At 35.0% G+C, this 128,322-nt stretch overlaps 2 protein-coding genes across 3 annotated transcripts; one reads left to right on the top strand and one right to left on the bottom strand.

Annotated features, from left to right (window-relative positions):
• Positions 1-20,472: 20,472 nt before the first annotated feature.
• Positions 20,473-65,307, top strand: SHCBP1L (SHC binding and spindle associated 1 like). Its single transcript, XM_074308549.1, has 10 exons — positions 20,473-21,198; positions 23,572-23,721; positions 31,542-31,756; positions 32,984-33,070; positions 33,511-33,729; positions 43,813-43,918; positions 54,739-54,892; positions 61,641-61,891; positions 62,988-63,110; positions 64,924-65,307. Exons 1-10 carry the CDS (start codon positions 20,797-20,799, stop codon positions 65,173-65,175), a joined length of 1,959 nt encoding a protein of 652 aa, XP_074164650.1. The 5' UTR covers positions 20,473-20,796; the 3' UTR covers positions 65,176-65,307.
• A 10,312-nt stretch (positions 65,308-75,619) lies between these two features.
• On the bottom strand, positions 75,620-115,034 carry DHX9 (DExH-box helicase 9). Of its 2 annotated transcripts, XM_074308547.1 has the most exons (28): positions 114,897-115,034; positions 113,474-113,601; positions 112,745-112,885; positions 111,376-111,481; positions 109,524-109,651; positions 108,757-108,905; positions 106,034-106,080; positions 102,879-103,015; positions 102,283-102,372; positions 102,037-102,198; positions 101,819-101,896; positions 101,288-101,479; positions 98,862-99,003; positions 97,394-97,476; positions 95,409-95,565; positions 92,212-92,312; positions 89,105-89,318; positions 88,794-88,888; positions 87,192-87,265; positions 86,601-86,753; positions 84,180-84,340; positions 83,685-83,796; positions 82,509-82,670; positions 82,243-82,370; positions 79,722-79,951; positions 79,495-79,610; positions 78,728-78,928; positions 75,620-76,274 (listed from the first exon to the last, which is right to left on the bottom strand). In XM_074308547.1, the coding sequence occupies exons 2-28, from the start codon at positions 113,582-113,584 to the stop codon at positions 75,962-75,964; spliced, it is 3,783 nt and encodes a 1,260-aa protein (XP_074164648.1). In that variant the 5' UTR covers positions 113,585-113,601; positions 114,897-115,034; the 3' UTR covers positions 75,620-75,961. The 2 variants fall into 2 exon arrangements, with proteins under 2 accessions (XP_074164648.1, XP_074164649.1); XM_074308548.1 differs by lacking the exons at positions 108,757-108,905; positions 109,524-109,651; positions 111,376-111,481; ... (1 more) ...; positions 113,474-113,601; positions 114,897-115,034 and adding an exon at positions 106,912-107,040.
• Between the last annotated feature and the right edge of the window lie 13,288 nt (positions 115,035-128,322).

Here is a 128,322-nt window from a genome sequence, read left to right as displayed (position 1 = left end):
ACACATGATCACCTTGTGTTATAAAGATTGTTTTAGGAAAACCGATCCAGATTCTTCTTACTGGAAGAAGCCTCAGAGTAGGAGAGAAACTTATGGCCTTGTTAGAACTTCCTATGTTCCTATTTTCATGGCTCAAGTATGTTTTTCTTGTTCTCATAGCCCTCACTTAAACACAAATAAAACTGGGGAGCAATAGCATTTTGTATCAATATATTATAATAGACAAACGGTACTTATAATTATTACTGGAAAAGAAATATAGCCTCATTACACACTGCTGATATTTCTTCATTGATATCCTTTTGCCCTTTGTAATAACACATAGGTCATAGAAACATGCCATACCTTATTTGTGCCTTATTGATAATGAGATTAACATATCATTGCCAGAGCTACCTTTGTGTTTGGGAGATTCCCAAAGTATAGAAGAGAGATATTAAACTGACTACCAGACTGAAGGTCTACAGAGCCATTGTGCTGATCTCGTTGTTGTATGGCTGTGCAACCTAGATAGTGTATCAGTGTCATGCTAGGAAACTGAATTGCTTCCATTTGAATTGTCTTAGGAAGACTCTAAAGAGCATCTGGCAGAATAAAATACCAGACACTGAGGTCCTTTCTCGAACTAAACTGCCAAGATTCCAACTCTACTGCAAAGAGCACAACTCTTGGACTGGCCACATTGTTCCAACACCAAGTGTATGCTTGCCAAAAGACTTTTTTATCCCTTTAAGTTATCCCTTAATTCTATAGAGATTGTGATTGAAGAAAACCTCACAGCCATTGACTATCATGCAAATAAATTAATTGAAAAGATAGGAAGTAATTTTTGAACCAGTAGAAGAACTTCAATTTCCCAAATAAAATCCACATTATTAGGATTTCAATTTCCTACATAAAATCTCTCTCTTCTGTATAAATCTGGGCTGATAAATTGTACACCTTCAGTTCTTGTCTTAGATGTATGTGTTTGTATGTATCTTTTCCTTTCACATAAAATTCTAATTTTCTTTATACAGCATAATTTTTGCTTCAGCAAAATTCCAGGTAACCCTTAGACTTAGCAGTTCAAATCTGGCCTCAAATACTTACTAGCTCTGTGATTTTAAGCAAGTCACTTAATCTCTTCCCATCTTGGTTTCCTTATCTATAAAATGAGAATAATATTAATACCATCATTTCAGAATTATTGTGAGGATAAAATGAAATAAAATTTGTAAAGTGTTCACCAAACTTTATGTACTGTGTTATGCTGTTATTTTTATTTTGTAACATTTCTACATGGTTTTCTTTTTTTTTTTTTATGCTGCAGGATGAAAATTTAAAAATATACATTGATTTTTATTCTGAACTTAACACATATTTATTGACAATTGAGTCTTTTTATCCTGAAGAAAAGAAAGAGTGAAAACTACAATCTCACCTCCCAATTCAATCAAACATACCAGTTGTGGACCTGAATCTGAGCATGTGAAACAAGATAAACTGATGTAGACCCCAAGAAAACATGTAATTGTGGTCACTCTCATTGGCACCCCAAAGAGGCTAATTAAGCTCCTACTACCACTACAAGGAACTGTTTCAAGGTGACCAAGAGAAGTCCTGGAGCAAGGGGTGCTCCAGAGAAGTATCCCAGAAACATGTACCTAGGGACTAAAAGGCTCGCAGGAGGCTAGCAGTGGACCAGGAAGCTAGCTGGCAAGCAAAGCCAGTGACAGACCTAAGGCTTCTAGTTTCTCTCTTCCAACTCACAGCTTCCTTCTCAGAAGAATCATTCTCATTCCCCAATCTCTGTTTCTTAAGAATTTGTATTCTGAATGGTATTTACACACATATATTGTATCTAGGTTATATTGTAACATATGTAAAATGTATGGGATTGCCTGTCATCAAGAGGAGGGAGTAGAGGGAGAGGGGGATAATTTGGAAAAATGAATACAAGGGATAATATTATTTAAAAAATTACTCATGCATATATACTGTGGAAAAAAAATTCTAAATAAAATTTAAAAAAAAAAAGAATTTGTATTCTGTTTGATTTTTGTTTTAAAGCCAGTTTATCTAAGTTAAAAGTGATTAACATTGCACAGATGACCTATGTGTTTTATTACTGCAATGCATTAGAGGAAAGGTAAAAAGGAAAGGGAGAAAGAATGAATTTTTTTAAACTGGCAAAAATTCATCAGGGAAAATCTTTACTCCGAACTTAAGTTGAACAAAAGAGACATATTGATTTATGTTTTAAAATTTTCCCATGACAAGGAGAAAACATAGATTTGAATTATCTTGTGCAATGTTTTTATCTTTAATGGGAGAAAATTCTAAGATGAATATTAGGGAGGCTGCCATTAAGGAAAAGTAACAAGCCCTCTCCTCAGCTCAGCATTGCATTCTTACCACTACATTTACACAAAAACATTGGCAAATTTGTAACAAATTTCATCCTGACCAAGAGGTGTTCTATGTCTTTCCTCCTGATAGATTTATTTAGGAGTACCCTTATTAGAATTCCACATCAAAGCTTCTTTGGAAATAACTTCCACTTCTATTTTAAGGTTATACTGCTTATAATCTTCCAATATCCCACTCTAAAGTGTTTTACTTATGAGTTTATATTCCAAACATATTTTCTACTTGTCTGCCACGTGTCCTTGTGGAAGGAAATGAGCTAAAAGAGTTTCTCACCTATTGGGCCTCCTCATTGGGATGACTGCTTTATATCATTTAAACTTTTCTGATAACAAAGTCAATTTTTCCATTTCCTGCTTTTCAACATCAACTGTTCATTTGAAAAGGTCAGGTTGAAGTGGTTGCTGTTGTTTAGGATCTGCTCATATTTATCCTTTCTTCTAATTTAATGCTAATTTTGTTGCTTGATCATTTTTTTTCCAGCCTATCTCTTGACTATTAGCTTTATTTAAAGTTGAATTTTTCTCCAGGGCAGGGGTGGAGAGATTATTGTCCCAAGTTTCAAGTTTTTTGTGCAATTGTTTTCAGAAATACTTCTTAAGGTCTGTATGTTTTTAACTCTTCCAAAGTGATCTAAGGAAAGGTGGGTTTACTACTCTCCTAGTCTGTCTTGACCAAGGTTCTTGGTCCCCTGTAGCCACAAGCCCTGTTATGCTAGTGCTCCTCCTCACCCTGGTGATGTGACCTGGACCACAACCCAGATCTGTACTTGGGCAATGAAATGAAGCCAGCCTCCAGTGCCAGCAAAGACACTCTTTTAATCTCCTTCTGAATGGTTGTTAGAACCTCTTACCCCCTTTCAGAACCTCTGAAAGATGCCTTTTGCTGATCCAGTCACCCCCAAGGCAGGAAAGGATTGTCCTACTACGGTGAGAGTGGAGCCTTAGTGGCTCAGATCTTTCCTGCCAACCTTTTAAATTGTCTTGAGCTAGAAAATTGTTTTACTCCATGCTCTTGTGGATTCTGCCAATCCAGAATTTGGTTTGAGGCATTATTTTAAAACATTAGAAGGTATATTGGATTACTTGCCATCTAGGGGAGAGGAGGAGGAAGAGGGGGGAAATAGGAACACAAGATTTTGCAAGGGTTAATATTGAAAAAATAACCATGCATATGTTTTGAAAATAAAAAACTTTAATTAAAAAAAATAAAAAATAAAGATGTTAGTAGGAGGGAAATTTGGGAGAGCTCAAGTGAGTCCCTATCTTTTCTCTACCATCCTGGTTCCAAACCCCAATTTAATGTTAAATTTGACCTTTTCCTTATCTAATTTATGGTCAAACTACAGACCTCATATCAATCACTATGTGTCTATCATCTGTTGAAATCAATTTTTTTTTTTCAGTGTTCATCACATCCAACACCTTCTGACTCTTTTCTAGAAGAAAACATTCATGCTATGTAGGTCTGGAATTTCTCAGTACTAATGTAGTATTGTTCCATGGCCTTTTAATTCTTTCTTCTTTCAAATCTGAAACAAATTTTCCAACATCTTCTCTGTCCTTTTCTGCGGCCATCTTAGAGTATGAAATATCAAAGTATAAATGATCTTAATTTTGGAATCTTATCAAGTTCTTCATAGAATTTCTCTTTTTTGCCACAAATTAGTTTGTAAGTTCCTTGAGTAATTGTTTTTTAACTCTGTTTATATGCTTAGTGCTTAAAAAAATGCCTGACTTATAGTAGGTGCTTAATTAAGTGCTTGACTCCTACATATGCTAGAGCATAAGTGGCAATTATCTTCATGATAGTCTTTTTTTGCTTATGTTTAAAATGACCAAATGTCCAAAGAAATTATGTTTCTGATCACCTTTGGGGTGCATTTGCCTATCCAAGGGGAACTTACAAACCATCCTTCCAATTACTTCAACTTCTTTTGTTTTCTGGCTTTAATTAATGTCATTTCTTTCTTTCAATAATATGGAAATTCATTGGTCACTGGACAAAGATCTCACAATTAAATTAATATTTCTAGATCCCAAAACTGGGTTTCTTAAAGCCCTTTGTGTTTCTTCCTGCCATTCCACTGTTAATGTGGAAGCAAAAGTGTTGAGTTAAGATCAAAATTAACTTGAAATTAAAAAGGTAGGATACGAAAAGACCTTAAATATAATTATAACAGCTTAAACCCAAGTTATTTAAATGAATTATTGATTCTGAAAAAAATGGAAAATTAATAGAAGTAAAAATGTTAACATTTATTACCATCATTCCTTTGAGATTTTTAAATGATATGAAACTATCACTATAACTTTAAGAGGCCAAAAGAACCCAGAAAACACCTCAACCAGCAAACAAACTTCTCTGTAGCCTTCATATTAATAATTTTGGGTACAGACAGGATAACTTTCATAGATGACCCACAAAGCAATTATTTAATAGGCACACAAGTAAATGAGGGATTAGGGCTTAACCTGTGATTTTATTGGTATAAGAAGTTCTTGCTGAAGTAATATGTCTTTTAATGCAGGTCAATACCTTCTTTAGAAAGTATTGAACTGTTGCCTATAGCACTGAGAGGTTAACTCATATATCTTAGAGACAGGGCTTAAACTCAGATCATTCTGACATTAAAGCAAGTTCTCTATCCATTATATCAGACAGCCTCTCCTTTGGAGAGAAAACAAAACCAAAATAACTGAATGGCTCTGACTCCTCTGAGTTGTCAATTATCATTGCTGCATCCATTCTAATCAAAGTTCATATCCCTACTTTGCTGTTTCTTAGGTCAGGACATGTTAATTTTCTTCAGATATTTAAAAATTTGTCTTAAAGAAGGAGAATTAGGTTTCTTCTTCTGGACCTCAAAGAGTAGAGAGCTGTCTAAATTAAAATGGGATGACTTGGTAGATATTAATGACCACTTGTCAGCCATATTGTACATGGTTTCTACATGAGATTGAGGGTTGTACTAGTTGATCTCTGAAGTTGTTTACAATCTCATGATTCTGTAAGTCTAAGAATATAGAGAGTAATTTTTTGAGGGGGAGCATTAGTACAATGTTTATTTTCAGTAGAATGTGAATTTCCTGACTAATTTTTAAGTCTTATATCTGCCTAGTATATTGCCTTGCACATATTAGATAGAATAAATGTTTGTTGAATTGAATTAAACTTTTTTTCCTAACTTACTTTCTATCTCAGAGGTCTATTATAAGAAGAGTTTTTTATAAACTATATGAGCTATATAAATGTTTCTTTTATTAGCTGTAATAATAATAAAAATTATTCTATAACCGTCTTTCTGCTTTCATCTCTACCCCCAGCTGGTCTGTGGGCTAATTTTTTTTCCAGCAGGATATGACTACTATAGCTAGCATGTAGACATTTTTTCTGTACTACTGTCTATATTTCTTCCGGAAGGGTGAGGTACAGGAAAGGGAGAAAGAGGAATTCCTGCTACTGTACTTCATATTCTTTCTACCCTTTCTGTACCCATCACAAAGGATGTCATAAATTTCTAGAAGCTTTCATCCAAAAGTTCATCCTAAAAGTCCCAGCACTCTATAACTCCCAGTATCATAGATAGAATAGCTAATCCAATATTCTTTATCCCAGGATGAATCAGGAGAACCAGGGAATAATGTGGAAACATATCTTTAAGAGGTTCAAAAATACTGTGGTCAATTAATTGGGCAATATAGAATGAAGACTCCTTCTCTCATAGACACTCTTTATCTGCTGGCAGATCATATTAACTATTATTTTAGACTGTGTGGTTGTAGGCAAATGCAGAAGACTACAAATTCAATTGAGGGAGGTTTTCTTTATGATCTAAAATTTCCAAAATAGTTTTTGTGTTGCTAAAGGGAGTTTCCCATTCCAACAAAGTCACTTGTATAGGTCCATTGATAAATTACTATGCTAACAACAACACAAAGATTTTTAAAAAAATCCTCAAGTATGATGTAAGGTAGAATGTGATAAAGGGTCTAGACAAAGTGCTATGAGAAATATGAGGGTAGTGTCCTGCATTATTTAGAATATTCACATTTATATTCAATAGTTCTTGCCTCTTGGTCATAATTATATGTAGAAGGAAAGTAGTAGCACAAGATTGAATTCTGGGCCCTAAAGCACTAATTTATGAATTTTCCCCCTATCATGAGTTAATTATATTTGTACCAAGGACGTTTGGAGCATATACAAATGAGGTGAAACTTTCAAGCCTGTTGTCAATCTGTTGTGTCAGCAGGACATAATACCAAATAATAGAATGACAAAATAGTATTTTGCCCAAGTAAAGAGCAGTGGACCATGAAACATAAGTCTTAAAAGGATGGTTGACTTCGAGCACAGTCCTCAATCCCTGTTAATCTCAATTTCCTAACCTGTTAAGAAGAATTTTTATCTCTCCATTTAGGCATCTAGATTGCTGGCCAACAGATCCAAGACATTTTATCAGCTCTTCAGGCCTCCTTCCAAACATCTCCCGAGTCAGGAAATAATAGTTTTTATTTCTGACCTTTTTTAAAGAACAATCCTATATTATGTGTTTTTAGGTTGAGCATAGTCCTTAACTTCCATTTCCTTTTTTAAATAGAGTTTATTTAGCTTCTGGACAAAACAAGTAGTTGTAATTGTTTGTCTTGTGTAATTTTATCTAGAATGAAATTTAAAGTTAAACTGTTTGTTAGAAAAAGATAGGAAGAAAGAAAGAAAGAAAGAGAGAGAGAAAGAAAGAAAGAAAAAAGAAAGAAAGAAAGAAAGAAAGAAAGAAAGAAAGAAAGAAAGAAAGAAAGAAAGAAAGAAAGAAAGAAAGAAAGAAAGAAAGAAAGAAAGAAAGAAAGAGAAAGAAAGAAAGAAAGAAACTTATGCAAAATGAAAATGCTGAAGGAAAACAAACTGCCAGCTGCTGGAGATCTAGCAGAATATCACTTGAAGGGCAAAGAAGCTTGAAACATTAAAGAAATATGTCTAGGCTTGTCCTGCAGCAAAGCAGTGTACAACTCAGTGCAAATTCAGAGCGTGGCCCAGAGGAATTTTTTGGGCACCGCCCAGCCCTTTGGGAATGTGGCATTTAATCAGCTCTGAAGTTCTCTAGTGACCTCCTCTGGTCAACACAAGGAGAGATATTCTTCCAAAAAAATCAATTTCTCTTCTCTCTGTAGACATAATTGGAACATACACAGATCTTTGGGAAGGATGACAAAGGAGTAGAAAGTAAGTATAATGATGGACAAAAATTTAAGTTAATGGAAATAACTTTTTTTCAATAGTATTTTATTTTTCCATATACATGTAAAGATAGGTTTCAACTGACATTTTTGTAAAACTTTGTGTTCTAATTTTTTCCTCTCTTCCTTACTTCTTTCCTCTCCAAGAAAGAAAGAAATATGATATAACTTAATTATGTGTAATCCTTTTAAACATATTTCCATACTTGTCATGTTGGGCAAGAAAAATCAGGGAGAAGGGGACCACGAGAAAGAAAAAAATATAAAGATATAAACAAACAAAAAACAATTTTGTTTTTTTGTTTGATAAAAAAACAAACAAAAAAGTGAAAAAACTATGCTTTGATCCACATTTAGTTTCCATTGCTTTCTCTCTTTGAATGTACATGACAATTTCCTTCCCAAGTCTATTGGAATTGCTTTGAATCACCTCTTGTTGAAAAGAGTCAAGTGTATCACAGTTATCATCACATAATTTTGTTATTACTATGTACAATGTTATCCTGGTTCTGCTCACTTAACTCACTATTAGTTCATGTTACTCATTTCAGGCTTTTCTGAAATCAGCCTGCTCATCATTTCTTATACAATAATAATATTCCATGACCTTCAAATGCTATAACTTAGCTTTTTCTCAATTGAGCATCCACTCAATTTCAAATTTATCATTACAAAAAGAGCTGTGTAAATGAACTTTTCAATAATATTAACAATGCATTAATTTTATTATAGTATTGCTATGTCAAAATATAATTAAGATTAATGTTATAATAACATGATATAACAATAGATAACACATATCATTTATTATGTGTCAGGCACTATGTTAGTATTTTATAATTATTATCTCATTTGATCCTCACAATAATAACTCTGGGAGTAGGTGCTAGTTATTATCCCCATTTTACAAATAAAGAAACTGAGGCAAGCATTACTTAACTGATTTATTCAGGATTACAAAGCTATTAAGTGTTTGAGGCCATTTTGAAATCACTTCTTCCTGACTTTAGGCCCATACAATTTTGTAGTATTTAGCAATAATTTCTAATTTAGGGAGTTACAAGATGGAAAAAAAATCCCTAATATATAAGTACACTCTATTCATAAGCTCCACTTGGAAAATTTCTAAGTTTCTGAAAAAAGGAATAACCACTCTAAAAAAAGCTCCAAAGGCCATAATGGGCTAGAAACCCTGCATAGACCAATCATTATTTCCCCTAAAATCACTTAGAGAATGGTGATGACTTTCCAGTAACTACATAGAGCAAATGGGAATGTTACTTCTGTCCACTCCCTTTTCATACTCCTCCCTTTCCCTGCTCTTCAACAACTTACATTTTTATGTGCCACATAACTATTTCTGGGGCCCCATTAGTATGAAATTCCTGCAAACACCCCAGGGCTATGGCAACAGCATTTCAAATAATTCAACAATATACTCATTCATTCAGCAAATATTTGTCTTACAATATACTAAAAACACAACTTCCCCAGCTCTACTGGCTCAGAGAAACATATTCATTGTTGTTGACAGGTATGACCAAGACCAAATTCAAATATCCTTACACAGTAGATAATGGTCTAAAAACCAAACTTAAAGAAAGATGGGAACTAGAAACAGCTTCTTGGATTGGATCTGAAGACTTGGAGTTTCAACCCGCCTTATCATCTTTGAGACTCATTTTCCTCTTCTGCAAAATGAGGTGTGAGGATGAGATAATCTAACATTTTTTCACATCTAACATTTTGTGACTTCCTCTTATCAACTGGCCTCCAATTCAGAGGAATTCACTATACAAAAATCAAGAATGAAATGCAAAAAATAAGAATTATATCATAAAATAATAAAAATTTTAAAATTAATTGTCCTTGTATGTACAAAATGGTGAGAAGATAGGGATATAAATATTTATGAGGCCAAGGAAAATTAAGGAAGAGGAAGTTATGTCTTTTAAGATTGTAATTTGCTTCCTAAATAAATATTGTAGTTGGAAGAGAAAACATGCATTTTAGAGACCATGTATATTGGGGAGAACACAAGATTTGGAGTCAAGAGATGAAGGTTAGAATCACAGCTTTCTTACTCTATCAGCATGATACAGGGCAAATCAATTCCCCTTTGGATGTCTGGAAACCCAAACACCCAAGGTTTTTTTTTTAAGTAACTTTATTAATAGGCATTAACATAATAATAATATAGAGGATTTTACTATAAGAGTTCTGTTAAAATTTTGTTTAAATGAAAGGATCCCTAACCACTTTGAAAAAATTTATGAAACACAGGACTAGATGATTACTAAAGGTTCCTTCTGTAAGAAGCAAGTGTCTACAGTAATTGATGTCTATAGTAATCTAGTGTTTGGCAAACCCAAAATCTCCAGGTTCTGGAATAAGAACTTACTATTTAACAAAAATTGCTAGGAAAATTGAAAAATAGTATAGTGGAACCTAGGCACTGACCAACACCCAATATCCTATACCAAGATAAGATAAAAATGGGTTCATGCTTTAAACATAAAGGGTGATACTATAAGCAAATTAGGAGAACTAGGGATAGTCTATCTCTCAGATCTGTGGATAAGGAAGGAATTTATGGCCAAAGATAAGCTAAAGGATATTATGAAATGCAAAATGTATAATTGTGATCATATTAAATTTTAAAAGTTTTGTACAAACAAAATCAGTGCAGCCAAGATTAGAAGGAAAGCAGAAAACAAGGGGGAAAAATTTAATTCAAAGGTTTTGATAAAGGCCTCATTTCTAAAACATAAAGAATTGACTCAAATTTATAAGAATACAAGCCATTTTCTAATTGATAAATGGTCAAAGGATATGAACAGCCAATTTTTGATGAAGAAATTTTTTTCACTTTATAAATTTTTAAAATTAATTTTATAATTATAAAATTATAAAAAAAATTTTTGACAGTACATATGCATAAGTATTTTTTATAACATTATCCCTTGTATTCATTTTTCCAAATTTTCCCCTCCCTCCCTTTAATCCCTCCCCTAGATGACAGGCAATCCCATACATATTACATGTGTTACAGTATAACCTAGATACAATATATGTGTGTAAATCCAATTTTCTTGTTGCACGTTAAGAATTGAATTCCAAAGGTATAAGTAACCTGGGTAGATAGACAGTAGTGCTAATAGTTTCCATTCAATTCCCAGTGTTCCTTCTCTGGGTGTAGTTGTTTCTGTCCATTGATCAACTGGAAGTGAGATGGATCTTCTTTATGTTGAAGATATCCACTTCCATCAGAATATATCATCATACAGTATTGTTGTTGAAGTGTATAATGATCTCCTGGTTCTGCTCATTTCACTCAGCATCCGTTCATGTAAGTCTCTCCAAAACTCTCTGTATTCATCCTGCTGGTCATTTCTTACAGAGCAATAATATTCCATAACCTTCATATACCATAATTTACCCAACCATTCTCCAATTGATGGATGATGAAGAAATTAAAGCCACTTCTACTAATATGAAAAAAATGTTCTAAATCTCTATTGATTAGAGAAATGTAAATTAAGGTAACTTGTAACTACCACTATATACCTCTCAGATTGGCTAAGATGACCGGAAAAGATAATGATAAATGTTGGAGGAGATGTAGGAACATTGGGACACTAATACATTTTTGGTGAAGTTGTGGACTGATCAAACCATTTTTGAGAGCAATTTGGAACTATGCCCAAAGGTCTATAAAGTTATGCATACCCTTTGACCCAGCAGTGTTTCTACTGGGCTTGTATCCCAAAGAGATTATAAAAGAAGGGAAAAGGACCCACATGTGCAAAAATGTTTGTGGTGGCCCTTTTTGTAGTGGCAAGAAACTGGAAATTGATGGATACCCATCAATCGGAGAATGGCTGAGTAAATTGTAAATATGAATGTTATGGAATATTATTGTTCTGTAAGAAATGACCAGAAGGATGATTTCAGAGAGGCCAGGATAGACTTACATGAACTGATGCTGAGTAAAATGAGCAGAAGCAGGAGATCATTGTACATGGCAACAACAAGGTTATAAAATGATCAATTCTGATGGACGTAGCATTTTTCAACAATGAGGTGATTCAAGCTAACTGCGATAGACTTGTGATGGAGAAAGCCATCTGCATCCAGAAAGAGGATTGTTGGGACCGAGGATGGATCATAACATAGTATTCTCACCTTTTTTATCATCATTTGTTTGGTTTTTTTTCCCTTTTTGATCTATTTTTTTCTTGTGCATGATAAATTTGGAAATATGTTTAGAAGAAATGCATATTTTTAACATATATTGGATTACTTGCTGTCTAGGGGAAGAAGGTAGGAGGAAGAAAGGAAAAACAATTTGAAACACAAGATTTTGCAAGGGTGAAAACTATCTTTGTATATATTTTGAAAATAAAAAAAAACTATTATTGTTAAAAAGAAGCAGGGGGCAGCTAGGTAGTGCAGTGGATAGGGCACCAGCCTTGAATTCAGAAGGACCTGAGTTCAGATCTGGTCTCAGACATTTAACACTTCCTAGCTGTGTGACCCTGGGCAAGTCACTTAACCCCAGCCTCAAAAAAACAAAAACAAAAAGCAGCAGCAGAAACAAGCAGAAAAAGAAGAGGGAGGAGAAAGAAGAGGATGAGGAGGAAGAGGAATGAAAAGAGGAGGAGAAAAGGAGGAGGAGGAGAAGAAGAAAAGAAAGAGGAAGAGGAGGGGGATGAGGAGGAGGGAGAGGAGAGGGGAAAAGAGGGGGAGGAGGAAGAGGAGGATGAGGACAAGGGGGTGGGGGAGGAGGAAGAAGAAGAGGAGGACAAGAAAGAGGAGTAGGAGGAGGAGAGGAAGGGGAAGGAGGAGGACAAGGAGGTAGTGGAAGAGGAAGAGGAAGAAGAGGAGGACAAGAAAGAGGAGGAGGAGGAAGAAGAGAAGGAGAAGGAAGAGGAGGAGGAGGAAAAAGAGGAGAAAGAGAAGCAGGAGCAGGAGATCATAGGAAAAAAAAAACAAGCATCTTAACAAGAACTCAATTGAATCACTGATGAATCCATAAAAGAATTGTATTTTACATTCTTGCAAGATTAGATGTCCATAATAGGCTTCTTAAAGTATATTTGCATAGCCTTTTATTCCAAGTCCTTCCTCTGTTTCCCCATCAGCTGGGTACTACAGTCTATCCAAAGTGCCCTATGTGAATCTCAGCCACCAAGTACAACTCCTATTCCCTATAATTCAGTAACCCTATCCCTTATTTTCTTTTACCCTTATTTCAATGTATATATTCTTTCTGCATAGTATGTTTCTTATTCTAATTTATGGCTTTCTTTATAAATTTCATTTCCTTTATTCCATGGCAACTAATCTTTAGGTTTCATTTCTTAGGTTTTGATTTCATTTCTCTAATTTAAGTTTCATTTCTCTGCATTTTTCTAATTTAAATTTAATTTCTCTGATTTTTTTATTATGTAACTCTGTGGAAATTAAACTCTCATCTAATTCTCACACTTTCGAATATAAAACTTATGACTTGGTTTATGTTTCAAAAGATTAATTTTTCCTTAATGAAAAATTAAAGCAGAAAGGATGAAGCAATTCTATTAGTAAAATGATTCTTAATGACCAACTTATTGTGTGTGGTTTTTTTATTTTTACATTTTCATAGTGAGAAAGAATCTCTGGATTCTCCACATCTAGTATTTAAAATTACCAGTTTGGTACAAGGTCCTCATCACTTCACACCTATGACTTGCCCTTGCCCTTAGGATTATATATGTTTTTATATATATATATATATATATATATATATACACACACACACATACATATATACATACACATGCATATATATACATGCATACACACATGTAATGTGTAATTTGTAGACATTTTATTTATTATATATATGTGTGTGTGTGTGTGTATAGAGACAGAGACAGAGAGTTTGATTTTAACTACTACTCTGAGTAAATATACGCATAGGACACACTTGTATGGGTTTCCTTGAGGGGAACAAGAAGATCCAGTGATCAAGTGAAGTCAGCTAACAATTTTTAAGAGCTTACTATGGGCCTGACACTGAACTAAATGCTGGGGGTAGGGCAGCCAGCAGTTGCTCTAATGATTATCACAATCCCTCCAGGATTTGGGGCATTCCCTGGTATTCACTGGTAATGCTTGTAAGGCAAGTCCTGTAAAATTCTGAAATTGTGGGTCGTGATAATGAATGAGAGGTAGCAAAAATAGGATTTATTAGCAGTAAATCTTTGATTTGTTTTATAGACTCTATCCCCGGGATCATGTGAAAATGTCTCCAGCATGAGTGGAAAAAGTTTAAGAAGCCCTGCTAGAGGAAACTAGAGGATATGTCACTGAACTAGTATCAAGATTCAAACCCAATATGGTAGGAAATACAGAGCTGTTTGGCTAGCATGTTATAGTTAGGTTGCTGGTGTCTGAGAAAAAAATTCAAGTATTGCCTTTTTCTCTTATAAGTTTTTCTTTGGTTAAGTTACTCATTCCTAAATCGTCAGGCAAAAATAGGTCAACCATCCATCTGCCTATGCTAAGGAAAATTAAATGGGCAAAGTTGGTTTATATTTTCCCTTTTATCTAGGAGGTCCTCGGGCTGCTCCTGGTTGTGATCTGTGCCTAAGCCTGACCTCCCTGATCACTGTCCCATGCTTTTTGGTCAGTTCACTCTAGCCCTCCACTTATGAAAATGGATCTGCTCTCAGCCAGCTGAGATAAGAGTGCTGCAGTGTGGGAGTCATCTGGCCTTAGGCACTTATCAGGTGTGTGATCCTGGGTAGGTCATTTAAGCATTGTCAGTCTCTGTTTCCTCAAATGTCAAATGGGAATAATACTTGTGAGAATCAAATGTGATGATCTTTGTAATGTACTTAGCATAGTACCTTGCACAAAATAAGTGTTTAATAAATGTTCATTTCCCGTTTTCTCTAGATTGTTGTCTTGGGAAATGAAAGCTAGAGCTAATTTGATCTTAGTACTTATGACTCTAGAAACAACATTCAAAATTAACTGGGATTTCCTAAATATATAATACTTCCCCCTCCAAAGTAATTTAAAATGTAGGCAAACTATAGCACAATTAGGCAGAGTAGAGGAGATATTTGAGACTGTGCGGGGTTTCTCTTTCAAATCACATTGTGACATAAGAGAAGGAGCACTGAATTGGGAATTAATCGATAAAGATTCCATTCTTGGCTCTGTCACTAACTAGCTTTTGGTACCTTGGGCAAGTAATTCATCCAATTAATCTTCTTACAGAGAGGCTGAACAGTGGAACAGATTAGGTATACAAGATTCAGAAGCAAAAGAACATAATAGTCTAGTGTCTGATAAACTCAAATTCCTAAGCTACTCTTGGAAAAGAACACACTATTTGACCCAAAAACCCGAAATAAGACAAAACAAAAAACTGCTGGGAAAACTGGAAAGCAGTGTCATAGAAACTAGTTATGAATCAACATCTTCCAAAAATATATCGTTAAACTTCTAATGAATAACAACAGCACTTTGAGAAAAAGGATGAAATCGTAAACAGATTAAAGTAACAAAGAAGCTATTAACTTCCTGATCTATGGAAGGGGTAGATAATAAAACAAGGATAGAGAGAATCACAAAAAATAAAATAGATAATTTGGATTACATAAAAAATGTAAGGTTTTGAACAAATAAAACCAATGTAGCTAAAATTAAAAGGGAAGGAGGTAACTGGGGAAAAAATCTTTGGAAGCAAGTTTCTCTGATAAAAGATATTTAAAAAACTGATTCACATTCATGATTTGAGTAACTTATAATAGTAGACATATTTCAATTGATAAATGATCAAAAGAAATGAGTAGTCAGTTTTCAAAAGAAGAAACCAAGCCACAAATTATCAATTAGTAAAGAAAGGCACATTGAATTAACTTTGAGGTTCCATCTCATACTCATTTAATTGGCAAAGTTTTCAAAAAAAGAAAAAGGTCAAATATTGGATGGGGTGTGGAAAAATTCACAGCCCTGCTATTCTATTAAAACTTGGAAGTTACAGTACTATATGAAAACAATCCTTGTTGACCTAATTACCACATACCTTTCATGCCCATTTATTATTTTTTATATATGGAGTATAATTATAACAAATTTTACCTGTTCATTCCAAATAGATCTGAAAATTTCTAATTGTTCATGTTAGCCATATTGGTCTAGTAATTACTGTACTCTAATACAATCTGTCTGAAGTTTAATAGGAATAACTACTTTAATAATTGCCTACAGCCTCATTAACATTAATGTACCATTAGTGTACTGTGAAGTGGTCCAGTCATTCTGGAAATCAATTTGTTACTATAACCAAAAAGTTATTAAATTGACCCAACAATACCAACATTAGGACTAGAGATCAAAGAAAGTAGAATAGCACCCAAAAGTACAAAGTCCCTTATGGTAGTTCTTTTTATATTCGAAAAGAACTGGAAACTTAGGGAAATTCTCATCAATTTGGAAATAACTGAGCAAACTGTGGTATTTGAGTATAATGGAAGACTATTATGCCATGATTCAATCCATGAACATTTATTAGGCACTTACTACATAAGAGGAACTGTACTAAGAAATAAAAAATAATAATAAAGTTTCAGAGAAAGCCGGGAAGATTTAATATTATTTATATGAAGATTTATATAGAATAAAAGGAGCAAAACCAGAATAATTTATACACTCTTAAAATGAACTGCTCTGATTTTAAAACTGATCAACTCAGTGACTAAGTCTGAATCCATAAGAGCCAAAGATAGGTCATGTTATCTGTTTCCTGATAGAGAGGTAATAGACTCAGGGTGTAGAATAATGCATAATATATTTTTTGTTTTGAAAATTTTTTTGGCTTGAATCTGCATATTTGTTACAAGGCTATTCTTTTTCTTTTCCAATGAGGTTAGAAACTAGATTTTGTTCATTGAAAAGTATATTTAACTTTAAAAAAGTCTTTCTTGTTCTTAATTTAACTCTAAAAAATTAAAATTAGTGAGGGGCATACTAGATAATCTCTAATATTTATAAGATCACCCTCAGCTCTAAAATTCTAGTATTGTTTTACTTTCATGACAGAGGTAGTCTCCTGCTCTGCCTACATAGGTAGGGTCTTCTGGAACAAATGTTCTTTGTTACTTTATTATTTATTAAGACTAAAAGCAAGGAAAATAGGATTTATGAGAAGCAAACTTATTTGGGAACAGAGCACATCAAAACAGTTCTTGTTCTCAGAGAGTGGAATCTGCGTGATTGCATCTTGACTTAGTAACATCTGGGTTTTCTAATAAAAGGGCCAGACTAAGCAAGACTACCCCCAGAACATGATGAGTATTGTTACTGTTCCCTAAACTGTGTTAACATGATAGCTAATGTTTTCCTTGTGTTGGACCCAAATCCTAACAAAATGTTCTTCCAGATGAGTATGAAGGAAGGCAGGTGTTTTCCCAATATGCTATGGTGACGTCAATACTTCCAGTGTTTTCATTGCTAAATTGTAAATAGAAATTGTGGCAACCAATACGGCACTCATTCAGTAGGAAAACAACACCAGAAACTATTTTGTGCTGTACTTCTCCATTGTGTATTACTTTGAACAATTTTTCAATTCCAAATGTCATCCCATACCACTCCTCTGACTGTTCTCAGCTGAAAATCCTGACCTTGTTTTGAATCCCAATCATTCTGCAGTGTGAGAATTCTAAGTTGCCTGTAAAGTACATCACAAGATAGGTGAGGGGAAAAGCCACGGTGCAGTGGGAAGAACGTAGATTTGGTGCCAGAGGACTGTGTGAATCATAGTTCTAGTGATTTACCTTTGTGACTTTGGGCACATAGGTGTACCTTTGTGTCTGTGGGACTCAATTTTCTCTTCTGTAAAATTATTGGGTTGAGCTAAAAACCTCTGAGATCCTGTCCTGCTTTAAATTATTTTAGCATCAAGTAACCTGAGAATCACAGCCCTTATGTGTCAAAACTCCATTGAGAATCTGTGATCTTATTGTTATGAACACTTAAAATTTCTGTTCACTTCTTCTGTTGGACTCCATCAGGAATCCATCAAATGTACTAATAAGGGCCTTCCCCTGCCCTTTTGATCTCTTTAGGAAATGTAAGGGTTGTCTACTTGTCATTCCTTGATCTTACTACAACTCTAGGCCACATTCTTTTCCAGTGATGCATTTCTCTCTTTTCCAATTCAGAAATCCTACTTTCCTGTGTTTTTTTAACCTTTTCTAATTCACTAATTTTGTTTCCCTGCATCTCCTGTGAATTCTTTATTTTTTCCAACTCCAATTTCAGGACGTTGTTATTCTCTATCATAACTTCCCTTTCCTTGCCCCATTTTTCTTCGATCTCCCTCAATTTCTTAAGAGCTTCTTCTAGGAGAGAGTTATGTGATGGGGGGCAGGAATCGTTCCCCTTTAGGTTGTTATCTTCTGAATCTTTGCTGTTAACTTCCTCGGGGTTGGGTACCCGCTCTTTCTCTGTATAGAAGGAATCTATAGTTTTTCTAGCTTTTTTGCTCATACTTAAAAAATGTTTTGGGGTCTGTCCCTGGGGTAGGAAATTATTTACTTCTTTACCAGCTTCCTCCCAGACCGGATGGATGCAGCGGCCCCTGCGCCCGCGCTAAGAGAGAGCTCTGGGAGAGAGTTCCCCACCCCCTCCCTGGAAGCGCCTCAGAGGTGATTAGCACTGCTGTGCTTTGAGGGCGTAGAATAGTGAAGACAGCAAGAAGCTCAGCCTATGTGTCCGGGTGGGGAGTGGATGTCTGCAGCAGGTGACGTGAGAAGCCCCTGCGCTCAAACTGGAAGTGTCTGCCAGAAACCGCGGTCCCTAGTTCAAAGGTTCCGCTTCTCTGGGACTTCCTGGAGCTGAGTTCCACTCCCTCCAGCTAAGCTAGGCCGTGTGTGTTGCCTTGGGCCGTATCCACCCACTTGTCAGTCTCTTAACTATTCTCAGGAGGTAGCTGAGGCCACACCCCCTGGTGCCGAGTCTGCCGAGTCACCCCCAGGGTGGGGGGGGGGGGGAAATCTAATCTGAGTTTTAAAATATTTTGGCTTTCTCTTCTGAACTGCTAAATAATTAGCAGAGAAGAGCTAACAGCCTGTGCCAGATTCCTTTACCTCAGTGGCTTCTCTGATCCCAGAGCCCCTCCCAGCGCAATGGGCGCAGTGTGCCCCTACCCCACCGTCTGTGCTGGTCTTTCTTATTCCTCCCCTGAGAACTGACCTTTCCTGTTGAAACTCCAGATTCTCTTCAGCTGGTAAGTCGTGCTTCCAGTCCTTGTGGTATCTATCAGTCCTGAGCTAATTTTGAGACTTAATTTATCTAATTGGTTGTGAGGGAGTGAGGACGTTCACTGAGTAGTGTGTTTCTTCTCCGCCATCTTGGCTCCGCCCCCCGATGCATTTCTCTCAAAAACAAAGAACAAAACCATCTTTTCTACTCCATCATCTGTTTCAATCCTTTGTAAAAGGTTGCTACCTCTCCACTGCCCTCAGTTTCTGAGAGGGGAAATGAGAGAAAAAGCCAAATGTTTTTACTGTTATTTGGTAATCTTGTAAAAATTCTCTTCCACTCTGTAATTCTATTGTTTTATCTCCATGACAGAAGTTGTTGTCCGCTCTTACCCAGAGTGAGGGTTAGGGAACTCATACAGCTGACCTTGACTATTCTGGTCCCCAAACCAAATCCCCAAGGTCACGTGCCTAAGCAGGATATACAGTTTGCATACACATATACAAGACATAAATACCTATACTCATATGTGCATGTCCATGTACATGAGTATGTACACACATAACCATGCAATGCATACCAATATATGAATACATATATAATACCTTTACTCATAATGTGTATATATACTTGTGTGTATTGTATATACATACCCATATGTATATGCACATATACCCACACTCATATGTATGTATATATGCACGTGTGCACATACATAAACATACAATGTGTATATATATATACTAATATATGCATGCATTATATAATGCTGTTACTCATGTGTGTTCATATACATATACCATACTCATAATACATATGTATCTATACATGCACATGTGTACAGATATATAATGCACATATTGTATAATGCCATTACTCATAGTGTGTGTATACATACATACCCATGTAACATACACACGTGTATGTGGATATATGCATGTGTGTACAGATAAATATACAATGCATTTATATACTAATATAGGCACACATTACATAATGCCATTAGTGTGTGTATATGCGCATGTACATTTATACCACCCTCATCTATGGGGATGAACACGGACACACCTTTACCCAGTAGCCCGAGTAGGACTGTACTCCCACGCTCCTGGACGCATGTGGCTGTGTGCATACACTGGAACAGCACACCCACGCCGCCTCTGTAAGCGTACGCACACCTGTGTCTATATTATTACTCAGTCATGGGGGGGGGGGCTGACCCTTCCCGCCCCGTTTGGCTCATTACGTCCCGCCTCGGTGTGGGGGCAGACTCTGGGCCCGCCTGCGTCTCCCCTTCCTACGGCAGGGCCCCCTTGGGGTGGGCTGTTTTGTCTTTCCTCGGGGCCGACCCCAGCGGAGCTTCCAGTGGCCTGGCCCTCGGCCGTCTGTCCCCCGGGGATGCCCGCAGGCCCCTCCGGTTTAGAAACCGGCCGCCCCTAGCGCCAGCTCAGCAGAAGGCGTCGAGGCCCGTGTCCTCGGGGCGGGCTTGAATCCGTTCGCTCGGGTGTCTATGCGGGTGTCGGGGCCCAGATTACGTTAAATTCTCACTTATTAAGCGCGACGCCTCAATCGAGAGCAGCAAAAGGCCTGGCTCCTGGAGATCATCCTCCGCGGAAGAAGAGGAGCGGCGCTGAGATCACCCCCTTGTGAAGCGGGGGAGCATGCGCAGGAGGTGGTTGTGTATGCGTACGCACAGGGTGTCGGAAGAAGGCGGGGGGGACCTCTAGGCCACGTGGCTGCTCCCCTCCAGTCCTGCCGCGCGCTGTTTCCGTCGCCGCCGCTGCTCGTTGCGGCGCCCGGGAGCGTGCCGCGTGCTCACTGCCAGCCCTTTGCTGGGCGGGAAAAGTGGCTAACGGCTCTACCTCGAGGCCGAGCTGCAGACGAGATGGCGTCGGGACCCGACGGTACCGAGACGGAGGACTCGCCTCTGGTGATTAGCCCCGGGAGGCGCGGGGAGAAGGTCGCTTTTTCGGTCCTCGAAGAAGGGGCCGCCAAGAGCAGCCTGTCCCCGGTGCGGTCGGTAGTGGCCTCGCCGAGGCCCGTGAAGGGCAGAGCGGGCCGAGAGGCAGCGAGGCGGCGGCTGCAGCTGCTGCCCATCCCCCAGGCCGAGGGCCCCAGCGGAGACGGCGAGGAGGAGGAGGAGGAGGAGGAGAGCCTGCTCTCAGTGCACGAGGAGGAGGAGGAGGAGGCGCAGCCGCTGCCGCCCGTCTGCGCGTCCCCCATGAGGGGCATGTGGCGGGACGAGAAGGTGGCGCTCTATTGCGATCAGGTGTTGCAGGGCTGTAAGGTGAGGCCCCGTCGGGGAGGGCCTGGATGTAGGGCGGAGCCCCCAAACAACCTCCTAGAGAGTTTCCGCATTTCATATTGGGGGAAACCGAGGCAGGCAAGTTTGGATGACCTGCCCGGGTTATCCGACTAGTAAATGGCTGATGTGCCGGCCCAAGACCAACCCCTCCCCCCCAGGTCACCCAGCTGCCCGGGGGCCCTCGGGGGGCTCCAGAGAAGAGGGCATTGTTCGGGTCGGATGTCAGGGGTCTCTTCCAACCCCACCAGCCGCCCCTCCTGGGGAGACGAGGCCGGCAGAGGTTTGAGCGTTCCGCCTGGGGCCCCTTCCTCCGGGTCTCGTGGCGCCCCTGCACCGAGCCCCGGGGGGGGGGGGGCTCCTGGAGAGCACAAACGCTGCGGTCACCTAGGGGCAATTTTTTTTGGCCGCAGGTGTTGCTTACCTCGAGGTGGGTGATAATTTTTCCCGCAAAAAGGGCTGTGAGTGGAAACAATAGAGTTCCTGTGGCACTTGAGCTGAGACTTGAGGATAGTTTCCCCAAAGCCCGAGATTTGCCGGGTCGTCTCACCCCCTCCCCCCATCAAGTCTTCTCTAAGGCTTCGGGTCACCCTGGACCAACACTGCCCCCTTCCAGTCCCCGAGACCTTCTCCTATCAGACTGTTTGTGGTCCAGGGGCCTGCCCTGCTTTCTCCTTTATGCTTCCTTCAAGTCCCAACTGAAAACTCAGCCTCCACGGAAAAAAGCCTTCCTAACCCTTCTGGATTCTAGGGCCTCCCTGCGCAGCCATTCCCTCTATTTCCATTTCTGGTGTGCTTGTACGTGCTTGTTTGCTTGCCTCCCTCATTAGATTGAGAATAAGGGCTTTTTGCCTCTTCTTCTATCTCTGGATAATTGAGTGCCTGGTCAGTTACGAATTTTGTGAGTTTGGACAAGTCACTTAATCTTCTTTTGCCTGTTTCCTTTTCAGTAAAAGGAGGGCTGTAGTAGTGGTACTTCACTCCCAGAACTTCTGTTAGGATAAAATGAAAATATGTAAAATCTTTAAGGACCACCTTTTAGTCTCTGTCTTTGTCTCTCTCTTCTCCCCCTACTGCCTTCTCTTCCCCCTCTCCTCCCCCTCCCTCTCTCCCTCCTTCCCTCCTTCTCTCTGTGTCACTGTTTGTCTCTCTCTTTCCAGCGCAAACACGGACACATGAATCACTTTATCAGTTCTTTCCCTGGAGATAGATAGCATCTTCCTAAGTCCTTTGTAGTTAATTTGAGTCATTATCATAGAATAATTTAGTTCTTCAGTTAATATTGCGATTACACATTCTCTTGGTTCTTCTCATTACACTTTTACTGTGCTGTAATGAATTTTATTGTCATTACTGCATCATAAACTTGTTACATTATTTTTCCACAGGTATAGAAGTTTACTTTGACAAGTAAAGGGATGCCTTGCTTAAGGGTTTTTCTAATTGGTGATCCCTAAAAGTTGAAGGCATGTGTCCTTGCCATTGTGGATTTGCAACACCTGGAATTACTGATAGACTTTTTAATTTCATTTTCTTCAAGATTGGACTATTAAAAGTTTGGACCTAGATTAACATAAACTCAGTTTGGATTTTTGTACAAAAAGGCCAGAATTCTTGTTTTAGGAATAGTTCTCAGACGATAAATATTTGTAGTGTACCTTTCTAGAAGATTAGATTTTTGCCTCTTCCCATAGATGTTATATGCAAATCCTGGACGGGAGTGAATACTGGATAAGGTTTCAATAAAAAATTTAAAGTTAAGATACTTTTTTTTTTTAATGAACCAAATGCATTTGATATGAAAGTAAAAAAAGAATACTAAATTAGTAGAATAATTGGTAAAATATCAGCATATAATTATTGTTTTATTTGTAAAGCAACTTGCTTTCAAGTTTGAAAAAGTCATTTGTAATCCTTGAATTTAAATTTAAAATGAAAAAGTGCTTTAGATTTTCATATATTAAATAGTTTCTGAAAAGTTCTTTCAATAATAAACAATGGTCATTTGAAAAAGTTAGTTTGAAGCAAAAAATTATTTTTTTTAATGATCATTTTACTTGGAGAGGAACTACATTATTTTGCATCTGGATAAATATACAGTATTTCTATTTTGAATTAAAGGCTCATCTTCAGTATATTACAAAGTACTATAGTATTACTTTTACATATTTCTTTCCAGTTTTAAATCTAAAGAAAATATTCAAGTGGTATTTTACTTTGGTTTATGTTCTATAAATTTCCTCTCTTTAAAAGGAATGTTCCTTTTCACTTTCATCAGTTTATATTTAAATCAAAATCAGCAAGACAATTTAGTCATAAATACAATGTTATTAATATTTTCTATTATGCTTGTGCTAGGCAGAGGATGCTGATGAAGCAATGAGCAAATATCTCTCAGAAAAATTAAAGATGAAAGACAAATGGCTTGGTGTCTGGAAGACAAATCCAGAGTTGTTCTTCATCAAATATGAAGAAGCTTCCATACCTTTTGTTGGAGTTCTTGTTGAGGTAAATTAGTTTTAATTTACTCTTTTTTGAATAAAATATTCGGGCTCTCTTAATACTTGATTTGGACATTACTCTTTTGAGGTTTATTTTAGTACAATTTGGATAATGTCTTTTTACAGAATTTTTTAGCATGTTAAGCTTTAAATTACTGTTAATTAATATTTAACTTTAGAATCTAAATAAAATTTTAGTGTATCCTTTAGAACATTATACTACTTGCAAACTATATTGCAATTTAAAAATGTCTATTGGTTAAAACATATAATGTAGGGAAGGTGTCTTATTTTCTTCTGCTAAATTAGTTTGGGTTACTATGTAGATTCAGGTTTGGAATAAAAAGCAAGGGACCACAGTATTCTTTAGCAAAATTCTTATCTTCTAGCACTTTTATAGAGGCAGACTTCTACTTGGAGTTCTTATCTTCATCAGATATGATTTGGACCTGTTAACAGCAGTTGGTTAGAATAAGCTACTTCAAAGGGCATGTTTATGGGTTTGATTTCTCTCAGGATCAGTTTAGCCTTGTATGGAAAGAATCTATACCACAAACCACTTTTTTCTTCCCATTCCCAAAGTCACTCGTAGGACCATATTTATTCATTCTGGAAAAAGGTACTTTTAGTTAAATGCAGACAGGTTTTAAGAATCTGGACAATTCAGACTACAAATTCACTATTATTACTAGAAAACTCAGAACTTCTTTTACCAAAAAGGGGATCAGTAGCATCATCTTCATATAAAAGATTTTTAATAACAAAGAACCTCCGAACCTACAGATTATTAAGCAGAGAATGAGAGGTTTGTGATTTTGGTTAGCTTTCTTATAATTCTTTTGGGAATTTTATTTATTTTTTTTTTCCTGGACCCATGATTTCATTAGTGTAGGGAACTCCAAGGAAATACTCTCTATCAAGGTAGGGCCACACCTTTGCTAATTCTACTCTTAGGTGTCTAGGAGGTTAAGTAGCTTGCTTTGGATCATATGGACAGTGTGACAGAGGCAGGTTTTTGTTATTGAGTTGCTTTTCAGTCTTGTCTGACTCTTCATGATCCCATTTGAGGTTTTCTTGGCAGTGATATTAGAGCTGTTTACCATTTCCTTTTCTGGCTCATTTTACAGATGAGAAAACTGAGGCAAACAAGGTTTTTTTTTTTTTTTTTTTTTGCCCAGGGTTATATAGCAAGGAAGTGTGTGAGGTCCCATGCGAGTGCAGAAAAACGATTCTTTTCTGATTCTAAGCCCAGGGTTGTATTCATGGTTCCAGTTATCTGCCACATCAGAGAAAGAACTTGAGCCCATATCTTTCTGATTCCTTTTGAGTATTTTCTGAAAGTTTGTCAGTCTTCAAATAATGGGAAGCATTAACTCAATGTGAAAGCTACATCTTACAACTTGTCTTTGGTTTCTATGTCCCATTCTAACTGCTCTGTGTCCTTATGCTTACTTTTTAAAGAACCTTCCTTTAGTAGCTCTTCCTTTTCCCAGAAGCATTTTCAACCTCTTTCTTCATTTAGTCTTTGCTATCTATAAATATGCCCAGGTCTTTTCAGTTCTATTGACTCTTTTATTATGTATGGATATTCTGATCTGTGTCTTCCTATTCCTTATTAAACATATTGATAAAGTTGCCCATGCCTAATTCTTCAGTTGTATTACTACTCTCATTTCAGCTTCTTACAATTTGGGTTTCCTGAGCTATCCTCCTGATTCTTAGATGTCAAAGATCCATACAATGAGGCCCATGGCAAGATCAATTCCCCAGTGACCTGACTTTGTATTTTGTTGCACTATCTTCCTTAGTTATATCAGAATTTGAGGGGAACTCTGATCTAGCCTTTGCTTAAAGGCCACCAAGAAGAGGTAAAGCCAAGGGGGCAGAGTAGAAGCAGGAATGCACCCGAACTTTCTCAGATTTCCTTCCAGTCAGCTTTAAAATAATGCTTCATAGCGAATTCTGGAATGGCAAAGCCAACAAAAGGTCGGAATAAAACCATTTTCCAGCTCAAGACAACTTAGGAGTTCTTATCTGAGAAGAGTGGTAATTGGGCTGTAGTAACACCAGCTGCAGGCTTTGGAGGGGCTCTCTGCCCACAGAAGGTAAGGGCCTGGAGGGGAGGACAACTGAGCAGAAAGATTACTGGGGACCCTTTGCTGGCACCGGGTTCAGAATTCTGTTGCATTGCTCAGATATAGTTCTGAGTTGAAGTTCAAAGACAAAGAAGAGATCAGGCTGGAGATCAGGTACATAGGGGTATGGGCACAGCTCCAAGGCAGAAAAGAATGCTTGAAGTTGCTCACAAGTAAGTAGGCATCCTGGTCATAGTTTCAAGATAGAAAAAAGCAGTAGCACTTGCAGATCCAGGAGAGTAGAGGACTTGGTCACAGTTCCAAAGCCAAGAGGAGAGTGTAAGAGACAACAACAAAAAGTACCTGACTATTAAAAGTTACTTAGATGACAGGGAATATCAAGGCACAAACTCAGAAGACAGTGAAGTCAAAACATCTATAAGCAAAACTCAAAAGAAAAATGTGAATTGGGCACAAGTCCAAGAAGAATTCCTGGAAGAGCTCAAAAAGGTTTTTCAAAATCAAGTAAGAGAACTAGAGGAATAATTGGTAAAAGAAATAAGAGTGATGCAAGAAATTTATAACAAGAGTCAACAGTGTAGTTTTTTAAAAAGGCACAAAATACATGAAAAAAACTTTTAAAGCAGAATTGGCAACATTAAGAAATGTACAAAAGCTCTTTGAAGAAAGTAATTCTTTAAAAATTAGAATTGAGCAAATGGAAGCTAATGATTCCATAAGAAATCAAGAAACTTTTTAAGTGAAAAGAATAAAAAGTAGAGGAAAATGTGAAATATTCCATTAAAAACCAAATGATGTGGGAAATAGACTGAGGAAAAATAGTTGAAAAATTATTGGACTACTTAAAAACCATGATCAAAAAAAGAATCTAGCCATCATATTTAAAGAAATTATCAAGGAAACCTGCCCAAGGCAACTTAGATCCAACAGATAAATAGAAATGAAAAGAATCCACCACCATTCACCTGAAAGAGCAAGGAAAATGAAAACTGCTAGGAATATTATAGCCAAATTCCAGAGCTCCTAGGTCAAGTAGAAAATATTGCAGCCAGCCAGAAGAAAAAAAAAAAATTTCAGATGATGTGGAGCTACAGTTAGGATCACACAAGATTTATCAAGATTTTTCACATTAGAGGATTGGAGGGTTTGGAATATGAGATATCCTAGAGGGTAAAGGAGCAAGGACTGGAATAACAAAAATAACCTATCTAGCAAAACTGAGTATAATCCTTATGAAAAAAAAAACAACAAAACAAAACAAAACAACCAAACAGACCTGAATAGAAAACCTGGTTTTCAAATGCAAGACTCAGGGAAAAGCAAAGAAATGTAAATATGAAAAAGAAATATTTAAGATTAAGTTGTTTATATTCTTATGCAGGAAAATGATACAACTTACAACTCCTAAGAACTTTATCATTATTTAGAGCAGTTAGCTCATTTAGGGCAGTTAGGAACAGTATAAATAGAAGGAACAAGTGTGGGTTAACTATAATGGGAAAGAATACAATTTAGGGGTAAAAAAGAAATGTACTGAGGGGGTAAAGGGAAAGGAAAAATGGAGGAAATTATCTTAGATAAAAGAGGCAAGAAAGGAAGAGCTTTTATGTGGAAGGGGAAAATGAAGAGTGGGAACAGTACTTGAACCTTACATTGGAATTGCTTGAAATAGGGAATAACACTAAGTTGGAGATAGAAATCTATCTTACCCTATAGAGAGGTAATAGGGAAATGGGGTTTTGGGGTTGGGATGCTAAAAGAAGGAATAGTGGATTAAGGGAAAATAGTGGTCAAGCAAAATAAGATTTTGGGGGAGGAACAAAGTAAAAATGAAGGATAAGTGGTAAAAATAGGATGAAGGGAAAAATACACAGTAATCTTAACTGAATGTGAGTGGGATTAATTTACCTGTAAAACAAGTACAGAGCAGAATGAATTTTTTAAAAATCCAGAAATAAGTTCTTTACAAGAAAAATACTTGAAACACACACACACACAGATTAAAAATAAGGGGTTGTACCAAAATCTATTATATTTCAGCTGAGGTTTAAAAAAAAAAAACAGGCATATAGCCATCGTTTCATTCTTTGCAGCTTTCCCTTTCCCTTCGGAAAACTAAATAAATCTAAATAGAAATAAGAAAGAAGTTAAGGAGATGAATAGAAGTTTAGAAAAATTAGATATGATAGCTCTTAGAGAAAATTGAATGGGAATAGAAAGAATGTACCTTTTCTCAGTAGTGAATGGTACCTTCACAAAAATTGAACTTGTAAAAGGGTATAAAAATCTCACAATCAAATGCATTTTTGCTTTTAGCAGAAATATTAAAAGCATCCTTTTCTGACCATAATGCAGTAAAAATCACATTCAAAAAGTACTTCTCAAAACAAATTGGTATTGGCTAAGAAATAGAATTGTGGATCAGTGGAATAGATTAGGTTCACAATACATAGTAGTAAATGGCCATAGAAAGTGAGTGTTTGATAAACCCAAAGATTGAAACTTTTGGAACAAAAAAACTATTTGAAAAAAATTACTGGGAATAGTAAAGCAGTTTGACAAAAATCAGGTGTAGACCATTTTAAACTTTTTGCCAAAATAAGGGCCAAAATAGATACATAATTTAAATTTAAAGAGTGATTCCATAAGCAAAGTGGGGGAAATGGAATAGTTTACCTGTCTGATCTATGGATAAGGGAAGAATTTATGACTAAAAATAACATTGTGAATATAAAATGGATAGTTTTGATTGCATCAAATTAAAAAGGTTTTTCAGAAATAGTGCAGTGCAAATTTTCACAAATTTTCCCTGCTTAAAAGCATTATTTTGCAAATATATAAAGAAGTGAGTCAAATTTTAAGAGAACAAGTTATTCCCCAATTGAGAAATGGTCAAAGAATATGAACAGAAAATTTTCAGAAGAAAAAACCAAAGCTATCTAAAATATAAAAAAATGCTCTAAATCACTATTGATTAGAGAAATGCAAATTAAACTAACTTCAGTACCCCTTCGTACCTTTCATTGTTGGCTAATATAACAGAAAAGGAAAATGACATGTTGGAGGGGGTGTGGAAAAATTGGGACATTAATGCATTATTGGCAGAGTTGTTAATTGATTCATCCATTCTGGAGAGCAAATTGGAACTTTTGACCCAGCAATACCATTACTAGGTATGTATCTCAGAGATCAGGAAAAAAAAAAGTCACATGTACAAAAATATTTAAAACAGCTTTTTTTGTGGTAGCAAAAAATTGGAAATTGAGGTGATGCCCATCAATGGGGGAATGACTGGACAAGTTGTATGTGATTGTGATAGAATAGTTTTGTGCTATAATATTGAGCATGATAGCTTGTTTTTTATGTTGTTTTTTGTAAAAAAAAAAAAATTGACATTTTAAAAAAATTTGAATTTAAAATTCTTTTCTTTCTCCTCTCTTGAAACAGCAAGCAATTTAATATGGGTTATACATGTGCAATCATTCAAAATATATTTCCTTATTAGTTGTGTTGTGAAAGAAAACAGACAAAAAAAAGTAAATAAAAGCATACTTGATCTATATTCAAGTCATCAGTTCTTTCTCTGGAGGGTGGATAGCCTGTTAAATCATGAGTTCTTTAGAACTATTTGTGGTCATTGTATTGTTGAGAATAACTATATTGTTCACAGTTGATTATTATACAATATTGCTACTACTATGTACATTGTTCTCTAAGTACTGGTTATGTTACTTCACTACAATTTATGTAGGTCCTTCATCAGAAAGTTTTGCTGGAAAATTTTTCTTTCCAGTTTTCCTCCTTTCCTCCTACTCTTAGTTGCATTGGTTTTGTTTATGAAACTAAAAATGTATTTTTCTATGATCTCTTGCTTTTTGCTTTAAAGCACATTGTTTTTCAACTTTACATATATATATATATATATAATCATGTGTAATATTTGATATTATATAATTATGTCCTTTTTTTTCTCTTTTTTTTTTTTGCCGCGGCAATTGGGGCTAAGTGACTTGTCCAGGGTCTCACAGCTAGGAAATGTTAAGTGTCTGAGACCAGATTTGAACTCAGGTCCTCCTGACTTCAGGGCTGGTGCTATTATCTACTACACCACTTAAGTTAAATAATTTTTTAAAGGAAATATAATAAAGCAATTTATGAGGCCCAAGATGATTTTAGCTCTTTAGAATAACAGAGGGAGAAAAGTAGCACAATAAAATGGGGAATAATGAACAATAGCAAATTTAGTTTGAGTATGATTGTGACTTATTATGCATTTTTGTTTTTAAATGATCAATTTACTTTTAAGTTCACCATTTTAAAATTGAAGTTAAATTGTATAATTTTTGTTCTATCTTATGACCAGAAAATTTTATTTTAAAGGCATGTATTTTTAGTTTTGAATTCAATAAGAAAATAAGGTTCCATATCTAATTTTTTTGCCATGATCAATTTGGGAGAAACATTTGTTCTTTGAATATAAACAGTACATTCCATCATATTATTTCAGGTTTGGTTAGATCATTTAGTTCAACTTCCACATCTTACAGATCACTCAGAGTTAACTTGCCCCTAGGGATTTGTAACATCATGATAGATGAATTTTTTACCTCAGTTGAATAAACCTTCATCCTAGACAAGGATTTGTATTATGAAGTTCATTTTATGAAATCCATATAACAGAGGCATCATCTGTAATAACAATAATAGCTAAGATTTATGTAGCAATTACTGTATATAGCTCTGTGCTAAGCTCTTTACAGTTATTAACTCATTTAATCCCTACAACAATCCTGTGAGGTAAGTGCTATTATTATCCCCATTTTGTAGATGGGAGGCAGACAGGTCAAGGGACATAGTGGATAAGTGTTTGAGGTTAGATTTTTCAGGATCTCTAGACTCCAGATCCAGCTCTTTACCTTCTTCTGTGCCCCCTAGCTGCTTAGATCTTCCATATAATGTCTTTTAATTCTGCTAAAAAGATGTTGGGGATCCATTATAGGAATCATTTACTTCTATAAAGTAGTAAAACTGGGAAGTTGGGCAATCGATGCTAACATCGAGTTTTATGAATTTATTGGAAAGCAGATTGTTATTGATGTGTAAACAGTTATTTGTGAAACAAATTTGACAGGAAAAAGGTGGTATGGTGTTGTGGAATAAATATTAGCTGTGGAGGCAGAGGGCCTGATGCCTGCAAGTACTCCTCATATAATTTCTAAAGTTCTTTTCCCCTAAGATCTAATTTTATGTAATCTTTGGTACAAGTTTTACACAGGTATTTCCTGCCCACTAACTTGGTTTTTTCATATCTGGTTAGACATCTCCAGTTTGTGTAGATATATTTAGTATCTTAATATTGGAATATAATTGCATATGTTTACATTTAAGATATTTAGTAAATAAATAGTTCATACCTCCAAAAATTTCAGTGAAGTTATAATCTTTTACTCAGAATATATTTGCTGCTTTAGAAATACCTTGAAAACATGCAAGCAATGCTTTCATGTACCTTTATGCTAATGTAATTTCTAAAGTACAAACTGTAAACAAAAAGCTATTTTTTTAAATGAAATTAGTTGACAAATGATCAGAATTAAATAACTATTACACGAATTTGTTAAGTCAGAAAGCTTTAATTTTAAAAACTACATAATTGGGCCACATTTTTAAAAAAATACTTTAGAAAAGCAAACAAAATCCTTAATTTTTTGTCTTCTAACATTTATTTTAGGTAACTTGTAAACCACGCCAAAGCTCATCATCTTGTTTCAAAGTTACTGTATCTGTTGCTGAACCCTTTTCATCTAATATTGCAAATATTCCAAGGGATTTGATTGATGAAACCTTGGAAGAATTAGAACACAGTGTACCTCTTTTGGAAGTTTATCCAGTTCAAGGACAAGATGATGATATACATGATATTGCTCTGGCCTTGGAAGTTGTAAGGTATTAGTATTTTTCTTTTGTTTTAATTTAATAACATTTATTGTGCTGATTTTACTTGATTTTCAGCCTTTGTACATGGAAGGTTCTTGATAAATATTTTTTTGGTTTGGTTTTATTTTATTTTGAATCTGTAGTACTAAGTTCAATTCACCCAGTGCCTATTTAAGCTCTGCAGTATTCAAAATTACTTTCTTATGATCTTTCTCTCAGGAATATATATTGGGATAAGAAACTTTGCTGTGGTTAGAGCTTATTTTTTTATTAAGACCTATTTATAAGTATAAGGAATAAACCACAAACATCCTGTCTCCATTTAAACATGTTAAAAAGATAATCAATATGTGATTATTAGTACCACTTATTCCTATTATCAATTATACCTTTCCTGTGCCTTCTGCCTCATTTTCTCTTTGTAGAGCTCCTTATTAAATGAGACACTTATACTGCTTATCCCAAGACCCTGCTTATATGTAGTCAAACTAATGTTTACTTCAATTATCTCACTATTCTTTCTTTCACCTGTATCATCACATGACCATGTTAGCTGAGGTTTGTCAGAGCTGCTGCTAGTAGGTTATATGGATTTATTTTCTTATTTTTCCCATTCCTTAATCCTTCCTTCTGGGAACAAGTCCATAACATTTTATTAACTTTGAAGCTTTCTTTCAATAGCAATAATGGTATTTTTCCCATAGGAATTTGTAATACTCTAAGATAAAACATTGGACTTATCATTTTTCAGCCTCTTTCTCTATTAGTGCCTTGGAAAAATATTTCAAAGTTTTAATTTCTGAGAAAAACTTACAAAGTTTTAAATTTTTCAACTTGTTAATTCTTAAGGTTATAAATTTTTAAAAATTTAACAAAGGGTGAATATAAAACCTCAATATATAACCAACTAAATTTGTTTAGTTTAATTTCAATATATAAATTATCATGACAGTTTTTAAATTTAGGCTCTCTTAGTCCTCCTCAGGAATACTTTTTCTGTTTATTTTTTTCTTCTTATATAATCTAGTTGGTATATCCTCCATCCTTCTCTATCTGCTTTTTTCATTTTGCATTATTTCATATAGATCTTTTTCAGTTTTCTATAGATATCTCATATCTCTCTTAATTACATTACAACATTTCATTGTTAATATAATCACACAACTTATTTAACCATTCCTCATGTTTTTGGACAAATTTTTCTATTATCATGAAGAAAATTTGGGTTTATCTTAGGTTTTTCTATGATTTCCTTTGGAGAGACTGGGATGATGAAGAAAGCTGTGAGAACTATACAGCCCTAATTGAAGAAAGAATTAATCTGTAAGTATATTTTAACAAATGATCTAGTATAACAGTGTCAAACTCATAAGTGGATCTCTATGGGCGCATATTAAGGTAGAAAAATCATATTAGCATTATTTGTTATATTTTTATTTATCTTAAGCATTTCCCAATTACATTTAATCTGGGATAGCCTTATATTTGGGAATTTTGTAAGTTTGACACCTCTGATCTAATGGAAAGAATATTGAATTTTTAGTCACAAGACTTGGATTTGAATCCCAACTTTTGTAGGATACTTTTGGACTTACTTTTGGACTTTATAAAAATATCATTTTTATCAATCTGGACTTGATTCATCATCTGCAAAATTAAGATTGGGCTAGATTATTAGCACCAAACTCCCTTGTGGCTCTTACATTTTGCAATCTAAATTATATTTCAGAAAATAAAAATTATATTGTATTTGTATTTCTTAGATGGTGTGATATCCAGGATGGTACAATTCCCGGTCCTATTGCACAGCGATTTAAAAAAACTTTGGAGAAGTACAAAAACAAACGCGTAGAACTAATTGAATACCAAAGCAATATTAAAGAAGATCCATCTGCAGCAGAAGCTGTTGAATGTTGGAAAAAATACTATGAAATTGTAATGCTATGTGGGTTGTTGAAGATGTGGGAAGATTTACGCCTCAGGTAAGTATCCACTTCATCTCAAATAGCAATAAAATATGGAGTGAATTTAAAAAAAAAATGAATTATTTATTATGAACTTTCGAGCTAAAATCAAGTAAATTGTTTTATATATATATTTATATCTTTTCCATATGTCTTTGTGTTCCACTTTAATGCAATTAAGTATGATACTAAGTCTTACATTATATTGATATGCTGCCTTTTTTTAGCCATTCTTATTCAAGTCAACAGGTATTTATTGTACCATAGGCAATGGGAACAAGAAATTATATTCATTTTTTGGGGGGAAAAGTATATAAATAACTAAACATAAAACTTAAAAAAAAGTTTAATAGGGGAGTAAAATACTAACAACTAAGGAGATCAGGACAGGTCTTTTGATGTCATAGTTGAACTGAGTTTTGAAGGGGTTATGCCATCCAAGAGGCAGAATTGAGAAGAGGAATGGGGGATGGCCTTTGTAAAGGCAGCAGTGACAGACATTTTCAAATTGTTACCATTTTTAAAGTAACATTTTCTACCATCAAAGGGCTGATTCAATTTCTCCCTTAACACATTTTAGCTATTTGATGGTGGGCAAGGCCCTCAATGTGTTAGGACATTATACAATACTCTAGAGACTATAATTTGCAGAGAAAATACCAAACCTGCATTGGAAGGAGTTTCCTCATCTGGTAGTTCCCTGTATCAGTAATTTCACAGGTCTAGTGTCTATCTTTGAATAGATGAATAGCTTATAAAAATAATCCCTTAGTATGTCATAGAATTTTAAAATTCATTCCACAACTTTTATTTTTAATAAGGGAATTTAATTGCCTCTCACAGGATGTTTTAAATAACAAAATTTATTTTTCTCTTGTCATTTTTTCCCCTATTTTAATATTGGTCAGAGAAAATGATTGCTGTTTTATTTTTTTATGATCAGTCATTAAACATTAAGTGCCTACTCTGTGCCAGATATTAAATTAATTGTATTAAATACAAATTAAACTTAAAAGGGTATTGTATACATTTTTTTTCTGAAGAGTTAATTCTTAAACATTTACCACCCTAGGGGCAGCTAGGTAGCGCAGTGGATAGAGCACCAGCCCTGAATTCAGGAGGACCCAAGTTCAAATCTGGTCTCAGACACTTAACACTTCCTAGCTGTGTGACCTTGGGCAAGTCACTTAACCCCAGCCTCAGGGGGGGGGGGGAAGAACATTTACCACCCTTATAACCAACTCTTGGTTATAAGTAGAAGAGAAGGACCTTATCCTTTAAGTTCCTGGAGAGAGAAGTAATGGGATTTGGCAGCTGATTGAATGTTTGGTGTAAGAAGCAGGGAAGTTATCACTGATTTCAGAGTCATCTATCTTTATATTCCTAGTGCCTAGCATTCCGTGCATTAGAAACTTAAGTATTTGTTGAATAGAATTGAAAAAAAAAAAAGATTTCACTAAACTGAAATTTTCATTTGACGTTTGTAAAGGGCTAGAACTGAGCAATGCACTTGGATAATGAAGCACATGAGACTAATTGCCAATTGGACGGTTCCCTATTAACTTGTTTAAGGTTGACCCTCCCAAGCTGTTCTGTGCTGACTTGATTGGTGAGACAAAGAGAGGGAAGTGACTTGTGTGGGAGGAGTAAGAGAAACTTGGGTGGTGGAACTCACGCTCACTTGCACTCGTGACCTGGCATTGGAGGTGATGGTAAAGATCTAGAATAAAGACATTTAGTGATCCTGACTCCTGCTGATTTCTGGAAAGATAGAGTTCCAGCATTTGGCGCCCCACGTTGGGCGCCATTTGTAACGTGCTCTCCTGGCAGTTACAATTACTAGCTTAATAACCGGTAGCGCACTCAAGAACACCCACATGTAATCTTAAAAGCTTTTATTATACCTACTCACATAATGCCCTTAACTGATGCCCTGACTTGTTGGTTCCCGAGTGAACACCTGGTCAGAAGACCCATGTGTTCACTACCAAAACCCTTACCTCTTTTGGCTATCCATCGTGGCTTGGCCACCCAGGCTAGGAACCCAAGGTGAAGAACGCCAGGTTAAAGAGGGCGCTTGCTGCCTGCAATGGGCTTACATAGGGCCTGTGAGGTCACACACACAGCCAATCAGCGAGAGAGTCACCCATTACGAAGCTATCTCAATATGGCCAGGATCCCGCCCAAGGGCAATCCTAATATCCACAGAAATTACTTCTGGGCCTCAATCTCCCGATGCGCTGTGCACCCATTTAAAGGCCCCTTACAGACGTTAATACTTGACAATAATTTATTACAAATTAAATGCAATTTCATGGATCTAGCACCCCTATTAAGATTGAATCTTATTATTGAGGCCTGGACAGCAGGAAAGAGTCTTACATTCCAAATAGGGCAAGTAAATGAAAGTTGTTAGCCTGCACATTAATTTTCATCTTCTCTCATAGAATTGTTTATTCTAGATTGAAAAGTAAAATTAATATTTACTTAGTATCATTATATATGACAACTTATTATACTCTTATATTCTTAACATTTTTATTGGATTATTGTCTATTATTATATAGACAGCTATGACTATTTACCTTTTCAAAATGAGAGATAGGCCTAATTAAATAAGTGTATTTCTCACTAATTAGGACTGAGGTGGTCTCAGGATTATCTAATATCCCAATTTTATTTATCACTTTCATGACCTATAACTGTTATTTATTTTACCCTTGTATGGTTCCTAGGTCTGTGTTTTGTTTTTTAAAATATTTCCAGCAAGTAATAGCAAGTGTAGGTCTTTTCCTCACCTTATTCACTTCTAGTTCTTATTTCTTATCTCTAAACATTGCATTATAATACTAGATTTTGGTGCTTTGGACTTTTGATATTCTTGTCCTAAACATAAATATAGAAAAGTAGCAAATGGTTTTCAGTTGCATGCAGTATCTTTCCACTTCTATAGTAACAAAGCAATAGAATTAAGGGGCAAGAAGTGCCAAAAAGTAGTTTTCTTATACCACCTACGGGCATTAAGCAGCTGATGGAATTTGGCAACAGCTTGGATATGTGGGTAGCTAGGTGCCAGGCCAGGAGTTAGAAACACTCATCTTTTTGTGCTCATATCAGATCTCTGACACTGACTAGTTATGCAACCCTGGGCAAGTCCTATCCCTATTTGCCTCAGTTTCCTCATCTGTAAAATGACTTGGAGAAGAAAATGGCAAACCACTCCAATAATCCTAAATAGGGTTATGAAGAGTTAAACATGATTGAAAAACAATTGAATAACCACCAAAATGATATGGCCAAGAAAAGGATTTCTTAGTTAACATTGATTATGGAAGCATAGTACTCAGAAAGATGGAATGAGAGTAATATTGCATTTTGCCCTGGTCAAGATACATTTAGAATATTATATTCGATTCTATATTACATTTTAGGAAATATATTTTCAAACTAGAATATAGACTAGAGGAGAAGCAACTAAGACAGTGAAAACACTAGAGAATATCCCATAGAAAGATTAGTTGGAGAAACTGGGGATTTGTAGTTTGTAGAAGAGAAGTTCAAAAGGATATGAAAACTTTCTTTACAGACTTTAAAGGTGGCAAATTGTTTAGACTGATAATAGGTTGCAGAGGACAGAATGAAAATCTGTAGATAAAGGATACCAAAAAGTAAAATTTTGCTTTGATATAAATAGAAACTTTCCCATTAATTAAGGTTGGAGCTATTCAAAAGTATCGTGGGTTTCTTTAGGAACTAGTAAGTTCCCTATCATTGGTAGTTTTCTAAGGTAGAAATTAGTTTACTACTTGATTAGAGATTTTTTTTTAAGATTTCTTTTTTGCATATTAGGAATGGACTGGATGGCTTTCCAACTCTGAAAGTCTGATTCCATTCTCCCCAGGCAATGAACAGATAATTGAGAGGACTTGGCTCTTTACCTCTTCTTACATGTATGACCATGGACCCATCATTTAAATTTTTCAAGCTTCAGTTTTCTTACCTGTCTTAATCTGAGATCAGATGAAATAGTGTATATGAAGAGCTTTGAAAACCAATAAAGCACTACATAAAAGTGGCAATAGTAACATGATAAACCAGTATTTACTAGCTGTATAATAGAATACTGAACTCTCTGTGCCTGTTTCCTTAGTAAAATAAGAATCATTCTGTTTAACATTCTCTGATTTTTAGAGTAATTATGTGAATTAAATGAGACAATTTAGGAAAAGGCATTTTGTAAACAATAAAATACGGTATAAGTATTAAATAATTTTCACAATTATTATTGCAGTTAAGATTAGGTTCTGAGCATAAGATATTGAATAGAATGAGTCCACAGTCATGTATTCAGCAGATCCTGTTGACTAAGCATAACCTCTTTACTGACCTCCAATCAAACATCTCGAACTGCACGTCCAATAAATATCTTAAATGAAGCATGTCTGAACAACAACTCATTCCTTTCCCCTAAACCTGTAACTATTGATCTCCTCAGCTTTTGTTGTTTACCATTTTTTTTTTTAATTTTGAGTTCTAAATTTCCTTCCTTCCTCCCCATCATCCTCTATCCACTGAGAAGGCAAGCAGTATATCAGTTATACACATGAAATCATGCAAAACATTTTCATTTTAGTCATATTTCAAAAATAAGTAAGAAAAATAAAGTGAAAAAGTTATACTTTAGTTTTCACTGAGAATTCATCAGTTCTCTCTCTTGGTTTGAATGGTTGTATTATTTAGAGTAGCCAGTTTTTCACGGTTGATCATCATTACAACATTGCTGTTGCTATGCACAATGATCTGGCTCTTCTTACTTCATTTTATATAAGTTCATATAAGTCTTGCCATGTTTTTCTGAAACCATTCCTCTGGTTATTTTTTATAGCACAATAGTACTTCATCACACACACATAATAGTACTTCATCAAATGTCATAATTTGTTCAGCCATTCCCAACTGAGGAGCACCCACTCAATTTCCAGTTCTTTGCCACCACAAAAAGACTTGGCTTTAAGTACAGTCTAAAATCTCAACTTATATAGGAAGCCTCTCCTTAACCCCTTTTTAATTCTAATGCTTTTCCCCTTTTCTTTTTATTCTGTGTATAGCTCTTTTGGTATTGATTGTTTATTTGTTGTCTTCCCCATTAGATTGTGAGCTTCTTGAGAGTAAGAACTGGCTTTTGCTTCTTTTTGCATTCCCAGATTTTAGTCCAGTGCTTGGCACAGAGTAGATGCTTGATATCTATTGATTGATTGAAGCTCTCTTCTTAAGTGCTAGAGATATAAAGACAAAAATGAAATGATCCATGTCTTCAAAAAACTTAGCATCTCTCCTAATACTTTACTGTATAGTTGATCCAGTGATGGATCAGGGCAAAAGGTAACAATCAAGTGGGATTCTTATTCATGTTCTCCAAAGATCCTATTTAGAAGATTTACCCAGTATATTATAGAGCCATCTTTTTTTTTTTTTTTTTAACATTTTGTGGGTGCCAGTGCAGCTTCTTGAGCTAGCCATCTGTTCTCTTACTCTTACAACATGATTCATTCACTTGCTTCATCAGATTTCTTGACTGATATTTCTTATGCCATTTTTTGTACTTAGGTGGTGGTGGTTATTGGGTTTGGATTTTGTTTTTGTTTTTTGGCAAATTTTTAAAAGTTTAAACTTAAATTCAAAATGAGAAGAGGGAAAAAAAGACTGCCTTGTACACAGCATACCATAAAAGAGGATTCAATATTTAACAATAAATTTCCATTTTGAGAAAAACCTATATAATAAATACTACACATTGTTTTAAAATCTGTTCAACTTTTCTTTGCTTCCTTGTTGGTTTTCTTTTGTTCTCTGCTGTTGCTTTTTACTTTATTTTTTTCTTCTTTTACTTACCCCACCATCCTAAAGAATGCTACAATTAATCATAGAAATGTAGATATAGATATTTATAAATATACACATATATACTCACACACATAATATAAGACTGTGCTATGCTTATTTCCTTCTATTATCTGTTTCTCTGTAGTTGATAGGTAGCATCTTCCTTCATGAGTCCGAGTCTTTCCCTGGTTTTCTAAATGAACTAAATTTCTAAATGAACATTTTTTATTTTACAGCATTATTCCAACCCAATGAGTCATATCCTATCTGAGAGATTATCTAGGAAAGTTTCTCTCCCTCTGCCCCCCCCCCCCCCGCAATTTTCTACTTTACTTCTATTCTTGGCTACTTAGATTTTATGTATACAAGAAAATTTTAATTTAAAAAGATCAGAATTATCCTTTTTTTTCTCATCTTATAGTTTATAGTCTGATACTGCTGAATCTACTTTTCTTTACTTCTTTTTCCCTTGTTTTTTTTTTTTTTTTGAAGTTCCTGACCTTTTTGTTCTTCCAAATGAACTTTTTTCTTATTTTTTCTAACTCAGTAAAATAATTTTTTTAGTAATTTAATTGGAATGACATTGAATAAATAAATAAGGAAAATTGTCATTTTAAAAATTGTTGATTTTACCTAGTCATGAACAATAAAAATCACTTATTTATATCTGAGCTTATTCGTATAAAAAGTATTTTTTTATATTTCACATAGTTCCTGTGTCTGTTTTGGCAAGTACACATTCAGGCATTTTGTGGCATCTAGGTATTTGAAGTGTTCTAGAACAATATTGAATAATATTGCTTACATGTAGCTTCTCTATTTTTCACTTTTGAATAAAACTTTTAAGTTTTTCTGATCATGATTATTACCCCTGCTTTTTTTTTCATAGTAAATTCTACTCTTCCTCTATTTTATCATGTTTCTTGAAAGCAACATATTGTGGGATTCAAATTTATAATCTACTATCTTGTTTCTCTCATTTATATTATAAGCTAATTACTTGTGTGTTCATCCTTCCTATTTTTCCTCATTATTTTTCTTACCTTTTTACCCTATCCCTTCTCACTTCTCTGCTTTACTTCTACCCACTATTTTGCTCTCCTATTCTTTAACCTACCCATCCTCTTCCCCTATCCTGCCCTTACTACTTCTAACTGAATTTTATGTGTTAGTCCCTCTTTAACTCATTCCTGATGAGAATAAAGCTGTAATGTTACTTATCTTCCTTCCTACTAACCTCTATACCACTTTTCCCCTTTATGCCTCATTTGTATGAGATGATTCCTTTTTATCTCTTCTTACACAGCTTTATTTATTTTTTTTTTGGAATTATATCATCATATTCAGCTTAACCCATTTTTTAAAGACTACCCAAATAATGATGATAATCATAAGAGTACTGGTAATATTTTCACATAAATTAAATTAAACAATTTGACCTTATTGAGTCTCTATAATTTGTCTTTCAAGTTTACCTTATATTTCTCCTGGATGTTATTTTAATGAATTTTCCCTTAAATTCTGGAGTTTTTGTCACAAAACCCTGAAAGTCTTTGAGTTTGTTAAATTTTCCATTAAGATTTATACTTAACTTTGCCTGGTATGTTACCCTTGATTGTAACCAACTCTTGCACTACAGATACAGTATTCCAATACCTTTGGTCTTTTAATAGAGTAGCTGCTAGGTTTTGTGTAATCCTTATCATAGTTCTATATTTTTAAAAAAATTTTTTCTGGTTGCTTCCAATATTTTCTCCTTAACCTAGGAGCTTTGAAGTTTGGCTATATTCCTGTAAGGACTTGAGACTCTTGGGATCTCTGCCAGGTGGTAATCAGTGGATTTTTTTCTGTTTCTACTTTGCCTTCTTGTTCTAGAACTTAAGAGAAATTTCGATAATTTCTTGTAATAATTACATTGTGATTTTTTTTTTTAATTGTAATGTTCAGATAGTTCAATAGGATCTGTTCTCTAGATTGGTTGCTTTTTTGATGATACGTTTTGCTTTCCCTTTTTTTTTTTTCGTTCTTTTTATTTTGTCCTATGATTTCTTGATATCTTAGAATATCATTTGGTTTTTCTTGCCCAATTCTAGTTTTCAGGGACTTAATTTTCTTCCTTAAGTTTTTGATTCTCTTATACCTAGTTGATTGACTTTCTTTTCATAATTTTCTTGATTTTCTTGGATTGCTCTAATTTTGATTTTTAAAGTCGTTTTTAAGTTCTTTCAATAACTTTTTGTGCTTAGGACTATTTGATGTTTCTCATTTTTTAAAAAAAGTGGCCTTTTTTTTTTTTTTTTTTTTTTAAAGTAATTCCTTTATCTTCATCTGAACATGAATTCAGATCTTCTCTATCCCCATAATATTTATCTATGGTTGGATCCTTTCTCTTTTGCTTGTATCACTTTTATTTTAATTTTATTTTTACCAGCTATTAGTATAATCAAATTGTAGTCCCTAGATATGGGGAATGATGTTGCAAGCGTCAAGTCCTTTTGTTATTTTCTGAGATCTGTCTCTGGGTTTTCTTCTCTACTATTAAGCCACAGATAGGGCTCCTGGACAAGCCACAGATAGGGCTCCTGGACATACTGTATTGCAAATGATCTTGCTCCCTGCCATCCTTTCAGCTGTCCTCTGCCCTAACACTGAAACCAGAAACTCAGAATCCTTGTCATTTTTACTGCACTCACTAGGTGTGTGCCAGCCCCCACAGCCATAACTTGGAATTGGTTTGATCAGCACAGAATGTAGTTGACATTTCTCTACAGTGTGAGGTCGTCTACTTTTCCATCAGACCTGCCTGCAAGATGAAAGTTTCTAAGGCTGAGGCTCTCTCTCAGGTATCCGGAGGCTTTTTGTTTGTTGATTCTACAAAGTTGGTCTGGAGGTGTTTACATTTCAACTCAGGCCACATCTCCTTCCTTGGCAGTCAGATTTTTCCTGGAGACTTCTCAAACTGTCTTAGGAGAACAATTGCTTTAAGCCATGTTTATTTCTGCTATTCTGAAGCCATGTTCTGTCTTTGTGTATGTAGGCTGAAAGTTTTCTGACCTACCTCACCATCTTTTCTGAATGCACATGATATACTTTTAAATTAAACATGCATTGATACTAATTAATTAACCTTAATCTAGACAGTAAACAAAATAAATCAATCCCTGATTTGTAGTGTTTACCTATTTCTGAGGTGTAAATGCTCACAATGAAAATTTAACCATCATCTCTACCAAGTTTTCTTTAGTCTTATTTTCTCCTTGTTTGTTTTTTTGCTGTCAATAAAACCAAATGCAATAGTGTTTCTAGTCTTTTGTCATTCTTTAATTTTTTTCACTACTGTTTTATAAATGAGTTTATGTTCTAGATTAGCATTACCCTTGATTGTTATTTCTCTACCTAGCAAGGCAATAAATAGTGGGTAAAAACAGATTCTGGGCTCTTTGTCCACTTTATTATAATGACTGTTTTCTATCACCTTTGGAGAAAATGGTTCATTAAGATTAATCAGTGTCTTTGTATTTTTCTAGTCTCTATTTTTTTTTTTAAACATTTGTAGCCTATTTAAAGAAATGAGATTGAACTGTTTCATTCATATTCAGCATTTTTTTTCTGAAATTAATTCCACATCAATAACTAGCCATTTCCTATCTGTTTAAGATAAAAGTCAATTCTATATATATATATATTTTTTTTTTTTTGAGTGTATGATGTGGTTAAGTTAGCTGCTTATCAAATACAATTTAAAGAACTCTTATATAATACCTTAGATTTTCAAACTTGTAATAACTTTTGTTTCTGGAAATTCAGCTCAGCAAGAGAGAATACTTAATTGTTGTTGTAAAAAATTTTTATTATAGACTTGATAGTTTCAAAAATACATACATTAGGATTAATCTATTATTTATATTGTTTTTTTATAAAGAAAATAAATTTTACCATAATATTGATAATTTATTTACTTTGTATTCCTACTGACATAGCTTTATCTTATCAAATCTTTGAATAAACAAAGGTCTCTGAGAGACAGAGATTGTATGTATCTGTGTGTGTGTTGGAGATGAAAAAACTAAAACCCTTTTATCTACAAAAGCATCTAAAATGTCTCATTCTTCTGCAATGTTGGATAACTAAGGCTCTACCATAATAAATAAAACTAGTCTTTTTCATATTCATTTAAAATATTTGCTTTAAATAAATGTATGAATTTTTAAATTACAGAGTACATGGACCTTTCTTCCCAAGAATTTTGAGGCGTAGGAAAGGAAAAAGAGAATTGGGGAAAACTATAACTCATATTGTAGCAAAGGTGATGACAACTGAAATGGTAAGTGATAAGGATCGGTCAGTATCAATTCGGGTCACTTGGGAAAAGAATTTCTGGGAGCAAGTCAGTTCTCAGTCAAGGCATATTTTAATGTGAACAGCAAGGTGGGCTTGGTCCTTCTGGAACCAGTAGCAACCTAGGCAAAGCATCCCATATTTATACCAGTTTCTGCATCATGTATCATGGGCTGAATTAATTTTTTATTAACCTTCAGGTACAGAAAAATAGGATGGGGTTGCCCATCCAGATGGGTTCAGGAGTCATGTTTGCGTCATGCTACACGTTTCAAAGAGCTATAGTGTTATAAACATGATTAGTCGCATACATCCTGAGTCCTCTCCAAAAGCCTTTTTTAGTGGGCAAATTTTCCAAAGACAGGGTATAAGGCAAAGGCTAAAGCCAGTCCTGGCAATAAGAAGTATATTTTAGGCCTTTGTTAATTCAGATTTAATTATCTCATCATTAACTGAGTAGATTAAATGTTTCTTTGCTTGTGGTATACTATGATAAATGTTAAAAGGACATTTGAGAGTGTTGTTGGCTTATAGAAATTTAAAATGTAAGGTTAACAGGATCCAGATAGATGAAATATTAATAAGTTCAATAAGAAGTATTTAGTGGAGATGGAAAAGAAAGAGGAAATTCATGGAATTTAATAATATTGGTGATCTATTTTCCTGCTAATTGATTGGAGAAAATTTCCTGGAAGAGTTTGGATCTTTGGAAGTTTTTAAATGGTAGAAAAGTAATATATTTTACCTGGGATGGGAAGGGCATTTCAGTCAGTACTGTTGAAAGACTACCCAGAAATTATATGACAAAAAGAAAGGGGATTATTTACTAAAATTTTGCCTAGAAAAAGTAGAGGACGTTTATAAAAGGAAGAGAGGGAAACAAAGGAAATGAAGTCATCTGAAAGGGCACAGTGAGAATTAAGGATAAATGTGATAAGATAATAAGACTGCTTCTCCATCATCCAATTCCAAAAAAGGCAATGGGGCAGTGCAATAGATAGAGATTCCTGAGTTCACATTGAGCCTCAGATAGTTATTGACTGTGTGACCCTGGGCAAGTCACTTCACCTGTTTGCCTCAGTATTTCATATATAAAATAGGAATTCTACTAGCATTTACCTGCCTCAGTTGTGAGGATTAAATGAAACAATATTTGAAAAGTACTTAGTGCAATGCCTGGCACAAATATAAATACTTATTCTATTTTCCCTCCTTTCCCTTTTTGCCCCTTCCAAAATAAATCATCATTTTTCAGACAACCAAATAATTGAATTCTTATGATGCTGAAGTAGAGACTCTCTTCACTTTCTCACTACACATAAAGTCTTGACAATTGACCCTAATTGGAGAGAAGTAAGAGCAGGAAAGTCCTTCTAAATTAATGGAGAAAAAATTAGGTCTGTTTTTCATTTTTTTTAAATTAAATTGACTTTTTTGTCACATTTTAAGTTCTGAAGTATTTCCTCCCTACCCACACTAGAGAAAGCCACCATTTTATACACACATATATCACAAACTCAGGTATAACATATGTCCATTGTAGTTGATTTATTTATAATACTCATAAAGCTTAAGTCATTAACAGATATTTTTTGAACAGTATTGCTGATACTGTGCAGTGTTCATGATTCTGCTCATTTAACTCTTCATTATTTTGTGCAAGTCTTTTCCATGTTTTTCTAAAATCAACTAGCTCATCATTTCTCATAGCACATTAGTATTATAATCATATAACACAACTTGTTTAACCATTCCCTAAATGATGGGCATCCTCTCAATTTTTATTTCTTTGCCGTCACAAAGAGAGCTACTATTTAAATATTTTAGAACACATCGGTTTTTTCCTTTTACCCTGATCATCTTGAGAAATACACCTAATAAGTGGTAATGCTAAGTCAAAGGGTATACACAATTTTTTGCTCTTTGGACATAAGTTCAGATTGTTCTCCAAAATAGTTGGATTAGTTAAAAGTTATGCCAACAAAGAATTAGTCTTCCAATTTTTCCATATTCCCTCCAACATTTGTCTCTTTCCCTTTCTGTCACTAGCCAATATGACAGATATGAGATATCTCAAAGATGTTTAATTTCTCTAATCAGTAATGATTTTAAAGCACTTAAAAAAAAATATGACTAACTATAGCTTTGATTTCTTCATTGAAAAACTGCTCTTTATAACCTTTGGCTATTTATCAATTGGGGAATAACATTCTTAAAAACTGGACAAGGTTCTCTTTATATTTCAGATAAGAGACCAAAAAGAAATTGTCCATGAAAATTTTTTTCTGATTTTCTGCTTTCTTTCCAATTTTGGCAACATTGCTTTTGTTTATATAATTTTTAATTTCAGGTATTCAAAGATAATCTATTTTATACCCCACAATGCTCTCTATTTCTTGTTTTTCATAAATTCTTCTCCTGTACATAAGTCTGACAAATAATGTGTTCTTTGTTCTTTTAATTTACTTGTGGTTGTTTGTCCTTTGTCCTCCAAGAGGTTCAATGATATCGGGAAGGTAATGTTTTGACTTGTAAGCAAATTGGATTTAATTGAGGCAGAGCTGTGCAAAGTCAATTAGCTTGTACTCTTATCCTCTAGAGTCATTTGAGTCTATTTGTGAGATATAGGATGGCCCCAGATTCAGTGGAAGACCTTGGTTTTTTTTAAGCTAAGGTCTTTCCCAGATTTTAATTTGTCGGGAGCAGCACCCTTTCAGTAGTTAAAAGGCTAGGTAAGAATTGACGAAAAGATAGTTTACTTTGCCTTCAAAAAAGTCAATTGGGTCAGGGAAGATCCTCAGAGTTTTCTGGCTAGAACAGAATCGGTTGTTATTTATACTCACTCTGAGCCATCAGAGCCAAGTGAGCCTCTGATTTATTTATCATATCTTCCTTTACAACTAGATCTGTATTTGTTTTGACCTTATCTTGATAAATAGTCTGAATATTGGGCTATTTCCAGTATCTTTCAGAGTGCTTTCTAGTTTTCCCAACAATTTTTGCCAAATAGTGAAGTGCTGCTAAAATAATTTACTATTGTGTATTGTATATCTGCTCTGTTCTTTTCTAATTTTTAGTTTTGATTTTATATATGTGATGTGTAAAATACGTATGATAATGAGGCAGTTTAAGATCTGGTACTGCTAAACCTCTTTTCCTTTACTTTTTGCACCTATTTATTCTTTTGATATTCTTGACCTTTTGTTCTTCCAAATGAATTTTGACATTTATATTAGTATTTTCAAGTATATATAATAACACTGTGCTTTAAAAGTATAGAAATAAAACAAAACATGATAAAATAAACTCCAGATCTAAGCAAAGAATCAGTTTTTAGTTGACCAAACCGATCCAGGAAGGATTTTTTAAAAAATGATAATTTATAAATCTGCCGGACCCTTAGCCCTGGAGATGATGTTTCTTTATCATTATGTTATAAAACCAAAGGCTCATTTTTGTGGCACTTGTCTTGGTGTTATAATATGGCAGCAAGACATGGGAAACTATTATTTTCAAACAGAGAGGCATAATGTTTGGGAAGAGTCTGTAATATATAATCAATGATAAACTGAAGAATAAGAGTTAATGTCATTAATGTCAGAGAAGGAAGAGAAGATGGAGTAGTCACCTGCAAAAATGAGGGATAAGAGCTGAACAGCCAAGGTATCTTCATGATATGAAGTGTACAGTGGAAAGGCCTCCAGCATGTATGGCACATACTGAGGGTGAATTTACAGAAAGAACATGAATAGGAATTGCACATGATGGAGATGAATTGCACTATGCATTGTTAGAGGGCATTAACAAATTAATGTGATAACAGATCAATTTGAAAAAATTATCAATTACTCTTAAGGGAAAGGGTAATTTTTGGTAAATTAGTAAATTATTTTATGAATGTGTTTTAACAATTAGGAAAATTTATTTGTTTTTTAATTTTAAAATTTTTAAATTGAATTCAGTTAAAAAATTGAATTTTTAAAATGTTATTTTTTTTCCTAACATGACTATTTGAGTAGAAAGACTTTACTAAAAACTTCACTTTTAAGTAGGTAAATATTCATATTTGTAGAAGCAGTTTTATTTTGGCAAACCTTTTTAAACATCTATGGGAAAAATTATGCCAAGAAAACTCTAAAAAAACCTAAGGATAATTTTACGTTCCTGCAAAATGTCCATCTTTCTTCATCAAGTTGCATTAAATTAATTTTAGATTCTCTGATACAACAAATTTTCTTTGATTTCTGTCCATATAAATTATTCCTCACAGGGAAGATAGCATATTGTAGGTTGTCTGCCTTATAATTTTGGAAGAAAGAAGAATGGCTCAATTCTTTTTTTTTTTTTTTTTTTAAACAATTTTATTTTATTTTATTTTATTTATTTATTTATTTTATTCATTTTTCCAAATTATCCCCTCCCTCCCTCCACTCCCTCCCCCCGATGGCAGGTAATCCCATACATTTTACATGTGTTACAATATAACCTGGATACAATATATGTGTGTAAATACCATTTTCTTGTTGCACATTAATTATTAGCTTCCGAAGGTATAAGTGACCTGGGTAGATAGACAGTAGTGCTAACAATTCACATTCGCTTCCCAGGGTTCCTTCTCTGGGTATAGTTATTTCTGTCCATCATTGATCAACTGGAAGTGAGTTGGATCTTCTTTATGTTGAAGATTTCCACTTCCATCAGAATACATCCTCATACAGTGTTGTTGTTGAAGTGTATAGTGATCTTCTGGTTCTGCTCATCTCACTCAGCAACAGTTGATTTAAGTCTCTCCAAGCCTCTCTGTATTCCTCCTGCTGGTCATTTCTTACAGAGCAATAATATTCCATAACCTTCATATACCACAATTTACCCAACCATTCTCCAACTGATGGACATGCATTCAACTTCGAGTTTCTAGCAACAACAAAAAGAGCTGCCACAAACATTTTGGCACATACAGGTCCCCTTTCCACTCTTTAGTATTTCTTTGGGATATAATCCCAATAACAGCAATGCTGGGTCAAAGGGTATGCACAGTTTGACAACTTTTTGGGCATAATTCCAAATTGGTCTCCAGAATGGCTGGATTCTTTCACAACTCCACCAACAATGTATCAGTGTCCCAGTTTTCCCACATCCCCTCCAACATTCATCATTATTTGTTCCTGTCATTTTAGCCAATCTGACAGGTGTGTAGTGGTATCTCAGAGTTGTCTTAATTTGCATTTCTCTGATCAGTAGTGATTTGGAACACTCTTTCATATGAGTGGAAATAGTTTCAATTTCATCATCTGAGAATTGTCTGTTCATATCCCTTGACCATTTATCAATTGGAGAATGGTTTAGTTTCCTATAAATCAGGGTCAGTTCTCTATATATTTTGGAAATGAGACCTTTGTCAGAACCTTTGTTTTTAAAAATATTTTCCCAATTTGTTACTTCCCTTCTAATCTTGTTTGCATTAGTATTGTTTGTACAGAAACTTTTTAGTTTGATGTAATCAAAATCTTCTATTTTGTGATCAATAATGATCTCTAATTCTCCTCTGGTCATAAATTCTTTCCTCCTCCACAGGTCTGAGAGGTAGACTATTCTCTGTTCCTCTAATCTATTTATGATCTCATTCTTTATGCCTAAATCAGGGACCCATTTTGATCTTATCTTGGTATATGGTGTTAAGTGTGGGTCCATATCTAATTTCTGGAATGGCTCAATTCTTTCTTTTTTTCTTTGCTGAGGCAATTGGGGTTAAGTGACTTGTCCAGGGTCACACAGCTAGGAAGTAAGTATTAAGTGTCTGAGACTATATTTGAACTCAGGTCCTCCTGACTTCAGGGCTGGTGCTCTATCCACTGCACCACCTAGCTGTCCCAACTTTTCATTTCTTATTCATTAAGTTAAAAGTTTCTTCCTTATTTCAGAACATACTAGTAGTCATCCTTTGCAGACAACTTATTTAAAGTCCCTAAACTATAAATAAAATAAGAATTAATTTCATAGTAAAATGCTTTTTAAGGAATTTCAAGAATTTATAAAGTTTTATAGTTAGGAAGTTTATAATTTGGAAAGAGTAGCAAGTAGATCGTAATGTGATGTGGTAAGCAATAATTTCATCAGTTTTTCCGTTACCCTTTCATCCATGACAATACCTGATTCTGAGGTTCTTTCATAACCTGATGTTGTATAACTGAGTGTAATAAATTAACAAGATACAACCTTTATTTTTCTCACTGTTTTTAAACTGTTTTACATAAATAGAAATGAATTATAAAATGAAGAAATGAAATGAAGAAATGCTTATCCAAATGATTTTAAAATTATGCTTGCCTTGTAAATAAGATGGGACAGTAACAAAGATAAAAAGCTATGCACTTTTTTTTTTTTTTTTTTTTTTTTTACCTAAAGCCCATGAACATGAGTTTCAGAGGATCTGTGAACTAGGTTGGGGGAAAAAAGACATCTTTATTTCATTATAATGGTTTTCTTTTGTAATGTTGAATGTTTTATTTTTATGTATTTAAAAATATTATTCTTGAGAAGGTATCTAGTAGTTTTACTAGATTGCCAGAAGAGTCCTTGATACAGAAATGCTTAAGAATCCATGCTCATAATATTGTAACAATAATTGATTGTAAAATATTTAATTGCTCTGATCAATATAGTGATCCAAAACAGTTCCAAAGGACTTAAGAAGAAAAATGCTATATATACCCAATGGGAGGACTGATGAACAGATTAAAGCATACTTTTGTTCTAATTTTATTTTTTCTATTTTTTTTATTTAAAAAAAATTTTTTTGGAACAAGACTAATTTGGAAATATGTTTCACATGACTTCATATATAATTAGACATTTTAAGCAAATTAGAAGAGCAAGGGATAGTTTACCTGTCAGATCTTTGGAGAAGGGAGAAATTTATGACCAAACAAGAAATAGAGAACATTGTAAAATGCAAAATGTAATTTTGATTACATTAAATTGAAAAGGTTTTTCCACAAACAAATCCAATGCAGCCAAGATCAGAAAAGAAGCAAAAAACTAGGGAACAATTTTTACAGCAAGTACAAGTTCTGATAAAGGCATCATTTCTAAAATATGCAGAACTGATTTAAATTTTATAAGTTGTTATTTCCCAATTGACAAATGATTAAGAAGGCAGCCAGGTCGTACAGTGGATTTCTATCCAGCCCTGAAGTCAGGAGGACCTGAGTTCAAATCTGTCCTTAAACACTTAACACTTCCTGGCTGTGTGACCCTGAGCAAGTCACTTAACCCCAATTGCCTCAGCAAAAAAAAAAAAATGGGAAAAATGATCAAAAGATATGAAGAGACAGTTTTCAGATGAAGAAATTAAAGCCATCTATAGTCATATGAAAAAAATGCCCTAAATCAGTATTGATTAGAGAAATAAATGCAAATTAAAATAACTTTGAGCTATCACCTCAACCCCATTAGATTGGCCAAGATGACAGGAAAAGATAAATGATAAATATTAGAGGGGATGTGGGAAAACTGGGACATTAATACATTGTTGATGGAATTTGTGAATTGATCTAGTCATTCTGGAGAACACTATGGAACTATGCCCAGAGGACTATAAAGCTGTTCATTCCTTTTGATCCAGCAGCTTCTGGGTCTGTATCTCAAAGATCATAAAAGAGAGGAAAAGATCCACATATACAAAAAAGCTTGTAGCAGGGTTTTTTTTTTTTTTGTTTTTGTTTTTGTAATGGCAAGGAATCTGGTGGATGCCCATCAGTTAGAGAATGCTTTGAATAAGCTATGGCATATGAAAGTAGTAGAAGATTATTGATTTATAAAAAATGATGAATAGATTGATTTTAGAAAGGTCTGGGAAGATTTACATGAACTGATGCTGAGCAAAAGAAGCAGAATCGGGAAAATGTTTGTATACAGCAACAGCAAGATTATTGAGATACTCATCAACCATGACAGACTTGGTTCTTTTCAGGGGGTCAATGAGCCAATGCAATCCTAAAAAACTTTGGATGAAAAGTGCTATTTGCATCCAGAAAGAGGATGATGAAGACTGAATGTAAATCAATATGTTATGTTCACTTCTTTTTTTTTTCTCTCATGGTTTTTCCTTTTTGTTCTTAAGTTTCTCTCCCAACATAAGGAAATATGGTGTTTTAAAAAAAAAAAGATATATATATATATATATATATATATATAATAAGAAAGTGTTGGGTTTATTATACATGTAAATGGGAAAATTTTAAATTAAAAGAAATAATGAGCAGGCTGATTTCAGAAAATCCTGGAAAGATTTATATGAATTGATGCTGAGTGTAGTGAGCAGAACCAGGAGAACATTGTGCACAATAACAGCAAAATTGTGTGATCATCTTCAACTTGGTTATTTTCAACAATGAGGTGATTCTAAGCAATAGATTTGAGATAGAAAATGCCATCCATATGCAGAGAGAGAACTATGGAGACTGAATGCAGATTGAAGTATACTATTTTTAAGTTTTTTTTATTTGATTTTTCTTCTTATAGTTTTTCCCTTTTGTTCTGATTTTTCTTTCACAATATGACTAATATGGAAGTATGTTGAAAATGACTGTACATGTATAATCTATATCACTTTGCTGTCTTGGGAGAGGGGAAGTAAGGGAAGGAGAAAAAAAATTTGGAATTCAAAATCTTACAAAAATGTAAGTGTTGAAAATTTATCTTGTAATTAGAAAAATAAAAACTCTTCAAATTTTAAAAAAATTTAATTTTTTTCTACTTTACATATGAATACAATTTCAACATAGGATTATACATATGAATTCATGCAAAACATATTTCCAGGAGCAACTGATGACATAGTAGATAGAGCAGCAGCCCTGATGTCAGGAAAACCTGAGTTCAAATTCAGCTGTGTAACTGTGGGCAAGTCACTTAACCCCAGTTGCCTTGAGGGGAAAAATAAAAAGTACAGATAAATTCAAAACATATTTCCTTATTAGTTACAGTGGGAAAGAAAATACAGACTCAAATCAAAAAAACTATTAAAAAAAAGTAACGTCTGTTTTCAAAATTTCATTCAGACTCCATTAGTTTCTTTTCTGGAAACAGATATCATTTTTCATGATCAGTCTTTGGAATTGTCTTAGATCTTTGTATTGCTGATAATAGCTAAGACATTCCTAGTTGATCATTATATAATACTGCCATTACTTTGTATAATGGTCTCCCAGTTATGTTCACTTAACTTTGCATCAGTTCATGTAAGTCTTCCCTGGTTTTTCTGAAGTTTGACTGCTCATCATTTCTTATAACACAATAGTGTTTCATTACATTCAAATGCCACAGCTTTTTCAGCCATTCTCCAATTGATGGGCATCTCCACAAATTCTAATTTTTCACTACCATAAAAAGACTTGATATAAATATTTTTGTACATATAGGTGGTTTTTAAAAATTTCTTTGGGATACAGATCTAGTAGTATTGCAACTTAACAGTATGTTGAGTTAATAGCCCTTTGGGCATAGTTACAAATTACAGAATTATTGGATCAGTTCACAACTCCACATTACATAGTGCATTTTTAAGTGTCCACATTTTCCCTCATCTCTTCTAACATTTAAAATTCTTTTTCTTTTTTTGTCATACTAACCAATTTGGAAGGTATGAATGGTGATATCTCAGAATTGTTTTAATTTGCATATGTGTGTGTGTGTGTATGTATATATATATATACACACACACATATAGTTAAAAATCCATCTTCTAGTATTTGGGATCTTGGCTTTCAAAAAAAAAACCTTTGTCATCTAGGATGATATAGTTGCTGAAGTAGCAGTCTATGCTACTAGTTATAGCAGACATGGTTCCTAAAATAAAAAAAAAATTCAAATTGTTGTTTTTTAAATAAGCTAACAAGCATTTATTAAACGCATACTATGTTTAAGAAACTTCAGTAAACCCTGGAGATAAGAAAGGCAAAAACTTCCTTTGCCCTCATTCATCATTTAGTGGGGAAGATGACTTGAAAACAACCGTTTACAATACAACATAGATAAATTTGGAGACAGGAAAGGCAGCTGACATGAAAGAATAGGAAAAGTTTCTTGCAGAGTCCCTTTAGTTACAAAGCTAAGAAAACAAGGGGACAAGAGGAGGAGGAGAGGAGGAGGGAGAAAATTCTGGACCTGGGGGACAGTTGAAAAGTCTGTGGGGCTGGGGACTGGAGGAACAGAGAGGAGGCCATTGGCTCCCTCTATGCGGCTGAGCAGTTGGGAGGTGGTAGATAGGGATGCGGTTATGAGAAGAGCTGTGAAAACCAGGCCGAAGTTTTATATGTGACCCTGGCAGCCAGAAATCATTGGAATTTATTTAATAGTTGAGTATTAGGGTCAGATCTGAATTTTAGGAAGATCACTTTGATGACTGAGGGAGAGGATGGCCTGGAGTGGGGAGATAAGGGAGACCAGCCAGAAGGCAAGAACCAATGCCTTCATGGCATTGGGAATGGAAAGGTCTTGGTAAGAAATTAGTTATTGATGGGGGATATAAGAAGGATCAAGGAGTTGAGGGCACTCAAAAAGTAGGAGTGTGATTTACTGAAAGTGGAATTCGAACTCAAAGGACTTGGGTTTAAGACTGATCTCTGCCTTACTGCTTGCTGATCTTGGGCCAATCACTTCCCTCTTATTTCTTCATCAGAAAATGGAAGGATAAGGTTTTGTGATCTATTAAATTACCTCCTTGTTCTATATCCTATAATCCTACATAAGTTCATTAAGTAAATCTACTACTAGATATCCAGTGTTAATTTTTTCTCTTTTCAGGTTAAAGACTTATCCTCAGACACACTTCTCCAACAACATGATGATTTAGATCTGGCTTTGGATAGCTGTTACAGTGGTGACACAGTGGTCATTTTTCCAGGAGAATATCAAGCTACCAATCTTGCCTTATTGACTGATGACATCATTATTAAAGGTTAGCCTAACTCTTTATTCTATTCTTGACAATAGAGTTAATGATATATTCCAAAACTTTTGCTTAATTCCATGATTAGAAATGGGGAAAACAAATTCTAGAGATATAATTTTGTGTCAGCTTTGATGTAGTTTTTAGCCCCAAGAAATTAGTTTTAAGAATTTAAACTTTTACTACTACATCAAAGATATGTGATTGTATTAATGTGAGAATTCCCTCCTTGAGAATGCAGACAATCTCTTAATTTAGGTGTTGGGCTTTAAAAGAGTTCCCCAAAGTCCACCAAGTACTGGATGAAGGGAGAAGGGACTGGATTGGGAGTCAGCACTTGGGTTGTAATTCTAGCTTTTCTCTACTGCCTGCATGAGGCTGGGCTATAGTTTCCGGTTAAGTGAGAAGGTTAGTTGATGTGATTAATAGCCTTTCACATCTGTATTCTGTAGTATTCCTAGTTCACTACCAGAGAAAGAGTTTGAATTTAATTCTTCTTCTACTATTAATCTCGCTTAATTAAAAAACAACAACAACAACAAAAAAAAACACCCAATAACATAAATTCACATAAAAACAAAATATTTCTTAAATTGAATGGAGAAGCCAGTTTTTTTTTAGATCCAGAACTGTTATTAACTAATTATTTGTTCTAGTCTTGAATATAGATGGATCTTCAGCATTCCCTACATATTAAAAATGTATCTAGTACAAATATTACCAGATTTTTTTTACATTTAAATTGTAGTATTACAACTGATGATAGCAACAATATTCTGAAAATCAGTGTAATAACTAATCAAGATAAAGTTTACAAATCACTTTTCTCACAGAGCTGTAAGAAAAGTAATGTATTTTTATAGCCCTGTTTTACAGATAAAGGAACTGAAAGTTGGAGAGGTTAAGAGACTTTTGTCCATGATCATTTAGATAATAAAAACTACATTTAGGATATAAATTCAAATTTGTTGACTCAAAAAACTCCCAGTTTTGGTTTTTTTTTAATTTGTTAATTTTTTTTTTTTTAATACACTGTTGCACCTAGTCCTAGGCCAAGTTCCCTTAGCTCATTGTTTGGGTCCTTTTTTTTTTTTTTTTTTTTTTTGGCCTGATGCTTTTTATTGTCTTCATGTACACAGAGATTTCTTTAGCACACTTCCAGTGTAAAGCACAGTATATTCAAGCTCACACTTCTAAAGGGAGACATTGGAAGAAGTGGCAGAAAGGGAGGCACGAAGATCTGGTAGACCCCTGGGTATCCTAGGAGTGCCTCCAACTGAAGGGGGGAAAAGGGAGGAAGGGGACGGGGAAGGTGTGAGGACCTGAAATACTTTAGCCTCTTAGGTCCTATGTCTGAAGGAACCTCATAGTTCCAGAAAAAGTCTCAGGCTAAGGGCAGTCCCAGGTTCCTCCTTATTCTAGTTCCAACACCCCCTATTCCCAAGAACCATGTAATAAATAAATAAATATTTCCAATATAGAGAGTGAAGTGCCAGTGTAGAAAGAGAACCTGACCAGAACTCATAGCCTAAGAAGTACCATTTGGTCCCCAAGAAAATAACTATCTGCCCGAACTAATCAAAGGGTGTGGTCAGCATCAAGCAATCTCTTAATAGAGCTGTGGCCAGAAGGTTCCTGTACCTCCCAGGCCCAGAGGGTCAAAGGGACCTCCTGGCTTCACCACTACATCTCTGAGCACATCCATGACATGGGAGGGGAGCCCAGGCAACGTGAAGAAGGGATCCAGTCTGCTTAAAGGGAGACTGTGTAGCAGAAGGGACGTCTACAGAGGTCTAAGAACAAATGGTAGCAAGCTAGCCAGTTCCCCAAGCTCCCTCTCCTTGGCTGAGTCAGAACGACAACGTGGGATTCATAAATTCCCTTCTCTGTCTCACTTTCCAAGGGAGCGACTATGGGAATGGAGGAGGGTGGGCTGAAGGCTACAGTTATAAAGACTTTATCCATGCCTTTGTGTCCAGCTCACACAGAGTTAAAGGCTGGCTTCTAACTGGTCTTGCATAGTCCTCATTCTGGACCCTTTGACAATTACAGTGCCAAAGGTCAAGGGGTGACACCTTGCACCTGCAGCCCTTGTAGGAGCAGTGAAATGCCATTAACAGGGGGGGTATGGCTACCCCCCCATCCAGCTCTGCCTGAGTTCCCCTGGAAGTCCCTGGGGTTGAGTTCTCAGGTACTTCTGTCCCTCTGGGCTGATGTGTGATGCAGTCTCCTTCCTAGCTTTGGGGTTCCTTCACAACTGCCAGTGTCATGAAGGCCACAGGGTGAAGGGGAGTCCACACTCACAAGGAAGAGCCAAGGTCTGGCTTCACCCACTGCTGCCCACTCTAAGCCCCAGTCCAGTCCCGCTTCCCCTCTAGTCTGCTGTCCTAGCCAACATCTCTAGTGATCCAGGGGTTACCCTGCACAGAAACCGGAGGGCAGCCATCACTCCAGGCACCCAGAGGAACACAAAGAGAAGCTGGAAATGTCATCAGTGACCCCAGGGTGGGCATCTCCCAGGTGGAGAAAGGGAGAGGAGGCACCTATCCAATGTTCACACTAGCGCTGCCCAGCTACCTCCACACACTGGCTGAATGAAAATAGCAATTATTTCTGCTTTGGCCAGAAACCCTGAGGATCTTCCCCTCTCAGATTCATTCATTCATTTCATATTTTTTTGGACTAGGTGAAAGGGGGGAGATTCTTGGTCTTGATATCTAGCTTTAATCACTGAATGTGACTTCCTCAGTCAAGCTGAGAGCTGTTGAAAGATCTTAGATTAAAAAGACCAAGGTCTCCCACTGCATGTATCTAGGGTCATCTTCAGTTATTCTGATCTATATCTTGCCACTGGACCTAGATGGCTCTGGAGGGGAAAGTGAGGGCACAGGACTTTGCCCAGCTCCCTCTCACTGAAATCCAATTCACTTGTGTGTCATGGTGTCACCACCCTGAGGTCATGGTCCTTTTCGAGAATGAAGGGCAAACATCAACAAGAAGTCACATATTAGCTTGGGTTACATTTGTGACTTATTTCAAGATGTATAACTTCCTCTTAAGTCCTTTTATGACTATTAGCTTTTTCTCTAGAACCAATTGATACTTGATTATAGATATTAAATCAGTAAAGGAATACATCCCACTGAAGGAATATATCTTTATTTAGCCACGGCTATATAAATTCACGCTTTAAAAATCACCTACAGTCCTTTGTGTTCTGAAAATATTTTCATGCCTTATTTTATGTTCTGACTGTAGATCATAGGACTTTAGGAGTCTTCATATATAGAACAGGTATTTTAATAAACATTTCCCTTAACTCCCTGGATTCTCTTATCCCAACCTTCCCAGCCCTACACATTCACATCCCTTTTCAGCCCTACCCCTTCACCCGAGACCATTCTGCCTTACACTCCTTCCACCTACTAGGTCTCATTGAGGTTTGGCTCCTCCCTGATGACATGACATTTTCCTCTTAAGTGCTGGCTTTTCTCTCATATAGAGAAATCATGATACTTCTTGCTTCTCTGCTGTCACTTCCAGATTGTCCCTGTTGTTCAGCATCCTTTCTTCCTTTGAAGTCCATTTAATTAAATCTACTCCTAACCCCCAATCCATATTATAGTGACTAGTGTATCAACCCCCTAATTTTTCCTGCTTTTTCAAGGACTTTAGCACCAATTTCACATCTTTTTCTTCATAACTCCTGCCCTTCCATTAGGAGATTCAGTTATTAGCCATTTCAGCTTTACATTGTCCTCTGCTCTTGAATCCCTTGTCATCTTGTCCTTTTGATGAGGTTAGATTTGGAGTACCCAAATGAAAATGAGGTCTAGTAGTGGTGCAAGCAGTTCTGTGTAAAGGAATTTACAGACCTGAAAACCTAGATTGATAAAAGAGGTTTATTATGGGAATTGGAAATAAGGTTAAGGAAATAGGTGAGGATAAAGAGAGGAGGACACTGGAAACATTCCAGTGGGCATTCTTTGGGGTACCAGGCAGGGTGCCAGGCATGCTGCTGGCATGTTTAAACCTTCTGCAAAGAGAGGGCTGCAGTCTGGCTCTTTTATTATAGGGGGTTTTGGCTACAAGCTGAAGGGGGCTTATGGGTGGAGTCCCAGATTGGCTCTTGGCTGGGTTCAGCCAGGGTTAGAATTTGAATTGAATTCAATGGGTTTCAGGACTGAGCTGTCCCCACCCAGATAACAAAGATGAAACTTTGTGTTTGAGGTGAAGTCCCCTCACTGAGATAGAGTCAAAGAAAGTTTTCTCCTTTAAGGATTTTTCAGAGTTTTGCGGTTACCTCTTCACTTTTGTCCATCACTTTCCAAACCTCTGCTCTGAAATACTCCCATAATTCACCTTCTCTATTTCAATTGCTAGAGGTCTCATAATCATGCTAACCAGTACAAATCAGCTTTAAAAGAATTGAGAACTTTAAACAAAGCAATGAAAAATCATGTTTTCAAAGGAATGAAATTGCCATGCATTTCCTAAATGATAGATGAATGAAACATATTTTTGGATATGCCCCAGTGCATGAATTTACTGCTTTGCTTAACTTTACATATTTTTACAATGGGATTTTGTTTATTGTTGTTTAGTGGAGGGTTGGAAGGAGAGGGAAGTAAAAGAAAATAAATGCTTAAAAAGACATATTAAAAAACTGCATTAGAAAAGTATGTTACATAATTGGATCCTCACTACAGCAAAGACAATTCTTTTATTCCTAAATGATTGCTTATCTCACTCTCTACAAAACAATTTCAAACCTCTTTGCTCTGTAAGCGTTCTAAAACTCTTTTTTCCTCTCTTCTCAGTTGAGGACCTCATACTTTACTGAAATATTTGAGACCATTTGGCATTCTTTTTTCCTTGACATCTCAAAATTCCTTGACAACAAAAGTCTAAGGGGGCAGCTAGGTGGCGCAGTGGATAGAGCACCAGCCTTGAATTCAGGAGGACCTGAGTTCAAATCTGGCCTCAGACACTTAATACTTCTTAGCTGTGTGACCCTGGGCAAGTCACTTAACCCCAGCCTCAGAAAAACAAACAAACAAAAAACAAAACTCACAGACAACAAAAGTCTACTTTCTTTTTTTCCCATTCTCTAACAAAGAGGTGGTCTTCCTTGCCAAAGATAGGGCTTCCACATAAGCAATTGATTGTGAGTTCCTTGAAGATCAGGGACTACCTTGCCTGTCTTTGTATTTCCAGAGCTTAGCAAAGTGCTCGGCATACAATAAGTGTTTAATAAATGCTTATTGATTAGCTGATCCAGCTCTTCCAGTAGATTGATCTTTATTCATCTTGTCTTATCTTTTGCCCTCTATAGGTTCTTTTCTGTACTTTATTCAAATGTGTTCAAATAGGATTCATTCTTAAAAAATAAAAATAAAAACATACAAAAAAACCCTAGACCTAGTCCACTGCCACCCCTCAGGGAGGGCTCCCCACCCCCTGCCTTTTTTTTTTTTTGGTAGCTAAGCTCCTGAAATCTCTTTTCTTTGTTGCAATCTGGCTTCTCTTCTCACCATGGAGCTCAACACCTAATTCCAAAGTTACTATGATCTTAATTGCTAAATCTTACAATCTTTTCTCAGTCCTTATCTGCTGTATTTGACACTACTAAACACATTCTTGGTTCTGGATACCATTTTCCTTGCTGACTTTTCTTGCTACTATTTTCTTGTGGTTCTCTCTTGTCTTTTCCCACTCTGATATCAAAGTGATTCAAAGATCATATGAGTCAGAGGAATCAGTTAACTCCAATGATTCCCTATTAGTTCTTAGATAAAACATGAATATTGGTTAGCTCATAAAGTCCTTTAAATTTGTAGCCCTAACCTACAATTTTGGCCTCTACTTCCCATACTGTTGACATTTCATCTCCTGTTTCCATGCTTTTGAAGTGGCTGTCCCACATACCTGAAATGCATTTCCTTCTTGTTTTTACCTCATAAAGTCCTTTTTTCTTTAATATGCAGCTCAGGCAACATCTTCAGCAAGAAAATTTCCTTAATTCTTTTACCTGCTTAATGTCCTTCCACACACACCCAAACTATCTTGTATTTAATTACTTTAACTTTTACTTTTTGTTTACACTCTATATAAATGTACATTTTTCTCCTATTTAGTGTAAACTCTTTACAAATAGGGTTTTTTCCATCTTTGTAATTATATTCTTAGGGCCTACCAGAATGCCTTAACACATAGTAAACATTTAATAAATGCTTGTTTGATTAATGTGTTTTCATCAGCATGATCACTCACAAGTCTTCCATGCCTTCATACATAAGTAGTACCTACCTATGGCCAAATACATAATGGTATGTTGTGGCTAATCTTTTTGTGATGAGATTATCCGAATTTGGCTATTCTGCTCTTCATATGACACTTTTTATTCATGTGTAATATCTTCCAGCTTCATAGAAACTACCAAAGCTTATATTGTGCTGGAATCAACCTTCAAGAAATCAGTCAGCTTCCTACCATAGTAGAGTAGGCCTTCAGTGGGACATTAAAGTAGGCCTTAAGTGAAGGATTTTGAATAGAAGTTACGGACAAGTTAAAGGTTATTTCTATTATAACCTATAATTGAGAAAACAAATTTGAAAACAATTAAGCTATCATAGATAAGGATCTTTAGATATTTATTAAACATTTTACAATATGAAAAGGAAAATTTTTATTGCTAAATGATTAAAAGACATTAAATCTATTCTACTAGTAATTATATTTTTCTTCTGTAAATCAGGAGTTGGAAAGAGAGAGGAGATTGTGATCACTTCAGAACCTTCTCGTGACAGTTTTGTAGTATCTAAAGCTGAAAATGTGAAACTGATGCATCTTACTTTGATACAACAAGGGACTGTGGATGGTATTGTGGTCGTGGAGTCTGGTCACATGTCCCTAGAGGACTGTGTATTGAAATGTGAAGGAACTGGAGTATGTGTTCTTACAGGAGCAGCCTTGACTATCACTGACAGTGAAATTACTGGAGCTCAGGTATTTAATTTTAATAACACCACATTTTAAAAGCACATCACAACTTAGAGTATACTTAGAACAAAATTAAGTGGTTTTGATGTACAAATAATTGAAAGCTACTTAGAGCAGATTCAGAGTTCAAATTACTTTGTAAAGAAAGCAGTTGGAAACTAAAATAAGTTAATCACAAACAGGTTCAAGAGAGTAAGTACATTAGGGGTATTTGAGATGAGAATGACTAGTTTATGGAACATAAATATGACTGAAAAGGCTCTACTGAGTAAAAAGCCAAATGTAAATCAATTAAAGTTCTTATCTTTTAAATAAAACTTTACATTCAGTACACACACACGTGTGTGTATATATAAATATATAGTTTTTAAACATAATTTATTATCAGACTGCTACAGAGCAGTGGGTTAAATAAGATGTAAAAGTTCATTTGATAATTTAAAATGTTATTGATTTAGAAGGGAAAATATAAGAAATTTAGAAAGAATTTGGAAAAGAAAAAATTAGGAGTTATTGAAAGTTCATTAACTATAGGCCTTTCACTTTCTGTTTAGGCCTAGGAGTAAGAGTTGTTATCCTTTCCACAAAGTGGAGTCAGAAGGTGGTACCCCTAAGGGAATGAAAGTGAAAGATCTGCACAAAATTTTTAGCCTTCCCTTCATACCAGAGAAGTCTGATTTTCTTCTTTTGGGGGGTATTTACAGAACCTTATTGTAAAACTTGGGTTAAGTATTTGGTCCCAAGCTCTGTTGTCTGTGTTGTCTCTGGCTTGGGCAAAACTCCCAGAAAATCTATTGAATTTCAACTTGTGATATAGCGGGATTGCAGTGGGGAAAGGTGCACTGTGCAAAGCATAACTGCCATTTCTTTTCTATATTCTATCAACCCTGTTTTGCAAAGGAGATTTCTGCAAAAGATTGTTTCCCTTGTATTCCATAGTGTTTCAGAATTTAAATACCTATTCCATCCTACAAATGTCATCCTATGAATAAGTCAAAGACAAGCATTTTCTTAACTTTTTTTTTTTTAAACATTTCAGATTTAAGTATATGAGGTTTTTCTTGTTATTTTTGTTGGCTTTTTGCTTGTTCTTAATTTGCAGGGTGCTGGGGTTGAACTGTATCCTGGCAGCATAGCCATTTTGGAAAGAAATGAAATTCATCACTGCAATAATCTTAGAACTAGTGACAATTCAAAAAGCACCTTAGGTGGGGTGAATATGAAGGTAATCTCACTTTTTATAGTTATCTTAAAAGTTTTTACTAGGAAGAATTTTAAAGTATTCATTGTAAGAATTCAGATGTTGAAATAAAGCTTAATGGAACATCAGATTATTCTACACAGTGTCAGAATATAAAAGCTGGAAAGGACCTCAGAGCCCATTTAGTCCCACTTGTCTGTATCTAATGAAGATTTCCATCTACAACTTCCTGGACAAGTGGTTGTCCATTATCTATTTAAAGACTTCCAGTGAAGGGTTAATCTCTTTCCTTTGAAGGCAGCCTGTTCCATTTTTCTTAGGAAGTTTTTCTTCATGTAAAACTGAAATCTTTTCTCTTTACACAACTGCCTTCTGTTATTTCTAGTTCTGTTGCTTGGAGCCAAGTAGCACAAATAGAATTTATTCCACATTGTTAATGCTTAAAGACAGTTATTGTGTCCCCTTCTAATCTCCCAAATTAACACCTCCTCCCAATTCCTTGTATTGATGTATGAAAAAATGAAACCATTTATTAAAGGCTTATGCCAGGCACTATACTACATGCTGGGAAGAGAAATAAAAAAAGTTAGACAGTCTACCCTCTAGGAACTTGGCATTCTAATGGAGAGAACACATATTTAAGGACACTGATGACCAGGAAAGTGAATTTTGTTCTGGGGTATCATAGAGATGGCAAGTTGATCCATTACTCCTGTCCAAAAGAAATGCCCTTTCCATAAGCAATAATAGTATTGATATGATTAATGTGTCCATACCAAGAGGCAGAAAAACAGGAGTGAGGAGAATGCTGGGGAACAAAGCAGATGATAAAAAATCAGTAGAAGGCTTGATGCAAATAATGGTCTGATTTGGGGCCTTGCTGCATATATAGTGAGATAGGAGCTTGTATTACTCAATCAAGACATCTTATCCTGAAAGTCTGGAAATATGATTTCTGGAGGTTCATTTTGTTGGGTAAACCTCTAAATAGGATAAATGGGGCACTGGTAGGGCAGACAAGATAGGCCAGGTGAACTGATAAATGGGATGTTCATCATTTGGTATTCCTTCCTTATTCGAATCTCTCTGATCTTACCACCTGCTATCCTAATGGAAGAAAGCCTTTTAGACAGCATTCAGTTCCTAGGCCTTAACAAGGTATTTCTGATGTGCCTACCTAATAGTGTATCAATTTCTTGATCATTGAACAAAGATTTGAGTATCAGGCATGACATTAATGCATGTAGAATGTATTCACACCCTTCCCTTTTCCCTATTTGCCACCATCACTGTAGAATGAAAAGTATGACTATTCTGAATTGTCACCAGTGGTCACAAATCTGGTAATAATCCAGTTAGGTCTGTCCTTAGATAGCTCATGATTGAAAATTTTCCAGCTTTTCAAAATTTTTAAAGCTTACTATTTACTAGAATCACTTTAGAGAATCCAAAGTCACATCAGAATAGCACTTGTCTGAAGGATTTTGTTACATAGAAGGATCCATCAAATAAGTCCAAGTAGAAAACTTACTAGCACTTTTAAAGTATTTTTTATAAGCACAATTAAATTTTGTAAGAATGGGAATCTATATTAACTTGACGAATTGGCTATTTTGAAGTACATTTTATAATTTTACTATTCAGAGAAAGGAAAAACAGTACTTATTAAAAATTTAGGTAACTGTTTCCAGTTAATATTTTAAAGGATAATTATTTAACTAATACATTGATTAGGCTTAATTGGGATATTAATATCATTAGTTATATTTACACTTTTATAAAGAAGATTATGAAATAATCCTTTAAAAAAAACTAATCAATTTTAATACCCCAACAGGTTCTTCCTGCCCCAAAATTGAAGATGAATAATAATCATATTTATTGCAACAATGGATATGGAGTAAGCATTCTACAGCCAACCGAACAATTTTTTATTATAGCAGAAGGAACTCTTAACAAAGGAGCTGCTTCAGGAGATAAAAAAGATGATGATATGCTTTCCAAAGTAATGCAAAATCTGAATCTGGAAATGAATAATAATAAGATAGAAGCAAACTTAAAGGGGGATATCAGAATAGTCACAAGTTAAAGCATCAGGATTCGTGTTGAGGATGCGTATTTAAGATATATGTTTAATAAATAGTTGCTGATTCCCAAGGAAATGGTAGTTGTAATTAAGTTCTGAGTTTGTTTAATTAAACTATGAAGATTTTTCTATTAATGATCTTGGAAGGAATGATTCATTTTAACATTTTATGCTTTTTGCTTTGGATAGTTTCTAGTTTAAAAATATTTTAATTATAGATAAATGAGTATCCTGTTCAAGAACCCTTAGAAAAAAAAATTGTTTTAGTATTGCAAATAACTTACATTGTACTGGAGGATATATTAATTGCCCAGATAATAAACACAGTATATTTGCCAAGTTCACCCATGAGTGACAGAGCACTAACCACTAGCAACATCAGAAAAATCTTCTTTTATATTATACCTCAGCATTCTTTGGAAGGAAATTAAGGATTCTATAAGGCAGATTGAGGAAAGTGGGAAAATCACTTCCACAAAGATATGGAGGTAAATGATGGAATGTCATGTAGTGGGGGAACAGCAAGTAGGCGAGTTTGGTTGGACCACATAGTACATGAAGGGGAGAGAGTAATTTGAAATTAATCTGCAAGTCAGAATTGGGAAGGGCTTTAAAAGCCAATTAGAAAAAAGTTTATTTTTTAACCTCAGAAACAAAAGAGGGCCACTGAACAACTTGAGGTAGAGTAGTAGCATGGTCACATTTGTGATTTAGAAATAGCAATTTCACAACTATGTCAAAGATGAATTGGAGAAGGGAGAGATTTGATTCAGGGAGACAAGGCTGTTCCTAATCTGGGCAAGAAGAGACCTAAGTCTCCTTCCAAATCAGTACTAGTACTACTAATTACCATGTTGTACAATCCCAAGAATATAAAATCTCCACTCAAATCCACTATGCTCTTCTGTATTTGACTTCACAATTATTAGCCAAACTATAATTCCAGATTGAGAAAGTTGTATACTTTGACAAGCCTAAAGTCAATTTATAAGGGTATATATGACTAACTCGTTGGGATGGATCATAAATTTGCCTGAATTTGACTGAATTGGGCTTATTTATCCGCAATTTATAAAACCTGGAAAATGATTATTTCTTGAAAAATAATTATCAAAAGACTCTTTTGTTCTTAAAAAAATTCTTTATTCAGTTTAAACATAAACTTAAATACAAAAAGACGAAAAAAAAAAAAAAACCACAACATTTTTGATGCACACAGCACAATATAAAAAAGCATTCGATAGAAAACCACAAATTTACATTTTTAAAAATAAACTATAATAATGCACATCATTTTCAAGGCTAACATAAGTTTTCTTTTGTTTGCTATTATGCACTTGTAATTCTTTTCTTCCTCCCTCCTTCCCCATCTTGCCCTAGAAAGCCACCATTAGACAAGACACAGATGTGTTTTTGTACAACTATACCATACATGCATTTATCAGTTCTCTTCTTATTGCTAGCATTTCTTAGTAAAATCTTGAATGATATTGCTTATAACAGGTATCCTTGTTTCACTTCTGATCTTACTGGGAAGGCTTCTAGTAGCTCCATTACAAATAATGCTTTTTATCATTTTAAGGAAAAATCCCTTTATGCTTTTTAAGTTTTTTTTTTAAAAATATAATAGCAATGAGCATTGTATTTTATCTAACACTTTTTCTGTATTTGGAATAACAATGGTTTGGTTTTATTCTCAAAAATAATTAATTCAATGATTTTGCCTTTAATTTTTAAGATCCAATTTAGTATTTAATTAGGGATTTTTAATTTGTTCTCTTTCTAGTTTTTTTAAAATTGAATATCCACTTTGCTGGTCTGTTCTTTATTTTATTGATAGAAGCATTTGGACATACAGATTTTCTTCTGATGATTGCTTTTGCTGCACCACATAGGTTTTAAGTATGTTGTTTTATTATTGTCATTGAAATTATTATTGCTCAGATTTGTTCTTACCCACTCATCTCCAATTAGTTTTTAATCAGTTTTCATTGTTCCTTAATATAATTTTATTGCACTGTGATCCTCTTTTTAACCTATTTCTCCTCACAAGTCTGATTTACTTCTAACACCACCTCCCTAGTTTGCACCAAGGTAAAGAATTTCTCATTAACTATCCTCTCTCCTTACCCTCCAATATTTTCTACACACTCTTTTGAAATCCCTCCTTTCGGTACAGGTAGGTATTGCAGTGGATAGCTCACCAAACTCACCTTCAGACGCTTGAACACTTACTGTCTGACTCTGGACAAGTTACTTAACTCAGATTGCTTCACCAAAAAATAAATATTCCCTTATCCTGTCCTCTCACCCTCCTGTTTCTTTTGAAATTTAGAAGACTTTGATATCTTTCTAGATATATGTCAGTTCTCTTTTAAACAAAGTTCTGATGAGAAGTTCTAGCACTACAAGCTTTCTACCACAATCTACTTCCAGTTAGGTTTTTCCATTCACACCTTATTTGTATGAGGTAACTGTTCCATTTTATCTTTCCCTATCCATTTCATTTTTTATAATCATCCTATCATTCTCAACTCAACTCCAAACCTCCTATGTATGCTCTTTCATATGATCTAAGTAATGATAAAATATACAGATAACATTTTCCCACATAAGAAATAAATCCAATTTGGCCTTACTGAAGTCTCATGATTAGTCTTTAATGTTTACCTTTTGATTGCTCCTTTAACCTGTATCAGATTGCTTGCTGTCTTGGGGAAGCGGGGAGGTCGAGGTAAGAGAGGGAGGGAAAAAAATTTGGAATAAAAAAAGCTTACAAAAATGAATGTTGAAAACTCTTTACATGTATTTGGAAAATAAAATATTGACCAAAAAATAAAATGTTTACCTCGTTTCTCCTAAATTTTATAGGTCAAATTTTCTATTGATTGACTCTTTTGTCACAAATACCTTAAAAGTTTTTCAAGTCATTCAATTTCCTTCAGAATTCTACTCTGCTATGCTGGGCAAGTTATTTTTGGTTGCAAATCCACCTCCTTTGTTCTTTGAAATCTAGCTCTTTGGTCTTTTAATATAGAAGCTGCTAGATCTTATGTTATCCTGACTATAGCTTTCCAGTATTTATTTTTTCTTGTTGCTTGTATTTTTTTTCCTTGAGAGTTTTGAAATTTGGCTATAAAGTTGTAAGTGTTCATCCTGGAATCTTTTTAGTTGATTGATGGATTTTCTTTTCCATTTTACCCTTGAGGTTGTTCTAGAACTTCAGAGCAATTTTTCCAGAACAATTTAAAATACTGTATCTAATCTGAGATGTTTCAGATTTTCTTCTATTTTTTTTTTTTGTCCCTTGATTTTGTTTTATTTCTTGGTATCATGCATGTCATTAGTTTTCCCTTGCATGACTATAGTTTTTAAGGAGTTATTTTCTTTTTCCAGGTGGCTGACTTTTTATAATTTTCTTGGATTGCTCTTATATTTTTCCCCCCCTAATTTTTCCTCAACCTTTCATTTGATTTTTAAAGGCTTTACTAAACTCAACTATTTTTAGGCTTGTGACTTATCTGACAATTTTTTTCTTTTTAAGTTGGCGTGGCTTTTTTAACTTCACTAATCAGAATTAAGAGTAAAAATTCCAGATCCCTTCTATTCCATAGTAAATATGATTGAGTTCTTTTCTTTTTTGCTTAATTTTTAAATGGCTTCTTATATCGTGAGATTCTAGACTTGTGGCATGGCCTCAAGCTTTTCCTATTGTTTTCTGAAGTCTTGTCTGGCGTTGACATCATGCACTTTTCTCTGCCTAAGACATGGCTTGTCACCACAAATGCTCTTACTCTCCTTGTTTTTCCTTTCTGGGCTTCAAGCCAGGGATTCTATTTTCCTCCAAGTGTCCCCAGCCAGCAAGGTTCCCACCCCTCTGCTAGCACATTTGCCTACCCACAGCTGCAGCCCAGGACTTCATCACAACTGGGCCCTGCATACAGGGATAATATAATGGAGAGTCCTTCAGTCTTGCCCTCCTCTGCTTACCAACTTCTTTTTCCCTCCTTCCCCCTAGTGTAGGAGGTGAAAGTTTCTGAAGCTGAGGCAGCTGCCCCAGCCTTTGTTTGTTACAGTTCAGTAGTGTCTACCAGTAGGTGTTTGCACTTTGGGCCAAACCTCGTCTTATAAAACTGCTTCTACCCTAACCTAATTAGTTCTGCCTCTCACATATCAAGGATATATTTTATCTAATTTGTGGGAAATTTTTGTTAAGAGTCAGGTAATTTCCTGCCTATTCTACCATTTTCCTCTAAAGATCTTTTTAGAATAAAAGCCTGAGTAAAGATATACCAATACAACTTCCACTTTATAAATGACAAAAGACATTCTAAAATCTGGTTAGTCTCAAATAAAACAATCTTAGAGAGAAAGCAGTAATTGCTCTGAGTAGAAAATAATGAGAATATAAAAAAGTGGTGTGATGTTTTTAAAAAAAAATAACCAAATTTATTTAGTAGCAGATACCATATATTTCAAAACTCCAACAGTAACATTTCCGCTATCTCAAAGAATGCTTAATAAATTGCAAATAACAAATAATTTACCCCTCATACTTTATAAAGTATGTTAGTTAATCTTTGGGATGCTTTGGAAAAAAAAAAGTTTTAATTTAGGAATTTTTATAGGATTATTATAAGGAACATTCAGGTTCTGTAAATCAGTTTTACATGTTTTAGCTGTAATCGCATTGAGTTGAAAAGCAGAAAAGACCAGAGAAGAACAACAAATACAATATAGGAGATGTGATAAAGCACAAATCAATTTGAAAAGTAGTTTTTGATTGGGGTAATAAGTGTTGTTTGCTTTATATCCTGTCTATTAATATTTAACAAAACAAGCAAGTTTTTTTAATCTGGAGAAATAATTTAAAAAACCTTACCTCACAATCTTTGTGAATTAATATAACCTGAGGGTTAACAAAGGAAGACAGTCTTGATTTACCAGCTGTAGGTTTACCAGTATAAGCAGAGGCTCACTGGAGATAGGATTTACCAGTAGATTCCACCTGTTGCAGAAACAATAAAGGAATGGGGGGAAGTGTGAGGTTCTAGAAGGTCTGAGAACCAGAAGTGTCCAGCAAGCAAAGAATGTAAGTATATATTCTCAGGTTAAATAAAGAAGCAAATATCCACTATATTCATATCACCTTTTATGATATTAGAAAACTGGAAAACAAAGTCAACACCCATCAACTGGGAAACAAACACTTAAAACCATGGTATATGAATATAATGGAATGCTGTTAAGCACTAAAAATTCAGAGAAACATAAGATTTGTATGAGCTGATTCAAAGTAAAGTATATATACAATTATCAGAACAGTATAAATTAAAAAATGTCTAAAAGGAAGCAAATTAGAACAGAAAATGAAAAAAAAATCTTACCCCCAAGCAGTCTGTCCCTGAAAAACATTTAATGAAGCCTATCTGCAGTGGTTTACTCTATAATTAGGCTTTACAGAGAATACAGAAATTTGTTACTTCAAAGTAAGTTTGTTTTGTCCTTTTAGGAGTGAGATTTAGATAGTAGAATTGGAGAGGACTTCAAACTTGAATTTTAAACACTTTTTAGGTCTGAAAACTGAAGCCCTTGGTGACAGAGTCCGTTCACAACAGAACCCTTCCTTCAAATCCATGTTGCTTTGATTAGAAATCTCATTCTTTTTCACTGTTCTATACTGAGAAATTATTTTGGCTCCCTTGAAAGTAACACTCAGGACAATGTGGGTACTTGCCAGGAGGTTAGCAAATTATTCTTGAGAGTGACAAAAGTATTTTTTGTCATGTTGTCACTTGCTCCAATCTAACCATTAACTCTGCCAGGAACAAGTCCCCTTTCCTTCCTCAATACAATTTGGGTGCCCTTTTCCCCCTTGACTCCTGGGCCTTTTGAAGAGCTGCACATTTTTTTTTTTCTTTTTTGCCTGGTGCATCTACTTTGATCATTTCTCAGGCCTGGGAAAGGCATTTCCTGGCATTATTAATGAAGCCTATGGCCAAATGTTTGTTAACTGGTTTCTGATTGGTATCAATTAGAAATAATTTACCTACAATATACTTAAAATGGTTGCTTTTCAACTTCCTACATTTTAAATATTAATGTACCTTAATTTTTTTTCAAAGATAACACAATTGTCATTCATTGCACACTGTTCCAATCCTTAGCTAGTAACCTAATTCCTGTAAAATGATATGCATATATGAAGGTCATTTTTGGCAAAAAAAAAAAAAAAAAAGGGAATGTAATATTCTTGAGAGGCAATTTTCTTGAATGACTATTTCTAAGATTAAGGCTGCACCAGAGAAGGGTAAGTAAGGGTCATATGATAAATGATAATGTAAAGTCAACACTTCATTTGGCAAAATAAACTTCAAAGCATCTCTTAAATGTCAAAATCATACAAAATCCTTCTGGAATCTATGACAAATTATTCACTTTAAAGTAGTGACATCAGACCCTTAAAGATAAGTATTTTCTAAAAATGTTTGTCATCTTGGAATGTCAGTTGATCAAACACTAGGCATCTGCTATGTGTCTGGCATTGCGCTAGGCACTGAGGATAAAATATTCAAGCCCTTTGACCCTATCTTTCCAGGCTTCTAATATTTAAGATACTTTATTTAGCAGTATTTTAATAATATATCTTAACTATGTGGAAATTCAATTTCGCACTAGATATGCAGAGATAACAAGTGAACAAGAGATGCCAAATTGAAGAAAGCAGAATCTCACAACTTCATGGCTTGGAACAACCAAAGTTTTTGACTTCTTGCTCCATTTTCTGCATTAGTTGTTCCTAAGTCTTGTCTTTTGTATGCGACTTGTTTCCTAACAGATATACTTTGATTCAGTGACAATGGCTTTCTGGTTTTTCCATGAACAAGATAAAGATACTCCTAGGTGCTAGGTCTTCTCTCTGGCTGGCTCCAAGAGATATAATGCTCCTCCATTCTGACTACCAATCTTACTGGCTTCCCATTAAATCCTAATTACAATCCTGCTTATTGGAAGCCTCTCCCAATTCCTATTTATCATTTCGTATTTATTCTGTACATAGTTTGTATTATTTCCATACTTGTCTCCTCCATTTGACTGTAAACTTCAGGAATTTTCTTTTGCTTAATAGCACATAGCAGGCACTTATTAAATGCTTATTGATTGGGAAGAACTAAGATTTAAAGGGATTGGAGGTCACAATTGGGGACAAAGAGTAAAGTGGAAAGGCAAAAGGATATTGTGATCAGATAAGGGATTTTCAGAGTTCACCAACTTGGAAGTGGTGTAGTTGTGGGTGATGGTGAAAGAGCAGGGTATGATCTTGGTGTGTGGCTGAGATGCAATGGAACAGGTTACATGAAAATAAGTTGAACTGTGAGGTAAGAGAATAAACAGAAGTATCTATAGTCCTCTAGGATGAAGGCAGAAGCTTAAGACTGAACCAGGCACTGATCTTATTGAAAGGGGGCAGGGGAGAGACTTCAAGGATGGTAGCAGGTAACAGCTATAGAACTTGTGAATCTCAAAGGACTGATTGATGGTGGGAGGGAGGGAGAATCTGGAAGAGGCAATGTAGAGCAAGTAGTCTAACTCTTCTATCTTGACCAGTCAAGCAAGTTAAGAGGTATGCAGGCAGTGCTGCACCGGCAGGTCAGGGAAGTTGGGTCATCAGGAAGAAGCCAAGTCTTAGAGCCAGAATAAAGAATAAAGAGGTAAAGGAAAAGATTGAAGATGAAACCAAGTTTGTTGTCTATGGAGTACGTATTTCAAAACAATGAAAGGTGTGGGTTGCTTTAGAGATAATAGATATTAGAGGAGTAGGGTAGATGGGAATAGGAATAAAGTATCAGGCAATAGGGAACAATAGAACCAACATTTAAGATTTACTATGTAAATAAGAAAAAAGCCCTTGTCCTCAAGGAGTTTACAATTTATTTAATGGGTGAAAACAAAAAAGGCAGCTAAAAAGTTTGTGGAACATCCTGGTAGTTTCCTCCCTTCTCCCTCCATAGGGCCATGATATTCCTTGAAGTCAAAATATAACATCTGCTGATAGAAAAATTACCAGCTCCAGAAGGTTTGAATGAGAGAAATTCAGAATCACTGGGAGGGGAAGAGTTGTATGGCCAGAGGAGAATTTGTTAATCACTGAGGAATTTCAGGTAGGTTTTCATTATCAATAGGAATTTGGCCTCAAAGTGGAGTTTTCACAAGGCCTTTGTACAAAGGACAAAAGGATTTGCTATTAATGTTGATGTTCTCCATATCCATAACAATGTGAAATTTCCTGAAATATGAAAGACTGGCTCAAGCATTCAAACAAAATGGATGAAAAATGCACATAGGCCAGATTTTGAACACATTGCTTGAGAGATTAATTGCATTGATATAGCTGTATTTCATTTGGAAAATTAGGCATTTTCAATGATCACATACTAGCTGATAGGCAAAGCCATCTGAAGTGCCAAGATGAGTACTGATCTTGCAGTCCTGAAATATGGGTGAATCCTAACTCTTTCCTAGATAAACAGGCAAGTTTCTTAACTTTCAAGAATCTATCCTCATTTATAAAATGAGAATATAGCTAAAGTCACAGGGTTTTTGTGGGGGGGGGTGGGGGGAGAGGGAAGCATTTTTAAAGTACAACATAAATTTGCTACTGGGGCAAACTCAGATTATCACCACTTCACATATTAAAAATAACCCAAATAATAATGGAAAGGTGTAACTGGTGGGACTAACAAATTGCTTATGGCTTGGCTTCAAGAAGTTTAAAATAATTTAAGTTTAAAAGGGGATGCAGTGATTAGGAAAGCAAAAATTCACTAAGTGATAGTAGTAGTGTCATAGTGATATTCTCAAGATATTACAAGGTCGAAAATTCAGTCTTCCAGCATATTGGGTAAATCTTCCGTGAAGAAACATCAGACAAGAATCATAGCTGATGAAGTGGTAAGGGAAGGTTGTAACCTAGCAATAGAAAGAATGCAACAACCCAAATGTTGTTCTGAAAATCAATCAAGTCATTCTTTCAAAAGGAGAGACAAATAAGCAAATATTACCCTTTTTGAACTTATTAAAATGTCTTTTAGAAAGCATTTTTAAAAAGCAAAACTTTTTTCCAATTTTATTAAATCCACCTATTCACTTCCAGGTCAGGAGCATCCACATTTAAGATTTACATCATTCCCAAGAATAAATGATACTGTCCAAAGATATGATTTGTAACAACCCATGACTACTATCTTAAGGGAATCTAGGTTTTACTTTCAATAGACACTCCTGTAGAAATAAGTACTTTTCTGGGCAAGTGATTCTTTGACCCAGGCCAGTAGTAGGTGACCACCTTCTTTGCAAAATTATCATCTTTTCATTGTTGTATTGGAACTCTCCAGAGCACTTGGGAACATTCCACTTTGCTCATGGTGCAATCACTGGTGGGCAATCTGGTTCAGGAGGCCTATTAACTAATCTTAACAAAAATTGTATTGGGCTTTCTACATGAGTGGCAACTTTTAAAGTGGGATTAGATTTTTAGCCCCTCTCCCCCCCTATACTTTTCAAACTATCCAAATCAATCACATGTGCTTTCCAGCAATCTCAGTAACTGTTCTCAATATTTAAAACTAATAAACTTTGAGCAAACTTTAAACTAAACAAAAATCTCCATAAACTTTCCTCCTCCCTCCTTCCCCCCATCCCCCAATCTAGTGATTCTGGCTGACTTGTTCTTTCACCACCTGGTTCTAATCATGTTCATGGGCTGTCCCCCATGCCTGAAGCTCTCCCTACTCACCCTTCCTCTGGCTTCCTTCAAACCTCTACATGAAGCTTTTTCCTGATGCCCCCTTGCTGATCACCTCCAGTTTATCTTGTTGACGCCGTCTGTACATGGTTGTTTGCATGTTGTTTTCCCCCATTGGCTCCTTGAGAGTAGGGACCTCTGTCTTGCTTTTCTATCCCCAATGCTTAGCACAGAGCCTTAACAAATGGTTGTTGACTTGACCTAACCTGGGGGACTGAGAATTTTTTTAAGAATTTAAAGGATACGTTGATAATAATATATTCATTTAAAAACATTATTCTGATAAGGGATCAATAGCCTTCACTAGACTATGTAAAGGATTAAGGTTAAGTTCTGCTCTAAACTATGGTCAAGTTAGTCTCTTGCAGATATAAAAATGTGAATTATGCATAAGCTAGTAATATTAGAAAGATCTTTATTTCAAGGACATTTATGCTAAACTCCCTATTAACTCTCTTCCAAAAACATAAATCTAAAAATCACAACAGTGCTTACCTCTGTTCAAGAGATGCTTTGGAACAGCTTGTCTTACAGTCTGCGTTAAGATTAATTCTAATACTTTGACTAGTAGAATATAACTACTATTCCCCAAAAACTTGTAAACATAATTCAATGTGTAAAAGCAATGATTAAACACATGACTTAGGTTCAGTGTAATATTTTATTTTCCATAGTATTAAACTAAAGTCAAGAAAATATCACATTAATTTCAAAAAACAAAACTTACTTTATTAAGAACAAAATAATACAAACTGTGGTACTCTGTAATAGGAGATCATCAATATTTTACATAATAAACAAAATCACCAATATACCTACATACTTAGTTTTCTTTAAACTACATTGAACAACACAGTGAGTGGAAAATAGATTTTAGCCTTAATGGCAGCAAACAAATCTCTTGAAAAAAATGTAACATGCATATTTTAGTACTTGACTACTTGGGAGATGAAGAGAGAGCTTTGAAAGCAGGTGATTATTTCCTCAAAAGCCACCTCCAAAACCCATACCATAGCCACCTCTGTTTCCTCCTCGAGGGAATCCCCCAGATCCTCTATATCCTCCTCCACCCATTCCGCCACTGTAGCCTCCTCCAGATCCTCTATAACCGCCACCTGAACCTCTGTATCCTCCTCCACTTCCATACCCTCCTTGGTAAGAATTAGATCCCCCACCATATCCTCTCCCACCATATCCTCCACCTTGATAGCCAGAACCTCGCTGACCACCTCGACCTCTGAATCCACCTCCATTGTCGTATCTAGCCATCTTGGGTGGGCGAGGACCATCTCCATACCTAGGGAAAAACAAAAAACAAAACATTTTGAACAAATATGGAGATATAAATATAGGCTTCAATATGGTCAAACTAATTTAGTGATCAATTAAAAAAAATATTAAATATACAAACAAGACAAAAATTACCATTACAATAAAAACATTTTCTCTTTAGTTAATTGAAACTTAATATCTTACTGAAACTTAGTGGTGTGTCTAATTGTTAATGCATTATTGACAGGCAACAAGTTTGGGCAAATAAAGATTTTTGCTGCCAAAAATCCAAATGATCAAGAAGAGAAGTGGGAAAGTAACCAGCTAAGCCAGGGGGCAAAGTCTTTACTTTTTTATTAGGACTGAGACTTGAGTATGTAGGCACATATATGGGAAGGGGCCAGACATGAGATGAAAAATGAAAGGAAAAAAACAAATAGCTGGCTGTTGGACCAAAAAGCAATGACTAGTCTTTCAGTAACTTGTTCCTTTTAAAGATGTTTTGCTCAGTGAAATTACAAGCTTAAATTCTAATTTTTTTCTGGAGAGACTGGGATCAGTATCAAAAAGCTAGCAATGAAACAACTCAAATCAACCTTTTCTGTCGCCTATAAAAACAAGCACCTAGTTCACACGATATATACTTTTAGTATTAGAAGAATAAAAACAAAAAGAAAAACCATGAAATTTAAATTTCATTGAATGCATCTGTTCAATGACACAAGCATATTAACACTGATTAGCAGTTAATTTATAATTTCTAAGTGAATTCTTATAAAGTCATCTGATTGCAATGAAGACGCATCTGGATTTAAGTTTTCAATTAAGTTAAAAAAGATACCTAGGTAGAGACTATACAGGTAACCCCAAACATGTCTCATTCTCAAATCTTTTTCAGCCTTTTCATCCTTCTCCCTATTTTCTCCTCAAGACATCTTTACAATTCATGTCCCCATGTCCAAGATTACATCCCTGTCTACCTTCTCAGGTGTTTATAACCTAAAATGCCTTCCCTTAGATCTATGAATGCTCCAGCTACTGTCCTTTTTCAAAGTAGGGTGGGCCCCACCACTCAAGAAAAACTGCTTTTACAAGATAGATACCAATGATCTCTACTTTTCATTTTTTATACTCTTCTGTTCCCCCTTCTATTTCCTTACCTTCACAGCCAGCATTCTTTTAGTTTTAATTTTCTTATTCATTTCTCATCTGCTGTGAAGTGAGTGGTTCCATTAAGGGTGTGATCACTTAGAGCCTTCTTTCTTTTGGTTATCTGATTCATTCATATCAACTTCAACTACCTACTTATAAATAACTCCATCTACATTATGAATCCTGGATTCTACCACCAAGTTTGTCCTTCCCTCTACATCTGTTGCTTGCTGTGTGACTTTATGATTTGTCTGTAGGATCATATAATTTATGACTATACACTAAAGGCAAGTGATCTGATTTTTACATTTTACTTCAAATATCCCATCAATTTTAGCCAATTTTACCCCCCAAATGATGACAGTGATATCCTGATTTGTGTCCTGTAGTCACCATACTATATTATTCTTTATCATTTATTTCCCTACACTATTATAACTGCCCCTTTTGGGTGAAGTAGTAGTATATGAGGTATATGTGGTGTCAAGTGTCTGGACTGAATTTGAACTCAGGTCCTCTTGACTCCAGGACTTTTTTCCTGCCCTTCCTTCCTCTTTCTAACCCTCCCTTCAAATTACTGACAAACTATTTTTGCACCAAGTAGATTGTATCTCTGCAAATGCTTTACATCTTATGTTCTGAGCACAATAAACAATTTATTAAATGTTTGTTATACAAAAAAAGGACTGGGATGAATACATGACCAGATAATAGTGCAAGACAGTATGTCACAAAGCAGCAGCACATGCTTAATTTCCAAATGAACTTTGTAGACAAGGTAGTTATGGAACTTTTGGTGATGTATATTAGAATATCTGCCAAGTGAATTTCATTGTAAAGTGTTGTTGTGAGACCAAAGGTTCAGCTGCTTTTTCCTTTTAAAAAGTAAACAATTTATTATCAAAATATTAAACATCAGCATAATGAAACTTTTTGTTTTGTCACTTGAATACATGAAATTCTACTCCTTAAATGTCACCACTTTTTATTCATCCCTTCTTCATCTCCATTGTGATGAAATGAGAATATTTGTAAAAGCCTTGAGATATTAAAAACATAGAATCCCTTTAAAGAAAAATTTTTTTATTCAAAACATATTTAACCAATTGAGAAAACAATGCAATTTTACTTTCACTTTGTGTAGTAATAGAATACAAAAACAAAAACAAAAACAACAAAGTAGAAGTCATCTCAAAAGTCATCTTGAAAGCTCTAAAGGGGTTGCGGCAGGGTGCTGGATGATTTTGATAAATGGTCTATCTGAAGAGTTTTTGACTTTTAGTTTATCCTTGTCATTATCTTAAAAGAGAAAAACATGGAACGTACCGTGCATTGCCAATCATGAGACTAATACCAGCAGCTGAAGGTCTGGAGATTTGCCGAATCATGTTTAGCATGCGCTCATTTGATGGATCCAAATTGCTGATTATTTCAGGCTCTTTGGTTACTTCAACAACCAGAGCCTCCATGGCTGCTCGGAGGGCAGTTATGCAAGCAGCAGCCTCATGGGACATCTGGAGTCTGATCCTAAATTAAAGATGTAATAAAAATTTTAAATGCTGGCCTTTATTTATAACCCCTTTATACCACATTATTCTAAAAAGCCAAGAATGGTACTGAGACTATTAGTGTTATATAGGGTATGTGCACTTTCCTTCTCCAAAGTCTCTTTACTATTAAAGGAAAATGATTGAATTTTTTGCCCACTATCCATTTTGTTGGAAAAACAGGCTTAAGGGACATGTTAGCATTTTCTGAGACCAGATTTGACTCAGGTCCCTCTGACTTCAAGGCTGGTACTCTATCCACTGCACCAACTAGCTGCCTCTCAATTACTATTTTTTAAAAAGCATGCTATAAAAGCTGTGCTATAGTGTTAAAAACAAAAACAAACCCCTCAAATCAAACCACCAATTACATCAAAACTTTAGTAATCTCAATAAAGATAGCATTCTGAGGCCATTTATCAAGCAGCAAATTGTGACTATAGTTTCAGACTAATATTAATGGCTTTATCCAATCAAATCTGAGGGTACCCTCTATCAGTCCCATACTACAAACATTTAGCTAAACTTTATATTGAAAAGTCATACCAGTCATCGACCAACACAATTTCCCCATCTGACTGGACTTTCTTAGAAGCAAAGAGAAGAAGCTGTAGAGGGGTCACTAAGGTCATGCCTTTGGCAGAGATGGCTCGAGTGCGGATCTGTAGATGGGAAAGGAAACAGTTTTGATTACAGCTGCTAAGTAATTTACTATGCAATAGACCAAATGAAGCCTATTAACAGAAACATTTAGACAATGATTTTTTTCTTACTTTTTCTCCAAATACAAAGAAAGGAGATGGGTATTTCATGTCCTGGCTGCTAAAAGGGCAGTTAACAGATGATTTGTGAATAAGTGCATTTCGTCCCTCAGTGGTGAGAATTTTCCTTTTTTCCTTATGATAGCAGACATTAGGGTACACACCAAAGGCCAGAAGAGAGATAACAACATCCAAATTGTTATCTGGTCCCGTATTATTAAATACTTGTGTCATCAGACATTCTGCAGAAAAAAATGAGGTCCCGGGGAGAAATAAGAAAGTTAGATACTTCCCAATATATTTATGTCATTATCTCAAACATTTAAGAAATATGGAAAATGTTTATTAGGATATTTAGACAAGTTTCTTAGTTACAAGATCTTGAATTACAAACTAATTTACAATTAAAAAGTCAAGGGGAAAAAAAATAAATGTTTTAAGTTATTTTAAAACTGTTAGATGCTACATTTTATCAAGCTATCATTAATTTAAAAAGTCTCTGCTATTAAAAATACATAAAATATTTCTAAGCTTTAAGCATAATCTTTGGCAACTAGAAAGTACTTAAATGTTTGTTCCCCTTTACTTCTCTCTTAGATACCAGCTGGCAAAATAATTCCTTCAGTTCTCAGAACAAGGCCTAAGTTTGTACAATGAGAACCATTATTAAAGGAACTTCTGGCAAAACAAGTGATTCGATTGGATGATTCTGTGCTGATGTCACCTTAGACTTGAAGAATATAACCCTGATCCTGAAAAGCAATTATGAAAATCCAACAGAAGTCAGCCTAGTGCTTAAGAGCTCCCTACTATGTCCTAATAAATCACCATCTTAAAATCTGAAACATTTTCTTACTTGTTTTCCTCCTAATCAAATAAGATGCCTTTTTACAATAAATCTCAGTACTTGTCTCACAAAACTTGTCTTTCATAAAAAACTTGTCTTTCATAAGCCTTTTTAAAACCAGGCTCTTTTAAAACTAGCTACAGAAAATGCTGAATGCCATAACACATTCACATAAAAATCATATTCTGGCTCAATGGATTAAAAAAATGACTTAATGGCATTAGGAGAACTTTTTTTCAATTAAGACACAATATTCAGGGGGAAAAGGTTCTCAATGTCACTAGCCAGCAATGATGCTTCTTTCAATGATAGCTTGCACCACTTCAAATTTCAAGTCTCAATTCATCCCACTATAATTCACATGTATTAGTAGATTATAAATTTCACAGAGATAAAGAAAAACCATTTTACTTCCTGTTTTCCCCAGTCACCAGGACTGAACATAGTGGAATCATAGAAACAAAATAACTGTTCAACTTATAAATCACTTGCCATTATTTTTTTGTAACATAAACTATTCTAATTAATTTTGTAACATAAACTATTCTAATTAATATCAAACTGATAACCTGGCAGTATGTTTGAGTCTATTTAAAATTTAATGGCAGTATTAGTATTCCACTAAGTCTAAAACTTGAGAGAAGACAGGCCTATCATTTTTTTCTTGGATCATTGCTGAAAAAATGAATTATGCCCTAAGTTTCCAAATTCAATGCTCCTCATACTCATTCCTCAAAATTAATATTCAATACCCAGCAGTGCTACTACTGGGCTTATATCCAAGGAAATACTAAAGAAGGGAAAGGGACCTGTATGTGCCAAAATGTTTGTGGCAGCCCTTTTTGTAGTGGCCAGAAACTGGAAAATGAACGGATGTCCTTCAATTGGAGAATGTTGGGTAAATTATGGTATATGAAGGTTATGGAATATTATTGTTCTGTTAGAAATGACCAACAGGAGGAATACAGAGAGGCTTTGAGAGACATCAACTGATGTTGAGTGTAATGAGCAGAACTAGGAGATAATTATACACTTCAACAACAATACTATATGAGCATGTATTCTGATAGAAGTGGATATCTTCAACATAGAGAAGAGCTAATCCAATTCCAATTGATCAATGATGGACAGAATCAGCTACACCCAAAAAGGGAACACTGGGAAATGAGTGTAAACTGAGTGCATTTTTTTTCTTCCCAGATTATTTCTTATGAATACAATTCTTCCTTTGCAACAACAACAACAAAATTCGGTTTTCTGCACATATATATTGTACCAAGCATATACTATAAGATATGTATGGGAGTGCCTGCCATCTAGGGGAGGGGGTGGAGGAAAGGAGGGGAAAAATTCGGGGCACAGGGGAGTACAAGGGATAATGTTGTAAATTAAAAAAAAAAAAAAAAAAAAAAAAAAAAAAAATTACCTATGCATATATACCGTCAAAAAAAAAGTTGTGATTATAAAAAGTTAATTAAAAAAAATTCATATTCAATGTTCCTTAGAAAAGGTAGTTATAGATAAGAATAACTGCAATTATGGTGGTGGTCTTTACTTTCTTTTTGTCAGGGGAGCAGGAATGTGAACACTGGTACTAAGTTCAAAACAATTCTGAGAAGCAACCAAGCCTGAACACACATATACATAACTACCCAAATATTTATCTTAGGTATTTATGAGTCTTACCTTCTGGGAATCCAGAATTAACCAGAATTTCTTTAAGCTGAACTTTTGCTTCCCAAGTCATTCTGAGTGTGGCCATATTGAGTCTTTTATGTTCACAAAAGCGGATCTCTGCCTCTTCTCCACCCATTCTAAAAAGGAGAAAACAAAACAAAACAAAACTGTTAATATGTGAAAATGGAACATTATTAAGTTCCCACAACAGAAATTTTAGGATACTCTTCTAATACCCCATTGCATGGCATGGTTCTCTCATTTGATTAACATACCTGGCATCATCCCAGGCTTGGAACACTGACAAAAGGGCCACATGATCCGAAAACCTGTTTCCAGCAAAATTACGGTGTACATAACCCAAGCGCTTGCCTTCACTGATAAAAGGCTCTGGGAAGCAAGTGGCAGCAGAGATAGTACATACGGCATCCCCCACACTAAATGAAGCAAAGAGAGAATTGGTTGGGAGCCTTGTTGTCAGTAGCCATAATAGATCTGTTAACAGCGGGTACACATGATGATACTAAAGAATTCTTATTTTAAGTAACCAAAAAAAGAAAAGCTGTCTTTTATCAGTGGCCACAATTTCTCCACTTACAATAACTGTTCTATCACTCCTAATACCCATAGTTGGGAAATTCAAATGAAATAATGTAAGGCACAATTATGTAAAAAGCAATGAGGTATTACTACTGATCATTATAGCTTTTCTTTTTCATTTGATCTCTTCAGCAAAATAGACCTACCACACCACCCCAGCATGACCTTTTTCTGTTACATATAATTTCGGAATAGCTCATTTCCTATTGGGCTGAACAATTTTGGGCCATTCCTACCTTCTCCAACAGACCTTATGAAATTTATCAAGTTACAGTATCACAGCCGTCTTGGGACCCACTCCACCTATTACTACCCTCAGAGCCTCTGAATGGATGGGCAAACTATTAATTCTAAAATCTTCAGTTTAAAGAGAGAGCCCCCAGATCAGATCATCTTACTTCTCACCAGGATGCACTACTCTGGGCTATCTTGGCCTTCTCCACCATGCCCTCAGATAGATTAACCCTGCCCCTATTTTAATCTTCTGTATATTCTGTCCTCATTAGTTTGGAAACTGACAGAGCACTGAGGAAATGCCTGGAAAATTATAGGTATTTAATGTTTACTGATCTAAGATTAGCTATTCGTTTGGAATATTTAGTATTTTTTTTCTTGACACAGAACTTCAACTCAAATATTACTGGGCACAGCTGGAGTTCCTCATTTCTTCCCTTTTACTAAACATCTTTTTAAAAAATCCCAACCTATCACTACAGCCCACTTATGAATGATACGGTTGTATGTAACTCCAGTGTTCAATTATTCTTCCTCCACACTGTCCCTGCCCCCTTCCAAGGCATCCTCTAACTTATTTTCCATTTAGTTAACACTTCAAGAGGAGAAATACTTACTAGAAAATACAACCCATTATCATCATTTTGCCAAGCCGGGGCTCAATTGGGAGTTTAGCCAGGATTCGCCCAAGAGGTGTCAACTCATCATTAGCATCTAGTGCATCAAGCTCTGTAGAGATGATATTTTTTTTATTAAGAAAAGAATGAGTAAACTGTTTAATGAAGAAAAATACAAATTCTGCTCTGTAGAAGAAAGGCTAGATTGGTTAAAATTTTTGCATTCAAACTATTATTTATCAAACAGAATGAATGTTATCATACAAGTAGCCTCATTCTCCAAAATGATCTTCCTCTTCTATATATACTGACTCATATTTCATTTTTGACATCATAATACTTGAAACTCTTCATACCAAACACATATTAAGTTGAAACAAGACAGAATGGCTAAATTAACTGGTTCCCTAGAGTGAGTGCCCTGCAAACTTTTTACCATGAACACTTTTCAAAATTATTATCTAACATTTAACTAATAACCATAGATGCTGATACCTCTGAGGGTGTGCTCTGCTTCAATTACAGCATCCAAAGGTGGTGGTTCAATGGCTTTGGCCAGGAATTGGCCAATTCCTCCTAGACGAAGAAGTTTGATACTCAAAGCAATTTCATGCAGTGGTGTTCGGAACATTTCAGGGGTCATATGAGTTTCGAGTCTAGAAGAAAACCAAAACTTAAGCATTAACTTTATATCTAAAAGTGATCAACATTTTGGATGCAACAGCCCTCTTTCTACCTTAAAATTAACCACTTTCCTTTCAACCCTTAACATTCCTATCATCCAGGGTGATGGGTTTGTTATGTCTGTAATAGTCATTAACCCAACCTACTGAAATGATTCACTGTTTTTTCCGGATAAGATTCTCATTCAAGAATCAGAGCTTCAAGTCACTTCTAGAACTCTCTAATTACTACATCAGGAAGCTACAGGTAGGAAGATATAGAAGCAGTGAAGACTATTTTCAAGTTTTGGTAGGTAAAATATCATGGGATTCAAGAAGACATCTTGGGGTTAAAAGTGTGGTATTAACACTTGGTATGACATTTTCTAACTAGCCTTCTGAACTATATTGAACATCTATCTCCCAGTCTTAAATTGGGGGGGGAGGGACTTTTAAAAATGGCTAGAAAGATGATTTTTAAAAGAAAACTAAAAAATTGCTGACATTTTAAATAAACCTATTCTGATAATTGAAAACCTTATTTAAAACTTTCCAAAATCTGAGATGTTATCATTTACTATATACTAGGAAATCTGTAATCCTTTCTTCCATGCTTTAATGGAAGTTGCTATGAGTTGCAACAGCTTAAAAAAAAAAAAAAAAAATCAAAAAACCTTCTGAGAAAGTTAGGCAAACTCAAAGAAATACGCATTAAATCTTTGTAATCAAAGCTTTTTGAACTTGGTTAAGAGGTATGCCAGATGGGCTTCAAGAAGCTTGGGTCACTCACTGTCTTTCTAAAACAAGAAAAAAGAAATTCTTTTTCTCCCCCTGGTCAAATAAAGCAAGTCTACTTCATATCTAATGTTGGATATTTATCTAAGAATATTTCTAACTGGAAGGTGACTAAAAATTCCCTGGAAAAGCAACACTGCAATTTAATGCTACAAAATTCACTAAAACTGAGTACCCTTTGCCCCAGTGATGCTAGTAGGAAAACAAAGAGAAAGAGAGAAAGAAAGGAAGAAAAAGAACAAATTATTTCTAGTTCTTTTCACTGCAGCAAAGAAATTAAAACATATGTCCACTAATTAGGAAATACCTAAATAAAGTGGTAGGGAATTTATAAGTGCTTTAAAAAATGACAAATGACAAATGATGACAAATAATGAAAATAAGTTGATACCAAAAAAAAAGAACTAGGTAAATAATACACATAATACCTATAATTTGCAGCTAAATAGCACAAATGGATAGTATAGGGCTTAGAGTCAGAAAGACTAAAATCCAAACTTCAAACCTCAGCCTCAGAAACTAACTAGAGTTGTATGATCCTAGGCAAGTCATTTATTATGTTTACCTCACTTTCCTTATTTGGAGATAAAATAAGTTAATAGTGCTTACCTCCCAAAGAGGTAGCAAATTTGAAGAGCAAATAAGACAATATTTGTAAAATGCTTAGCACAATGCCTGGCACACAGTAAGTACCATGTTAACATATTATTAAATATTAATTGAAAGCCACAAAACATAACTAAGCATCTCCCCAAACACAGACAGACCTCTCCTGCTCCTTTGCAGACATTAAAAGATACATGGCTGTAAAACACTCCATACTTTGTCAGATTTTAAAAGCTTTGCTGAATTAAGTTTCTTCTTTATTCTTTATAACATGTATTTTTGGGGATAGGAGAAAAAAAAAACTACAGTAGGAAACACAAGATGGCAAAACCAAATGACATCAATGTTTATTTTTAACAAGAAAATAGGGTGCTACCAAATTTTAATGAAACCTAATCCCAAGAATTATCAGAATGAACCTCTTTTTCTCCTTTGTGGGAAACTATATGTATGGGCTTGTTTGATATACGGGCTAGATTTGGTGAATCAGTTTTTTTTGATTCTTTATTATAAGGAACAGCACTGGGTTAGTTAAAAATTATTATATTGGGAAATATAGGTAGTGGAAAAACAAGCCGTCAATTTTGATTTGATAAAATATTAATAGCTGCTATTATAGAACTCATGTGAATACTTATTTTTTTTTAATCCAGCAGGTTTAACAATGTATTTTTATATGTCGTTTGAGCTTTCTTGAAGACTACTTTTCAGTTGTCTCAATTATCATTCAATATATATCACATGCTCCCTTTTCAATTTTTTTTAATTTTGCTGTTTGTATTTCAGAGAAACATTATATTTTCACATATTAAAACAAAATGGAATCGTATCTAAACACAGTATATAGTTTTACCTATCATAACGAGCTCTGCTGCAGAGATGAAAACAGAAACCAGGTCGTACACGACCAGCTCGTCCTTTCCGTTGTTCAAGATTTGTTCTGGATGCCCATACAGTAGCATAGTTGGTCATGTTGTTGTGAGCAGTGAACAGTTTCACCTTCTGCCTAAAGATGAGAAACAACTGGTAGTTGGAAATTCTAGTTTTCAAAACATTACTACATTGTTTACTTGTGTGATCAAATCATGTGAGGAGACTTTAGAATAACCATAATTATACAGGATGCCACTAAGGGTTCCTTAACTAATCCAAGACAGCATTAGAACTTAAACCATTATTCCCCAGTACCCTTTAGCCGCAAATGCCACTTCCTAGAGATCTACAGGTTAAAGCCATTAAAACAAATACTTTTACATACTGCTCAGAGACAAATTAGGGATCCTCATAGGAAACATGTGTATCAAAGACTTAGGATTCTACGATGGCAATACAAACTAAGAAAATATAAGAAACTACAAAAAACCACAAATGTTAAAAAATACTGATCTGTGTTCTAAACATAATTCATTATTTTCAAGACAAAAGTAGTACATTAGGAACTCACTTGCAGGAGTCAACAACATAAACGACATCATTAATGGTAATGCTGGTCTCAGCAATATTTGTGGATAAAATAACCTGTGAAGGAAAAGAGGTGGATTTTGAATCAACGAACATTTTGACTCTATCAAGTACACATTATTTTTTTATATACTTAGGTACGCCTATATTAAGTGTCCCTTCTTCAAAAACAGGCTAAACATATAATAATGTTTATTGTCATACTAAACAATAAATAATGAAATACAAAAAGTTTCAGTATGATGGGGAAAATAATTCCAAAGTATTCTAGAATACTCAGATATGAGAGCTCAAGAAAAGTGGTGCAGAAAAAAATGCATCTGATCTCAACCTCAAAGAAAAAACTTCTGGAAAAAAAAAAAAAAAGAGGAAGTACATTCCAGGCATAGAGGAAAACCTTCAAAAATACATGAAATTTCAAAACATCAAATTTGAACTTGGGGAACAAGAGCAATATAGTTTGATTGACAATAATAGCTAACATTTATATAATGTTTTAATATTTGCAAAGTGCTTTTAAAAATGTCATTTTATCCTTATAACCAGCCCTAGAAGTGGGTGCTATATAGATTATAAGAACTGAGGCAGAGAAAGATTAAAGTGACTTATCCAGGATTAGGCAGCTAGCAAGCATTTGAGGCTGAATTGGAATGTGGGTATTTCTAACTACAAGCTCAATGTTATATCCATTACATCACTTGATACACTACAGATCTCTGCCTGACAAGTATTGCCTCACAATTCTGGATAGAACAGAGTTAATATAGAAAATTAAGATGAAGCTAGGGCTGTAAAAGGTATTTGGAAAATGACAGTGGAGGACCTTACATTTTAGAATTAAGAATTTCTGCATTATACTCAAAGTTTTTTGAACAAAGGAAATAACATCAGGCCTGAACTTTCTATCTATTCAGAATATATGTGTACATCTATATACACATTTTTTCTACACACAATATTTTCCTCCAGTAAGATCAGTTCATTAAGGACAATGGATCTATTTCATTTTCTCTTTTAATATCCCAATAACAAAGTGTGGGCCACATAGTAAGTACTCAATAAGCATTTAAATTAACCATTAGTATTATTTTATATGTAATATCTCTGAATAAGCTATGTAATATCATTTAATAGACTATTTTGATGGCTACATGAAGACCGAATTAGTAGGGAAAGCTGAAAGGGGTCAAAACAAAAGTTTATAAAAGGAAATCTGAAGTAGGATGGTGGCAATCTATATGTAAAGGAGAAAGATAGAAGGATACAATGGACGTAAAATCCATAAAATCAGCTGACTATGGATCAAAGGATGAATGTGTTGAGAGTAGAAAGCTAGTTTTTAAAATTGCCTAAAAACTTTATGGGGAGAAAATAGATTGCTCTCTTAAAAACAAAACAAGACTGAAAGAGTTTTGTAATTTACTACGTGCAAGGCATTATACTAAGACAAGAGCGTACATAATCTTTCTATTCAAGGAGTTTCCAATGGTCTTCATTGAAAATCAAGTATAAATTGCTATGCATATTATGTAAGTATATAAATAACAGCCACTGCATGCTGTCAATTTTATTATTTAATTTCTACCTTGGTTACTCCATTTGGTACTGGATCAAACACTTTTCGCTGTTCCTCTCTAGGAATTTGAGAATGCAGTGGAAGAATCCGATACCGGTGGCTTCCTAAAACAAAAATTGTATATGTTGAATTGAAACCAAGAACTTGATTTGAATTTTCTCTCCTAATATTCCATTTTCATACACACTGAACATCAGTCAACAATTCCAATTCCATCTTTTCCACATTTAGTTCCCAATGCTTGTGCCCAGACTATCTGCAATACAGGCATACATATGCTTTACTACTGTAAGATAAATGAAAAACTAAGACAGCCATACCAAAATGGGGATTCATTTCTAAGTGCTTCTGCATAGTATATATCAAGTTCCAGCCAGGAAGGAAAACCAGCACTGCTCCAGGAACATTAAGGGTCTCGATGTACTTTAGAAGTGCCTCAATGAGTTCAAATGGAGTTTCTTTTTCATTCATCTGTGCCATGCACCGTTTTGTCTCTGGACCATATTCATCACTGCAAATTAGGTTACAATTTGCCTGAAAGAGAAATTTATCATTACAGTACAGTCCCTTTTCTAGATCTAGCAGCTATCTAAATGATGGGGCAACATAGTCTAGCCAGTATATTGTGCTCATTTGACTACAGCCATTACTTTTTTTTTCCTCCTCACAATTTAAGACTCAATCTTTCAAACTTAGGCTGGATTGAAGGCTAAGAAAAAAACACTTCCAGTGAGAATAAATAGTATTTACAATTACGCAGGTCTCTTTACCTAGTGGTTAATTCTGGTTATTCTGAAAGCTGTCAAAAGAAAAACTTTTTTTTTTTTTGGATTCTGGAATGTCTAACTATGACTTCCATCTACAAACTAAAATATATTCCCCTTTTAAGCCTTCCTCAAGGAATCACATTGTCTATGATTATTTTCCTATATCCTTTTCTTTTGGGGTGGCTATGTACAGTCAGTATTTTCCTCTCTTAAGTGTTGATAATCTAAGACTTCATCATCCTTCAATTAAAACGTGTTAATCCCAAGTAATCCTTTAATAATGACTTTTTCCCAAATCTTATCCTACTTGACCCATCCGCATTCTTTGACATCTTTTTGTTATTATTCAGGCTTTTCTGTAACTGTCCTCTCTTGGTTTGCTTGCTCTCTGATCATTCCTTCTCTACTTCCTGTAATGGATATTCATCTAGACCAATCCTTAAACTTTTCCCACTTGTAACTCCTTTTCACCCAAGAAATTTTTATATGATTCCAAGTTATAATATAGGCATACAAGTCAAAACATTTATTGATAATAAAATCATAATTCCACAATCCCTACATTGAGTCCTGAGACCCTACATGGGGTCACGAACCATAATTTAAGAAATTAGGATTCAGACCACACATGGCTATTAGTTGCACTTGAACCCCAAAACTCTGGTCCTAATTTTTTTTTTATTCAATTTCCCTTGTTGATTTCATCAGCTCCCATGTTCAATTATCACTATGGAGATGATTCTCAGATATATCCAATCCTAAACTTTCATGACCTCCAGGCTTTCATTTTCAACTGCCTATTTAACAACTTGAACTGGATGTTCTATAGACATCTTACATTTATCATTTCCAAAACAGAATTCATTATTTTTTATTCCAACGCCTCCCTCTTTCGAATTTCCCTATTAATATTGAAGAAACTACCCATCCTTTCAAGTTAGTCAAGCTCAAAACTTAGGAATGACCTGTAGCTTCACATTCATCTCAAAGATCCAATGTTACATATACATTTATATATACATTTTTATTACCCCACTCTTAGATTTTGCTCTCCCTCTCCCTGCCTCAAGTATCTTTCTATTCTAGTCCATCATCTACTCAGGAGGCAAGTTATCCAAATTTCCTACTTGCTCCAAGATTAATTATAAAATCCTACTTAAGGAAAAGGACTAAATATTTATAGGAGCTTTTTGTGATGGGAAAGAATTGGAAACTGTAGGACATTCATTAATAGAGGAATGGCTGTACAAGTTGTGGCTTGACTGTGATTGATTATTATTATGCTATAAAGAAAGCACTGGAGGTGGTTTTAGGCAAGATCTATATGAACTGATACAAAATTAAGTAAGAAGAACTGAGAGATCACTGAGCACAGTAATACTAATTTTGTAATGCAAATCAACTGTGAAAGACTTGGCTATTCTAATCAATATAGTAATCCAAGACAACTCCAAAGGATTTGTGATGAATAAACCTCCAGAGAACTGATGAACTCTTGAATGCAAACTAAAGTATAATTTTCTCATTTATTTTTCTTGACTTTTCTTTTTTGGAATTTGGCTAATATAGACTATGTCTTGCACAATTTATAAGTATAACTGATATATTCTTTGCCTTCCCAGTGGATGAGGAAGGGGCAAAAGAGAATTTGAAAAACTTAATTTTTTAAAAAAGAGAACACTATATAATTTTTAAAAATTCATTTTCATTTTTTAAAAATTAAAAAAAAAAATTTTTGTACCCTCATCCCTTTCTAACTCTCCAATTTTCTGACATTTTATGTCATCCCTCCCTCCACCTCAGCAAACCAGTGATGTTTGATTTCTTGCTGCTCTGAGAATAAGACACTGCAGCTCCTAACTCCTATTTTCCCTAGCTGTGCCACATTCATGAAATTTTCTTCTGCAAGAAGTCTTTCTTGGTACCTCTTAATGTTAGTGATTTCGTTCTTTTAGAAATTCTCTACAATTTATCCTATCTTGTTTGTATGTTGCTTTCTCCATTAAACTCCCTGTTACTTGAGGGTACATAATATTTCAATCCCCAAAAGTTAGCATTGACATGTAGTAAATGGTTAATAAATATATAATTCATTGAAAAAAAATGTAATTACTTTTGACAAAGTAGAACTTATAACACATTATAAATAGAAATAATTGGTTCAGCTTTTATGAAAACCTTGTTGGAACTTTGCAAATCAAGTTATTAAAACTATACATAGCTTTTCTTTTCACCAAGGAAAGTTCTTTTTTTTTTTTTATTTAATAGTTTTTATTTACCAGATATATGCATGGGTAATTTTACATTTACATTAGCTATAAATAATATAAAATATAATAATATAAACGTAAATAACAAAACTATAAACAAGGGAGTGTCATTAACTGGAAAATGACTGAAAAAATTATGATAGAAAAATATTAAAGGTAGTTTCAGAGAAACCTATGACTTACATGAATTGATGAAATAAGTGATTAGAAGGAGCAAGACCAACAACTCTGAAAGACAGATTCTAACAGACAAAAATTGTTTTAATTGCTTATTTGATACAGGCTTTTTTTTTTAAAGAGGGAAGATTTTATCAAAAAAATTGTGTGTGTGTGTGTGTGTGTGTGTGTGTGTGTGTGTGAAGTCTAAAGAACATCACAAAATCCACTTACATCATCATCATCTCCACCATCATCATCTTTGTCCTTTTTCTTCTTATCTTTTGGTGGAGGAATGAACTGGGTCATCTGAATACAGTCTTCCAGAAAATACTCTGAAAGAACAGTTATAGTACAAAAATGACCAATCATTTTTCAAAATGAAGCTGTTCTGAATCAATAGGTTAGCAACCTGCCATATTCAATGTTTTTACAATCTTACTTCTATATCCCTAAGTACAATAAAATTGGTTCAATATCAGTGTTAATGATTACTTTTCAGTTTTCTTCTCGCTGGAAAGCAACATACATGTTTTATTTGACCCTACTGGCCATTTTAAACAAACAAGGATAAATCTTAATGCATTTCTAATCTGTTAAAGCTTAGAACACTAAGACATTTGGGACACCCTGTTATATAAAGCAAAAAGGTCTGTTAACATCCAACTCTCACCAGCAATGCCTTTCAACTAACATTTCTGCCTTTCATTCAATGGGACATACTCAAGAGAAACCAAGTCATTTACTAAAGAAATTCTTATCAGCTGTTATTGCATCAGTCTTGCATCTCTAACTACGTATTGATTGGATATCTATACTGGATGTCCCATAGACTCAACATATCCAAAATTGAACTCAATCTTTCCTTCCCTCCATCCCTATCCCTTTCCTGAATGTCCTAGCTTTGCAGAGAGCACCAATCTCCTCACTCACCCAGCTGGGCATGTCATTCTCAGCTCCTCACTTTCTCTCATCCCTCTTCCTGATCTATGTTGTTACCAAGTTCTATCATCTCTTATACATAAGAATCTTCTGGATGGTATCAGCTCCAAGAGACTTCAAAAACTAGTTTTAAATTAAAATTTTCAGGGAGAGCATTTACACTTTGAAAATCACCAAATGCTAAAAATTAGGGCTAGACTTACTTTGTAAATTAAAGTGTGAAGTAAAACACTTAGCAGAACATCTCAACTTGTACAAGCCTCCCTTTCTCTACTCTATCACCTCACACCTATACTACTGAAATAGGCTTCTGATTGGTGTGTCTCTTTTTTCACCATTTGTTATAATTATACTATGGCACAGGCTTCCATGTTATTGTTCACACAAAGACACTATTTTCTATTCTTAGCATTCTCCCAGATCTCCTATCCTCTTAACTTCCTAAATTCATCTTGTATGAGACTTTACAATACTCTGTAGAATGCTAGGGCTCTTCCCTCTGTTGATTATGTTCAAAATCCTATTTATTCTTATCAATAGCAATAAACATTTTTAAGTGCCTGCTGCATGCCAGGCACCACGTTAAGGAGTAGGGATACAAAAAAAGACAAGAGACATTCCTTGTCCTCAAGGAACACAACCTACCAGAGGAGACAATAAGCAAACAAATATGTACAAACTTATAAAACAGGATAAATAGGAAATAATTAAAAAAGAAAGCACTAGAATTATCTGTTTTACAGAGCTGTGTCTTCCATAAACTGTGAACTCTTTAATAGCATGGACAAGGCTTTCTGAAAAAAGCTTTCTTTGTATTCTCAACACACAGAACAATGCCTGGCACAGAGCAGCCCTTAATAAAAAGCTTGTCAACTCAAAAGCATTATTCTCTTTTTTACTCAATGGCTATGAGAGGAGGAAGGTGTATACTGGGAAATGAAGGTAACATAAAAAATGCAAGATTTTTAAAGAGATTTTTGTTTATAGTAAATACAAACTAAAATTTCTCAGTAAGATAGGCTTGAAATTCCCATATCTAAATGCTAACCAATACTTTTCTTCTTTTTTAAAAACTGTTAATCTTTGGTTTCTCAGATTAACTAATTTTTCAAACCATTGTAGTTTAAAATTTCATCACAATACCTCAATGTTATGAAGGGAAGATAAAAATGTTTTTGTAATCCTTACAATGAAATGTTTACAATGAAAACAGTATAAAATCAATACTACTGCATGAACTAAATCAGGGCTTCTTAAACTTTTTCCACTCATGACCCCTTTTCACCCAAGAAATTTTTATGACTCCAGGTACAGATGCATATAAAATAAAAATTTAAAAATGTAATATAAAATAAATGTCAAATGCAAATCAAAATGTACTATTAATAATAAATCATAATTCTGCAACATCCACAATCATTATGAGACTATATGGGGATGCAATCAGTTAAAAAAGCTGGAAAATAAATGACTGTTTTCAAGCAATGGTTAGAAAAAGTTACAGCTAAAACGACTTTACTACTTTTTTTTTTTCATTTTTTTTTGTTTCATTCTTTTACTGCCTCCACTTAATGTATTTTGTTGTTCAGACGTTTATAACTCTGTGACCCATTTGGGGTTTTCTTGGCAGAAATATTGGAGTTGTTTGGCCATTTCCTTCTCTAGTTCATTTGAGAAATGAAAAAAAAAAAAAAAAAAAAAAGAGGCAAACAGGATTAAGCTACTCGTCCAGGATCACATAGTAAGTCTAAGGCCAGATTTGAATTAAAAAAGAGCTTTCCTGATTCCAAGCCCATTGCTCTATCCACTTCACCACCTACCTGCCCATCTATTTATATATGTTAGACATTATTGTGCCACTTAATCCCATCTTTTTGTGGACTAAGGAAAAAAGAAAGTCCAACTTCCTTAAAGTGATGCAATAAATGAAGCAGAGCCAAGACTAAGGCCCTGATTTCATGAATCTTAAATCATTGGTTCTTAAGAATTTTAGACCACACTTGTCCTCACTAATTTTACAAATTAAATTTCTACTGCCACTATCAGTACTGTGACTTCAACTTCTTTACCTACCATAAGAAATATATGTTGTACAGAAATAATGCTGTGTAACTGCGAAGGCAATTAACCTCTAACACTGTTATCTTCAATATTTATTAGCATAAGAGCAACTAGGTGGTAGAGTGGATGCCAGGCTGGGAGTCAGGAAAGATCTTCCTTTCCCTTTGGGGTTCAAATCTGGTCTCAGACACTTAGTGGCTGTATGATCCTAGACAAGTCAAGTCAACCTTGTCTATACCTCAATTCCTCATCTGTAAAATCAATTGAAGGAATCAGCAAACCACTCCTGGATCTTTGTCAAGAAAACAGAGTCATATTAAGACTGAGAAAAATGTATCAGTATCACTATATGATGAAGAAGTTTTAAACAACAATTTACAAAAGAAAAAAAAGAAGACCAGGTATTGAATTTCAGTTTAATAGCTAACCTTGAACTGGGTAAGTTCTTCCAAAAACTTCGATGATAGGACAATTGAAGAAATATTCACAGAACATGCTGGTGTCAATGGTGGCAGACATGAGGACAATGCGCACTTCTGGATAAGCCTGTACTACATCCCTTAACACCACCAAAAGAAAGTCAGTCTGTAGAAATTGGAGAGCAAGAAGGCAGAAAAAGAACATATCACTATTTTTAATACCAAAACTATTTAGTTAAACCTACTCCTCATTAAAGTCTTAGTATTTCTGTCCCTGGTCATTTATATTATTTCTTGAAAAAGTTATATAAAGATGTAAAATCAATGAAAATGTTTTCATGTCCTACAAGTGACTTATAACAGAGCAACATACTTCACCTCCAGTCAACAGTATTTTCAAGGCTGGCAGATTCTGTAACAATGTGGTATGATAAATTGGATGTTATGATGAATATATTTCATATCTCCAGAAAAATGATTCAATAACTTTATTTGGAAGAATACCAAAATGTGATTCAAATCAAACAAATATGTAAGTCAGGACACACCAAATAAGTTTATGAAGATAAAAAAAGGCCAGCCCTTCACTTTTAAGAATTCTTTCAAAATGTCTGTCTTTAAAAAACATTCTGAGAAAAAAAAAAAAAAAAAAAAAAAACATTCTGAGAAAGGTTAAGAATTCCTGAATCAAGTAAACAGGCAAAATAACAGTAATTCTGAAATAATGACTATGAAGAAAATTCATGATAAAACATGTGGACAAACATAGCTTAGATGAAATGTTTTAAAACTCCAAGGAAAATAGACAAAACACAATATTGATTTTTCTGTGAAATCAGGCTTATGCAAAAAGCTGAGATCTTGTGCCTTATTCTTAAACTAAAAAAATTCTTTTGGTCACAAATTCTGTGAAATTTTTTGCCAAATATGATATTTATCATAAGTAGAATGGCACAGTTTATGTGCAATGGGATTATCAAAGATCCCTTTTATGATATAAAATAGCTGGGTGAGCAGCTATTCAACCTCTCTGTGCCTCAAAGAAATTACCAGGATTTTTATTCTAATGCATGGATGAATTGCAATATGTAAAGAGTTTCTATACATGATAAAATCACGGATCTTCTGTGTATGATAATAATCTACTTGATGATGACATAACTATGACACTTGAGAATTACTCAAAATCAAACCCATTTTCAAGAAATAAAGATCTGTCACCAATGAATTATAATTCAAAAGAAGGTGAGTTGTTACTGAACTATTTAGAAGAGATGAATTCAATATAGAGAATGAGACATCTTAAGACATTTCAATTTGGGAATTTGTTTTACTTGAAATATTTGTTACAAAGATATTTCATCTCCCCCTAATTTTAGTGGGGAAGCAAAGTAGGAGAAAATATTAATGTTTGCTATGAAAATAAAATTTAATTGAACAACATAGAATATATTTAGACCTTTGTCTGGAAAGTCTAACACCATCTGGTTAGAACAACTATATAGTTTCCAAAGGACACTATTTTGAAAGAGACAATAATCATCAAAAGGTTTTTTTTTTTAAATGAGCTTATTATTACTTCAATTACACTTCATAATTTACATCAATGTAGAAAATGACTAAAACTTATAATGAAAAATTGCTTTTCTAAGTCTAAAAGAAATTTTAAAATAACCAGCAATAAAATAGTATCAACTATCAAAATCCATGGTTAATAACCTGTTGGAAAAAAATATACACCACTCCTTTATGAAATGTCAAAATCTAAAATACGAGATCTTGTTCAACAGGTCAGACAACCTCACATTAAGGACAAATTTTTAAAGATGAGATAATATGCACCTTTAGAAAATAAGGAAATTTCTACCATAGCTATATATAAAACATATATATATATATATGTTTATATATATATAAACATATAGCTATATATAAAGCTATATGTTTTCTTTGATAAAAGTTGAGGATAAGGGAAAAACCTCAAAATTACTTACATTAATGTCTCTTTCATGGATTTCATCTACAATTACATGACTGATTCCACGGATGCCTGCTTCTAATTTCCTCAGTAGTACACCTTGGGAGGAAAAAATTTCAGAATAAACTGAGTTGTCATTGATTGATGTTTAAAAGTATACCAATGTTAGTTCAATCACATGTTCAATCCCTAACTCCAAGACAGCCTAGCTGAATGACCCTAAGCAAGTCAATTAACCTGAGCATCTCAGTTTCCTTGATATCATTTAGCTTATATGGCTGTTTTGAGGATCAAACAAGCAAACATGTGCGGTGCTCTGCAAACATAAAAGTACTATAAATACGCTAACTATTATTAGATAATATTAATGGAATTTAAGAAGGACCAGAGTTCAAATCTGGTCTCAGACACTTAACACTTCCTAGCTGTGTGACCCTGGGCAAGTCACTTAAACCCAGCCTCAAAAAAAAAAAAAAAAAAAGAAAGAAAGAAAAATTAGATGTACAATGACAATTCCAAATCTTATATATAAACCAGTATTATGAACAGAAAAAGACAAAAATCCAAAGATATTCAAGTGGTTGGAAAATGGTAGCAAAAATGAAATGAAAGCTTGTATTGGAAAGTCCAAATAAAGTCAGTTTCATTTTTATTTTCTCTAATTTAAGCATGTCCAATAGGTTTATTGCATATTCTAGTAGAAATGAAATCATTTAACAGAATGAAAACTGGAAAAAACCTCAGTCTATTCAACCTATAAGTTGAAAAAGGATGCTCCCTCCAATATACATGACAAGTGGTGATCCAACAAAGATGTGCAAAAAGACCAAGTTATTCATTATCTCAAGTCAGCCCAGTCTGTAGGCTAATTCAAAATGATAGCAAGATAGCTGAATGTTACATTTTTTATTCTCAGATGAAATTCCAAACCAGGGTTCCCAACACTACTATTTTCAACATCTTTTGACACGTTAGTGTAAGACTTTATAGAATCAAGAAGCCTTCAATCTTGTCACATTTATTCCCTCCTTTATGTGATTTTAGACACCTCTAAACCTCCCATCTGTAAAGTAAAGGAATATGTGATAAGTAGCACATGCCTATAATTCCTGCTACAAAGGAAGACTGAGATTATGAATCACTTGGGCTAGGAAATGACCAGTTGGGGGAATCACACCAAATCTGGTACTCATGTAGTCACCCCTGAGGGAAGGAATGAAGGAGAACACCATCAGAGTGCCCAAAGAGAGGTTGACAGATCCAAGCCAATCAGAAGAACAAGACAAAGATTTATGAAAGGCAACTGAATGTGCAGACTGAGGTCCAGTCTCAATAAACTAAGGAGAATGGACTAGAACTAAGGCCCCTTTCACCTCCAGTTTACCATTCTATGACACTTATCTATTTCTCTTAGGGTCAAACTACAATTTAACTGTAAGATAATGACAAGACAAAGTCAAAAACTCCAAAAAGCCAGTACGAACCTACAGTACAGAACATAATACTGGCATGAGGCCGGGGAAGCACGGACTCAAATCGTACACTGTAGCCACAGCTTTTCCCAGGTTCTTCTCCTCTCTCATAAGAAACACGTTCTGCCACAGAAACTGCACTGATTCTCCTTGGCTGAAGAGAAAAAGTAAAATGAAAATTAACTCATTCAATCATTTTGTTTCAACTGCTATGTATTTCAGAATTATTAAAATTTGTTGCACAAAACATTTTTTTTTTAAAAAGGAGATCTAGGACAAGGGGAAAAAACCTTATGATGCAAACATTTTTTTTAATATAAAAATTATCTAGCATTAATTAATCAAAGCACCATGCTTTATGTTGTAAAGGAATCTTTTGCATGGGAAAACCCACTGCATATGTCAAACAAGTAATCCTTGAAATGCTATGATATTTTACCACTAAATTTAAAGATGAGAAACAAATATGAAATGCAGAAATTGAGAATTCAAGTTTATGGAATTTTTGAGTGTCCCAGTGTGACCCAACAAATTTTAAAAGGATAGCCAGAATACGTGGCTTTCTCAAAACAAAGTTATGGTTCATACTATAGAAAGATAGTTTGATGGGACTTTTCCTAATACTGGTTAATCCTGCTTTACTAAGTAAGAACTTGTCTGGAGACAAGATGAGAGCTATTCTCTCCTATGTAATTTATCCATAACTGTGCTAATGCTAAAAAACTGGAAAAACAAACACCAATGAAATATCTAAAAATATGCTCACAAAAGAACAAATTTAGAGGGGATGGCTAACATTAAGACAATTTTTTTTTAATAATAGCCTTTTATTTTCAAAACATATGCAAAGATAGCTTTCAACTCGTTACAAAACCTTATGTTCCAAATTTTTTTCCTTCCATTCCCAACTCCTCCCCTAGACAGCAAGTAATCTAATTTATATTAAACATGCAATTATTCTATACATATTTCCATATTTATCATGCTCACATGAAAAATCAAATCAAAAAGGAAAAAAATGAGAAAGAAAACAAAATGCAAGCAATAACAACAAAAAGGTGGAAATACTATGTTGTGATCCATATTCAATCCCTATAGTCCTCTTTCTGGATGCAGATGGTTCTCTCCATCACAAAGGACTTTTCAAAAGTTGTATATAATAGAGATTTGTGATTTAATACACAAATCCTTTTTGTTGTGTATAGAAATGCTCATATTGATGTTTGCCAAATACAGAACAAAAGCAAAATTTTTCCCTAAAGATCTACATGTCTCACTAGACTTTCAATTAAATGAGTCAACACAATGATATGGCTTTTCCAAAAATTAGTTCTCCAAAATAATATCAATGTACTCACACTACTTTAAATGACATCAGGAATCATTTCTTGTTGCTATGTACTAGGAGGGACAGAGGTACACTGGAGTTATTTGCAGTGTCTGAATAGCACATCACATGAACAATGTGTAAAGAACTTAGGGAACAAGAGGTGGGTAGGTAGTGTTTTTGTGCAATCCTCAAATATTTTTTTACTCCAGGGATCAAAAGTAAAACTCATAAATTAAATATACAAATTCTAACTGAATATCAGGACAGAATTGTCCAAACTGAAAAGGACTGCCTCATCACTGGAAATACCCAAAAAGAATGATTCCGAGTTTGGATTTTTTCACCTCAAGTTTTATTTCATATTTTTGTTTGTCCATATATAATGTAAACTTGGGGAAGGGACTGTTGTTTTAATTTTTTTATATACTAAGTGGCTAATAAATGCTTTTTGAATTGGAAAAGTCATGAGTCCCCTCAAAAGTTAACTTAGATTTTTCCAGATGAAGCAGTTCCTATTTCATCTTGATGAAAGTAATGATATTCTTATCATTTTTTATAACCTGGGGCTTTCTCTTCTTTGGCTTTGGAATTATTTTTATCTCCCTTGCACCAATTATTTATGTAATTTTTTGCTAATCATTGGAATTTATAAATTCTTTGGGCAAGGCTTGTGCCATTTATCTCTGAATTCCCAGTTACTAACTCAAAAGTCCTGAAATAGAAGACACCTTTAAAATTCATAGGACATTCAATCAAATCTAACAATATACTTCCAAAGGATTAGTAGCAATACTAATGTGAAAGCAATCAATAAGACATGAACTACATTACAAGAAACTCAGTCAGCATTTAGGCATGTTTGGTATTGAAGGGAAAAAAAGGAATTCTCTTTTTCTCTTTCCCTTAGCTGGGGATTGATTTCAACAAACTAAAAGTGTGTTTTTCATCCTAAAAGGATTATTTATATTCAAACAGAATCCAAGACTCATATGAGTCCACTTTTTCACATGGATGGTCATTCATTTAAAGATGAGTAAACATGAGACACTGTATCCTAAAACTTAAATTAGATTTTAATACTCAAGACATGCCACTTGGCTTAACTTACCTGAGTCACTACTATATTACATTCAGCTGCTCGGTTGTTTTGAATACATTCATCCAAAATATACTGAGGAACCTGTGTAGTTTTACCACATCCAGTGGCACCACGAATAATGACAACTGAATTTTGATGGATTGCCCTCAAGATTTCATTCTCAAACTTCTTAACAGGCAGCATCTCTCTCTCCTGAAGGATCTAAAGGGGAAAAGAGGAAGGTCTGAATAATCTTTTACCTTTGTTTTTAAACCAACACTGCTATAACTCCCATATTCTTTTAATGACTGGCACCCAAAATAAGTAAGAGCACTTAATCCACTGGACGACAGATCATGCCATTTCACTAATAAAAATCTCCTGCAGTGCTGAAGACCTTATCTTCTAATCCAGTTAAAGTTCCTCCCAAAAGGGAAGAATTTCAGAGTTAGAATCCAGTAACTTCCCAAGATGCTTTATAATAAAGAAGAAAACACACTCTATGTTTAAGGAAATTCTAAAGCCCCGATCATTATTTTCTAAATATACTTGCAGACTTACTGCCTGTAAATCATGATCCTGTTCCAGCTGGTACATTAGTTCGTTCTTCAGGTCCATGCTTATTTGTTCAGGAGTGGCCTGGATAATACAATGAAGGTACTGGTCACAACTGATAAAATAACTTCACTAGAGAGTTTTACAAAAAAAAAAATTATATTTAAGTTTGAATGAACACATGGTTTTCAATAGTTTATTTTCTAATATCATACTGTACTCACATAAGCCAAAGGGCCTTCATCGATGTTGCTACTAGTCCACGGATTCCAGTTAGACTGAGGCGGTGACCAGGGAACAACCCCAACTTGATTTTGTCGCTGTGATGGTTCAAAAGTGGCTAGTTTGCCAATATTGAGTATAACTGGAAAATTAGGATCTTCAGGCTATGGGTTTAGAAAAACAAGAAGTCATATGTCATACATATATGTTCACCTGACTAGAGTAAAGCACAAAGTACTCATACTTACTGGGGGCTGGATTTCTAGGCACAACTCCTGAACAACATTTTGCAGCTGATGTTCTAAGTCCTGAGATAGATTAACTGTGTAAGGTTCGACCTGTGAAAATGCATTACAATGACCATGAACTCCAAAGCTCACAGACTACACTGAATGATCTATTTATAAATTACTTCACTAATATAATTTATTCAACAATTATTTATGCTCAGTGCCATCCCTTATATGTAAGAAGTATTTATTAATATTCCTGTAGCAACTGGTAGGGCCAATTTTATTCCTTAGAACAACACAATTCGCACAATATTCTTTTTTTAATCAAAGTTGGTTCCTTATCAATTCCTAGGAAGAACAAAAGGAGGGAAAATCTGATACCTCAAAGATTACATATGTGGAGCTGGAAGGGTGTTTAGGATCTTCTAATTACAACCCTTTCATTTTAATGATGAGGAAACTAAGACCCACAGATATTAAGTGACTTAAGATCACAAATAAGCAACAACAGCAGCTGGATTTGAACTCAGATTCTGATTATAAAACCAACTTTTTACTACATTACATTCTTAAGTAGAAAACCCTCATTCTTTTTCCTCTGCATTACTCACCGTCTCTCCTTCCTTCTTCTTTGTTAGTCCAGAATAAGCTTCAACTACCCCAAGATGGTAGAGCTGCCTAACGAGGGACAGTGCACAAGATTGGGCTGCCAGCTTTTTATTTGAACCATGTTCACGTGCAAAAATCCCTGTAACACAACAGTATGCTTTAATATCTACAAAGACACTGTTGAGTCAACAGGCTTCTTGCCGAGTAACTAGTATTTACTATGTTCAGAAGCACCATTTAGACAGTATTACAAGGCACATAGCACAGGAAGGAATTTTCCTGGCTAATTAGTTAACCAAAACTTGTCAGTTAACTTCACAATATAGTACCATCTTAGATATAAAACATAATTTAAATAAGCAACCTGATTCTCTAGTTCAAATCATTACTATGAAAACATATGGCATTAAAAAAATAAGAACATAAACATAACCCTATTTAATGGCCAGATCACTTCAATTAACTCTGCTAAAGATGACAGGTATCAAATCAAGTACAGGGACACTGCTGCATTTTTTTTTTTCAAGGCAGAAAAGATTACATATTTTCCAAAAGCCATTTCAATATTCTATTCTATCAAGAATTCTTCTGTTTAACTAATTTAAATAGAAGTTCGAGTTAAAAAAATCATAATTTTGATAGGAGCCTCAGAAGTTCACATAGTCAAACTCTCTCAGATGAGAAAGAGATGAGAAAAAAGTTTGAGAGATTAAAAGACTTACACAGTCATACTATTAGAATTAGAACATGGACCACTTGACTCCCAATCCAGCATTCATTTTCATTTACAACTCTTATTCATGTAATGCTTTAAGATTTTACAAGAGAATTTCTTCAAAATAAGGGGCAGTGAACACAAGTATATCTAGATTACAAATAAAACCTGAGGCCAAAAAAGTTAAATGACTTGCCCATGGTCACAAAACTAGTAAATGTGATAAAGGCATTCCTTGAGAGCTGTCTGCATATTCAGCATAAATACAATAATCACATTAGCAATTTTTCTCAAGCAACCCTAAATGATTTGGTGTTTGTTTCAAAGATCTAAATGCTTATTATTTTTTTTTAAACTTTTATGGCTTTCCTCTGAAGCTTAAATTATGTCACCCCAGCATCAATTAGTAGGGACAACTAGAAACATTACAATCATCTCAAAGTTGGCCCAGAACAAGCACTTGTGATAGAGAGAGGGTCCACTCATAACTGATCTTGGCACCTTGCTTACCTTTACTCTCCCCAGACTGCTAACTCAGTCATTTCTTGTCCACCATCATCGTTAATCCTTTATTCTGAATTTTAAGAAATGAAATAGACTTAAGAGATAATTCAGCTCAACTCTCTGATTCCATAGATGAAGGAATGCCTAGGAAGATTAAACACCCATCATCCAAGGTTGTAGCTGGTTAGTGGCAGAGCCAGAGCCTTGAGCCTAAAAGCTAGGTTTGTGTGGTTTTATTCTACTTTTTCTTGTACTATATGTGGGTTAATTATGAACATGGAAACAATTTATTTAACTACATGTGAACTGAGATTACCCACAAAGTTTCAACAAACTCTATAAAACTTAATGTCATCTAAATGAGTATCTTTTCTGTTCTCTCAAATTGAAATAAAAATCTATTTGGGGTAGATCATCATTAGCTTTTATATGAAAGAGGAATTAATTGGCATGGAAAGTTTATTTAACTTGACAAATGAGTACAAAAATTCTGTAATTAAAAAAAAAAGTCTAAAGAGGGAAAGATACCAACACCAAGAAACAGGTCAACTAAAAGAATCAAAGGGAAAAAATGTCTTAGTGTCAATTTTTTTTAAAAGTTACTACACAGGGCAGCTAGATGGCACAGTGGATAGAGTACTAGCCCTGAAGTCAGGAAGACCCGAGTTCAAATCTGGCATAACACAATAGCTGTGAGACCCTGGGCAAGTCACTTAACCCTAATTGTCTCAGAAAAAAAAAAAAGAGTTACTACATTAACACTAACAATCACTAAAGTAGACAATGAATTTTGACATAAGTGTTAACATGGACAAAATTAGGAAGATACAGAAATTATTATTTTGATTACCAAATCCCAGTAATGAGCTCAAGAATGGTCTAGTCATATCTGAGTATCAGTATACCTATAATCTCTAAAAGCAGAGGAAAAAAGAGCTTTTATTTTCGCCCAGGTGGTTTCACAAATTTAGTCTTGTCCATTTAGTAAAATCTGATACCTTATTTCTTTAAAAGCAGTTTACCTTATCATTCTTGATATTTGTCAAAATTACTGGCAATCCTCTCTTCATTCAGCCTAAGCAAACTGTAGTCTACCAGTAGCTACTTACATTTAAGTCCTTGCTGACCAAGGGTCCTCTCATGTGATCTCCCCCCCCCCTTTTTTTAGTCAGCCCATAAAGAGAAAATTACAAAAACTCTCTTCAATGTCATAAGTAACACTGAATTATTTCATCTAAGGTCATTGCTCTCAAAAATTTTGCCTCTTTTCCTTTGCTATTAGAGAATATTCTGCACCACATATAGTAATCTCTTTGATTCTCTTCTGGGTTCAACGATTCAATATGCCTAAATAATCAATTAAAACAGTGACTGTTTAAAGAGGATACACAGTAAGGAAACTCAGATTTTTCCTTTGAAGGTGAAAGATTAGCAGATATGAAAATCTGTAACACTGTCACTCTTTCACTCCACTGATATACTACATAAATGATATACTCATAATTATTTCAACATACAATGAGGCTCTACTCTATCTCTAAATTTCTGTAATAAATACACTACTATAGTACATACTATAGTGAAGTAATTGATTGATGGCAACAAAGGTCAATAAAGTATCTTAAAGAGGCAGCATAATAAACACTCTTGAGTGCTGACTTAAAAGTCAGCAGATCTGAGTCTGAACCCTTCCTAACAGACTAGTTTTGTGACCACAGGAAAGTCTCTAAACTTCTCCAGAGTCTCAATTTCCTCATCTATAAAGTAAGGATAGTTAACAGCTGTAATACTTACCTCATAGGATTTTTTCAACTAATAAGTTTCCAACTTGACAGAATCTATGTCAAGTAGTTTGTAAACCTTAAAGCAATACAGGAATGCCAGTTATTATGAACTGTTAATACCAGCCTAAAAAAGCAGAGGAATAGAAGCACTTACTTCTGCCCAGTTGCTTGACATAAATGGTCATTTCTGCAATAAAGCTCCTGTAACAACACATACACAAACATGGTTAGTGATTCCACTGCTAAGAAAGACTGAACCCAGGGTTCCCCAAACAGCCAGGCTTTCCAACTGCTTAGGCAAATCTTGGCAAAACCCCACTGTAAACAAATTTACTCCTGTTCAACCCTAGAACAAATTATGTGCATTAGCCTCAAATAATACAACACAGTACGAGACAACTGTAGTCTATATGAAGAACCAATTGTTCTTGAAAAGAAATAATCTGGGTTTTGGTTGTTTATTTAACTCCAATCCCAAAGAAAAGAGTGAACAGCCAGCATGGCTTCAGCGCAAAAAGAGCTTTCCACATGGCCTGGGACTAAGGAATAAAAGCAGGCTGACAATTCTTCTGCTAATGTAGACTGTGGTTCTTTCAACAAGATTCCTCTGTGTGATACAGCCTACTATTGACTGTAGCAGTGACCTGTTTAGAGACAAAACACATACTCGAGCACGCGCACACACACCCACACAGAGGCTGCACATCAGTGGCTCCAGAGAGAGACACGATTCTGGGATCTGCCTGCAGTTGGAAGTAGCCCTTGATAGCACACAAAGCACCAGTGATATTCCACTAATATAGTGTCCTGGAGAATAAAAATAAAAACCAGTTTCTAGGAACTATATCTGAACTTGGCTAAGGAATTATAGGGCATCAATCCAGGGTTTAAAGAAGCTGCCCTCTGAAAACTTTTCTGGCACTTTTCCTACTCAGGTGGGACCTAGCCTTGACGTTGTGCTGTGAATAAAACAGGTTTCTTGAGGCTTTAAAACCAATGTTAGACTCCTTCCTGTACCACTTGTGAACTGACCTTCAGGCACAGCGGCTTCATGGGTCAAAGGCCACTGGCTCTCAGGGGCACAACATCCACCCTTTCATTAATGACACCGATGCCAGTATGTTTCTCAGCCAGGCTTATAGTCAGCACTCAATCTCATTCTCCTCCACCTAGGGGGAACAGCGACACCAGAAATCAGTTTACAATAGTCTCCCATGTGATTGCTTAGTACGGCCTAAGCAGCAGCACATGTGTGATTAACACAGACCTCTGGTGTTGCTGTCTGCTATGCTTTTGGTATAGGACATAAAGAGTCATGCCCATGATTGTTAGTGGATCCCCCAAATTGTTTGTTTCCCATTTGCTGCCTCTTAAATTCACATTCTTTGTATCAGAAGTTACTTATAAAATATAATGAAACCATATTTACAATAATGAGCTTCAGTCACACTTGTGAACCTTATTAAAGCCATCAAGCGTTAAGCTCATTCAATTCTGATGCAAAAACTAAATATTCTTTCTCTTCCAGGGAAGAGAACCAAATCATTAAGAATGAAGATTCACGTCTTTCCTTTTTACATACCTTCTTAGTCCATCATTATTTTAATCTTCTGATACCAGAAAAAAAGTTTTGAAATTTCTTAGGATTAAACAAAACAGTTGGGGGGAGCCATGCTTTCAACATAGCATTTAGATACTTTTTATTCAGAAATTTATTTCAATTTTTCTTTTGGGCTTGCAATATGCATCTCAGGGAGTCATACCCTATAAATTTAATTTCCCTTGCCTTTTTCAAGGAAAATCTTACAATGTACAAATTTTGAAAATTTTGAAAGACAGCCAGATATTACTGGATATGCCAGAGTGTATTTTCATCACAACCTCCCCACTTTCCACAATATGCTGCTCCCCATAAGAGTCTAATCCATACGAGCCTTCCTGGGAGTAATAATTAATACACCCTGGAATGCTCTCTGGAAGAACAGCAAGCAGGCTGAGAAACATACTGTCACCACCACAACCACCTCCCCCTTACATTCACCATTATAACAATACTGCCACACACAGGAGGCCTAGAGCATAGATGACTTTAACATAACCTTAACCACAAGGCTTCACCAAATCTAGCTTTTATTGTTACAATTCTGATAATCAGCAATAGATTTTTGAAAAGTATTCAATGTCATTATCAAGACTACTGAGGGAGCTACCTCTAAAATCCTCATGAAAACAGCCCAGCAACTAACATAGACAAAACCATAAGCCCCTACATATGCCAATTAAACACACATGCAAAAACAAGGCTTTCCTTAATCACCTTTCAAACAAGGCTCTCAATCTTAAGAAGACTGGCCACTTTGAAAGTGGAAAATGTTAAAGTGCCATTTGGTTGCACATCCAGGTGCAATCTAACCTATGTTTGGGAAACCTAAGTAGTTAAAAAAAACAATGGAAATACCACTTTAAAGGTCACCGCTGACCATCTAAAACGGCCAGGCTGTGATGAAGGTCAGTGGAAACCAACAATACAGGCATTATCTTTTTAAGTCAGCCAGGACCAAACCATTCAGATCCACCAACTTTTGTCTCCAATCCCCCAAATCAGCACCTTTAAGGTCTGACATCACAGACAGCATTTCTGCTGAGAAATGGACTTCTATCACATCTAAAGTCATGTTTTCCAAATGCCGACATGACAACTTGAACATTAAAGACCAATGGAAATTCTTGTACTAAGTAAAATATCTTTTCAAATGTCACCTTTGCTGATCCAGGTACCAAACCAGCCAAACATGTACACAAAATAGACTTCAACAATATTATCCCCTAAACTTAATTCTAACTTTCTATAAAAGGGAAAGAGCGAAACAAGCAAACCTGTTGTGATCAGGACCCACTTGGGTGTATTTATATTCTCCCTGGACCTTCTCTTTTTGGAAAAATTGATTCAGCCGAGCCTTAGCATTTTCCAAGGTCCAGTTTCCATGAAGACCAGCATTTAAATCTACTTCTTCTGATTCCAGAGTCTAAGGAGTAAGACGATTATTGCAATTATAAATGGCTCCAGTTGTTACCTATGTTGTCCAAGTTTATATTCAACACTCTGAATAGTTTACTATTGTCAAACTGAAAGTTTATAACACTTTTGATGGTATACAAGTTTTAATCTGGTTCTAATATACTGTTAATGTCATAAAATAACATACCTAGAAAAAGTTTTTAAAAAATAAGACCAAAACTTTTCAACATTTTAGTTTAGCAGTTAGACAATTCTACCTTCAAAGATACTTAAATTAGCAGAATAGTAGGTCTTTAAAAGGTAATTTTTAGATTAGAGTTAGACTATTAGAGTTTATTACCAGATTAAATACTTTTACTAATTTTTCTTGACTAATTCCAGGTTTCTAATATACTTCCATACTTTTCAACCAAGTTATAGTCTAGTTGGAATCTACAATTGTATGAAGAATACTAATGAAATCAGATCTTTTGTGCTTAATTCTGTCTGAATGCAGTTAGTACATCAAGTGATTTCTCAAACTGCCATTTAAAAGAATTACCTATTTAATCTGTGAATATCATTAATTTTTAGCTAAGACCTCTAAAATAAATAATTTAAATAAAAACCAGAGAAGCAGGCCTACCGCTTGTGCTTCTTGTTCCTCCTTTCTGGAGTAGTAATCCTTTAAGTTGGCTCCACGATCCCATGTGCCACCTGGACCAGTACCAGGACCATAACCAGAGCCTCCAAGTCCAGAACCTGGGGTACCATCTGTAAAGAAAGAAATAGATTACTTTTCAGATAATATAAAAATGGGTGGCATAAACAGGGGAAAAATGCAATTAAATGTTTGAAAGAGAAAATTAAAAAGTAAAAGAATCTCACTAAAGTTGTGTCATGTATTTGGAGGGTGGGAAAAGTAAAGAAAAGGCAAAGTAGAGATCACTGAACTTTTGGAACTTGCAACAGATTCTTCCATAGATAGTAAAGAAGAATTTTCTGAGTAGCTCTTGGGAATTAAAAGTGTAGACACACAGGTACTTTCAAAACAAATGGCATTTTGTGCTTTACCTGAAGAAAAAAACAGCAGCAAGGGACTTGACTAAAGGGATATATTTAAGAAGTTATGTCAATGTGCAACAAAAGCAAAAAAATGCTATCTTCCTGGAGCATGTTATAAAAAATAAGCTAGAAAGCCTCTTTAGAACTGGCACACTTAAAACAAAACTGGCACACTTATATTTACCTAATTGTAGGAAATCAGAGGGATGAATCAGACTATAAAGCAGCTAGAAAAATCACTGAAGGGGAAAAACAAAAGTTGGAAGACTTAAGGAATGCTTTAATCACTGCATCTAATTAAAGCAGGATTGCTTTATCAAGATGAAGCAGATCTAAAGTAGTGAGGAGCTGATAAAGACTGTACCTGGAAATGGAATTTGGACTTTTGTTCCATGAACTGATAAAAAATGACAAGATCTCTGCCAACAATGAAAAGCACCTGACAAAGGTCAGAAGATACACATTTTCCTAGAATATCTAGATGGATCTAATTAAGAGACCTTCTAGAAGAAAGAAAATCATCTATATGTGAAAATCACCTTGCCAGACACCAGAGTAGCGGGTATAACAAAGGAAAAAGAAAAGCATCAATTCAAAAGTGAGTGTAATGTAAGTGGGGAAGAAATGGTCTCAGGAACATTTGGGGTATCCCCAAAGTTTAACTCCAATAAGACTTTGAGGATAACCTGCAAACAAGTAAATAACAAACAACTTGAGATTATTTCAAAGAGGTAAATTTCCACATCCCATTTGTTGGGGAAAGATAGCAGATCTTTGCAAGAGACTGAATATGGGGGTGAAAAAAAGAAAAATCAAGGATGACACTCAGAATACAAGCCTGAGGAACGGACTAGGAGGATAGAGTTGTCCTATATAGTTAATGGAAGGTAGGAGGTAGGTAGGTCTAAGGTGGAAAAGATAATTAAATTCTGTTTTGGACAGATTAAATTTAAGATGTCTACTAAACATCCAATTCAAGATACCTTGGAGATCTGGGATTGGAAGCAAGCAGAAAGGTTGGGGCAACTTAGGTAGATTTGAAGACAAAGAGATGGTAATTAAATCCACAGGAATTAATTAGATCAACATTAAGAGTTCTTCAAAAGTTACTTTGTTTTGGAACTAATGGAATTCCAATTTAGTGGGAACTTTCTAAATGGAAGAATAGATGTCCATTTGGTGAAAAATATTGTAATGAGAGTTTGGGCTGGACTAAAGAATCTTTAAGGTCCTTTCCACTCATTCAGTGATCTATTATTAAATTACTAAGTACTAAATATCATGCTAGACATCTTACAGAAAATCCTTAATTCACTATCTTAAAACACAACTGTAGCCTATCTATTATCTTTCTAAATAACAGAACTATACTGAGAAAGGAGTATTTTCAATAAGGGAAGATATATACAGACACACAAATTTATGACCCTTACCTGCTTGGAGAGCCAGATGAGGAGGAAGAGGTCCTCCCAAAGTAGTTGGTAAATTTCCACCACCACCCTCTGCTGAATCAGTTGTATCAGTAACAGGGGGTGCTATCTGCAGAAGAGAAAGCTATGAACTTAAGTGTCTTTAATTTCAAAAGGAATAGCCAATCCTTTTAAATCCTGGCTTAGAGGATTCTTGTGGTTAATTTTTATGACAAATTAAGTTTTCCTCATTATATTTGCTGTTAACAATGTTAAATATGTACTGTATCTTGAAGACTAACATTCTGGATACTCCTGCTTTCCTCAACTTGGTTAGCAACTGCTACAAAATAAAGGGGTCTGGGGGTGGGGGAAATCAGTTGAGATAATCTATTGTATTATAAAACAACTTCTTTATAAAGTATTACTTTGATGTCACTGATAGGGCCAAATCTACTTGCTAATAGTTCAAAATATAAAATGTCTTTTAATCACTATCTTGTATTCAAGTTCAGAATGGTACAGAGAAAGATTAATGGATTAGTAACATGAGGAAAGGACTAGAAAGAACAATTAAGAGGTTATTACAATAACTAGTCCAAGCAAGGGGAGCTAAAGGCCAGAATTAGAGGATGTTATAGTAAAGGAAGGATATAGGAAATATTGGATAGAATCTATTTTGGAAGTGGGAGGGGAGGGGAAAGTGAAGAATAAAAAAGTGCTGTCAAAATTTCTATTCTGGGTGAGAGAAAGAAAGAAGTAGGTTTTGTTTGGGAGGAGGATGATGACATAATTATATCAACAAAAGATGGAGAGAAGTTATAGTTAAGAAAGTATCAGCAAAAAAGAAACAGCTTAAGAAAATGGAACAAATGCTTATTTCCAACCACATTAAGTATAACAGATATATAGAAACCCCCCCCAAAGCTAAAACAGATTATTAATGTTACAATAAAAATATATTTTACTAACTTATTTTTTCATTTTGAAGCTCTTAATAAATATTATTTTGATAACATGTAATATATGAGAGAGAGGAATTCAGGAATTTCCCCAAGATTACAAAGCAGATAAAAACCGAAATGGAACCAAACTCAAATTTTTGAGACCTAATTCAAGCCTTTGCTGCTGTTTGTAGTGATGCTAAAGCATCTGAAGGAAAATTTTAAATCCTCAAAAGTAGACAAAATTAATATCCTAGAGCAGAGGTTCTCAAACTGTGGCCTGCTGAGGACGTTGATGCGGCCCACCAGGTTAATAAGAGCTTTTGTTTTTACTATAGTCCGGCCCTCCAACAGTCTGAGGGACAGTGAACTGGCCCCCTATGTAAAAAGTTCGAGGACTGTCTTAGAGTTTCTGCCATGTAATTGGGAAATGGCAATTTTATACTTACTCCAATAGCTGGGACTTCTTCACTCTTTACTTCATTCACTCGAACCAAATAGTTAACAAAATCTCTGGCAGCATTGCTCTGAGCATCTTTCTTATTGGTGGAATTGCCCATACCAGTATAATTAAAACCTTCCACTCGCACCTGAAACCCAAAACAAAACAAAACAAAAAAACCACATATACACAAAAAATTACTTCAAGAACTAATTTTTTAAATCTAGATATGAGCAAATGTTAACAATAGTTAATCTCTAGGATAGCGCTCTCTCTCTCTTTCTCTAGTTGATAGGCCAACTTTGTCTCTACAATGCTTGGCAATCTATAGATCCACTCAGGAAGGTGCCTGAACAACACATCAAACACCAAAATTTTAATAATCTAGTAAAAGAAAACTTCCTTTGTATTTTACAAAGCAAACATTTCTGCAGATAGTATATCAGAAGTACTTAAACTAATGGAAGTAGATTATAGAACAAATTACCAGCCAGTTGCACTTTCATTAGCCTTAATTCCCTTGTTCCACCCTACTGATAAATATTGGCATGAGACTTGCTTGTCTTTTAAATATTTCTAAGTTGACAATTCAGCATGTAGATACCCCCTCTTACCCTCTATACCCCACTTCTGAACTGTATTTCTCTAAATAGTTAGAAAGATAGGATTTCCCTTCTTTGAATTGAAATCTTATTTCTCAGAGATCTCATAAATCAGAATCATATTCTTTTAGTACCTCACACATGAATTTCTGTCTGTTCTTGTTCCCCACTGCTCTTATTTCATAGGTTGGGGTCATTTTTCTTTTCCCACACCAGGCATATAAGAAATTTTTGACGTCACCCATGATGTGTCTTGTTAAACCTTGAGAAAGAAAATGACAAAAATGTGAATAAATTCAAAACATCAGCCAAATGCCTATCACTATCATTCACGATGCACTTTAAGACAAAAGTACAGACTTGGTAAATTTTAAGAAATGTATATTGTTAGGATTCTTACATTTTGTGTCCCCTATGTTTTCATTCATGTCTATGTACAAATTTAGTAAGTTAATTTTGTATTTAGGGCATTAAATATATAAACTACAGATTCTGAATAGCTTTTAAAATTTTTCTCCTGTGTTATACTAGAAATCTTGTCGTTTCACACACCGAAGTCATCAGAAACATTTATTGATATGATACTCAGGGTACATCATTTTATATTATGAATAAAAATGAAGCAGTCACCTGAGAATTCTATACTAAAAGACATTGGATACCTGGCTGAGATACCTTGGGCTGAAATACCTGGGGGAAGGAGAGGTACTCAACTACATGGCATCAAAAAATCCCTTTGCATCTCTATTACTCAGTTTACAAAAAATTATTTTTTTTAACGTGTTTGTGAATTTACCAATTGTATAAGAGGTTTTTCTCGGCAAAAAATAAGGTTTTTACAGAGGACTCCACTGTAAAAGATAAAATATGCCAAAAACCTGGCCCCGAAACATGGGTATCTGAAAATCCTGAGAAATGACTTTTTTATGTTCCTGAAAAGGAAAATTTATGCTAAACTCTTACAACTATCATTTTCATTTGGTTAGCTACAAATCTAGTGGGGACCAGCCCTAATATTGCCACAAAATAAAGAGCTGGCCCATTGCAAAACTAACTCTACTGCTGACTTTGCTGTTTAAGTAGCTCAAGAGTCCTATTTATGTATTCAAACCAAACCAAACCAGAGTACTCCTCGACCAGGCCTGAGAGAGGTGTGGGAAAATGACAGCAACCACAGCTACAGGAATTGGTTACTGTGCGTATGCTACAGAGACTAAGAGTTCATTGGAAACAAACCATTGGACTTTTTATCTGAAAGAAAAAGTAGACAGCAGAGATACCTGACTCCCAAACACACATTTACTCCTCTCACCAAACTTGAGGTAGTAAAAAAAAGTCACTGAACTGGGGGAGAAGTACCTTACCGGCGCATGCGCATAGGCACGAGAACGCGCATGCACAGTAACATCCGGGACTCTGCGAAGGCTACCCCAGCCCCCACCCCTCACCCGCGCTTAGCGACAAAGCGGTAACTGCAGAGGAGCAAGAAAAACAACAACAGTCTCCGCCCACTCATTCTCACCACGACGAGAGGCGGGAGTGATTCCCCTTTCTTACCGTCTTTCTCCCCGTGTCCCCAAGTGCTGCTCTTCCGAAAGACGCGCGCGGCTCGGTTCTTTCAGAGAGGCCCCACAGACACACAGCTACTCGCGCGCAGCCCGTAGCGAAATGGCTCCTACTGCAGCGGAAGACGGGAAGCGGAAAGAAAAGTTGCGCGTGCGCTTAAGTGGCCTGGGGGGCGGGGAACGTGAGTAAAGACGCCAAAGGCGCGGTGGTGGGCGGGGTTAACTGGGAGAACGAAGCCAATAGGAAGAGCTTGCGTCTTGGGTGGGCGGGGCTATCACAAGGTAGAGCCCGTTATTTTTCTGGAGGCGGGGCCGATGTCCGTTTATGGCCCCTCCCTTGAGGGGAGGACCTTGGACATCGGACCCAGTCCTACTGCCTCAACTGAGGCCCGTTTTTGTGATCTTTTAAAATTACCTTTATAAGATTGCGTGCTAGTATTGGGCGAAGACAGGCCTAGGTTTTTCATGGAAAGAGCACAGGCCCAAGAAAAAGGCCAAGCCAGGCACCAGCTCACCACGTGACCTTGGGCGAGCTAGGCCTCAGTTTCCTCCTCTGTCCGGACTGGGTCCGAACGCCAGGGTCCGAATGCCCACGATTTTTTTCCAAGCTACAACACTAGCTTGTGGGCATCAGAAAGGACGTTAGTGGTGAAGGAGACTACCCTCCTCCTCCCCATTTCTACAGATGAAGAAACTGAGGCATAGATTTGAGTTACTCGCCAAAGTCACAGGAAAAAGAATTCTGATTATGGTCCTTGGCTTGCCCATCAAACGCTGCGAACCGCCTGGCGATGTCTCGTGGAAGGGACTGCATTTCCCGGCGTGCTTTAAGGGTCCAACGCCAGCCCGTGTGCAGGACTCGCTCGGCGCTGGGAGCTGTTCTAGGTACTTAGAGGGAAAGTCTGGGACGAGGCAGCCCCTACCTTTGGGGCTCACTTTCTGCGCGTGCTGGGCTACGCGAATGCCAAAGTACCGCGGTTAGTGGGCAGAAAAGGCCAGCTGACCCTGGAAAAAAGAAGGGTGAAGAGGACAGCGTTGCAGGAAGAGGAGCCGGAAGACAGACTGTATCGGACAAGGCGCAGCGAGGCGCCCGCGATTGCGGGAACACGGAGTCCCGAGAAGTAAAGTGTAATCAGCCTGGGGAGAGAGGCTGCGGACAGGACTAGAGCACTAAGTATCTACTAACTGCTTCCAACTACGACAAGGGCAATAAAAGCAATAGTGCTGTGGGGTCAGTTTTAACATACATATAAAAAAAATAAAAAAATACTTTTAAGAATTGTAAACAAGGAAAATAAAATTATGTTTTTTAATCAACTCAAAGCAATTATCTTTTCAGATGCCCTATAATCGTATCTCATAATCATGATAAACTAATTACAATTTTGAAAATATATTTTGTGAAAAATTTTCACTACAAAACATAAGGGTACATTACTATTTACATTTTTTATTTGCTTCCAATACAGACTGTTTTGACATTTGGGTCTGATTAAGACATTCCTTTGGCTTTCTTTTTCTTTTTTAAAAATAATTTTTAATTTTTATTTTAATTACCTTTTTTATTAAAGCTTTTTATTTTCAAAACATAAGCATGGATAATTTTTCAACACTGACCCTTGCAAAATCTTGTTCTAAATTCCCCTCCTTCCCTCCCACTCCCTCCCCTAAATGGCAAGTAATTCAATATAAAACATGTTTAAAAATAAATGTTAAATCCAAAATATCTATACATATTTACATAATTATCATGCTGCACAAGAAAAATCAGATCAAAAAAAACCCAACAAAATGCAAGCAAATAACAAAAAGTTAAAATGTTGTCTTGTGATCTACGCGTACTTCCCACAGTCCTCTTTCTGGGTACTGATGGCTCTCTTCATCACAGGAACTGGCCCGAATCACCTCATTGTTGTTAAGAGTCACTGCCATCAGAATTAATCATTATATAATCTTCTTGTTGCCGTGTACAATGTTTTCTTGGTCTGCTCATTTCACTTAGCATCTATTCTTGTAAGTCTCTCCAAGCCTTTCTGAAATATCATCCTGCTGAACGTTTCTTATAGAACACAATAATATTCCATAATATTCATATATCATAATTTATTCAGCCTTTCTCCAACTGATAGGCATCCACTCAGTTACCAGTTTCTGGCCACTACAAAGAAGGCTGCCACAAACATTTTTGTACATGTAGGTCCCTTTCTCTCCTTTAAGATCTCTTTGGAATATGGGCCCAGTAGAAAAATTGCTGAGTCAAAGATGTGTATGCACAATTTATAGCTCTTTGGCATAGTTCCAAATTGCTCTCCAGAATGGTTGGATCAGTTCACAACTCCACCAACAATTTATTAGTGTCCCAGTTTTCCCACATTCTCTCCAACACTCATCATTTTTTCCTGTCACCTTAGCCAATCTGTAGTGGTATCCTCAGAGTTGGCTTAGTTTGCATTTCTGTGATCAATAGTGATTTAGAGCACCTTTTTATATGACTAGAAATTGTTTCAATTTCGTCATCTGTTCATATTGTTTGACCATTTATCAATTGAAGAATGGCTTGAATTCTTATAAATTTAAGTCAATTCTCTATATATTTTAGAAATGATATCAGAACCCTTGAAGGTAAAAATGTTTTCCTAGTTTATTGCTTCCCTTCTAATCTTGTCTGCATTGGTTTTGTTTGTACAAAACCCTTTTAACTTAATATAATCAAAATTATCTACTTTGTGTTCAATAATATATTCCAATTCTTTCATCACAAATTCCTTCCTTCTCCACAGAACTGAGAAGTAAACTATCCTTTGTTCTTCTAATTTGCTTATAATATCACTACATCTAAATCATGAACCCATTTCAACCTTATCTTGGTATACAGTGTTAGGTGTGGGTCAATGCCTAGTTTCTGCCATACTAATTTCCAATTTTCCCAGCAGTTTTTGTCAAACAGTGAATTCTTATCCCCAAATCTGGGGTCTTTGTGTTTGTCAAACACTAGATTGCTATAGATATTGACTATTTTGTCTTGTGAACCTAACCTGTTCTACTGATTGACTACTCTTTTTCTTAGCTAGTACCAAATGGTTTTGATGACCACTGTTTTATAATATAGTTTTAGGTCTGGTACAACTAGGCCATCTTAATTTGCATTATTTTCATTAATTCCCTTGAAATTCTGGATCTTTTGTTCTTCCAGATGAAGTGTTATTACTTTTTCTAGATGTGTAAAATAATTTCTTGGGAGTTTGATTGGTATGGCACTGAATAAGTAGATTAGTATTGTCATTTTTATTATATTAGCTTGGCTTACTCATGAATACTTGATATTTTCCCAATAGATTAGAGCTGATTTTATTTGTGTGGGAAGTGTTTTGTAATTTGTGTTCATATAGTTCCTGACTTTGCCTTGGTAGGTAGACTCGCAAATATTTTATATTATCTACATTATTTTAAATAGAATTTCTTTTTAATCTCTTGCTGCTGGATTTTGTTGGGTAATATATAAAAGTACTGATGTGTTATGTGGATTTATTTTGTCTCCTGCAACTTTGCTAAAGTTATGAATTATTTCTAGTAGTTTTTAGTTGATTCTTTAGGATTCTCTAAGTATACCATCATATCATCTGCAAAAAAGTGATAATTTGGTTTCCTCATTACCTACTCTAATTTCTTTAATCTCTTTTTCTTCTCTTATAGTAAATATTAACATTTCTAATACAATATTGAATATTAAAATAGTGATAGTGGGCAACTTTGTTTCACCCCTGACTCTAGTTTGTCCCCATTACATATGATGCTTGCTAATGGTTTTAAATAGATGGTACTGATCATTTTAAGGAAAACTCCATACTCTCTAGTGTTTTTAATAGGAATGGGTGTTGGACTTTGTCAAATGCTTTTTCTGTATTTATTGAAATAATCATGATTCTTGTTAATTTAGTTATTGATATAGTCAATTATGCTAAGAGTTTTCCTAACATTGAAGCAGCCTTGCCTTCTTGGTATAAATCCTACTTGATCATGGTATATTATCCTGGGGATGATCATCTGTAATCTCTTTGTTAATATTTTATTTAAGATTTTTGCATCAGTATTCATTAGGGAAATTGGGCTATAATTTTCTTTCTTTGTTTTGACCCTTTCTATTTTCAGTATCAGAACCATGTCTGTGTCATAAAAGGAATTTTGTAGGATCCAGAATGTTTTTAAGTGCATAAGATAAAATATAGAATTCCAATGGAAACTAATATTGAAACACTGATATATATATATTTTTTTAATTTATTTTTTATTTTTTTAAGAAACACTCCAGCTAGGTGGCGAACTGAATAGAGCATCAGCCCCAGAGTCATGATGACATGAGTTCAAATCTGGTCTCAGAGACTTAACACTTCCTGGCTGTGTGACCTTCGGCAAGTCACTTAGCACCTCAGAAAAAAAAGAAACACTACAGGTTGGCTCTGGTCTTTCTGACCACATCTCCAATTCTGGTTACATAGACAAACAAAAAAAGATTCTCTTAACCACATGGTTAATAGACCAATACTAGTTTCAGAATGAGATGTATAGTCAAGTTTCTCCAAGGCATTTCCATTACATGTCATGGTGTCACTCTGTGTATATTCTAATTATCTTAGAGATAGAAAACGTTTTGCAAGCCTTAAAGCATTATATAAATGCTAGCTATTAATGATAATGCAAAATATTACATGATTTAGAAAGATTCAAATCAAGTATCAAGTGAGGTTGAAGAGAGAGACTAAACATTTTGTCTGATCTTTACAATTGTTGAAACCTCGTTAAAGCAAGAAATTATGCACCAAAGATAAAACAACCTGAACTGTCCCCATCCTCTAGATTCCAGAAGGTTTAAAAAACCATAAACTGATGTCTACCCTGAGTTTACCCAGCATCCTGCTCTCACTTTCCATACTACTGGCAGTAAGGATATTAGAAACTCAAAGACCCAAGACATGGTCTTGCAACAAAACTCAGTTTCACCCTCTGGTATCCCTTTTTCCAGTGCCTTGGAGACCCTCACTCCAGGTTATTATATAAATTCACTTGGCCTGTGACAGACAGACAGTACAGTGGGAGTCCTTCTGAAGCAGAAACCTGCTGTGGCAGACAATCCTGAACCATCAGACTGCAAAGTTCTGAACTGCCAGTTTTAGATCAAAGAAAAAAGGAACAGGAGAAATGAGATAGGATACTGAAACAATATACTATGTGTGTAGTGGTAGGGTATAGCATTTCACTAAGCCATCGAGAAAGGGCTCAACATAGAACTATGTCCATTTCTGCCAACCCACAGGTTACGGTACAAGGAAACAACAAGGAAATATTAAGAACAGAAAGAAACATGGTGTTTAGATAAAGGAAATTAGTTTGGGAATCTATGAATTAAAAATACAAAAGAAAATGATCCAATGCTTAATGAAGTAAAAGAACTTGTGGAATATAAGGAAAACCATCATGGAAACACAACACACTGTTCCTAAGTGGTTCAAAAGAGAAAAGAGAATTAAAGTAGAATTTATGACTTGCAAAGAAAAAACAGGTAGAATAGGGAAATTGGCATCTGTGATCATAAGTATCATCAAACAAAATAGAAAAAATACAATGTAAATGCAAATATACAGAAGTGAAAGAAGAAAAAGAGCAAAAAATGTAAAAGAAAAAAATGCTCATTATTATTCAAGAAAAACTTACTGATTTTTAAAACAAGCCACCTAGAGACAATCTAAAGAGCATAAATATCCTACAACAACACAATAGGACAAAAGAAAAACAACAAAAATCCCTCCAATACCACAATGCAGAAAGTAATAGAAAATAACTACCCAGCGTTTCTGAGCAAAAAAAAAAAAAAAAAAAATTGAAATAATAATTGAAAAACATTTACAAATTGGTCATCCCCAGAAAAAAGTCCAAGTCTACAAACTCCAAGACACATAGTAGTTAAATTTGTTTTATATTTCAATTCACAAACAAGCTCTACAATCAGGAAAAAAAAAAAATCTTGAAATACAAAGAAAAAGAAATTTAATAATGCAAGACTATTCTGTATTCACCAAAAAACATAGGAGGGAATGGAATAGTGCATTATGAAGAGCAATGGAGCTCAGGATGCAACCAATGGCCTACACTATAAATGTCAGGTTAACCATAAATGAAAAAGATGGACATTCAATAATCAAGAAGAGCTTGAAACATTCTTAGAAAAAAAAAAAAAGCAAACCTTAAATGATTATTTGCTTCTCAAACACTCCAAACAACAGAAATGTAGGAGGAATGGATAAATGCAGCAGCCAAGGAAAGCAACAGCAATTCAGTGACAACAGAATACTAGTATGAGACTCTATATGTTCAAAAGGAAATGGGTGAGAACAGGAGTCCGTTAAAGAGCCAGGCTTTGGGTCATTATGGACAAAACCTGGTATAGGTATTGAGGGACTTTTTTTTAATATCATAAAAAACATCTATCAAAAGTCAAAAAACAAGCATCATTTGCAATGAGTAATAGAATCTTTTGCAATAAATATGGGAATAAAGCAGGATGTTTATTCTTTCTACTATTATTTGATATAGTTCTGGAAATGCTAGCTGCAACAATAAGACAAAAGAGAAATTAAAGGGATAGAAATAGATAAAAAAGAGATGAAATTACCCCTATTTCCTGATGATATAATAATTTGCTTAGACAATCCTAAGGAACCAGCAAAGATACAAGTGATCACTTCAGCAAAATTTCAGGCCACAAAATAAACCCTCAGGGGCAGCTAGTTGATGTAGTAGATAAGAGTACCAGCTCTGCAGTCAGGAGGACCTAAGTTCAAATCTGGTCTCAAACACTTAAGTATGACCCTGGTCAAGTCACTTAAACCCCAATTGCCTCAGCAAATAAATAATCAAGGAGATATTTTGTAAAACTTCATAAAAATAATAACATTCTTTTGGGAAAAAAACCATTGATTTAGAATATTATGGGGAATTTTGAAAAGTAGTAGGGATGAAAGATGAATAGCCCTATCAGACCTTCAAATAATTCTAAAACAGCAATCATCAAAACCATCTGGTATTGTTTAAAAAATAGAAATAGATAAATTGAATATACTAGACAAGGGAGAATCAGGAACAATACAACTCAACGACACAATGTTTGATAAAGTGAAAACATAAATTTCCTAGGAAAAAAAATTTATTATTTGATAAAAGCCATTGGCAAAATTGGTAAACAGTCTGTCAAAAATTAGACTTAGATCAATATGCTATATCAAATTTCATAATACATTCTAAATGATTGAATGAATTGAAGATCTCCTCTTCTCTTTTTTTTTAAATTAGAAAAGCAGATGATGTACTTCTTATAGCAATAGGTGGGAAATTTATTTTCAACTACACAAGAGAAAGAGGCAATTATAAAAGATAAAATAGCTTTGATTACATGAAACTGAAAAGCTTCTGTAGAGACAAAATTTAAGACATTTAGGATAAGATGGGAAAGAGTAGAGTAAGGAAAAATACTTTTATATCAAATTTCTCGGGCAAAGTTGGTATCCAAGATATAGATATATAAGATATATGTGTAAGATATCTCAAAAGTTAATGACCATTCCCAAATAGATAAGTGGTTATTGGATATGAACAAAGAGTGACCAAAAGAACTGCAAAATAGTCACAGGCCCTTGAAAGACTCCTCTAAATTACTAGTAATAAAAGAAATGCAACAAAACTACCCTGAGGTTTTAAATCACTCTGGAGATTAGCAAAAATGATTTTAAAAAAAAGGTCAATAGTCAAAATTAAAAGAATTGCAGAATAATAAATACACTAATAAATTGTTGGTGGAGTTGTGAAATAATACAAACATTTTGGAAAGAAATTTGAAACCATGCAAATAAAATATTCATACATTTGAACCAGAAATTCCATTATTGGTCTTATATGCCAAAGAACTTGTTAATAAGAAGAAAGTCTTCTATATACCCAAATATTCATAGTAGCACTTCTTTTTAATAGTAAAAAATTATAAACAAAAAAGTATATGTTTATTTTTATAAACAATGGTAGTCTTGACACTACCATGATAATTTCTCTTTAAGGGATGTTCTAGCTTATGAACCTATTTTTATAAAATTGGGCCTTATGATTTTGAGGCCATTGTGACAGTCTCCATTTAAAGGAGGCTGTAAGCTTATAGAACATACTCGCAGAAAAATATTAACATATTTTTGAGACAACTGTGTCCCCCAAATAATATAACAGCTTGTTTTTTCTCACTGATAATAATTCCTCCCTCCTATTTTGCCTTATCCTCTGACATATAAATTTGCCAATTCCAAGGAAACTACCCAAAATCTGAATATAAGAACCCAACTCTCACAAAGACAATTTTAATCATATCCTTCCTTTCTGATGGAGCATCCCTTTACTGATGAATGGACCCATATCTCTGCATCTCCTAATGCAGTGTTGCCTTTATATAAATTACATTCCGTTAACGTATATGCCTGATTTGTATGTAAGGTCTCTTTTTCCTCTCTTCTGTTGCCCCTTTTCCTCATTGCACATAATAAAGTTTTTGACTAAACATGTTATTCTCATCCACCTGAGGGTCTATTTTCCCCAAGTCTTTGTCTGACCCAGGGCCTTTGCCTAGACATAAACTTAACCAATTGACAGCTGCACCTAGACTTGGAAGATGGCACTGTGAACCCAGTTATAGAAGTCAGTAAGAGTAATGAAGTAGTTCAGGAGGGATTTCCTTGTGTCAGGACTGTCACACAGTACTCATCAATTGAGAAATGCCTAAACAAGTTATATCACATGAATGTAATGGAATATTACTGGGCTGTAAAAAATTATGTGATGAATATAGAGAAGCATGGAAAGAACTAATGAACTGATGTAGAATGAATGAGTCAAGAAAACAATATACACAGTAACTACCATGTAAATAGAAAGAACACCAAAAAGCCAAAAGTGATTATAACAAAATTTTAAAGATCAAGCAAGAATCAAAAGGAGAAATATGATAGGACATTTTTATCCTCTGTTGAAGTGGGAGGTCCAGAGGTGTTATACATTGAATGTTTTTGGATATTTCAATGTATTTATCATTTTACTCTTATTTTTCAACTCATAAAAAATATGATTTGTTATACATGATGGCTCTCTGGGAGAGGAAATGGAAGGAATACTTGGTTATTAACTATGGAGGAATAAGAAACAAGATATCAATAAAAACTTTATTTTTTCCCCCCCCTGAGGCTGGGGTTAAGTGACTTGCCCAGGGTCACACAGCTAGGAAGTGTTAAGTGTCTGAGACCAGATTTGAACTTGAGTCCTCCTGAATTCAGGGCTGGTGCTCTATCCACTGCGCCACCTAACTGCCCCCCTCAATAAAAACTTATCAGAAAAAAGAAGCATGTTAAAAGAATGCATTTTTTCAAAGTATAATGCCATTTAATGGGATTATAATCAAGGAGTTAGTAATTAGAAAATGAAGGGAAAAAATAAACATTTATATGGTGCCTACTATATATACACTGTGCTAAGCATTTAGAAATATCATTTGATCCTCACAATAACTTTCTGAGCCTTTATTCAAGCAGGTCACAAAACCTGTTTGGTTTAAATTTCAGTAAAATAAGAATTTTTCTCAGGTCCCACAGCCAGTAAGGCAGGATTTTAACTTCAGATCTTCCTGACTCCAGGCCCAGGGCTGTCTCCCCTATGCTTCTTAGCTGCTTGGGTATATTGAAAAAAGTTGATAAAATTCAATATACTCTGGCCAGCATTTAAAGCCAAAAATTTGTATAATATATGAAGTACATGATTTTTATGACTTGTATAATATATGAAGTAATTTCAAGAGGGATGATTGCTAGTATCTGAGGAGAGGTAGAGGTAGAAGGAAGAGATAATAAAAGTCTCAAGTAGGATATGACACTTGGACTGTGTCTTGGAAAAAAATAGCTTTCTAGAAGTTGGAACAAAGGTGTGTCTAGTTCCTGGAAGACCAGGGAGGACAGTGTAATTGGATTGAAGAGTATATGACCGAATATGTGGCAGGTAGAAAACTAGAAACGTAGGAGGCTGCTAAGTTATGAAAGGCCTTGAACTACAAACATGGATTTTGCATCTGATTAAATACTTTTCTGTCTTGGCCTTCTAATCTGGACTATTACAGTAGCTTTCCAATTGATCTTCCTCTCCATTTCCTCTACCACATAGTTACAAAATTTTTATTCCTAAAATGCAGAACCTGAAATTTTTCAGTGGCTTTTTATTATTTCTAGGGAAAAAAAAATTCAAAATCTTTCCCCTAGCATTTGAAACACTCATGATTTGTTATCCAGCTAGCCACCTTTCTAGACCTGTTTCATGCTATTTTCTTTATTCTTTATTCCAGTTAAATTTTTTTCCATATATTATATTCCACCTTCCTTCTCTGATGCTTTTGAAAAAATGATCTCCCATACATTCTCTCCTCACTTATTTCTTATATTATCTAGTTTCCGAAAAAAACTTGTATGAGTGCTAGATTTTCCCTTGTCTACTGGCTCATTTCCACCATTTTCAAAAGCCTTCACTTGATTTTTTTCATCCCTGCTATCATCTTATAACTATTCTTTTTTTTTTTTTTTTTTTTTTTTTTTTTTAAATAGCTTTAGATATATGCATGGGTAATTTTATAGCACTGACAATTGCCAAGCCTTTTGTTCCAATTTTTTCCTTCCTTCGCCCCATCCCCTCCCTCAGATGGCAGGTCGACCAATACATGTTACATAAGTTAAAGTATAAATTAAATACAATATATGTATACATGTCCAAACAGTTGTTTTGCTGTACAAAAAGAATTGGACTTTGAAATAGTGTACAATTAGCCTGTGAAGGAAATAAAAAATATAGGCAGACAAAAATAGAGGGATTGGGAATTCTATGTAGTGGTTCATAGTCATTTCCCAGAGTTCTTTTGCTGGGTGTAGCTGGTTCAATTCATTCCTGCTCTATTGGAACTAATTTGGTTCATCTCGTTGTTGAAGAGGGCCTCGTCCATCAGAATTGATTGTCATATATATTATATATATATATATATATATATATATATATATATATATATATATATATATATATATATATATATATATAGTCTTGTTGAAGTGTATAATGTTCTCCTGGTTCTGCTCATTTCACTCTGCATCAGTTCATGTAAGTCTCTCCAGGCCTTTCTGAAATCATGCGGCTGATCATTTCTTACAGAACAATAATATTCCATAACATTCATATACCACAATTTATTCAGCCATTCTCCAGTTGATGGACATCCATGTAGTTTCAAGTTTCTGGCCACTACAAAGAGGGCTGCCAGAAACATTCTTGCAAATACAGGTCCCTTTCCCTTCTTCAAGATCTCTTTGGGATATAAGCCCAGTAGTAACACTGCTGGATCAAAGGGTATGCAGTTTGATAACTTTTTAAGCATAGTTCCAGATTGCTCTCCAGAATGGCTAGATGTATTCACAATTCCACCAACAATGTATCAGTGTCCCTATTTTCCCACATCACCTCCAACATTCTGCATTATCTTTCCCTGTCATTCTAGCCAATCTGACAGGTGATCTTACAACTATTCTTGTAGCTAACTTCCTTGAAAAGGTTTTCTATGAAAGATTCCTCCACTTCCTTTCATTTCATCCTCTTTATTTCTTATAATCTGGCTTCTGACCTTATTATCCCACCCAAACTTCTCCCTCTAAAGGTACCAATGATCTCGTAAACATTTTATACAACGAATGCTCTTTTCCGAATCCTTTTTCTCCCAGACCCTTCTACAAGCTGTCACTGACAACCACCTCCTTGAGAATTTTTTCTAAGTTCTTAGGACATTCTTTTTTCCCCTCCTACTTTCCTCACCTCTCCTCAGTTCCCTTTACTGGATCCTCATCTACGAATTCCACTTAATCACATGGGTCCCATTGAATTCTATGCTGAAACCTCTTTTCTTTCCTTCTGTTTTATTTGGTGATCTCATCAGCTCCCATGGATCTGATTACATTTGATGGTAACTAATGCTGAGATTCTCAACTCTACCACTCTTGCCCCAACCTTTCTGCTGACCTGATCTTGGATATCTAACTACTTTTCAGATATCTCAACCTAAATGCCCAACAGTAATCTATTTCCCAGAGGGAAGTGATCATCTTTTGCCCTTTCTTCTTGACTTCTTGGTGGAGGGAAACCCCATTCTCCTAGGTGCTCAGACTGGTCACATAGGTATCACTCTTACCTCCTGACTTACATCCATCATCCATTGTCACGATCACCCTAACTCTTGGATACACCTCTTGGGCCACCACCTGGTGCAGGCTCTGCCCGCCACCCTGGATTATGGCCATAGCTTGCTGCTGGTATTTGATTACAATCTAGCATATGGTGGTAGGGCCAGGGTTTGCACATGTTTGCAATATTCTTCTCTAAAATGTAATCTCTGTGGGTAGCTTTCTTGGGGGGCTTTCTTTCAGCTCAGTAATCACTCCAAATGCAGCTAGGTATTAAAATACAAATCCTTTATTGCCTCTTTCCAAGTCTTGTCTCCTTTCCTATGGCCTGGTTAGCTTTCTTAGAGGCCTTCTGTAGTCTTGGTTCCAAGAGCTTGAGCTCTGGCTTCTGAATCTCCCCGACTTCCAAGGGTTTGTGCTTCAGGCTCCAGCTACAACAAAGGTGGATGATGGAATGAATCTGTCTCTGCCTCTGAGAGCTTCTAGTGCCCTTTCTCTTCTGGCCCTGAGTGCTCCTCTTTATATGCCCCACATAGAGTATATACCAATCATTATATCACTAGGAAACCATTATTTATTGTATGATTAAATCAGTGCTAAACTAGATTTAACCATTGTCTCCTCAATTCCACTTAGTACCTTGTTTTAAATTCTGGCCCATAACACCTCCTTTTAGGATTAAATCAATTATACTGAACCATGCTAAATTAGATAACTATTGTCTCTATCAATTCCACTTTGTACTTTGTTTCTGGCCCATAACACATGTTATGAGAGTAGCATTAGACTAATTAGGGAGGGCCAGATCACAGGCTTTAAGATCATGCTTTTACATCAGATAAACCTGAGTGGCTGCAGCAAAGGTACATTCAGCAGTCATTCTTTGGTTCCGAGTTAGCTTCAATCCTCTCTAATTTTCCAGCCCTGTGGCTCCTCCATTTTATCCATAACCTCCCCATCATCTCCTTTTCCCACATCCCATCCTCTCTGCTCACCTCAGAGTTGATGTGGGGGCTGTTACCAACACCAAAAGAGCTTCCTTTCCTTATGCCTACTGCTCTGCTCTTTCCTCTTCCTCCATCCCCAAGCTCCACTTTTCCCCAGTTCTTCATCCCCATTGCATTCCTAGACTCC

Source organism: Sminthopsis crassicaudata, chromosome 4, assembly GCF_048593235.1.
Source record: "Sminthopsis crassicaudata isolate SCR6 chromosome 4, ASM4859323v1, whole genome shotgun sequence".
In the NCBI taxonomy this organism is placed as follows: domain Eukaryota; kingdom Metazoa; phylum Chordata; class Mammalia; order Dasyuromorphia; family Dasyuridae; genus Sminthopsis; species Sminthopsis crassicaudata.
The sequence above is the reverse complement of the archived record's forward strand: the minus strand, read 5'-3'. Positions and strand labels throughout refer to the sequence as shown.

What these genes read in the sequence shown, in the direction of transcription:
- DHX9 (XM_074308547.1), bottom strand. Translation starts at nt 113,584, where the DNA reads ATGGGTGACGTCAAAAATTTCTTATATGCCTGGTGTGGGAAAAGAAAA. An exon ending in AAGAAGTCCCAGCTATTGGA is followed by an intron (nt 111,482 to 112,744) that starts GTAAGTATAAAA and finishes TCTCTTCTGCAG; the next exon opens with ATAGCACCCCCTGTTACTGA. An exon ending in AGGAACAAGAAGCACAAGCG is followed by an intron (nt 108,906 to 109,523) that starts GTAGGCCTGCTT and finishes CTTACTCCTTAG; the next exon opens with ACTCTGGAATCAGAAGAAGT.
- SHCBP1L (XM_074308549.1), top strand. Translation starts at nt 20,797, where the DNA reads ATGGCGTCGGGACCCGACGGTACCGAGACGGAGGACTCGCCTCTGGTG. An exon ending in AGGTGTTGCAGGGCTGTAAG is followed by an intron (nt 21,199 to 23,571) that starts GTGAGGCCCCGT and finishes TGCTTGTGCTAG; the next exon opens with GCAGAGGATGCTGATGAAGC. An exon ending in GTGAAATTACTGGAGCTCAG is followed by an intron (nt 61,892 to 62,987) that starts GTATTTAATTTT and finishes CTTAATTTGCAG; the next exon opens with GGTGCTGGGGTTGAACTGTA.